The following is a 144,179-nucleotide window of genomic DNA, read 5'->3' as shown; positions in this document are numbered from 1 at the left end:
CATCTAACAGAATTTAATTTACTTTAGACAAGCTTATATGTTACCAGTCCTTATTTATTACTTCCAAAATGAGTGGTTCAATCTACCTTCTAATCTGAGTGGTGAAGTCCACGAAGAATCCAAATACAAGAGTTTATTCTTTTAGAAAATTTAAAATAGTGAAGTTTTATTTGTTAGCCATAGCTTGTTAGCTATGTTTAAGCCTACAGTAGCAACCATATACTTACCTTCAGAAGTAGCAATCCCAAGGTTTCATAGGCATCCCTTTAAACAAAGAGAGGTCATGACCGACTTTATCAGTGCAAGATGCCTAATCATTTATCCTATTGTTCATTACCCAATGGTACCAGATGAGGGTTATGAATACTTCCCTTTTTACAACCAGTAAAATGACAGTATAACCAGTCAGCAGAGTAGCGAGACTTCATCTTTACAAAGCTGAACCTTATATCATGAGCCATAGCTCGGTAGCTATGCCAAAGCCGAAAGTACCATCTATATACTTACCTTCAAAATCCCAAAATTTCTACAAGTCCTTAGCATCCTATAAAGAACGGTAGTGTCCGGCCCTGTTTAAGTATGATGCCTTACTGTTTCAACAACAAAAAGGTACTAGATGAGATAAATAACACCCCAAACTTTCGCCTCATATGAACTTTTGAGGGAAATATTGTATGCATGCCCAGGTGTGGAATTAGTAGAAGAATGTTTTTAAACAAATAGTTTCCAATCCTGTCAGTCATGTCTCATGTTATATTGTTTATCAGAAAATAGATTAAGAACCATAGCTCGGTTATTATGCCAAGAGCCCAAAGTAGCTGTTTATTTACTTACCTTCAGAAGTAATAGACCCATGATTTCATTATACCAACTATTAGCATCCTTTTAAACAAAGAAAGGTAATATCTGACCAAGTTTGTGCAAAGCATCTGTTCATCTTTTCCATACTGTGTAACAATCAAACGAATAACTCTATTTCCCAATGAGAAAAAACCAGTTAAATCAGTAACAAAACCAGTCATTATGCTGGTTTTTGCAAGGTCCTGCAGTGGCTAGAATCAGAGCCAAACGACCAACGGCCATCACCAGATGTTGCCTCCATTTACACAGTCGGGACAAAAAACAAGTTCCCCGTCAAGCAATATACATGTCCAGATGTAGCAGATGCTAAGAACGGCCATCAAGCCAAGCCAAACCATCACACTCACACACACATATACACACATACACACACTCACACACATACACATAACAATTTATGCAAAGGTGAAGTCCTGCAGTGGCTATTTATAGAGCCATTTACACCATTCTGTGACGACCCCCAGATTCTATGCAAGCTTTCCCTTCAACAGAAAAACCACAAACCGTCACTGTTTATGCACAAGCGGTCCCAAGGCCAACCATAATGCCTAGGCCTAGCAAATCTTGCCATGTACAATGTTTACATATTATTTAGACTTTCCATAAAAGCAAATGAGAGCTTGGTAAACCATAGTACCTCAGATGTTTGAGCGGCAAGCTCCATAGCTTTAGAAAGTTCAAGCAATAACGACACAAAGCAGAATAGAAAAACTAATCCCAGGCTAAGTGAGGGCCAAGGTGTGCCCTCACCTTGGTTTTTATAGGTTGGTTTGCAGCATCTAGAGCAGCCGAAATGAAGGAGCCAAGCCGCCCACTACTGTTTGAGCTCCTCAGGCGCGAGCGAATACCATCTCCTAGGAGAGGGGGTTCATGGTCCGAGGGTGGAAGGGGCCGCCTTCCCCGTATGATGATGTGCAGAGGATTTCCACTCCCTTTAAAAACGCACTTATAATTATTGTACAAGGACATGTCCGATAAGAAGGCAGGTAGCACAGTAAAAAATGAGAGCCGTATCATGCCAATAGGGGCCGGGGGGGGGGACTGTGGGGGGGTGAGAAGAAAATTGGCTTCCAGCAAGCATTTTTTAGTACTTTAGTGTGTGTGTGTGTGTGTGTGTGTGTGTGTGTGTGTGTGTGTGTGTGTGTGTGTGTGTGTGTGTGTGTGTGTGTGTGTGTGTGTGTGTGTTTGTGTGTGTGTGTGTTTGTGTGTGTGTGTGTGTGTGTGTGTGTGTGTGTGTGTGTGTGTGTGAGAGAGAGAGAGAGAGAGAGAGAAATGGATGGAGATGGTTATACAGATAGAGAGAGAGGGAGAGAGAGAGAGAGAGAGAAATAGAGGGAGAGGGATAGAGGGAGAAAGAGGAAAAGAGGGAGAGAGATAAAGAGCTCTAGAGAGAGGATAAGAAAAAAAAAAGAGAGAGAGAGAGAGAGAGAGAGAGAGAGAGGAAAGGGGGAGGGAGATAGAGAGAGAAAGAGAAATGAAGGGGGGGAGAGGGAGAGAGAGAGAGAGAGAGGGGGGGGGGGGGAGAAAAGAGGGAGAGAGAAAGTAGACAGAGAGAGAGAGAGAGAGAGAGAGAGATGGCGGGAGAGGGATAGAGGAAGTGATGATAGAGAGATGCGAATAGTTAAAGGGGAGAGAGAAAGGGGGGCAAATAGAGATAAAGAGTGTGGAGAAGAACATATAGAGAGAAAGATAGAGGTAGAGAGAGAGAGAGAGAGAGAGAGAGAGAGAGAGAGAGAGAGAGAGAGAGAGAGAGAGAAGAGAGGAGGAATTGATATTAATTGGGTCCTGAACCAACAGGGTTTTCTCCAAGATATACTTGATGATAGGGTATAATAGAGAGAGCTTCAATTGTATTTGAGTGTGTTGATTGTCTATAAATATAGGCTTGGGTGTCAGCTAAAATATATCTAGATAGCCAGTAAGCTCTAGAAGATTCACCGAGTGATGGCTTCCTCTTCATCATGCAAGGTGAGTTTGTTCTTGAATAGTGTTAGCGGTGAACCTTTGTTGATTGATTGTCTAGCAAGATTTTCCATGGTAAATCCTGGAGATTATGGGGGTAGTAGTCACAACAAGATGTTTGCCATCATTTCCACTCTAGATGGCAACATTCAGACTGAGGTGAAAGATGGTATGACATTAGCTCATCAATTTCAAATTGTGTTGGATTCAACCTTGTCTACAAAGTTTTTGTTGGTCATAAACATGGGTGTGGATACATCATCAATATCAAATGTGGCAATAGTGGAGTTATCTGACAGCTCCACTGATGAAAAAGAAGGCTTTGTTGCTCAAAACTCAACCAAGAAACATCGGGATTCATTTTCTATTTTCCAGCAAACAATGCAAGATGTTGGGATAGAAGAAGTAAAGAAAGACAAAAAAATATCTTTGGGTTCAAGCCAGGTGGAAAAAACACAGAGTACATTGGAGTACATTGTGCTAAATAGCCACAGGTACTCCCAGTTGAGTGAAATGATTTCTAGGAATTTAATTAAGGAAAAGGTTGATGAAGTTCCCCAAGTGTACAATGGAGATTTCATTTATGATCTGGACGTTGTGTCGGATGGTGTCCCCAAAATGTTAGGATGTACCAAAAGTATGTTAGGATGTATCAAAAGTATGATGGCCGTTGTTGGGTTAAAAATGTTCATTCTAGAATGAGGTATCTAGCTTTAATCAGCTGAAGTAAATGTGGCAGACAAATCTCATCTGCAAAATAGATCGTGCTCGATCAATGCAATGAACGGACGGCAAAATGAGACTTCTTGGATAGGGTAATTGCTAACATCAATTACGTCAATTGGTATGTTGAGCTCCAAAAATGGAACACTACGATGCTTTCACTGCGCTCAGAGTCCAATTCTGCTTCGAGAGTGTTCCTATGTTGTCTATTACTTGCTTGTTGAATACAATTGGACCCGGTTAGTCATCCACATTGGAAGCCATGACCACCCCATCGCAAAGGGAGTTTTGCAATCAGCAGAACTTGTGTCCCGTGTGGTGTCTCAATCACCAACAATTGGACCTATGCATTTGCAATTAAATCTTGCAAAGTAGATGGTAATGGGAGTGGTGGTTTGAGAAAATGGGGAGCAAATAAATAGCAATGAGCTCCTCTCTATACTGGAGGAGCTGCAACCACTGATCCATACGCAAAGGTGTTAACCATTTTATTTTCTTGTCTCCGAACCTATTACACTTCCTCTTGACTAACATGCATGTATGTAATATTAATCTCAGGTTTAAACACTGGATGAGAAAAGCAACTACTACATGGATTGGAGCGGAGTCCAATTGATTTGGCTAAAAAACAATTGCGGTTATAAGTTTTTCCACAGTATTCTATTTCCAAGGCAATCCAGATACAGTAATAAAATATGTCATGTGTTCAAAATGTCGATCAATGGCCCTAGATCTGGTGTCGAGCTAATAAATAGAATGCGAGAAGATAGGAGTGGGGACTTGCAAAGAAGTTGGGTTTGCTTCGATCATGTACGTAGTGTAGTGGGGTGGACAACAATGGCAACACATGTCTACGATCATGCGTAAGGCCTACTAAGACAACTTCCAACTTCTTCTTTGTTCCTTTGTAGCATTGATTAATCATTAATCTCTGCAGGATTCAAGAAATAAAAACAATTTCCCGATTCAACTTGGTGGCATGTACGGTACCCTCGCTAGAGAAAACCAACTTGAATCACGGTTGGTGGCATGTACGGTACCCTCACTAGAGAAAACACTTCGTTGGGGTAAACATTGCCAAGCAATTTTTTAAGGGAGACCTATATATTTAGTGCTTGAATGCAATCCCTAGATAAAAATATGTTGCAAGAGGTGGAGTCCTATAATTTAGTGCTCAAATAAAATCCCTAAATAAAAGTATGTTGCAGAAAGTGTATGATCTGTTGTACATTCTGACTACAAACCTTGTTGAAACAAAGTATTTTAGTCCTATATTTTAGTGCTCAAATAAAATCCCTAAATAAAAGTATGTTGCAGAAAGTGTATGATCTATTGTACATTCTGACTACAAACCTTGTTGAAACAAAGCACGCGAGTTGGCTTGCTGCTGAGGGAAATAAAGAAATGTTGAGCTTGTACAATGCATGCATGTCCGATCTATCAAACGCTTTGCTACAAAGTGTGAAGATGATTGCTTTTGTTGAGGGTAGATATCACGGAGCTGGACCTTTTGCAGAAAAACTTGCTCGTTGTGCACAACAAGGCCAAGCACCAAGACCAGCTATTATTACTAGAGAGATTGAGAATGGACTTGGAGGTACACCACTATCAGTAACCAAAAATGGAGGGAGATAATGTTACAAGAGCCAAAAAGTGAAAACAGGTTGGGACAGTAAGCTAATGGACAGGTTGAGAGTACCAACAAAGTTTTGTTCACAGTGTTCACAAAGATTGTCAGTGAATCTAGGATGGATTGGGAACTAAAGCTACATTCAGTCATATACGCATATCGGGTAGCATATAAAACACCACAAAATACAACTTCTTTCAACTTGTCATAAAATCTAATATCTAACCAACCCAAATGATTTTCTCGTATTAAACTGATCATTTAATGTGGGAGAATAGACGGGAATAAGGGTTAGAATATAGACATGTGCTTATGGATCTATCTCAACACGGGGCAAGGTTAAAGGGGTCCAAATGAGAGATGATATGTCAAAGAGCAAGGCTAGCTAGTGGAGCTTAAAGACCTTAGGGTTAGCTTCATTAAAGACCTCCAATGGTTAGTGTTAAAATTCCTTTGACCTTAGGCAAGCTGTGCTTGAGGTGCGAACCCGGCCCAAGATTGAGGTGCTTGTCGTGCTTGCTCACTAAGGTGCTTGAGATGCTTGTTGTGCTTATTGACTAAGGTGCTTGAGGTTCTTAATGACTAAGGTGCTCCATGACTAAGGTTCTTGAGGGGTTAAGGTGTTCAAAAGTCAAAGCACATCCCTACTCATGAGGGGGCGAGCTCTCTTTGTAAGAGCTAGAGAGAGAACACACACACCCTCACACAAGACAATCTTGGTATAAAGAAAGCAACTAGGACACTTGTCAAGCTCCTCTTCATGTTGCCATCATGTTGTGCCTAAAGTCTATTGGTTGGCCTCCCAAGGGGTCATTGATAAATTAGTTAATTAAATCAATGGTTTATGCATTTATCAAGTCCTCTCTCTCAAAGGGGAAAGGGGGACACTTGTCCCAAGGCTTGCATGCTTGTTTTGATATGCACTCTGCATGTGATTGGCCAGGCTTGCAGGGGTTCAATGAGCTTCCATCTTGAGCTACAAGAGGGGGTCGACCAAAGAAGGGAGGGGGCTAGCTTGGGGGGTATACTCTCCCACACACACACACACACACACACACACACACACACACACACACACACACTCATTGTGTGAAGTGCAAAGTGCAAGAGCTCCATCTCCTTCTCCAACTTTGTAGAGAAGTTGAGAGCCTACACCAACACTCTTGGCTATGGAATGAAAATCCAACCAAGAGCCATGCTCCAATGCTTAATGTTGCCATCTTCTCCATCTTCATTACTATGCTATTATGTATGCTAAGCAAGAAGAGTGATTATAAGTGACAAAATATTTCTTTCTCCTATGAATGTTTCTTCTTTCTCTTCCCTATCCTCATTCCCCACTAGCTCTCTCCACCTTTGAAGGTGTTTGAGGCCTTGGGATTGAGGTTGAGGATGGTTAATGCTTTTTACAAAGTCTATGTTATGCTTGTGATGCATGAAGCTTTCCGTCTTCATTGCATCACCTCTGTCACAAGGAACACAAAGATTGTATTATACCAAGTCTCTCTTGATGGGAGAATCTATAATACAAAATCCTATTGGAGGGGGGACCATTGCTACTGCTAATTAAGTTCACCCTCTAAGTTCTCAAAGTAGTCTCATAAAAATGGGAGAATCTATAATACAAAAGCCTATTGGAGGGGGGACCATTGCTACTGCTAATTAAGTTCACCATTGCTACTATTAATTAAGTTCACCCTCTAAGTTCTCAAAGTAGTCTCACAAAAATGCTCTCTCTAATTCTCCTAATTCTGCTATTCTCAAAGTTCATAGGCCATTTCCATTACACTGGTATCAGAGTTATTGGTTTCTCTTTTCTTGCTTAAGAAGAGAGGTCCTTAAGTTTTCCATGAAAGGTTGGTCATGTTTATTTGATCTATTATCTTGGGATTGAGAAGTACTTAGTTCAAGGTACACCGTTGGGAATTATAGTCTTAATAATGGAGCTTCTCGTGGCTTGCCTTTGGCTTAACCATTATTGAGCTACGAGCAAGCTCAACAGGAACCATAATCAACCGAGCAATTTTAGACCCTCTCCACTAATCTTTGCAATCAATAGTGTCTAAACCATGGGTGTGGCTGCTTGAGAACTTATTTTCAAAGGTAAAGAAGAGTAGTGACTAAGGTTTTTGAGGGTACCAAAGCACAAAGTAATTCTATACATAAGTTTAATTAGCATGGCTGACAATAACCAAGAGAGTAGAATGAACATTAATAACTTTGATTTTGCACATGAAGGTTCTAATGATGATGCCCCCATGTTTGTAAGTTACCTTGTTACTAGGTTGCAGCAAACTATGGGCAACCCTGCTTTGCAAGCCGAAGTTACTCAACAACTTCGTGCTTATGGAATTTCCCTTCCTCTCCAAGAGGAGAGAGAGCTTAGGAGGCCTCTTGATGAGACCCCCAAAAGAAGACTCTCTCCCATAAGAGAGGAGGAATCCAAAGATCGAGAAAGAAGCAAATCCCTAAGTTCCTCTGAAGGTGTGGAGAAAGAGTTATCGAGGATAAGGAATACATTCTGGAACCTTTCCCAGAGGAGGTCCTAGAACCCTTAGAATGGACGCATATTCTAGCAACATTAGATGTGTGTGCTATTACGGAGGAACCGGCGACTAAGTTTTGTGACAAGGATGGTTATGATGTGGTTCCATACTACATGGTTGATCTAATAGACGATAATGATGGTGAACGAATCTCAGGACAACCAATAAAAATTAAACACAAGGAAGAGGTGAATGGGGAGTTGTTCTACGATTCTCCACAACATCTTGAACGAGACGACGATGTAGATAATAAATGCTCTGACAACCCCATTGAGCAAGAGGAAATTATAGCGGACGTGAGGTTTTACAATTTTCCAAATCAACAACCTAGACGTCAAGCACACTACAAGAAAAAGAAGGCAGCACACAAAGAAAGAGATAACCCAATGCCTAAAATGAGGAACAAAACAGAATTTTTATCTCTGGTAAAAGTTGAAGACTACATTAAAAACAAAATATTAGGCCAATTCTCTCAGGATCGAGACTCTAGGACACAAGACAGAGCCAGAGATGCAAGAAAACTCACTCGAAAGCAAACAAACACGTTGAAAACAAAAACAACAAAAACAAGACCGAACAAAATAGGAAAATCAAAATGGACCAAAGTTGAGCGTAAAAAGAAGTACCAAGAGCTCAAGAAAACTCCGAGGGAAGTATGGAAACCTAAAACAAAAAGCAGAGGAGATGAAAAAGAAAAAAGTGACAACCATATGAGTATACCCTCCCACTACACGAAATTCATTATTCAAGACCGGAAGATAGTATTGACACAGCCCAGACAAGAACGACGGGAGAAGGAGTCATATGATAGACCAGAGGATGCAAGGAAGATAGACCTAGCAAGACCTGGGGAGGAACCGCAACCAGTCTATATAGCAACCGATCTGAGTCAAGAAGAGGAAGAGGAGCTCATAAGCCTTCTTCGATAATATAAGGATGTGTTTGCAAAGTCTGATAAGGACTTAAAGGGAGTGGATACTACAATATGCCAACATACTATCCCTTTAAAACCTTATGTGAAGCCTAGCAGACAAAGGCCATACACGTACAATAACACATTTGCTAAGCATATCAAGGAAGAAATTGATAAGGTAAAGGAAGCAAAGTTCATCTATGAGATAGAACACACCAACTGGGTATCTCCAATCGTTGTGGTACCCAAAAAGAATGGTAAACATTTGAGTGTGTGTCAATCTCAAAAAGGTTAATGCTACCACGATAATGCATAATTATCCCCTACTAATCACGGATCATGTCCTTGAACGAGTGGCGGGCAAGCTTGCATATTCCTTCTTGGATGGATTCTCTGGCTACAACCAACTTGCAATTGTAGCTAAGGACCAATATAAAATGGCATTTTCCACAGAATGGGGCATATTTGCATATCGAGTCGTGCCATTTAGTTTGAGGAATGCACCTGCAACATTCCAAAGATTGATGGCACATGCTTTCAAAGAATACTTGAGGATCTTCCTGGAAATCTATATGGATGACCTATGTGTACACTCTCTCCTGAGAGAGAAACATACAGAACACCTTAAGAAAGTATTCGAGAAGTGCAGGATGTATAGAAGCTATCTTAATCCAGAAAAGAGTTTTTTTACGATCAGACAAGGAAAAATCTTGGGACATATTGTCTCAAAAATGGCATATTCACGGATTTAAATAAGATGGAATTGATTATTGAAATGCCAAAACCAATCAATGCAAACCAAGTACAGTGTTTTATGGGACATTGTGGTTATTACAGGAGGTTCATGCACATGTATGCAATCATTGCCCAACCTCTGTATAAACTTATAGTGATCTCTGAATGGACGATGAAAAAACCTATCATGTTCATATTGATGCATTTGCATTTGCTATAGGATGTATTTTGGTTCAACTAGGAGATGGAACTATGGATTTCCCAGTCTGCTATGCCAGCTGACAACTCAACAGTGCTAAAAAGAACTACACTAGCACGAAAGAGAGAGACTTGGAATTATTTATGTTGTTGAGAAATTTTGGCATTATCTCCTCGCAAATAAGTTTGTGTTTTTCACGAACCATCAAGCCCTCTTATACCTTGTCAACAAACCATGCAATACAGGGTGAATCGTACAATGGTTCATCATATTGCTTGAGTTTGACTTTACTATAGTGGTTAAAAAGGGGAAGATGCATCTTCAAGCAGATCACCTTTCTAGATTTTCAAATGGAGAGGCTCCAGAGGGAGTGGATGATGATCTCCCAGATGCATATCTCTTCAATGTAGAAATGGTACCTAAGTGGTCCCAAGGGACAGTAAGCCTACTATCACACGGCGGAGAATTTGACAAGACTGACCAAGACCATAAAATATGAATGATTCAGCAAGCTAAGAAATTTCAATTGATTGGCAGACGTTTATATCATATAGGTTTTGACGGTATCCTATGAGTGTACATAAATCCAGAGGAATACGATGCCTACTTCCTGGAAGCGCATAATCAAGACTTAACATTTCATTGCTCATCCACAAAAACTTTTCAACGCTTGAGACGATTGGGAGTGCATTGGCCAACTATGCGTGTTGATGTTCATGATTATATAACTAGTTGTGCCAAATGCATATCAAATCCACCATTAGAACATGCGACACTGTTCCAAATAACAGTTACACCAGAATGGAGTCAATACATTTTTTACTTCTTGGAAACGCAAACATTTTCCTGAAAATACCACTAGAGGACGATAGAAATAGAAGCTCGTGACTTCACTTTGATTGAAAACCAGCTTTATAAACTAGGAAATGATAACCAACTTAGGCTATGCGCAACGGAAAGCATGTACATTCCAATCCTTGAGCAAGCACATGAAGGAATAATTGGAGGCCATTTCTCTGGGGAAAAGACAACAAAAATTATCCTCACCGTTTGAATATGGTGGCCAACATTACATATGGACGTGAACGAATATACAAGACGATGTGACTCTTGTCAACGCACCAAAGTGCCAATAAAACGGGATGAGATGCCCTTAAGACCAATGATGGGAGCTAGAGCTTTTGCTAAGTTGGAAATAGACTTCGTGGGACCAATTTCATCCCTCCTCACAAAACACATGCCCAGAATATCATTATAGCCACGAATTATCTCACTAAATGGGTCGAAGCTAAAGCTACACAAAAATCTAATGCCAAGACTACTGCACAATTTCTATATGAAAATGTCTTTGTTAGATATGGTCTACCTATAGAAATTGTCAGTGATCGGGGCACACATTTTATAAATGAAACAATTGAAAATATTCTTGATGAGTTCATAGTAGTTCATAATAAGTATGCTCCATACCCCCCACGGGCTAATGGGTAAGCAGAAGCTACAAATAAGACTCTATGTACAGTCTTAACCAAAATAGTTTTAGAATCAAGAATAGATTGGGATCATAAGTTACATTTGACACTGTAGGCTTATAGAATTGCTTATAAAACCTTGATTGGAATGACACCGTACAACATGGTGTTCAACCTTAATGCTATATTGCCTATGGAATTCCTAATCCCAACACTAAGAGTAGCCAAACAACTAGGGTGGACACGCCATGAAATGTCTTCACGAATAGATGACCTTGAAAGGCTACACGAGCTTCGCTTAAAAGCAGTAGCTTCCATCTATGCGCAAACACAAAGGTAAAAAATAGTTTTTTGATAAGCATGTACGATCAAAATAATTTGAAACATCGATTATGTCATGATTTGCACTTTAAAACAACATGCTAAGAAACTTACAAAGCGAGGGATGGGACCCTTTGTGATCAAAGATTTATCACCAAGTGGGGTCGTCAAGCTTGCTACATTGGATGGTGAAGAAATTCCCAACTCAATTAGTGGATGTCGACCAAAAAAAAATTCATCTACCACTAACCCCGAGTATGCTTTTGAAAATCCACAAGGAAAAGAAACGGACTTAAGAAAAACAGCAGATTGTTGCAGAAGCACAAGCAAAGGCCAAGGAATGAATCGCAAAATGGAGGCTTCTTTGACAACGACTACAACATGGGCCTCCCCTGAAGATTAATGCCATTAATGTTACAGACTTTGAAACCAAAAACATGAAGGATCCCACAATTGCTATCGAACTAGGATTCAATCAAGTGGAGGCGACAACAATGCTTGATTCAGGTGCTCAAGATAACTTGATCTCCTGTAGCCTTTACAAGCAACTCCAACTCGACAATCAATTACAGGAGACACAACAAAAATAGTTATTCAGAGCACTCGATCAAGGTAATGGGTTGGACACAGCTCCTAATACACGTTAACCAATATGTCTATCCGCATAAATTTTATGTGGTACAAGATAAGCACACACAACATGATTTATTGCTCGAGCAACCTTGGCAGAGAAGGTATAGTGGACAACTTGATTGGAGCTCCAATATAGTCAACATCCAATCTACTTCAGGAAAACTGCATGTTCCTTTTGCTATTGTAGCTACAGATGAACCGTCAGCGATGCACTCAACGGATAAAGGTAAGTAACCCTTACAAATGACCATTGTCCAACAATAAATTGCAAAGAGACAAACAACGCAAGAAAAGAAAGTCATTATAGCAATTTCTCTTCCCTAGGACGTGAGTTCAACGGGTAATAAACAATCAGTGGGAATTCATGACAGCATGCCACGACGAACCCCACCTACTCTACCCACCCAAGCTACCAAGCATATATGGATCAGAAAGGATCAAATTGCAAGTTTTGAACAAAGTCAATTTAAAGATATATCTCTACCAATCTCCACTACAAACCGCAAGCTGAAACCAAAGTTTCTCCTTAAGCAAATATGGATACCCAAGCAATTAGTTATGGCATAAAGTAAGCTTGCAAAAATCTGGATTCCAAAACAACAACCCAAGGAGCTCCGTGAAGTCCACGCTTTGAAAAGACAACTACAAGCATGTTCTAGTCCGACCATAAGCACGGTTCAAAAAAATTGGGTTCTTAAGAATGACTACAATATTCCGATTTTTGGATACCTAAATGGCGGACAGCTGCAACTACCGAGGTGACTCACAACCACATGGTTTCACCAGCTCCGTTGTCTATCAAAGACATAGCAAAAAAATTGGAGAGCTTGTTGTTTCAGTGCTCTCACCATAGTCATACTTTCACAGGAAACTTCAACATCGAATGCCAATATGCATCCTGCTTATACCTTCCTCTTGCACAACATTAATTTTTCCATGCATTGCCTGAGTATGTATATAGGGCCACATTACATGGCCATCATTAGCACATTGTTGCTCCCTATGCACAGTACATACCTTTGGGCAATACACCGTCATCCGGGAGGACTTCAACTAGGAAGGGGGAGGCATTCTCAATGGGGACCCGACACACTACAAGTGTAAAAAGGGCCACTGTTTGGGGGTTTTCGTGTTTGATTGCAAGAATTTTGGTAAAACTAAGTATATGTCCTTAACTAATGTGTTACAACAGGAAACAGAGGACAAACACCAAAGACGAGCCTCTAATTGTGTGTACATATATAAAAATCGTAGTTTTCATGCAAAAAAGAGAGAAAATGGAGCAATCCGGCCAAAAATACTACGGATAGATGTATATAGTGGTTTATTATGCTATTACTAATTATCTTGATTTATGGATATTTTTTGGGTCAAGTTAGCTATTTTTCTTTATTTTTTGTCAATTTTCGAAAGAAACACAAAGAAAAATAGAAAAATCAAGTGAAATAGCGACATAGAGACAAAATAAAAATAAGGGATTGATCAATAAGTTCACGACATCTTATGGTGAAGACAAAGTGCAAGTATGTGAAAAGCTGCGGAAAGCCCGATTTGGTCAGTTTTTGGACAAAATGACAAATTTTCTGAAAACAGAGCAAACGGAGTCCAAATGAAGAAATTTTTGAGCCTAAAGTGCATTTTGTGACAAGATAGGAGCACATGTCAAGTTTGCTAATAAGTGGTTCAAAAACCCCGATATAAGTTAATTTGGGCCCACTTATTAGCTCATTTTCACTATTCACAAGTGAGAGAGAGCTTGAGAGACCTAGAGCGCGCGAACCTTCTACGACTTTGTACGATGCACTCCACACACCGACTGGCACCATACATGAGAGGTAGAATCGTACCATGTGCTCTTCTTGTTCTATACTCTCTTTGTCCCAAAAAACTCCAAAAACGACAATGTGGCATCGTGGGAAAGAAATCGAAACGGGGCCGTAACGCTTCAACCACTGACCCAATAGCTACAAGACTTGACAAGGGGTTAACCGTAACCTAGGAGAACACCTCTATGACCTCCAATGTGGGTTTAGGTCAACCAAAAAAAACCTTAACATCTTCGGGCACTACAAAATTTGATCGGAAGGGAACGCTAAAACGACACAAAACTTCATGAGAAGTTATTTCTCAAGTATGTCTACAAGCCCATGTAACCTCCTCCCGGATCTATCATCAAAAAGTGGACCAAAACATCGAGTTAGGCTTCGGACGCGCAAAGTGTCATTTGGCCCTCACGGCCAAGCAAGGCATTCGTTTGCCACCAAACTTCATAGGCATCATCGACATATCATCGACAACCAACATGTAGGATCAAACATCAAGAAAAATCTTCGCCAACCATCTCCTCATAAAAAGATGCTATTTGAGCAACAAATTACCAAAAAGGGTATCTGTGAGCCCAAATGATACATCAAATCCATGGGAAGGTGCCATTCTGCATCTACAAGCTTGGGAGATGAAGCTCAAGAAGAACCTTTGCGGGAAGTTGTCTTCAAATGAAAAAATCCCTTTCAAAGACTGAAATTATAAATAGGGAGTTTCTATGCTAAACATCTAACTTTTTAAGTTGAAAGCTAGCTAGTAGGGCTTAGGGCAGGCTTAGGGCATAGGCGCAAAACACCCCAAGGCATCAAACTCACTTTTTATCAAGGAAGACATCATACACGTATGATGTCTCACACTCAAATTTGGCAGAAAAAATCACTCACTTGACTTCTCAAACACATTGTGCATACCCTAAACATGAAGCACATAAGATTTCATAAGATTTAGAGCTAATTAGGGTAGTCAAAACCCAAAAAACGGAAAGTCTCAGCCTAATCCCATAATTTGGCTTTGGACTTACCAAAAGTGCTTCAAATCAAGTGAAATTTTACACAAAGCAAGCACATAGCCTATATATCATGTTCCAATGGCTCAAATATCCAGTTTGCAAAAGTAGACATCATACGCATATGATGTCTAGATATGTCACAAAGGAGTTTTGTCAACACTTTGAACATCCAGATTTGTAAAGCATAGTACATATAGCCTCTACACCAACTTTGGACACCTTTGGGCATGTTTTGATCACCACCCTCATCATTTTCCAACTCAAAGTGTCATAAACTACTTCTATGGCCTTAGGCTCATAAGCACTAGTCCAAATTCATATTTTCACACATCAAAGCCATACACACATCATGAGCTACCTCTACCACAAGTTTGAGCCAAAAATGCCAAAGTAGACATCATACGTGTATGATGTCTAAACCCCTTGAATTGACATGTTGTTGTGATTTTGGAAACTCTAACACTTTATACACATCATTATGAGCTCCCTGACACATTTTCATCACACTTGGATATCTTTTGACCTTCAATCACCCAAAAAAGAGGAAATATGGATGCAAAAACCCCTTCAAGCTCTTTGACACCCATTCACAAGCTCAATTTCAAATCTGAGACCATGGACCATGCACAAGCTATACACAACTTACCCAAGGAGTTTCAAATTGTTTTGCATCAGTAGACATCATACGCATATGATATCTCTTCTTTTATACAGATGCCAAACTCCACAACTTTCATAAAGAGCATGTTTATCACATAGTATAAAAAGCCGTGCATTCAATTTGGACAAGTTTCAGCAAGGTTATGACCACTTGGAGCCTAAAATCAAAAAATACCGGCAAAAGACACATTCTATGGCCCCAAACACATGACTCATCTCCAACTCAAAATATGAGATGATCAAAGGACTTCCCATCACCAGAGGATGCTAGAGATGAAGTCTGGTCCAAAAATCTCAACAAAGACATCATATGCGTATGATGTCTCTAGAGGCACAAATGACTATTCTTGGGGGATATCTCAATTCCAATGCCTTTATCCCATTAATCTTAGCCCACAGCCCAAGTCTCATCAAGTTTCCATTCTGTATACTAATCTAAATCCAAGTTTCAAAATCCCAAGCTCTATACTTGATTTTGGGTTTCAAATACATGAGGAAAAAACCCAAATCAAACTCTAACATCACAGGAATCTATACCATGCTAAGGTCCAGCTATAGAACAAGTTTGAGCCATTTTGAACAAAGTAAACATCATACACGTATGGTGTCTCACTAGACTGAAAATGAACCTGGAGGCTAACTTGACCCCTTCTAAGCCTTGTCCACATGATTATGAGAGCATCTACCAAGTTTCATTCCATTTGAACCTCATTGCTCAAAACTAAGCCAGAATCCACCTTTAGAGCCCGAAAGGAGTTATAATGGTCACATCTTGTCCAAATGACATCCAAATTGAAATTCGGGCATATATCCATGATATACATGATATGAGCTATGCATATATAGGACATCACTCATTTCTGAGCACCTAGATGATGTCTTACAGCATGAATCTGCACCCAAAATGCATTTTTGACCACATGCATAGCACCCTTAGGCCCTGATTAGCTTGTGTTTCAAATTTGAAGTCATTTGGATAGCTAGAAATTAAGAAAATGCAAGATTTTGTAAACAATGTTAACTTTTGCACTTTGAGTTCCCGCAGGATCAATGGAAGCTAGCAAATCACCAACTAAGAAGAAGAGGTTGTCCTTGAAGGACATTATCGCAGCCAGTGAGCCTTACACACTACCAGAAGAGACATTGAAGCCATCCAAGGCTTGGGTAGATGAACCCACATTGAAAAGGGAAGGATTGGAAGTGTGCCAAGGTACATTTTGAGACCCGCAAGGAAGTACAGCGGATATCCGAATGAGTCCACGAGAAATGTTGGACTATGCAAATAAAGAAGAAACACCCACTGGAAAGATCAGATTTGTACAACTTCTTCATAGCACCACCAATAGGTGTAGATATGCAAAGAGTTTACGAGCTAGTCAACTCAATCCAAAAAAATGGCAAGGCAATGGTTACTGCTTTGGATGGACAGAAGACAGAGACGATGATTACACCTCAAACCATAGCAGATGCACCAGGGCTCCACAATAAGGGTAGCTCCTTTAGAGAAAGAAGAGATGAAGTAAAGGTCTACTCTCAAAAGAGACCCAATCAGACATTTAAAGATCTGGTAGACTTGAGAGTTGCAAATATCTGCAAGCTGTACAACCAATACTTCCATGTTTACAACACGCGGCCACAAAAGTACAATACCTCCCATGTAGTGGCTACTACAATAACTTGGGCATTGAAAAGCAGTGTGGCCAAAGAAGTGAATTACCCCCAATATCTGCATGAGGAAGTGGTCAGCATGTGTATAGAAAATCCCAAACACTGACAGAGATTGCATATGAAGCTATCCATGCAAGAGGACAGTGGACCGATCCACCAACACAGAATGAGTGGTTCAAGTTAAAGAAAGATACAGAAGATGAATCAGTAATAGAAGTAGCCCCACCGGTCACCACACGACTTCGGAGAAGGCTAGAAGAGACTATACCAGAGGAAGAGCCTGAGGAGCCCTCAAAGAAGAAGGGTAAGATGGCGATGACGAAAGAATCAAGGCCCAAAGAGACACACAACCAAAAATCCACTCAGATCGAGAGGTTGATTGAGCAGTTCAAGGAAGAACGGGCACTCAAAGGAGACTTTGAGGAGTATTGGATACCAGACCCATCAAAAATCGGAGGAAGCTCCTCAAGACCTCTAGATGATCAATTCGATCATTACATCCAAGGCTATGAAGAAACTAAAAAGGTGATCGAACATCAAAATTTAGAGCCCTTCACAATGGAGGAGGTAGAAGATATCCAGAGAAAGTTGAAATAAACACCAGAGGCTCCAGTCAAGAAAGGTCAAGAAGGTGACCAGACAAAAAATGCAACCCCACCACCTTCACTGCCAGGCTCCTCTACTCCTCCTCCAAGTCAAAAGCCCTCTAAATTCCAACCACAACACTCACCAGAAAAGATAGAAGAGGAATCACCTACACCAATAAAGATAAGGACAAAGAAGAAAGGGACACTTATGAAGACCTCCTCCAAGCAGAATACACGTCGACAGAGGCTTCTACGGTGGTCTATGGTACTCCAACCCCACCGTGGACTTCCAGATAGGAGCTAGAGAGAAAAGAGATCCCTAAGGAATAGATGAGAGCTTATAGATCAAGAGGATTGCAACTAGACCAAGAAACACGGGGAAGAGCACAAGAAAGGAAATCTCCACAGCCTGGAGTGCCAAGGTTGGTCCAAATCTCGCATGCACCACAATGGAGATCATTGGCTAGCCCGTGGAGAGCACCTCCAGCAGGAGTCATGTTGAGTATGGGACACCAGGTTCCCTTTTCTGGCCTGATCCCTAGGCCATCAACTAGAAGCCTGTTTGCAACAAATGAAGAGGATGTGAGGCCACATATCAAGTACTTGACAGAATCAGAACGTGGTCTCTAACACTGGCTGAAGAAAACAATATGCTGCATACCAAGGAAGAAAATATGCACATGGACCAATACTTTGTCGGTAGCACCAAAGGTTCCATCATAGGTGAGAAAAGAGATACTCTTTCCTTCCTCTTTGAGCTTCTTGAGCTTTTAGGACTGTTGGCGGATACGCCGCGAGCGGACGGTAGCATAGCGAGAACAAAACCAACAACTCTATGTCAGCCAAAGAAGAAGCTTACCCGTAGGCGCATGGAAAGAAGGAGATGGATGTCAATCACCTACTTGACCTTCTAAGACAATCTCTACTCAAGGAAACCAAATTTAGATGTTCTATGAACTTGTGAATACAGCTCAACCTATAATGTTCATGCTATTCAAAACTAGACCAAACACATTCGAAAAGTCACGAAACTCATAGGAAACACTCTCCTCATCAAGAGGTTTTCATTACCCTATGGACTCTGATTTGATATCTTACCTAGAACCACCCCGTGCAACAATCGCATATAAAGATAGACAACAAAATGTAGGTCACCACTTTTCGATTTGTAAGATCCTAATATGTAGCTCTACTTGTCTTGAACCCACAGGTATAAAGACAGACATCAAAATTTAGGTCACCACTTTTTGATTTGTATCATCCTAATATGTAGCTCTACTTGTCGTGAACTCACATGTATAAATAAATCACCAAACGGACACACGGTTTGCAAGAAAACTCACTCGAAAGCTTGTAGGAGCTCGCTTCATGACGACACTGGAATCATGCAAGCTTGGCGTTGGATTGAATTCCTAGTTTTTGCTAATGCATTGGTGGTGTTGCTTTTGCAATGGAGGCTACATAGAGTGCATAGGGAAGAGAAGAAATCTCTCTCTCTCTCTCTCTCTCTCTCTCTCTCTCTCTCTCTCTCTCTCTCTCTAACATAGCACACAGTAAATGTGAGATTAGACTAATTCAAAAGTTGGCTTAAGGTTACAAAAATTGGCTTATATACAATACCTCCTTAGAGGATCGTTCCCACTAAGAATATTGGCCGTTTAAACCATTACAAAATATCATTCCGTTTCTAAAAAAGTGTGATACAAAAAGTTGGGAAAAGCTTTTTCTGTGTTCAGCTGTCAACACTCCCCCCTTCCGCGTCCATGTCGTCCCTAACATGATAGGTCTTGATCTCTGGATTTGGGAGCTAGTGGAATCCTTGGGGCTTTAGCAGCTTCAAGTATGACTCATACCTTTTGTTGCCCAAGGTGACTGTGGGGCCGAATATTTTGTTGTCATAAGTAAAGATTCCGGTGTAGAAGGATTCCTCAAAAGCTTGCATGTGGTAGCTTGGTAAGAACATTATCATTTGGTATAACAGATGTAACACCTTCGGGGATGGCTGCTTTGAAAATTCAAATTTCATTGTGGTGACAGTGTCACTCGTTGACAATAGGGTTGAGCTCGTAGCTTTGGACGGTGCAAACACTTCAATGCACGCTAGGAGGGTTTTGCATATCTTCCTGATCATCACACACATCAAGTCAAGGGAGCCAATAAAAATCTTAATGGTACCCTTTAGGGTTTTCACCATATAAGATACACTTATTCTCTCTCCTTCCTTTGGCAGTGGCATAGATGGGTAATTGGGCCAGGTGAGATGTTTCTTCAAGATTCTGGTGTGGTTTGCCCATGTGCGTACACAACGAACTGGGAAAAACAGAGTGTCATCTTTGATATTTTTGGGGGCTTCCACCAAGTACTTTAGAAACCAGGGGTACTTGAGGAGCCACACTTTTCTCCACTTTAGTTGGGAGTCCACTATCTTCTTTGCAGTATCTAATTCTTTGACATCTCCCTCATACATTGGCTTTGTTTCCTCCGCTTTGACTCTTTTCTTAATCACCAATACTTCATAATGTAGGAGAGGGTATGGGAGTGAAGGTTGCATCCATTCCTCCCTAAGCACATTTGTGGCAAGCCCTTGGACTCCTACTGAGTGTAACATTTATGTCTCCAACTCCAAGGCTGCCTTCTGGTCTTCAACTATGGATTTTTCAATCAAAGTTTGGAGACGTGTCTCCTCCTCTGCAATTAACAGTTGTTCTCCTTCCTCCTGTGTCTGTAGCTGTTCTTTTAGGTGTTGTAGATCTTCTGCATCTTCAGGAACCTCCAAGGGCTTATCTTTGGCGTTAATCCTAAGGTCCCTGGGGCCTGATTCTGTTTCTTATGTCCTTGCTTTGGCTATTTCTTTTTGTAGTTCTGTTATCTGTTTTTGAGCAAGTCTATCTTTCTTCGTAGCTTCTTCTGCTTGATCTACCATTAGCTCTTGCAGAGTAGCTAATTGTCATTGGAGCTCTTCGTGTTCTTTGTGGAGCTCTTGGTGTTGAGCCTTCCAGTCCTGAATCTTGCCTACATCTTTGCCTTCTCCGGTAAAGTTCGCAGGTTGTGACTTTCGAAGCATAGCATCGATGTCACGATCAATTATAGTTGATTGAGGTGCAATAGGGACATTGGCATTAGTAGGCACTCCATTTCCTCTAGGAGGCATGATCTATTACTGCATCATGTCAAATCCAAAACTTTATCAACAATATGTTACATTAATCTTCCCGCACTATAAGTCAAAAAGGGTGGCGGGAGGGAAAATTTTTAACCATAATTTTCTAAGGAATGGGTAGCATTTACACCCAATTGAAACACAAAATCTAGTTACGAGACGTTAGAAGTCACCGCCGCAAGAATCATTACTAAAACAAACATTCAAAGAAATTCTTGATACACTTGTTAAACACTTCAATCACTTCATCATAACTCAAGACCACATAATCCCATATAAAAAGACAAGTCAAGTAAGTAATTCCTTTTGTAAGGCAGTGATTTGTGCCTCCAAAACTTGGATAGCTTGGTTATTTGTTCCTGCAACTACCCGTGCAGCCCTCGAGGTTGCTTTGAGTCTCTTGATTGTCAATTCCTTGAGCTCTAATTTGGCTTTCAGCTCCAACACTTCATCTTTCGTTGCTTCCAGCTTATCCTCCACTCTTCCCTTTTCTTCCTGGAGATTCTTTACTTCTCGCGAAACCTCCGCCCACCATTTGCAATGTCAGATTGTCTCGTTCGTCTTCGTCCTCTCTTAGTGTTGTACTGAGAGTCTCAGGCTCTCTTTTTGCTTCCTCAGCTTTCTGATTCGTAATGTGGATCATGCTTGAGAGGTGATCATCACATCAAACAATTTGATGTGGTCTTTGGAGGAGATGAGGGCTTCACGGATTCCTCCAAGATACACCATGTAGCTATGCACTTTGAGAAATTTGCTCGTCAATGGTGGGCTAGCAACGGTGAAACCCCATAGACATGAAAAACTCTATGACTTTACATCATGAAGCAATTTCTTGTGAGCGATGCAAAGGACAAAGTGCTTACCGAATGCCGGAGTTTGAAGCTTCTCTCCCGTGAGTCTATCCACAAATACGAGGACAAGTTTCAAGATTTACATCTCAAGACCACTGTCTTTCAAAAGATAGAATTCGCCGAGCAAAAGCAACAATTCTGTGCAGGATTACTTGAAGAGATAGTCGAGTACGTCAACTCCCAACAGCTTGGTTCTATCACCGAATTAATCCACCATAATATGGTTGATTTGTACATCAATTTCCAACAAGGGCTAAAAGGAATGTCAAGCCCATGGAAAGAAAAGACAAAAATGATGAAAAGGGGAAAAGCAATGCCCAAAATTCTTCCCAAGGCAATTTCAATAACAACAACAACAACAATCGGTCCAAGGAGAAGGGCAGTTTACAAAGGTAAAATAAAATCTCTCCTAAAGAGCTTGAAGCTTTTTCCAAGGACCACAAATGTTTCAAATATTGGGAGCAAGGACATGGCTATCGTTCTTGTCTTGAGAGAAATGCCCGCAATGAGACTCCTAGAGCTTCCACTATATCGAAGCTCCAAAAGAGGATGCTCATTGCAAAGAATCACCTCTCTCCTATGCTTGGGGAAAGGTAAGGGAGCATCATGCCTTCATCTTGTTTGACCCTGGCTCTACTCACAACTTCATGTCAATGGAGTTGGCCACCAAGTTGGGCATTCAAGCTTTCGAGATGGGAGATACTGTAACTGTCGAGACAGCTTTCAAGGGACAGCAAGCCTCCATTACTCCCTTGATTGGGAAATTGAGGCCTCTCTCCTATGCTTGGGGAAAGGTAAGGGATCATGATGCCTTCATCTTGTACTTTGACCCTGGCTCTACTCACAACTTCATGTCAATGCAGTTGGCCACCAAGTTGGGCATTCAAGCTTTCGAGATGGGAGATACTGTAACTGTCGATACAGCTTTCAAGGGACAGCAAGCCTCCATTACTCCCTTGATTGGGAAATCGAGGCTTCATGTCCAAAACTACGTTTACAAAGAAGACTTTTTCATCTCTCCTCTCCAACATGAGGATGTTATCCTAGGGGCACCATGTTTCAACTGCATGGCTGCCAACATGAAGTTCCTTGAAAGGAGAATCTATTTCACCTACAGGGAAAAGAGCATGTATATAGATACTAGTGAGTCCATTTGTACTATACCCACTTGTAAATTCTCTTGCTTTTGACAAATCAATGAAAAGCTCAGTTTTTGCATACATGATTTTGGTCAAGAGTCTCTAAAAGGTCCTAATGTTTCATCAAATGTATATGGTAGGAATCAAGAAGAGTTAGGCTTGTCTAATTTTCTAAAAGGATTCCAAGATGTGTTCATTGATGATATCCCTATGACTTACCTCCCAAAAAAGGGGATGATGACCATAGAATTGAGCTCCTACCAAGAAGCTCACCGCCTAACAAGCCTCCTTATCGAGTTTCCCAAGCTCAACAAGAGGAGATCATGAGGCAAGTACAAGAATTGGTAGACAAAGGGATGGTGAGGCCTAGCTTCTCTCCTTTTGTTCTCCGGTCCTTTTAGTGCAAAAGAAAGATGGTACATACTGCATGTGTGTGGACTATTGAGGACTAAACCATATCACTATCAAAGACAAATTTCCCGTAACTCGGGTAGAAGATCTGTTTGATAAGCTACAAGGCTCTACCCACTTCAGTAGGATTGACCTTAAAAGTGGCTATCATCAAATAAGGATAGTGAATAAAGATATCCTAAAGACCACATTTCGTACAACGTTTGGTCTTTATGAATACCTAGTCATGTCTTTTGGCTTGACTGATACACTAGCCACGTTCAATCGTTTAATGGAGAAAATATTTAGACCCTACCGCAAATTCATTGGAGTGTTCTTTGATAATATCATCATCTACTCCAAAGTCCTTGGAGGAACACAAGCAACATCTCCAGTTGATTTTTCAAGCATTGAGGGAGAACAAGCTTTTTATCAATCAAAAGAAAAGCAATTTTTTCCTTCAAGAGATTCAATACTTAGCTCATATTATCTCTCAAGATGGTATCCGTATGGATCCATCAAAGTTGGAGGTAATAAAAGCATGGCCTAACCCAAGGAATCTACATGAGCTAAGAAGCTTTATTGATATGTGTGCATACTCTAGACGCTTCATAGCAAAATTCTCTCAAATAGGAGGACCATTACATGACTTAACAAAAAGGAATGTTAAGCACTCATGGACTGCTGAGGAGCAAAATTCTTTTGACAAGCTCAAAGAGAAGCTTACTTCCCAACTAGTCCTTATGCTTTCAGATCTCTCAAAGCCATTCGAGGTCCAATGTGATGCTTGTGGTGATTGCCTTGGAGCAGTCTTTCTTCAAGAAGGGCATGCCATAGCATATGAGAGCCGAAGGCTCAATGCCGATGAATGAGTCTTGGGCATATATGAAAAAGAGCTTTTAGTTGTTCTACATGCCCTAGTCACATGGTAGCACTATCTATTGGGGCCTCCATTTATTTTACAAACAGACCACCAAAGTCTCAAGTACTTCATGACGCAAACCAAGCTTTTTGACAAACAAATGAGGTGGGTAAATTTTATTTCGCAATTTTATTTTTATATTGTCACATTACTGGTAAGCACAATCAAGTGGCCGATGCACTTTCACGACAACCAAAAGTTAATGCAGTGTCTATAGCAACTCACAATGATCTATCTTCTATGATAGGTGAGTATGCTACTGACCCTGAGTTTAAAGACATAATGTCAGCCCTTGCATTGGGGAAGAAAGAAGAACCATTCACCTTGCAGGATAGTTATCTTCTCCATGGCAATAGGCTATGTATTACCCACTCCCTTTGTGAGAAAGTCACGTATAAATCCCAAGCTCCTCCCTATGCGGGGCTTAGAGGCATTCAACCTACTCTTCGAGGAGTAGAGACATACTTCTATTGGCCTACCATGAAAGTGGACATACAAGAGTATGTTTCAAAATGTGTGGTATGCCAAAAGACTAAGTATGATAGAGGGAAGCAACTTGGATTACTCCAGCCATTGCCAATTCCTAATTCATTATGGGAGAGTATATCCATGGATTTTATCTTTGGATTACCCAACTCTATCCATGGGAATATGGGAATATGGACAATAGTCGACAGGTTTAGTAAGCAAGCATCCTTTTTTCCTGCCAAAAAGACTATTAAGGCACACTAAATGGCAACTCTCTTCATATCTTAGATTTTCAAACACCATGGATTACCAACATCCATCGTGTCAGATAGAGATCCTAGAATGACCATTAATTTCTAGAAAGATCTCTTTGAAAATCTAGGTACAAGATTGTATTTCTCTTCGGCCTATCACCCACAAACACATGGAAAAAGTGAGATAGCCAATCTTACGATACTCGATTTACTAAAGACTTATGTTACAGAAGTAGATCAATGCTTACAATGGGAAAAATACTTACCCCTTGTAAAGTATGCGTACAATAATACTGTCCATACTTCTATGGGAAAAGCACCTTTTGAAATCATAGAGGGAAGACCTAAAATTCCCTTACTACTTAAAGTACATGGGAAGATCTTCATTGCCGATGAGTATAGCCGTGACCTACAAAAATCTTTCCAAAAGATTAAGGAGCCTATATCCATCTTTGAACAAAGGCAAAAAGTTGTTGTTGACAAGCACAGAAGGGCCTTAACATTTAAAGAAAATGATTGGGTCTTACTTAAGTTTCCCAAGGCTCAATTGAGGCAAACGACAAGGAAAAATCCTACGGGCCATCAAAAGTATTATGCTAAACTAGCAAAAAGATACCCTGGTCCTTTTCAAATTTTGAAGTCAATCAATGAGATGGCTTATCAACTCAAGTTGCACAACCATTGGCTCATACACAATGCTTTTCATGTGAGTCTACTTAAGCCCTACAAAGGAGAGCCACCAAGTGAACCAATTATTGAAGACGCTTCCAAAATCGAAGACCAGAAGAGGTGCTACAACCCGAAGCTATCCTTTGGCATGAAGACAAGGTACTACGACATGGTAAGATTATCCGACGATATCTTATTAAGTTAAAAGATTATCCTTGTGAAGATGCTAGATGGATGCAAGGAATACAGCTTTAAGGATAGTATGAACCTTGTCAATGCTTACAATGCTACATTAGAGTAAGAAAATGTACCAATGTTTTTGTCTTATAAGACTGTTTCTCTTCTTATTGTGCACAAATTTAAATAGTATGCATGCCGTCAATCATGTTTGTGATGACGACGTCTCTCAAACACCAAGTAGAATCTATCACTCTACTTTGGGAGAATGAAAATGGACTAAAGAGCAGACATGCTTGCAGCAACTACGTCTCCCAAGCACCAAATGGATTAGTCATCCATCTTGGAATGATGTCATATGGTAAAAAGGCATCCTCTACCTGCTAAGAAACATTGACTAATGACTAAGACTTTATCTCTTCTACCTTATAGTCAAGAACGACTATGATTTCAAGAGAGAGGTAAAGTGATAAAATCTAATATCTAACCAACCAACTTAAATTATTTTCTCATATTAATTTGATCATTTAATGTGGGAGAATAGATGGAAACAAGGGCTAGAATATAGACATGTGCTTATGGATCTATCTCAACACGGGGCCAAGGTTAAAGGGGTCCAAATGAGAGATGATATGTCAAAGAGCAAGGCTAGCTAATGGAGCTTAAATACCTTAGGTTTAGCTTCATTAATAACCTCAAATGGTTAGTGTTAAAAACCTTTGACCTTAGGCAAGCTATGGTTGTGCTTGAGGTCGGAACCCGACCTAAGCTTGAGGTGCTTGCTGACTAAGGTGCTTGAGATTCTTGTTGTGCTTGCTAACTAAGGTGCTTAATGACTAAGGTGCTAAGGTGCTCCATGAATGAGGGGGCGAGCCCTCTTTGTAGGAGCTAGAGAGCTCCCTAGAGAGAGAACACACACACCCTCACAGAAGGCAAGCTTGGTATAAAGAAAGCAACTAGGACACTTGTCAAGATCCTCTTCATGTTGCCCTCATGTTGTGCCTAAAGCCTATTGGTTGGCCTCCCAAGGAGTCCAATGATAATTTAGTTAATTAAATTAGTTGTTTATACGTTTGTCAAGTCCTCTCTCTCAAAGGGGAAAGGGGGACACTTGCTCCAAGGGTAGTATGCTTGCTTGATATGCACTCTGCATGTGATTGGCCAGGCTTGCAAGGTGAGCTTCCATCTTGCATAGAAGAGGGGTCAACCAAAGCAAGGAGGGGGCTAGCTTTGGGGGTATACTTGGATTGTACTGCTCAATGGGTCCTAGCTTGAAAAGTTTGCGTTTTTTCTAACTTTTCTCGACAACTTGTTGGCTAACTCCTGGAGCTAATTTCTTGAATGTTTGATCACAGAATGCCTCGCAGATGACCCAGGAAGCAGTGGGAAGCCCACCCTTACCAAGTCATAGAGATTGCATCAAATGAGAAGGCACACATATCAGATGAGGAGCTAGCACAAATCCCAACGAATCTTTATTGGAAGATTTGAAGCGGTCGATGGCTCCAAAGTAAAAACTGCCATATTTTTGAAGGAGCTTTGGAATCTACATTGCTAGCAAGAAATAATTGAGGGATCAAGATGCCTCCTGATGGAAACATTTTTCCAACTACAACCATGGGAAACGGACTTCCAACGGGCCCATGAGCTGATATCCTCATTCCAGTACAACGGGGAGGCAATACTGACTGACAAAGATGGAGCCAAAGTCAAGGTCCGAATCACTTCAGATATAATTAATAAGGCATTGCACTTGCCACCAAGAAACCATAATTTGCTCCTAAAGACAAAGGTTATGATAGTGACAAAGCTTTTGTGAAGTAGCAAGGACACAAATTCACTTATAAGGACCGTGTACTCGGAGACAGAACTGCCACTCCGACTCATCGCACAATACCTGAAGGTCCAGAAACCACCAAGGTATACCGAACCAAATCTCCACATTGCGGTGGTGATGGCAATAGGGCTATGAGAGCAAAGGACCATAAAGTGTGATCTAGGCACATTTATTCTAGAAAATATGGTGGAGGCAAATCTAAAGAACAGTGACAGGAATAAGACTTACATGAACGGTGGACCAGTGTTGACAAGGACTGCCTTTCAAGCATTAGGCATGATCGATGAGCTACCACCTATAGAGATGTAACTGGAGTTGATCCATAAATCCAAACGTGCGGTTAAGCAAGTGGTGGCAGGACCCTCCTCATCACAACCCCCAAAGAACAAAAGTGGTTGGACAGAGCTCAAAAGGAAAAAAATCTGACAGCGAAGAAACAAAATCACATATCCAACTCAGCAGGGAGGTAAAGCCAAAAAACAGGGATACTTCTTCAAAGTACCAATCCTCAGATGATGACGACGAGAATGAGGAAGAAGAGGAAGAGTATAAGCGGCATCGAGGACGTCTGAGGAGAAGATTGTATGAGCATATAGGAAGCATACCAATTATGCAAACTCAAAGATCTATGGAGGATGCTCAAGCCTAAAGGGAGGAGCTCCGCAGGAAGAAAGCGAAAGAAAAGAGAAACCTTGGAACTGAAATAGACGATGAAGGAGAGGAGGATGAGAACAAGCCACTCTGGAACAACGCAAAGCCGAAGCATGGGAAAAAATTAAACAATACAAACGAAGAGCAGCAAAAGAGAATTTGGATATTGCCTGTGACATGCGGCAGAGGATTCAAAATGAACTCAAAAGAAAAGCCACACAAAGGGAGTAGCACGAAGCTAAGAGACAAAAGACAAATGGCCTAGATTCATCTGATGATTTAACGCACTCAGAGAAAGAACAAACCAGACAGGAGCAAACTCAACGAGATAACCAAGAAGGAAATAAAGAAAAGGAAAGAAAGGATGATGAGAAAACTGGAGAGGAGGGTGGCATGGAATCTTTTGAAATCCATACAGAAAATGTTCCCTTGAGCACAAATCCACCAACCACTCCTCCTGCTACTCAAAATTCAAAGCCCCCTCCAGCAACCCAAGAGAGGGATGGGATCACAATGGATGTACCAAAGAAACAACAAAGCAAGTGTTGCCAACACCACCCACGAATCAAGTGGCTGATAAAGAAAAAAGCAAAGACAAGGAACAAGCTACATTGCAATTTCATCCTCTTTTTGGTTTTGAATGGCCTTATGCCCAACTGTCATGATTTGCTTGTCATATTGTTCTTGAGCTAGGGCCACCTTGAAATTCTTCAACTCTTATATTGCTGAGGCCGGTGTTGCTGAAGTAGAAGCAGGGACTGGGGTGTCTTGCATTGCTAAGAGTTGTGTAAGTGTTTTGCTGACAACCCCATAGGATTCCCCTAGTTTCACATTCTTTTTCCAACTCTTCTTCTAGGTGTTGTTTCTCGACCTATAAATTTGTGCTAGCCTCATCAAAGGCTTGAGCTTTATGGTAGAAATGAGCAGCATTTGCATGCTCCCTTTGTAGCTCAGCTTGAAGCTCTCATTGGATACCTTGTAAATCTTCAATCTTTTGTTGTAGCTCTTGATTGACCTTAAGTGATTTAGCTACTTCTCCCTTGGTATCTTCCAGCTCCACTCCTCATAGTTTGTGGAGTGCTCTTTGACATCGGAAATGTAGCTTGATTTGTTCCAGATGATCGTCAATGTCAAAGAGCCTATCAGCCACCTTCTTCTTCTATTATGGCTTGTGAGTGGGGCGATCTTGGCTTTGGTTGTGTCCTTTGAGGTTGGCAAGAGGTGTCGGCTTCTGCTTTTTTTTTTTTTTTTGGCGGCCGCCTCCTTGTCCTTATCACTTTGCTCTTGAGGTGAAATGGAACAGCTGGCAAAAGCAAAAGAAGAGCTGGCTGCTCAAAACGCCGCACATGCCATAACTTTGCAACAGAAGGATTTGTCTACGAGTGCTACAAGGGCCCGACCAAACTCAATGGAAATCCATCAAACAACCAAGCAAGTGCAGATGGGCATGGATCTTCCACCTGTAGAACTGCAAAGCACAACTACAGAGGCAGAACTACATGATTCAGAAGAAAAATAAGATCAAACAGATGCCCGAGAGGAGATGAGATTTGAAGGTGGATATCAGAAGTGCATGATCCCTCTCACAAAGAATATATGCAGTACGAACTCAAGGTACTGGAGTCGACTGCACTTCTGATGATCACACCTGACGAAGTGGTCAAGAACCATGGGCATGATATGATTGCATTGCCGTTGATGAGACAAGAGGCTCTCTTATGGAAAAAGAAAATGTTGCCTAGTCTCAAGCCCAACCACAAGGGGGATTACAAGGGTGTCCTTGTAACTGCTACACAAATTCAAACAATCCTCGACAACCAACCCTGTGGAGAAAGAAATGGTTCGAAAAGGGCCCAATCGATGAGACATATTACAGAAACGCACCGCAACATCTTAGGATCTATCCGACTTACTGCCCAATCAATAGAAGGCGATTCTTGGATAGCTTCTACAACTAGCAAAGTAAAAGACCGGTAGTGCTGAACTACTTAGTTCTCACGAAGCCAGCATGAAGCTTCCCACCAACTGAGAAATATATGGTCAATAATCTACGAGGCATCATCAATCAGATGAAGGGTGGTCCAGACTTGACTTGCCAAATGCTGGTGAAAATTTCAAAGATGATCATCACATGTATCATAGCATCTGAAGACATATAAGCAACGGAACATCCTTGGCAAGTATTCCAAAAAGGAAGTGGAGGAGTTGGAACATCATCATGGGGTTGTACGCTTGCATAATGTTTTTTCCCTCTCACTACATGCAAACATTTGAAGAGGCGTTCATGACCGGGTTCTTTGAAGTAGATTCATCCATCTTCAACCCCATGACAAATAATTTGGCCGCTCGTCACATTTCATATCAAAGCACTTTGAGAAACAATCCATTCAAGGAGATGGCAACAAAAGTAGAGATAGAAGCAAGGGCGGAGAAGTTAAAACAACTCACACAGACTCTAGAAAAGCGAACACTACACTATTAAAGAAGATACATCCAGCAGTCCAACAGTTGTTTAAGCAAAGCAAAGCACTCAGAAACAAGCCAAGGCAGTTTGCACGAGGGCATGCAAAGACTAGGAAGGTAGTAATGTTAGTAGTCAAGCCAGATGAGTGCCCTTCAAGTCGACCCTTCTTCCATGAGCCTAAAATTTTGATGTATTCCCATTCTTTTTTTGAAAGCCTTGTAATTATTTTGATCATCTTTGATAAAAGATGGACAAGCTCTGAGAAGCTGAGCTATAAAGTCTGTAATGAGTCTGAGTCCTGTACGATTCTCCATTGACCAAGAGAGCCTTATGTATAAAGCCTAAGTTGTAAACTAGGAAAATACATTTATCATTATCAAGTTTTTGAGTTTGAAGCGAACGGCTTAGAGTGGCTTCTTTCCTATAACTTGTAATCCTCATATCTTGAGCTCTGGTAATGACATTTCGATTCTGAAACTTGCAATGTGTTCCTTGTTCGGTGCTCTTTTCATTCAAGTATGCTCATTGTTGATTCTGTTGTGATTTTTGACTACGCGTTAGTAGGCCAAATCTATTGATTTGAGTGTGTCAATGAGTGTTCATTCCGACTATAGGAGAGTGTTCCTAGACCCTAGGGAGACCTTTTTGATGTGTTCTGTTGCAGTTTGAGGCCTAAATTATGATGGATCGTGATTTTAATACCTCCTTGAAATGTGACCAAACTTGGTAGGTTAGTGCCCTAAGTGTCCTTGACCGCCTCCTAAAGTTTTGTAGCATTTAAACTCCGTTCGAGTGCCGAAACGGGTTGATGAGTGTAGGGATACAGGACATAGGTAAATTGCCAAAATTGAGAGCGAGAGATTTGCATGTGCTAGAGATAGATTTATTTTGTTAGTTCACTTCTCGAGGTTGACACCCTCGAAGAGTCTCCGTGCCCAATCTGAGTTGCTTCCCCGAGTATTGACATTGTGTTAGTGCAGAAAAGCTATGCTATAGACGTACGTCGCGACGACCCACTAATAGCTCCCTCCAAAAAGCTCTCTCCAACTAGGGCGTGGAAAGCTTTTTCCTTGAAAACTACTCCATTGAAGGCTTAGAAAAAGCTCCCGCGAAAGATCCCTTTGAAATCTCTCTGCATTTCCATCCCCTGTAAATTGGAGGGAAGTTAATGTAAGTATGGAAAAAATGCATTTATTTTTGCAAATTTTCCATTTAAAAGTTTTCCTAAAGCAAACACTACTAAACACTGCAGTGGCATCATCGCTTTTGTTTATTGTAATCCCAACCTTGAAATCCAAAACTTACCTTCAAATTCAAGATAACAATTCATTCTATAGACTCTATAAGAGAGAGGCCACCACGTGACATTGAAAGGAGGCTTAGAGTAAGACAAGGAGACGCTGTTGAAATTTCTGAACATGATGAGAAGGTGAACGCCTATAGGGGGAAGTTGAAGAGGCATCGAAGGGTAGCTGAAGATTTACGAGAGAGAGAGAGAGAGAGAGAGAGAGAGAGAGAGAGAGAGAGAGAGAGAGAGAGAGAGAGAGAGAGAGAGAGAGAGAGAGAGAGAGAGAGAGAGAGAGAGAGAGAGAGAGAGAGAACGTGCTCTCCAATCCCTAGCTATGCAAGGAATGACCAGGACTCGAAAACTTGGAGAACCACGGCGGGGAATCATGAGGGGAAGACCCCCTTGGGTCTCTCTACAAGTCTACCGCATGGCGCTAAGAAAACCTCCAGCCATTTGAGCTTTCTAGCCCACCTTATGGGAGGCGAATAGGTAGCATGATGCATCAGAGGTGAACGGGTAGTTGACACGCATGGAATAGTCAAGAGAGACACAAAGAGATCCTACTCATTAAAATCATACACTGGTGAAGAAATTATAGTAGTTGATGTAGGCACATGATGCATTGCTGATGCATGCAACAAAGATGCTGCACAAGCTAGATCTATCACACGATGACAATGTGTAGGGTCTACCAGAGACATTTAGATGGCTGCCAATCAAGCTCCACAAGAGGGAAATTGAAGGTTGCTTGGTGGGAGATGCTACCAAGCACTATGGGGAGGCACCCAACGGTTGGGCCAATTTATACAACATTGATAGGAAAGAAAGGCACTGGGAAGACGACATACAAAATGCAAAAAATTGTAGGAGGCAAGAGTGCGATCGAGTGGGGGTGCATGTGCATGCACATGTTTGGAGCCAACTGCTACCAGCGGCGCAACACGTGTTGTTTGATCCAATGGTAAGGATCTTAAGGAAGCGTGTTGGGGATGCTAGAGCAACAAATTTTGGAGGAAGCAACATATTAGTTCAAAAACTTAGTTACTATTGTGCCTCATTTGCATTTTTTTTAGAGGAACATATTAAGCATTGCAATGTACCACATTTTTTCCCAAGAGCAATGGAGTACCCTCTCATCATGCATTTGTTCCGCATGTTCACTTCTTACCCTCAAGATGGTGATAGCATTTGGAGATAAGCCCTTGCTTCACCTATGTGCCATCTTGCATGTATGCGGTGGTAGTTGCTTCCTTCACAAACCCATCCTGTCCTTTCTTGTTACGACTGTCTTGTTGGCACTATTATCAGTGCCGCCTAATGGGGTCTTAATCATCTGATCATTTGTTGAAAGTTTATAGTGAAGTTAAATAATTCCTAGACACCAGTACACTTGGCACATAGTGGTGCTTATCACATGGAAACCTCGTGGCCCCCTCTACATCTCAAGCTTCACAACAACTTCTTATCAAACTGTCAAACCTTTACGTCCCCTACCAACGATGTTAGCATACCCCAAAACTCACAACAATACCCCACTCTTCAAGTTATTAACCCTAAAGATATTAGAAAATCATCACAACTAGAGGTTCAAATTACAGTAGAATGTGGTGATAATAGACAACAACTCAAATTTGTAAAGCTTTGTATGGTCACTTTACTGTATATTGCAAATGTGGTACATTGCTTTGGTCGACCTATATGCTAAACGTAATGCCCTTTCAAATGCATAAGAAGTCATTTATGAGATACCTATCAAGAAGGAGATGCTCAAAAGGGGCAAGGTTAGGATGTTAGGTGTATTAGTGCACATAATTCTCATTTTGTTAGAAAAAAAAGAGAAAAGCTAAGTTCCAAGTTATCATTTCTCACGAAGAGCTTGAAAGTAGCCTCTTAGGCATGCTTGCTAATTGGAGTCCAAGCCTATGACTTACATGCATACAAATACATAGACATTTGAAAGCGAGAATAGAAACATATAGTACGAGTGTCTCTATGTGTGCTCATGAGTGAGCTTGAGAAAGTGTATAGGATTGGCCCATTGGTACGAATGAGATTTGTCTTAGGCGAGTCGTGCGAGCTTGTACTATGAAGATTCTCTTTTCATAGCTGGAGGTTGGAGACGAAATTCCCATGGTTGCAATTTAAATTATCTGACTTGATATATTTTTGTGCTTCAAAAATGTAGATTTGGGGATTTTGTATTTCGAAGTCCTCCTTGCAGATGCCCATAAGATCTTTGACTCTAAGTCAAAAGATCTCATAAACCTTGGCTCCTTAACCCTTGTATCCTGAAACTGTGCGCCGTGAACGCTCGAGGCGCGCGATGGAGGAGGAGAGTGCGCAGCACATGCGCTCCAAGGGGTCCAAACTGAACAGCAACAAGAAAGACAAGAGCAGCAGCAGCAGCGAGTACTCCATTTTGAAAGAGGGGCGAGCTGAAATTCTGTTGCGGGGCAACGATGTTTTCTACAACAAAGCCCAGGTTCTCCCAGCTGCGTGTGTGGTTATGCGTAGAAGAGTGTTTTTGCATCAGAAGCATCTCTCTCTCTCTCTCTCTCTCTCTCTCTCTCACACACACACACACACACACACACACACACACACACACACACACACACACATGCATGAGAGAGAGAGAGAGAGAGAGAGAGAGAGAGAGAGAGAGAGAGAGAGAGAGAGAGGTTTTGGGGTCTATGCCGAAGGCCTTTGGTTGATTGGCAGCACCCCGTGGGAGCTTTGTGCTCGCGTTGCTCCTACGGAGTCAGCCAGGTTGTCTGAATTTTCTTATCGTTTTCTTGTATGTTTTGTTTTCCTTGTTACACTCTTTTCACTCGGTTATTTCCTATAATGGGTCTTATTTCAGGTGTGCTCCAATTTACAGGGCCTTGGTTCCTCTACCATTTCAAGATCTCTTCTGTAAAGTTCATGGATTTTGCCTTGTGGTTTCTTCCCTGTCATTTCCAACTGATCATCTGTACATTGTATTTCCATTGGCTTTGAGGCTGTAATTTGGTGCTGGTTGGATGCTCTTGCTTGGGCTCTACCGAAGAGCGTTTCAAAATGTCGTTGAAAACAACAGTTTGGTCTCCTTGTAGCGCTAGGTGAAGGGACCCTTGGTCACAACGTTGTGAAATGCATGGCAAGGGAGGGTAGGCTTCTACGACAACTTTTGTAAGCATTTTGAAATGCTAGCACCATGGTAAGCCAAAGCGAGCACAACTTTTTTGAGATGCCGGTAGCAAGCCCCCTCGTTGCGGCAATTTGTGAGTGCATTGTTGTGGGTGTTTTGAGATGCCATCCTGGCAAGGTAAATCCTTAACATGTACTACGTTTTGATATGTTGTACAAAAGCGGGCCCCCATTGGCAAAGGTGAACCATGATGAAATCTTCCCCTCGAGTACCAACCACCAACACCAACACCAACTAAAGGCTATGGAGAGATCATCCACCACCTAGTTAGCGACTTATCCGCCATAGTAACAGGGAATGGCCATTTTCAAGTCTCCATTCCCCGTTCCCGTTCCGAATCCCCGTTCCGAATCCCCGTTCCGTCGTGTTTCAAACGTTAGTACCCGGAATAGGGAATGGCATTTTGTGGCAGTTGTCGTTCTGTGTTTCATGTTCCGGTTTCCCGTTCTTGGTAACTATGCTATCCGCAAATAAAGCCTCAAGGAATCCGTCGCTTTGTTTGGCTCGAGACTCTGAAGCCAAAAGCAAATGCACGAGATTGCTAGAGGACAGAGACAAAGGCAAGCTTAACATGGACGGTAGTACCAATACTCATTTAGTTGCCTCGGTATGTGAGAGAGTTAGGTACGAAAGCGATGCGCGGTGCGTGCGGAGTGCGAGGGAGAAGAGTAGCAACCTCCAAGAATGTAGTGAGGAGCTCCTCCTTCTTTGTGTATATGAAGAATAAGGAATGTGTATTACACACAGTGGGCGGCCGGATAGCAGGTGTCCAACCCGGGCAAGGGCACAATGCCTTTATCCCAAGAATCTCCCATCTCCCACTTAGGGGTGATGTGTCGATAAGTGAGTGCTACTAGCTAAACTACTAGTATGTAGAAGAAAATTGGTGAGAGACTCTCTCAACTTATGCCCACTTGGCTTGCTCAATCTATCTACATGCACCGTATCGGTTCTAGGGATATGCGAGCGTGCGTACTCACGCTAGAGCTTGCATGTAAATCCCGCAGACAACTCTGTATGGTCTGCAAAACTCCACTATGCATCATGTTAATGTCAGTCATTGTACGACTTACAATTCTTGTTGCAAATGCTCCCAATGCAGCTGTTAGGTCAGGCCTCGACACTAGTAGGTCATACATGAGACGTCCGAAAACTGACAAAATCTGCACAAACCTGGCTGTCCAAGCCTCCCTTGTGCTATCTGCATGTACTGCATCGGAACTACCCGTCGCGTATGGATGTGTCAACGTCGAAACGTCCCTCTCGCCGATAGGCGGAATTGTGTGTTCTGGCACCAACTCATGAGCCTCTAGCATGAGCATATCAAAGAACTCTATGTTCGTTATTTGTGCCCGTGTCTCTAGGGAGCAGACCTGCTCTACCTCTACCTGCACAGACCTTGACAACAGGTGCTGTCTCCATAGTTATCCGGGACGGGAACGGGGAACGGGAACGGGAACGGGAGGGTCTGGAACGGGGAGGAGGAAGGGGGCCCGGAACGGTCGACTAAAGTAAGGCTTGAATTACCTCTATTCAGCTTAGTCCCAAATCAACTCCTAAAAAACCCCAAAACTACCCCCAAATTTGTCCCCAAACCTACCCTCAAACTGTCCCAAATATGTCCACCAAACAGCCCCAAATCTGTCCCCAACTGCCTACTTTTACCCGTTCCGTCATTCCGCCTCACGTTCCGCCATGTTCCCCCCGTTTCGGAACACCGTTCTTGTTACACCCTGTTCCGGAACGATGTTCCGTTCCTGACTGCGTTTCGGGAACGTGACTCGTTCGGAATACCGTTTCGGAACGTTTGGGGTACGTTCGGCCCGTTCCCTGTTACACTGGCTGTCTCACTAGAGCATTGTCGCTCTATCTTTGTCTCTACAGAATCTACTTGCATGTCTTGCACAACTAAATGCTCTGTCTCGTGAGCACGGTGGAGCTTACCTGCGAAGGAGACACGTATCGTCTCTCGCTCAAAGCATGCCAGGAACAAAACCGAGACTATGCCGTCTCGAACCTCAAATACATGGATAGGATATACCAAGCCACTGCGAGCTCCTCTGGCAATCACTAATGATCCGCAATGCATCTAGAAAGAGTGCTCTCTAAGCAATGTCTGACACCCACAATCTGCTAAGTGTTTCATTGAGATCAAGCTCTGTCTCAACTGAGGAACATAGCGCACGTGTCGTAGCATATATAATGCACCACTAGGCAATGACAAGTAAACATCTTCTGCACTTGCAATGTCAAACGCCGAACCATTGGCCAAGTGTAGACAACCAAAGCTCCCACTAGAGATGGTGCTAAACCACTCACGATGTGGTGTGACGTGGAAAATTGCATCCTCATCTAGTAACCAATGGGGAGAATTGTCATCTCTCAAAGACATGTAATCAGGAGGAACGTTGAAGGCAAACGTGACATCATCGTCATTGGCATATGAAGCCACTGCCCTAGCATGTGTCAAGACCTCATGTGTATCACGCATAGATCTCCGCTGCTGCCTCATACGTATGAAACAACGGCGTCTAATGTGCTCTGTGTGACGACAATGCCAACAACGCATATATCGACAACTACGAGACCGCCGACTCTTACGAGTCATCACCGTAGACTCTAAACTCTCACACATGTTTGCTAAGTGGATGCCAAGAAATCAAATTATGGTGAGAAATCTTGGGATAAATCTGGCAAAGTCTCCCCTCTAAACTGAGAACTCTAGCAAAAGCTCAACCATAGACCATGCAAAACTGGCAACAAAGAGGAAGTTAACTCGACCACTACACATATATCGTGGAAATCATGATCAAACGCATCAAAACCGATGCTCACATATGTATAAAATCAGCTCCACAATCTGCTATATCTGCAAGCATACAATTTGGGACAAACAGCTCAATTGAGCGTAAAGTGCATAATCATATTCGCAAGTAGTGAGCAAGCTAGCTTAAAACGCATCCCACAAGAGAAACTACATGCAAAAATCTGCAAAAACCTGTGAAACCTATGACTGGCAAAGTCAATAGCCACACGAGCATATGCAACTCTCACTCTTGCGAGAGTGTGTTCAAGGCTGACAAAACCTATCAAAATGGGAGTCAAACACTCGACCACTAAACCATCAGAGAGCAAAACTGTAGATATGCATACAACATGGCGAGAATTTGGGAAAAATCCGGCAGAGTTTCCCTTGTAAACTGAGTAAAAAATGAACATCTTAGCGATAAACAATCACAACACAAACATGCGTAAAATGCATCAATGAAATCGATTCGGTAATGCGCAAAACAGAGACTCGGTCTCTCATCCACAGATGTCATACACCAAGTCAAAAGTGACTAACGCTCTCCATCCATGACAGAGAGAAGCAGGAAAAAAACCTGTGGACCGTAATCAAAAAGCGCATTAACCTTTTCTAGACCAATCTGTCTCAATCACAAATCCACATATGGCATACATGTACCATAAGCATGGCAACCGAGCTCACTCTTGCACGAGTAGTTCTATGGACAACTTCACCTTTGCGAAACACCTGTATACCTGTGAACTTGGTACTTGTGAGAGTGCGCGTGTACGGAAGAGAGAGAGAGAGAGAGAGAGAGAGAGAGAGAGAGAGAGAGAGAGAGAGAGAGAGAGAGAGAGAGAGAGAGAGAGAGAGAGGGGATGGCTCGGACTTGGTACTTGTGGCCCTAGGTGCGTGACCTGTTGTTGCACTGTCGCGACTGCTGCTGCCCTGCCTGCGCGCGCAACAACAGCCGCCCAGTCACGCGCCCTGTTGCCTGTCAGAGTTCGCGCGAAAACCTGCTGCTGGCTTGCTGCGCGCCAATCTCTGCCCTGCTGCCTGTGCGAGCCTTGCACTGCCTGCCTCGCAAATTGCCGGCCACCCTAGAAGCCCACCTCTGCAAACCCTAATTCCTCGAAACCCTAATCCCGTAAACCCTAATTTCTCGAAACCCTAATCCCGTAAACCCTAATTCCATGAAACCCTAATCTTGTAAACCCTAACTGCCCTAGCCCCAAACCCTGACTGTGCGCATCCTTCTACCGTTGCAAGAGAAAGAGAGAAAGAGAGAGAGAAAGCGTCCAAGATTCCTTTCGGGTCTTCCTTTTCTCGTTTGCCAGTCTAGCCCATTCTTCATGGCGGCTTTGTCGGTCTCGAGTGCTACGCACGACGCTCCATCACCACTTGCCTGTCACGTGGACTGTACTGGCGACTTGTTGACACGCATTGACTCCAAAATACAACACTTGGCAAAGCATGCCTTGGTTGGCCGGATGATTGGACAGTCTCCACCTCGCTCTTCTATACGTGATTGGTGTCAGATTGCATTGGGCATTACTCAGGGACGGGTCTCGGAGCTTACATTCCTTGGCAGAGGCATATTCATGGTACGTCTTTCAGATCCCGCCACTGCCTCAGCTCTCCTGGCTCGGTCTCCGATACTCTCTGATCGCAGGATGATATACTTGACGAGGTGGTATCCCGAGTTTACTACTGAGGAATTTGACAGTCGACACCTTATTCCCAGATTCCCTCTGATGCTCTCCTTCCCGGATATGCCTCTCCATTTTATTGATGAGCATCTCCTTCAGATGATTGCTGCTCATTTTGGCACAGTAGTTCCAGGATCTTGCATCTTCTCCTCTGGTCCACCTCGCATTCAGGTCCTGGTGTTTGGGGATACTTCATTACCAGATACAGTTACTGTGGCTGTGCGCGATCGAGACTACTCTTGCCGAATGGTAGTCACTGGCCGCCCAGGGCAGTGCTTACGTTGTCACGAGATGGGACACTTGGCACGAGATTGCCCCACCCTGCCACGCCATCGGCGACAACAACAGCCGGCTCATGGCACTCATGCTCAGCCACGTGGTCAACGTCAACAACCGGTTCCTCCTACTACTACTCGAGCACCTCAACAGCCTGCAGGTGCTCCTCGAGCTTCGACCCTCCATGTCCCTCCCTCCGCTTCAGTTCCTACTGAGACTGCATGGCAGACAGTGGGTCGTAACCATTCATTCCGTCCTCGTCAGCAACCTACAACGCATGCAGCCCCCAATGTTACCTCCCCTGCTCTCTCTCAAGTTTCCACCACCCCATTACCCATTGCTTCTCCTCGCCATTCTTCTTCTTCAGCACAAGATCACTTACCTCTGCTACCAGCTCCTCCTTCACTTGCCGTTCCCCCGCCTGCTCCTTCCCCTCTTCCCGAGATCCCTATTCCCATGCAGATGGATCATTCCCCGCTATTACCTCTCCCTTTTCCTCCTCTCCCTCTCGCCCTTGCTCCCCCCCCTCCACCTTCTGGTCCTCCCCCTCCCTCAGCCGCTCATACTTACGTCCCACGCAGTTTTCTCAGCTCTTGCCCTCTTTCCTGGGGCACTCATGGGGCTGAAATGTGCGGTGACTCAGAAGGACCGCGGGTGCAACTCTACCTTATGCATCACAAGCCAGGTTGTGTTCCCTCTTTAATAGGCAGTCGCTCTCAGCCCACCCATTCCTTTTTCCTTCCATTCCACGCAGCTCAGGAATGGTCTGAGGATCAGGTTCTACATTTTGTGCATGCCCAATCTATGGCTCAGCTTCATTTATGGTTGTCTACTTCCGCTCCGGATGTACTGTCTCCACACTTCCCTTCCTGTATTGGTGCTATGGAATGGAGTGATGTTTATGCTTGCTATTCATTGCCTATGGTCATTCATGTATCCTCAGATGTGGTGCTTCCTATGTCTATGCGCGTTTGAGGTGTCAAAGCTGCAGCATCGGTAATGCAATGTAAACAAGTTGAGGTCCGCAGTTGGTGCAATGAGACACCATATTTTAGAGAGGGCTTGCGGGTTGCTTTCCTACCGCGCGAAGCTCACCCCTTGGACGGCCCAGCTGCCTCCAAGAAGATGCGCAGTTAGTCGGATGCTTTACCAATTCTTTCATGCAGACTATGGATTTACATGTAGTTTCTTGGAATGCTAATGGTTTACAGACTTCTCAGGTAAGAGGTTCCTACAAGCTTTTACTTCGCAGAGATTTACACGCTCATGTAGTAGGCACTGTGGATATATTACTAGTACAGAAGCATAAGATTGCCACTCCCTTTGGTAATCTCATGCCCTCCGGCGCTCACACTTTTTGGGAGCCTGCTCTGGGCATTCATGGACAGAGTTGCGGTGTATGCATTTCAGTGGGGCCACGTTACTTTGCCTCAGTTCAGCAGCATGGCACCCTTGTCGCTGGCAGAGCAGTCTATGTTTCTCTTCGGATTCAGGACTCTATCATTGGTTTTATGTCAGTCTACGCACCCACTACTCCTCGGGAGAGGGCTACTTTTTGGTCCTCCTTGGCTACTGCTCTGCCTGCTGTAGACTCTTGGGTTGTTGGAGGTGACTTCAACAATGTCGAGAGCGACTCTGATTGGCGATCCATCACACCTCCTGTTCTATCATCCATTTCTCCCGATGAGCAGTCAGCTTGGGATCGATTTCTTCTAGCTATTCAAGGTGTTGATGCCTGGCACATACCCTCTTTTGGTCATCACCCTGCTACACTTCATTACTCGTGGGGGTTTCAGAGACAGCAGGGGAGATTATTAGAGCGACTTGATCGTTTTTACATTGGCCCTTGGGCAGCAACTCTAGGTGGATTTACTACTATTTGGAGAGGGACCAGCCTCTCAGATCACTTACCCATCTCATTGTTTATCTCCTTCACTAGATCCTCTGCACAGAGACGGGGTTGCCGCATCCCTGACAGTGTTCTCACCACTGAAGTTTTGCAGCAACAGATTCGTGACTTATGGTCCACGGGTGCTTCTTATTGTGGTCCCCTTGGAGAGTTCCTTGCTCATTGCATTACTCAGTCTAGTATTTACTACCGTGATCAGACTGCTATTATTCATCGACAGTTGAGAGTACGCGAGTCTGATCTTCACATTCCTCTTGGTTCCACACAGTGTTTGCTTGAGGAGTGGCCTCAGGATGCTTCTCTCGTTGCTAGACAGACAGAGCTCACAGAGGAAATTCGTCGCGTACAGGAGGCTAGGTTTGAGTTCACTCATCATGCTTCAGTATCTCATTGGATAGCTAAAGCTGATGAATAAAGCCTTCTTCGCTGCGCATAAAGAGCGCCCTCCTAGCACCACCCTTCGGACTTTGTGCGATGCTCAGGGGACACTTCATATGCATCCTGATGTTATTCTTGATATGTCTGCAGATTATTTTGAGTCATTGTTCACTGCTGATGTATGCACTACTGAGGTTTTACTTGCTCGTGAGCAGATCTGGCATCACCCGACGCCGTTGTACAGATACTATGGCCGAGATCTTGTTGGCACCCTTCACACTTGCAGAGCTTCATGCTGCTATCGAGAGTCTAGATCGATCCTCCTGTCCAGGAGAGGATGGCCTCACTAGAGCTTTCTTTTTGACTTATTGGGATGTATTGCATATACCACTGCTTCGCGGTTGTCAGGACATCTTTGCATCAGGATATATGCATCCGGATCTTTGCTCAGGTCTCATATCTCTTATTTCGAAAGGGGGTGACACCACTCAGCTCCGCCAGTGGAGACCTATTACCCTACTCCCTTCGGTCTATAAGATATTAGTGTTATTGATCAGCCATCGCTTGCGACCGTTCTTACCAGATATTATTCATACTTCTCAGACAGGCTTTGTCATGGATCGATGCATACTGGATAATATCTTCACTTTTTATGAGGCAGTAGAGTGGGCCAGATCATCTTCTGAACCTCTCGCTTTTTTCATTCTTGACTTCGAGAAAGCATACGATCGTGTTGAGTGGGACTTTCTCGAAGGATCATTAGCTAGGATGGGTTTCCCCTCGAGATGGATCGCAGGCATTTCCGCTCTCTTCGGGACTGCTAGCAGTGCTATTACTATTGGTGGTCGTGTCAGTCGCAGTTTTGAGCTCTCTCGATCTGTCGGACAGGGATGTCCTTTAGCAGCATATCTGTATTTGTTTGTCGGAGAGACTATGTCAGATTTTCTTCGTGCTCAGAGTCATGCATTTCGTGGCTTGACCATGCCAGTACCTTCAGCTCCGGACCTTATCGATCAGGAGTTTGCTGATGACACTATACTGATGTTGCACTATTTGCTAGCAACTCTTGATGCCATGTAGGAGGCCCTGACGGTTTTTTGCATTGCCAGTGGTGCACGTATTAACTGGCATAAATCCTATGGGTTACTGGTTGGCAGTGATGACATACCTACTTGGGGGGAAGCTGATGGTTTCACATGGCTGCAGCCGAGTCAGACATGCAGATATCTGGGCTTTCAGGTTGGATTTGACGTTTCCTTACAGCAGCAGTTTGCACCAGTACTACAGTCTATTCGCAGGAAGCTATGTCATTGGTCTTCACGTCATCTGTCGTTGGCTGGCCGTGCATTGGTTGTCAACCAGGTCATTCTGGCTATAGTATGGTATACGGCCTCTTGTTGGATGCTACATTCTGGAGTGATGGCTCAGCTCCGCAGACTAGTGCGGAACTTTTTATGGAGTGGCACAGATGGGACTACTGATACTCGTGCTCGAGTTCGCTGGTCCACGATTATTCGACCTAGGTCAGAGGGAGGCCTTTGCATTATTGATCCAGAATTACAAAGTCGCGCCCTTCTTACCAAGCTTATTGTTCGGGGTCTTTTTCCCGGCTAAGAACCTTGGAAGATGCTTCTTCAGGCTGCTCTTTGCACATCAACTTCACGCCTCGGCACTAGAGATGGTCATACTTGGCATATAGGGTATCGTTTTCTCTTTACGGATGCCCCCTTGTTCACGAGCACTCTCTCACCCTTCATCCGATCACTCCTTCAGATTTGGGTTTCCATGCGACGAGCTCTCATACGCTCACCTCCCTCATGTCGTGAGGAGATTGAGCGCCAGCCTCTCATTTGGAATAATGCAGTTCTTGATTCTTCGGTTAACCCACCCCGTCAGCTTGGAGAGAGGACTCACATGACTGGGCTGCTTGGGACTCTGGCCCTGCTGCCTCTATGCGGTTGTTTCATGAGACGCGTATGCTGGATGCAGATTTTGTAGCAGAACATTATGACATTGGTCGCGGGGTGACAGACAGACTGCTTGAGATCGACTCCGTTGTTCCTTCACAGTGGGACGCAGTCATGCGAGGCACGGTTCAGATGCTTCCACATAGTGGCTGGGAAGGTCTCTTTGCTCAGAGCACTCTCTTATTAGTTCGTTTAGACACCATGCTGTTCACAGTTGATTCAGACTCCTCTCAGGGGATTCATGCTAGATTAACATATGCTACCACCTCTCCGCACCTTGTCTACCCCGGCGCTCGATGGGAGGCCATACGAGTAGTTGGCTCTCGCGGGAAGTGTCGTTGTGTTGACCCCCGTTTCGCATCCGCTGATGCCGCCCTTTGGAGGCTTTGGGTGTGGGAGGGTCGTGCCTTATCTCAGCTTTATTGGGACCCAGGAGAGTGGCATTGGCCTCACTCTAACCCCACTGGTGCACATGTATCATTTTTTGAGTACACTGTCAGAATTGGAAGATTAGCATTGATGAGACAGCACCCAGAGCAGCCCACTCGTATGCGTTTCTGGTTACATTCAGGTCTCTCCCATGCCTATCTACAACAATTTTGGTCAGCCATCTGGGATTTACATGCGGCTCGTCGTATTTCTTTTTTCATGTGGATGATTGCACATGCAGGACTTCCAGTTGGGACTTGGCTAGCTACTATGGGTCATGATCCGTTATGCACTCGATGTCCTTCGCGACTACATGAGTCACCTGCACACTGTCTTTGGTCATGCTCCTCTTCTCATATAGTGTGGCTACCAGTTTGCTTTTTCTTAGCAGAGTCGGTGTTCAGGATGGATTTCTCACTTGGAGCTCTTTCTCATGGTTGATGCCGATGCCCGGACCGCATCTTTTCTACGAGGGCTCAGACACAGATCCAGCTCTTATGCTTACCTCGACTGGTTATCGGCGAGGGACTTTGGCTATGTTACCACAGATCGCATGGCAGGGGGATCCTCAGATACGTGATGAAGTTTTTTCAGTCATCACTAGCATTACACTATGGAATATTTGGAGAGCTCGTTGTCTTCACATTCTCAGTGCGGCTCCACAGCTCCTTCAACATACCCTTACTGCCATTTGGCTGGACATTATTCACACCCTGATTTGGTAGTGGGATTCTTCCTCAGGTACATCTAGAGCAGCCAAGGCTCGACGATTTGCCTTCCTTCGGCGTTGGGCCCGAGCTCCACTCTTTTTCACACTTACAGGTGGCCAGATTACATGGCATTATGCCCCCCCTCAGTGGTTTCTCCTCCACTCATCACACTGACCACCATGAGATTGTACTAGTTGAGTTGTCACTATAGTGGCTCTCTCCCTTTCATTCAGCTTGTACACCCCACGTGACAGGCTATTTTCGCATCCACTGGGGATTATATTGTACTCAGTAATATACAGCCCTGATTTTTCCCAAAAAAAGAGAGAGAGAGAGAGAGAGAGAGAGAGAGAGAGAGAGAGAGAGAGAGAGAGAGAGAGAGAGAGAGAGAGAGAGAGAGAGAGAGAGAGAGAGAAAAGACCATAAACACTGTGTAGGTGTCACAAAGTGATGACGTGGCGGAGTAGAAACCCTAATTTCTGGCTGAAACCCTAAAATTCCTACGTGGAAGAGGTACAGACGGAGTGGCAAAGAACCACAACACCACTCCCGAAACCCGCTCTCAAGAAATCTTCTGCCTCCAAGAAATATACGGAGAAGGAACTAGAGAACGTGGTTGTTGCACGGACTGCTCAGCTTTTCGACATGCAAAAGAAAGACAAAAAGCACGGCAAAAAGCAAAAGAAAGGCAGTGACTTCCCGGGATATTTGGGTCGTCGGTCGACATTCGACAAGGCAAAGAAACTGAAGAAGCGTGTCAAGTTTGAAGGCTTACCCAGTTCTTCTTCTTCTTCTTCTGACAGTTCTTCTAGCTCTTCAGACTCGAGCAAAGAAGACAGAAAAAGCAAAAAGCGAAGTAAGAAACAACGGTTCCGAAAGGGCAAGAAAAAGGCAAAGAAGTCTAAGTCTCGCCCAGTAAGTGATGCTTCTACAGAGGACTTGTCTACGGACAGTTCAGACTCTGACAATGGTAACTTTTATGCGAACAAGAAGAATTTTTACAAAGCCAACCAGTATGACTTTCTCGAAGATAAAAGCAAGAATGTCCGAGAGTTTAAGGAAGGTGGCCAAGCACTTAAGTTTGATATTTTTTTCAGGATACTCCGATGCTTCGAAGGCTTTGTCTTTTATACAGCAGTTTGACATCGCTTTCACGGGAGGACGCTATTCAGAGCACTCCAAGATAGGGAGAGTTGCCTCTTACTTTAAGGGGAATGCTCGTACTTGGTGGTCCACGCCTCTCTTAAACAAGACTGTGCCAGTTAAATGGCTGAAATTTAAGAAGCTTTTTATTTCTTCTTGGTTGACGCAAGAATATGAACGAGATATACGAGCTGCTTGGAACCATCTTCGGATGACCAAGAAAGATACAATCAATGCTTATTGTGAAACATTCTGGAGCTCTTTTCTACCCGCCTCTTCATTCAAGAAGATCTCGTTCAGAGAGCAGATTGAGCGGTTCACCTTGGGTCTAATACAGAGATCCGAGATCACTGCTTGGAACAGAAGTCAGCTTCTATTCAGGAGTTGATGAGTCATGCGAAGTGGGGCTTTGCCATTCACTCTGGCAGTCTGACCTACCCCACAAATGAGGCCATGACACAACGAGCCGAACAGACTTATGGGAATGAAATAGAAAGAAAAAGAGCAACCCAGAGAAAAAGGATGCACGACCCAAGCTTACTCCTGAGAAGAGAGCTCTCTTCATCAAAGAGGGGAAGTGCTTTGGATGTGGGGAACAGGGACATATCTCCGCGAAGTGCCCTAAAAAGGCACAGAAAGAACATAATGATAAAGACGACGACAGGCCTGAGAGTTCGAGAGCAGCTGAGGAACGTGGCAGAAAAGGCAGATAGACAAGTAGAACTGTTACCACATGGCGTGGGACTTGCACCGAATCAAATGAATGAAAGTACAAACTTTGCCGCTTTTGGGGCAAAGTGAAGGATCAGGAAGCTCTTTTGAAGGAGCCAAGGCCAACTTCTTTTCACTTGGAATTGGCGGCTCGATTTAGAATTACGCCCGATAGACTGACGCCACAGGTAGAGGTAGTTCGATTGGCACCCAGATCGGATGTTGCCATTACATCGAGCATTGGCAAACTTCGTTTGCAATGATAGGGGTGTTCAGGGTACGCGAGTGACGTTCTACTCGGAATCCCTTGGTACCTACGTCGTGGTTGACTACCGGGCTGAGAAAGCGACTTCGACAAATGAAGGGCTCAGAGATTGTACTTGATGAACTTCAGTTTCTTTACTCATTCTTTTGGGAGAGAACTGAACGATGGATAAAGGTTGAATATGTTTTGATTTGAACAAAAGAACGCCAAGATTTTTCTCAAGACTCATGCCGATTGCTTTTTAGAGGGCCTGAAGATCAGACCATTGACCTGATACTTGGAAGCACGTCATCGAACCGGCCACCTTATCGTGTGAGCCGAGTACAGATTGAAAAGATTAAGTGAAAGACCTCTTGGAAAGGGTCTTGTCTAGCCTAGTACTTCACCGTATTGCTCTCCAGTGTTGTTGGTTTTGAAGAAAGACGGATCTTGGAGAATGTGCATCGATTATAGAGCTCTCAACAAAATCACCATCAAGAACAGATTTCCGATTCCTAGGATCGATGATATTCTCGACAGGTTACAAGGATCCTCGTGCTTTAGCAGGATTGACTTGAAGAGTGGATATCATCAGATCAGGATAGCGTCGGGAGACGTCTACAAGACAACTTTTCGGACGACTTTTGGGTTATTTGAGTTTTTGGTGATGCCTTTTGGCTTAACCAATGCTCCTGCTACATTTAACCGGATGATGGACATGATTTTTCGAGAGTACAGGCTATTTGTTGGCACTTTCTTTGACGACATCATTGTTTTCTCCAAGAATGAGGTAGAACACAGCTTCAGGTCTTTCAGGCATTACGAGATCACAAGTTAGTGATTAATGCAAAGAAAAGTGAATTTTTCCTGTCACAAGACGGGCACCACGTGCCAATAGAAAAGAACAGACTGAATAGACTTTTAGCACTTCAATAACAACTGTTTAATAACAACTGAACTGAGAGAGAGAGACGACAAGCGACACGGAGTGGCGGAATTCCACCCCAGAGAGTATTGGCCCCAAACCTTGGCGCCCCTTTCGGTATTTCTTTATATTACTGCTGATTCGCAAAGTACAACAGTCCGGGAGCACCTCCTCTGCAATCTCGCGCTGAAGAGTGCCAGAGAGGGTCCCCAAGGCTCATATTTCAAGGCCCAAAGCCTAAAAGCATCAAATATGAAAAGCTGACCCCAAAAAACCACTTTTCTAAAATTTTGGGATTTCCCTAAAAATCTGCCGCGAATTCTGGAACGTCCGTAGAGGTGCCACATCATCATATTTTGATGTGCAAAGTCTTTTTAGTGTGTTCTGCTTTATTTTTAACACTAGGTTGGTAATGGGACACTTTTATGTCCTGTTAAGTGACCATTTTGCTTGAATTATGTCAAGAGTTCAAAATGGATTTTGAGGTGCTATCTATCTAGAAAGTTGGCTCATAAGCTGAAAAAAACTCGACATTTTTTTGGAATATCAATTTCATCTTTAACCTTGTCCTTGCACAACATTTCGCAACGTAAACTGTGAAAAAATGGATCCTGTTTTTGGCTTTTTTCAACTTTTTGTAACTATACCACTCTAGAACTCATGTTTTGTGAGGTCTATAATGCTAGAGAACTATCTTTAGTAGTCCTCAACATGTTCTGATGCTTCTAAGGAGATATATATGACCAAATTACAAAAATTGTCAAATCCTGTTTTTTAGCCAATTTTAGCTCTTATATGATTTTTTTGGTGGCTTTCATGATATCCATATGCAGTTTTGATTTTCTATGTGGCATATTGTACCATAAAGCTAATATTCCTTGAGTTTTGGGGCACCTAATACCCTATTTCTCATAGTACACAATGATGGTTGATTTTTTCAATTATACAAGAAAAAAAAACATTCTAGTATATCAAGTATAGCTTTCTCAATATTGCTATTTTCTTGTGACAACTATATGAATTTTGTAGCTAGTAACCATATCCAGTCATAAGGATCAAATTTGGGTAGATATTGAATACTTTCTATGGGATTCTACAGCTCATAATGTTGAACCCAATTTTTTCATGTTTGCTGTATTTAGCACTTCATCTTTGTCCCCAAGATTCCCCTTGGTAAAAGATGTATCATGCTTTTGACATGTTCCATGGCCCCTTATGAACCTAAAGGCCAATAGGGAACTAAGGAAAACATGCATATATTATTTGTATTGAGCGTGGCTATAGAAACTTTAATGATAGGTTTGCAGAATGGTAAAAATTCAACTTTTTTTTACCTATTTCTTTTGGCAAAACAAAAAATAGTGAGTGAGAAGCAATCATATGTTCTGATCACCAACCCATTGAAGTTAACTAGGGAATTTATCTCAAGTCCTACAAAAATCGCTAATCTTATTTTTATGCAACAAAACGTAAGAAATGACTGTTTTGATGAAAATGTAGTGGTCCATCAACTTTGGAGGCTTGGTGTGACCAAAAGATGAGAAATTTTACAAGTTTCTTATTTTTTCCATGTGTAGTAGGCCTTGAAGTATAACCTCATGAAAGGAATTTACAAAATGAGTGGATCTACTATGGTTATGGAGGTTTTTTTCAAAACCCTGAAAGGACACTTTTATGTCTTGTTGGGTTACCAACCTAGTGTTAATGCTTTTATGTCACTTGGGCCCCATGGACGGAGTCCCATAAGTTGGTGGGAACTCTTCTTTAAAAATAGGCCACTCGTCAAGACTTTGTAAGTCTGTAAAACTTCTTCTTCTTCTTCTGTTGCCTCTTCGTAGTGTTTCTGATTTTAGGGTTAGGGTTTCGGGCAGAATTAGGGTTTTTGATTTTAGGGTTAGGGTTTCAGCAGAATTAGGGTTTCAGACAAAATTATGGTTGCTGATTTTAGGGTTAAGGTTTCAGCAAAATTAGGGTTTTGGATAGAATTTAGGGTTAGGGTTTCTGCTCTCGGGCAACCACTTCATCACTTTGTAACACTTCTTTTGTTACTTGTTCTTCTTAGGGTTTAGGTCCCTCGGCCGGTAGCTCCGTTTTTCAGTAGGTCGACACGTCAGCAGTTTGTTACATCTTCTCTTCTTGAAAGAGAGTAATCGTTCGTGATTACAGCATATCTGCAAAACAACTCAAGTTAGCTCGAAAATTTCCGAGGGTCATTCCGAGGAACAATCAGTTTGCTCTTTTTATTAAGGAGTTAGCTTCTCCTTTCTGCTCTTTTGATCAAGGAGTTAGCTTCTCCTTTCGGCTGTTTTGATCAAGGAGTTAGCTTCTCCTTTCTGCTCTTTTGATCAAGGAGTTAGCTTCTCCTTTCGTCCAGATCGGAACTCTTGATATTCCGACGTAGTAAAATTAGCCATCACACCCAGACCGTACTGATCTTCCACGGGTGTCTTGATGCACTAAAATTACATACCCAGGCAATCTCATCCAATTAGGAATATTCAGTAATTGGCACATCACAATGCAACACAAATGCTTACATATGCATGTTACAAGACACAACAAACAGCGCTGTTGAGCACTCCCCGAGACAAACGGTCTGCGGTATGAAGCTACTCGATGACTACCTCGTCACTCCCCCCGCAAATAACCTAAAAAGGTTCGGGCCATGAGCTCAGAGGACTGTACAACCAAACGCTCCCCAGACCGCAGTCTGCGTCGCTTGGAGGTTCAAGCATACAACCAAACGCTCCCCAGGCATCGGCTTGCGTCGTTCGGAGGTTTTCTAGCATACAACGGAACGCTCCCCAGACATCGGCCTGCGTCGTTCCGAGGTTTTCAAACATACAACGAAACGCTCCCCAGGCCTTAGCCTGCGTCGTTCCGGGGTTCAAACAAAAACAATATTTCTCACTTCTCCACCCGGGAGTAAAATCACCAATCATTGAAACCAGTATCAAACCAGAGTCAAACAATTCAAATCGGCACCAAAAGAGGTTCAAAACAGATACCATCCATTTCAAACAAATTCCAAACAGGATCACCAAACAAGTTCAAACAGAACTCAAACTTAAAAAGGAATCTCGACATCAGTCGAGCTCGAAAAGTCGACTGACTTTCCATCCTGAAACAGTGTTTCTTTGGCGGCGATGGTAGTCCCAAGAGATGGCAGTCACACCGAACCTCCAAGGTTATCAACTCGAGAAGAGACATCTACTGAGAAATGTCGAGAAATTTCAAGATATAATATGCTAGGGTTTCCATGGCAAGCATTTCAGGATACCCCACTAGCTAGAAGTTACACTCCGAAGGAAGATGTCAAAAACCATATAACTTCGGGCAAAAATTTTCTTGAAAGCTTGCCAAGTCCTTGGAAGTGTGCGGCTTGGTAGCTATAGACATCAACATCTGCATGGCACTGCTTCTGAGAAAAACAGTGGCTCGAAACAAATGTGGGATCCTTCTTTTGCAAGTGATCTTAATGGCTTATGCCCTGTAAGACATGAGCGGTGAAGACGGAGCGCGCCTGATGCGCGATGAAGTAAGGGTGAGAGTGGCTAATAAGTCCGTGTTGGAGGGCGAAGATACCTCAAATAAAGCTCGGTCTGCTCTTTTGTGGGACCGATATTCTTTCAGAAAAGCACACCCCTGATGCTCTGATACCACTGTCACAAGACAGGCACCACGTGCCAATAGAAAAGAACAGACTGAACAGACTTTTAGCACTTCAATAACAACTGTTTAATAACAACTGAACTGAGAGAGAGAGAGAGACGACAAGCGACACGGAGTGGCGGAATTCCACCCCAAAGAGTATTGGCCCCAAACCTTGGCGCCCCTTTTGGTCTTTCTTTATATTTCTGCTGATTCGCAAAGTACAACAGTCCGGGAGCACCTCCTCTGCAATCTCGCGTTGAAGAGTGCCAGAGAGGGCCCCCAAGGCTCATATTTCAAGGCCCAAAGCCTAAAAGCATCAAATATGAAAAGCTGACCCCAAAAAATCACTTTTCTAAAATTTCGGGATTTCCCTAAAAATCCGCCGTGAATTCCGGAACGTCCGTACAGGTGCCACATCATCATTTTTGATGTGCAAAGTCTTTTTAGTGTGTTCTGCTTTATTTTTAATGCTTTTATGTCACTTGGGCCCCATCGGACGGGGTCCCATAAGTTGGTGGGAACTCTTCTTTAAAAATAGACCACTCGTCAAGACTTTGTAAGTCTGTAAAACTTCTTCTTCTTCTTCTTCTGTTGCCTCTTCGTAAGGTTTCTGATTTTAGGGTTAGGGTTTCGGGCAGAATTAACGTTTCTGATTTTAGGGTTAGGTTTCAGCAGAATTAGGCTTTCAGACGGAATTATGGTTGCTGATTTTAGGGTTAGGGTTTCAACAAAATTAGGGTTTTGGGTAGGATTTAGGGCTAGGGTTTCTGCTCTCGGGCAACCACGTCATCACTTTGTGACACTTCTTCTGTTACTTGTTCTTCTTAGGGTTTAGGCCCCTTGAGCGGTAGCTCCGTTCTTCAGTAGATCGACACGTCAGCAGTTTGCTACATTTCCTACCGGAGATACACTTTTGGGGACACATTGTGTCAGCAGCAGGAGTGCAAATGGATTCGGCCAAGATAGAGACTATCCGTGATTGGCCCGACTTGAGGAATGTCCATGAAGTTAGAAGCTTCTTGGGACTGTGTTCGTACCACAGGCGGTTCATACGAAAGTTTGCAGAGGTTGCTTCCCCTTTGCATATCTTGACACTGAAAGGAGTCCCTTTCTCGTGGTGATCCACAGAAGTGACTGCCTTTCAGACATTGAAAGAGAAATTGACTACGGGACTAGTTTTGTCTTTGCCGGACTTGCAAAAGTCATTGGAAGTAGATGCTTGTGGTCGTAGTCTTGGTGCGGTCTTGATGCAAGAAGGTCATGTCATTGCTTACGAGAGCCGATTGTTCTCTAGGCCGGAGATGACAGCACAGATATATGAGAAAGAGCTTTTGGCAATGATCCATGCTCTTACTCACTGGCGGCACTACCTACTCGGAGCGGATTCTACTGTCTTAGAGACCATGAGAGTTTGTGCTACTTCTTGTCACAGAAGCAGCTTTCGGAAAAGCAAATGCAGTGGGGCGAACATCTTCTCACAGTTTCACTTCCAGATTGTCCATGAGCAGGGACAAAAGAATGTGGTGGCAGATGCTTTGTCTCGGAAGCCGTTGGATCTGGCTATTTCCGCGATACATCATAGGAGCTTCGAGGATATGGTCGATCATTATGCCACAGATACAGATTTTGTAGATATTTTCACACGGATACGGGATGGGGAGATAGTAAGTTGGATACTCTCTTCGGGAAGGCTACTTGATGAAAAAGACTATGTTGTGCGTAACACAACCGTTCAGGGAAAAGGTTATGACTGAATGCCACTGTCCACCTTTTACGAGTCACCGCGGCATTGCGACCAGCATGAAGGGGGTAGAGAGATACTTCTTTGGGCCGAGACTCAAAAAGGATGTGGAAAAGTTTGTGCGTGTCACGTGACACATCCCAACCCTATGTGTCCGTGGACAAGCTACACTACAGCAGGGTTTAGTCACTTCAGTCAGTTTAGATTAGCAGTGATCTGGCACTTTTGTGAGTCTATTCGTAGACCGTGCATGCCCAGTCACTTAGCATAGATGCATATCCTTCGGTTGCACACAGCATGATCATCGGAATTCCCATCAGAATCCATTAGCATCAGTTAGGGGAATTTTCCAGTGCATCTAGCCTATTTTCCTATTTATTGGTATTTTCACTTATTATTTTTAAGTGACTTTCCAACAAAAGTAGGTAGGGCAATTTTGCTAAGTTAATATATAATCAAACCCAAGTTAGCACTTTCTGGCAGAAGAGGCAGCAGGAGCTTTCCGCTCATCAGGCAACTTCTCAGCAGTACCCCCCCCCCCCCCCCCCCCCCCCCCCCCGCAATAGACCATCGCCATATTCCCACCTTTGGCTTTTCCTCTCTTGCAGTCATCGCCAGCAGCCACAATACCCTAGCGTTAGCAGATTCTTGCAGATCAGCCCCATCCTCGGAGTTTTCCCGCGACAGAACCGCCTCAGCTTTAGCGTTTTTGGCACCTTAGATTCCCCGCATTCCCCCTTGCATGATCGTCCCCAACAACACGCTCAGCCCAGCGTTTTTCATGGTAAAAACGCTACACCTGCATCAGCGTTTTTCATAGCAAAAACGCCAGCAAGATCTCAGCCTTTGTTCAGCGTTTTCATCCCAAAAACGCCAGCCCTAGACCTGCAGCATCAGCGTTTTTGATCAGCAGATTGCAGCCTTGAAGAAACGCAGGTTTTCGGCATACGAAGCATAGCAGAACCACCCCAAGTTGGTTGCAGATGTTCCCCCATTTTCAGCCATAAAAACGCAGCCAAAACAGTCATTTTCAGCCACCAAACAGTCCCCGAATTCAGCGATTAGAAGATCCCAGATTTCAGCCATGAAGTCGTTGTCGTCATCACCGTCGTCGTCATCGGCATAGTCCAACTTGCATCTGTCCATTGCATTCGCATTGTACACCTTTGTGCAATCAAAGTAGACCACTGTCGCCGACGAGAGTGGGGCCTTCGGAGGAGGGTTTTACAACCTCGCGGGTGGCGTATCTCTTCTCTCTCCTTCTCTCAATCTCATTCACTTGCACGCACAATATCCACTCACTTTGTTCGTGACCACAACACTCTCAAGACGAAAAGCTCTCTCTTTCCCTAAAGAACTGAAAGGAACCTTGAGCAATAAAGATCACTAATCTTGAGAAAATACAACATTCATTCAGCTGCACCTTACATCGGATTCCAACCATCCTGTTACAGAAAAGTTGACTTTTATTAAGGATGACGGCAAGATGGATGCTACAGTTATTCATTCTTGGTTGCATCAATTTAATGCTTATTTTGCGACAACTAAGAAGACAGGAAATAGCAAAGTTTTGACGGCAGCTATATACCTTGCCGGTGATGCTATCAATTGGTACCACGCATGGCAAGAGGCACAACTAGCCGCGCACCTAGAGGCAGCCGACGATTTCGCGCCCCTCTCTTTTAGTTGGGCTGATTTCCAAGACAAGCTCAAGGCGCGGTTTATGCCACCTCAGTACCTTGCACGGTTGAAAGACGATTGGCGCGCTCTCAAGCAAAATGGTATGCCGGTTATGTCTTTTTCTAATCGTGTTTTGCATCTAGGTACCCAACTACTCATGTCGGATGATGAGCGCAAAGAGGCTTTTCTCTTTGGATTGGACGAGTATATCAAGTACAATGTCGAGGTATTCGATCCAATCGATCTCAACAAGGTGGTAGTGATTGCTCTCGCACAGGAGATGAAGCACAACAAGGGAAAGCCTAAGGAGAACAAGACTTCCACAAGTACCTCGCAGACTTTTCAGAACCCGCAGAACGGTAAGAATGATAACTCTTCTAACCAATCTTCCAACAATATCTCATCAAAGAATTCTTCCACTGAATCTAAGGGTAAGGTTAACACAACTGCTAAACCTAAGCTTACTCCAGATGAAAAGGTAGCATAAGGAATTGTAGGAGGATACATCACGTCGGAAGAACAAAGCACTTATTCTAAGGAAGGTCGTTGTTTTCATTTTCACATTAAGGGTCACATAAAAAGAACATGTCCTAAGCGTGAATCGAATGAATCTAAAGAACCCACAGTACCCACTACATCTATCAATGCAATGAACGATAATACGATTGTGCTCAAAGTTTCTCAGGACCTTCCCATTGATGATTCTCTCATTAAATGTTATGGTCGTACGTCGGGGCACTGTTTTGTCATATTGTTTGACCCAGGTAGTACGCATGATGTGATTAGTTCCTCTCTTGTTGAGAGAGCCCGCCTCGAAGTTAGTCCGAGATCTCCTATCGAGGTCTCTGGCTTTCGTCCTGGTATGGACGCTTTCATCACCGAGGAATGCCTTGATGTGTTATTTGCAATTAAACAGACTGCCTTTACTAGAAGATTTGTTGTTTCTCCTCTCTCAGGATGTGATATGATTTTGGGCATTCGATGGTTTCGTGATAATGACGCTCTCATGGATTTTCTGACTAACACTATAACTCTCAATGCCAAAAGTGATTCTCCTATTGTCATTTATGGAGAGGACATTGCTCATTCTCCATCTCTCATTGCTAATATGCAGGACAAGATTGACAAGATTCAAGAGAAGGAGACTCTCTCAGTCTCTTTCTCCACGGCATGACACACAGAACTTGCATGATTATGAGAAGCATGATGATTTGAATGATAATGATTTGCATGATGATTTGGATGACAAAGACAAGCATGATGACTTGCATGAAGAAGATGTGAAGCTAATCTCGTTGCAGATTCGATCAATCATGAAGGATCGATCTTGGCTCTCGAGCCTAGGTCCCAAGAACCCCTCCAGGAAGAACCGATCTTGGCTCTCGAGCCTTGGTCAAAAGAACCATCACATGAAGTATTATGTGTTCGCATGATTGATACGCACACATTGTTTGAGTGTTTCATTCGTTAAGGTTTCCTGTATTTTAGTCAGTATCGTTATGTGATCCCTTTTCTTAGGCATGACATATTGTATGTTGAGCACGTTTCTCTCATGGATGAGCACGAATGTATGCGGATTGTTCATGAAAAGCTGAAAAGTTTGTATGTAAGGAAGTCGCATTTCATGTTTCTTCCTTGGTATGACACAGTTTCCGAACGAGCACATGATTGTATGAGCACCAAGCATGGGCATTTCCATTGTGATTTGCCACAGTTGATTGAATTCGATCAAACAGAAAAGATTCGACCTCATTGTTTGTATGTGTTTGATGAACGGGTTGTCATTCCGTTTCTATGTTCATCTACATTGCATACACTGTCTTTAGGAAAGACAAGATTTTTTTTCTTCACTTTACATGGAATGGGTATGTTCATGGTTTTGTGTTGGAGATGGTTTCAGGAATTTTCAGCCATGGAGATTCTTGAAGACGAAAGAAGCAAGACTCTAGACGAAGTTGAAGCAAGGAAGGAGCCAGAGAAGACTTTGTGTCGCTTTCGGCGCGGCCCAAAGAAGCAAGCGTTGCAGACCTTTATGAAGTTCAAGTACCGCATGACCCACACAGCAGAGTGGGCCGGCGAAGAGTCCCTTCCAGGATTCCGGATGCTGCTAGCGATCTCCCTCGACGCCATACAGTTCGGTACCAGCACCTCACTTTGAAAAGGAGGGGATGTCACGTGACACATCCCAACCCTATGTGTTTGTGGACAAGCTACACTACAGCAGCAGGGTTCAGTCACTTCAGTCAGATTAGATTAGTAGTGATCTGGCACTTTTGTGAGTCTATTCGTAGACCGTGCATGCCCTGTCACTTAGCATAGATGCATATCCTCCGGTTGCACACAGCATGATCATCGGAATTCCCATCAGAATCCATTAGCATCAGTTAGGGGAATTTTCTAGTGCATTTAGCCTATTTTCCTATTTATTGGTATTTTTACTTATTATTTTTAAGTGACTTTCCAACAAAAGTAGGTAGGGTAATTTTGCTAAGTTATTATATAAGCAAACCCAAGTTAGCACTTTCTGGCAGAAGAGGCAGCAGGAGCTTCCCGCTCATCAGGCAACTTCTTAGGAGTACCAACCCCCCCCCCCCTCCCCCCCCCCAGCAGTAGACCATCGCCGTACTCCCACCTCTGGCGTTTCCTCTCTTACAGTCATCGCCATCAGCCACAGTACCCTAGCGTTAGCAGATTCTTGCAGATCAGCCCCATCCTCGAAGTTTTCCGCGACAGAACCGCCTCAGCTTTAGCGTTTTTGGCACCTTAGATTCCCCGCATTCCCCCTTGCATGATCGTCCCCAACAACACCCTCAGCCTAGCGTTTTTCATGGTAAAAATGCTACACCGGCATCAGCGTTTTTCGTAGCAAAAACGCCAGCAAGACCTCAGCCTTTGTTCAGCGTTTTCGTCCCAAAAATGCCAGCCCTAGACCTGCAACATCATCGTTTTTGATCAGCAGATTTCAGCCTTGAAGAAACGCAGGTTTTTGTCAGACGAAGCATAGCAGAACCACCCCAAGCTGGTTGCGCAGATGTTCCCCCATTTTCAGCCATAAAAACGCAGCCAAAACAGTCTTTTTCAGCCACCAAACAGTCCCCGAATTCAGCGATTAGAAGATCCCAGATTTCAGCCATGAAGTCGTTGTCATCATCACCGTCGTCGTCATCGGCATAGTCCAACTTGCATCTGTCCATTGCATTCGCATTGTACACCTTTGTGCAATCAAAGTAGACCACTCTCGCCGACGAAAGTGGGGCCTTCGGAGGAGGGTTTAACAACCTCTCGGGTGTCGTATCTCTTCTCTCTCCTTCTCTCAGTCTCATTCACTTGCACGCACAATATCCAATCACTTTGTTCGTGACCACAACACTCTACAAGACTGAAAGCTCTCTCTTTCCCTAAAGAACTAAAAGGAACCTTGAGCAATAAAGATCACTAATCTTGAGAAAATACAACATTCATTCCGCTGCACCTTGCAGTGCGCAGTTGCTTAGTATGCCAGAAGGTCAATTATGACAGGCATAAGGCACAGGGATTGTTGAAGCCTTTACCCATACCCACCCACCCCTGGGAAAATACTGAAATGGATTTCATTTTTGATCTCTCGAGAACACAGAATGATCACGATGATTTTTCGATTACATGGCACGTCTGAGACGATTGTCTTCGACAGAGACCCCAGATTTATGAGTTTGTTTTGGAAGGCAATTTGGGAGAACATTGGCACGCAGTTGCAGTTCTCGTCATCGTTCCACTTGGAGACTGATGGGCAATCTGAGATCGCCAATTCGGTGATTTTAGATTTATTGAAGTCTTGTATCTCAGATCAGAAGACTCAATGGGAAAAGAACTTACCTTTGGTGGAATTTGCCTACAATAACACGATACACTCTACGACGGGGAAGACGCCATGTGAGATTGTTGAAAGTGCTGCGAAGGTTCAATCCTTCCTGAGCACGAAAGATTAGATATTTGAAGCGGATGAATATTCGCGAGATTTGGATACGGCTTTTGCCAAGGTTTGTGAGACTTTGCAGAAGTCTCAAGAACGATAGAAAAGGCAGCGGATCGCCATCGTTGCGACATGACATTGAAGGAGGATGATTGGGTGCTCTTACGTTTTGAGAAGGCACGCCTACGAAAGAAAAAGGAAAAGGAGAGGCTTTTTCCAAAGCTTAGTATGCGATACTACGGCCCTTTCCAGATTACTGAAAAGATAAAATGATGTCTTCTTCCGATTGAAACTGCCAGATACTTGGAGGATTCACAATGCATTTCACGTGAGTCTCTTGAAACCTTTTAAAGGTGATGTGCCTGATGATGGGGAGCCTGATGAGCAACCCGAAGTGGAAGAAAACGAGGAGATCCTTGTTCCTGAACAGATTTTGGGACATAAGGATACGAAGAATAAGGGTAAAGTCCGAAGGCGGTTCTTGGTTAAATCCAAGAATTATCCTGCACTTGATGCGAAGTGGATGGAGGAGGAGGACCTAGCAGATACTCCTCAGATTGTGAAACTTTAGCTTGATGCTTTTGGTTTAGCATAGTCTACTCCAAATGGAACCCAAAATTCAGCTTGGCCGGAGATCTGGTGCAGTGGGATGCACAAGAGGGGAGTCACTCTAGTCCTTTTGTCAACAGATGCCTTGATTTAGATACTAGAGTCACTGATGTCTCTTTGAGCTTCAGGGATATTGAGAGTTGGCAGTATTCTACTGTATGACTTTATGAAATGGAATTCTTGATAATGATACTGATTTGTTCTTGACTTCTTGTGAGTGCAGGAACTGATAGACGAAATGACTGCAGCATTTTGGTCTGATTGATCTCGTAGACATGGTTGCAATAGGGGTTAGTCAATCGGACATCGATGAGGTCCTGATTGGACCTAGATGTGATTGCTAGCTACATTGCCGATAAATCATGGTCTAAGATCCGAATGAATGTTGAATGTCATGTGATGTATGGTGATGTCCTGTGATGTCGTGTGATGTGACTGTCGATTTTGTACATGTGCTAGATGTGTGTTCCTAGTACGTAGGTATTAACAGTCAGTGTCTGCTAAGACGGTTTATGGCTTTTGTCGGTTTTGCAGGCGTAATCGCGGTTGATTACAATGCTTTCAAGAGGGGGGTATGTCACAAAGTGATGACGTGGCGGACATCAGAAACCCTAATTTTTGGCTGAAACCCTAAAATTTCTGCAAACCCTAAAATCTGCCATAAACCCTAATTTGCAGGAAACCCTAATTTCTGGCTGAAACCCTAATTTCAGCAAACCCTAAAATCTGCCGGGATGTTGACGTGGCAGCTGGTACGGAATTCTGAAAATTGCGCTAACAGCTTTTGGGCGATGCTTTCTGCTTTTTCCACGCAAATGGGAGAGAGAGAGAAGAGAAACCCTTTGCTTTATTTATAAAAGCTCAAGAGAGCTTGTGAGATAAAGAGCCTTGCTTTTATTTTTAGGCTTTTGATTTTGAAGCTTTTGGGGCTTTGCTTTTGGGCATCCCTTGTACTTTTAAATACGTGGTGAGGGCTTCACTTCTCAGAGCATCTGGACGCAGAGTTTGAGAGTGAAACCCTAGCCACTCTCTTGTACTTTGATCTGATTAATATAAAAAGAAATACCGAAAGGGGCGCCAGTCTTTGGGGCCAATATCTCTAGGCACGGAACTCTGCCGGGCCAGTGCAAATCTATTGTTATCTGTGAATTGTTTTGAAGTGGTTATTTGGTGCTGTCGTGGTTGATTCTTGACTTGGAGTGTCCAAGCATGTTATAGTAGGAAATCGGGCGATCAAACCCCCCTGACTACCAGAGCAAAAGACCCAATGCAACAACCAGATAGATGTGGAAGTGGGTACCCCCCTGGCCCCATAAATAGGTGCCCAAGGGGAGGTAGCGCAAAGCTTGGAAAAATCCCCACGACCCAACGTAAATGATATATGGAAATATATATGTGGGTGCTCGGACAAGGTGGGCAGTCGGCCCTAAACTCGGGCGGCTTGACCAAGTACAACCTAGGCTATGGGTGGCTCGGAGACATACTAGCCGTACATGTATGCCCTAGACCTAAGTGAAGCAACAGAGTGGTGCAAGTCTAGCAAACCCTCCGGTGTCAACCAAAACAGATCCGCGCCAACAACGCTACCAAACCGCATCTCGATGTGGCTCTCAATGTAAATGAGCTGGGAGTGGCCTACTGCCTAGGTTGGGGGATAAGTTTGCTGTAATGTTATTGAGGGTGAGTGTAAGCAACTCTGAAGGTAGCAATCCAAATGATCAGGAGTGTAGAAGAGCAACTGCACTACCATCCAAGCCAAGCTCCGGGTGACTTCGGATGTAGTTGCGGGATGCCTGATCCCCAGCATCTCGTTGGTAAACTCTCCAAGAGAGTCCAAAGCATTGAAGTCCCACTCCAGTCCGTAGATCCAAGCAATGAACCTGCCCAAGAAGAGATCCAGGACCCTCTCCCTATGTCCATGTAGATGCTCTTGTGTAAGCAAGTGATCTGACATGTCGAGGTCAAGTGGTAAGTGTCCGTCCACCCAAGATGGTGGTGTCTTCTTTGGAATGTTGGAATCCCATATGCCATGAGCATGTTCATATCTGGTGTGAACTTCTTTGATGAGTGCATAGGTGTGGCCATAGCAAACCACAAGTAACCACCCCCTCTGGAGTGCGCAACCGCCGAATGATGGCTGGAATGAATGGATCTCCCAAGGATCGTACGCCTGTAGATGATTAAGCCGATGCCGAAGTATCTGATGCGGATGATGCGCCTTGGACTCAATTGGTGACTGATACCATGTGTGCGCGTGTGCAGAAGCGTGAGAGGAGAGAGACAAAAGACCACAAACACTATGTGTAGGAAAGGGGGCGATCAGCATAGTAACATGGAACGACGGGTTGGGGTCGAGAACGAGGATGGGGACGGGACTGCAAAAGTTAGGGAACAGGGACGGGGGTAGGAATGGCAAAAAAAAAAAACGCGTTTTTTTCGCATTTTTTGACTTACACACATGCAACACACATAGAGCATCACTTTGACAAAAAATTAACACCAAATAGACTAAAGAATATGAGTCATATAGACGCAAATGTGCTAATAAACATCAAGAAATGAGGACCCAAAGGGTGGATATTATAGCCATTGGGGTGCTTCAAAGTTCAAAAATATGGCGTTGGAGAGGAATTGGCTGTTAGAAACAATCAGTTTTTCAAATTTAAAAAAAAATTGACTATTTGTGACTGTCGTCCCTTGCCCGTCCTCGGGACGTTTTGGCTGTGTTCCCACATGGGATGCAGTTTGCCGTCCGTCCCCACTCATCCCCATCCCGGAATCGGGCGTCCCGCGTCTCTAGGCTCCATCCCCTCCGTCCCCTGTTACTATGGCGATCAGCGCTTCGATGCCCAAGGGGAGGTAGGGCAAAGCTTGGAAAAATCCCCCACAACCCAACATAAATGATATATGGAAGTATATTTGTGGACGCTCGTACAACTTGGGTGGCCGATCCCAAACTCGGGTGGTCGGACCAGGTACAACCTAGGTTATGGGTGGCCAGGCCCGGAGACATACTAGCTGTACATGTATGTCCTAGACCTAGTTAATCAGCAGAGTGGTGTAAGTCTAACAATACTTGCGAGCTATATCTAGCTCAAGCTGTATCCGCAAATGCATACATAGCATAAATTACATAAAATCGTGCTAAAACCACTCTTTGGAACGCCCCACACAGTCATACAATGCGTACAAAACCGCATCCGGATGTGTAACAATCCGAAAGTCACATCTTAAAGCATCACTTGTATACACAAAAGCAAGGTGGATTCCCTCTCAAATAGCATCAGTGTGCCATACATAGCCATCGATGCAAACCGCACAATGCTCTGCAATGTAGGAATCAAATTGCCAAGCTTTGATATGTCCAAGTTGTTGCAGACTGCTGCAAAAAATTCAGCGCTCAGAATTTCAAAATTCTTATATGACCAGCGCGTCCGAAACGCGCCAAAACCCCATGTTAGACTCCTGGATCACATATGTCTGAGTTTGGGTGTGAGAGATATGCCAAAAACATCCGTTTTTGGCCCAAAAATGCATCACAAACTTGCTGCTGTTGCACCTGTTAAAGAATTTTAGGAAATGGACATCACCATCTCGTCCGGAATGCGCTAAAACCCCAATCTAGACTCCTGGATCATATCTATTCGACTCCTTACGACGGAGATATGCAAAAAACACTGTTTTGGGTGCCAAAAATAGCAAAAAGGAGTTGCAACACTTCTTGTTCCTGCTTTTTCTCTGCAAAATTCAGCAATGGCTTCCTACACAAGCTCTATACAAGCTGAATATACATGGCCAAGCTCAGATATGCAATTTGAGCTTCTCTGGCATTTTAATCTGCGAGCACACAATGCCGACGTAGAAGCTTCCATGCACACGAGCAAACCTCTCGCAAACCTGTGACGTGCACACTTCTCCCTTCTCTTGAATCTGCTACCGTCAATGTGCTTGTCATTGCGGAGCCGTCAACTCGACCGTCGCACTGCACCTGTGTGAAACCGAAGCTCTGATACCATTTGTGAGAGCGCTAGGTGCGGAAGTGATGCGCGGTGTGTGCAGAGTGTGAGGGAGGAGAAGAGTAGAAGACACATTGTGTGGGTGGAGCAACCTCCAAGAATGTGGTGAGGAGCTCCTTATTCGTTGTGTATATGAAGAATAAGGAACCTGTATGTATATACAGTGGGCGGCCGGACATCAGACGTATGGCCTCGAGCAAAGGCGCAATGCCTTTACCCCAACATGGTACCCACGAGGTCCGACTACTGTTGTTATAAATGTGACTCGACGCTTTGTTTGGCTCGGAAATGCAAAGCCAAATGCAAATACTGGAACTCACAAAAGGACGAAAACAAAGGCAAGCTGAATAGAGATAACAATGATAAAGACTTGACAGAGGAGATCGGCATGGCACACGTGGGGGGGACCACAGTGGCCACGATGCCATATTTCTCGTCAGTTGGTAGTTGTTGCAACTAGCTTCAGTCAGGGGGAGGCTTGTGAGCAACGCAGAGGGGCAAAATGAAGCTCCAAATAATTGGACCCTTTTGTTGGAGTTCAAGTTACTGTTGGGTTAAAGGCCTAAATAACCCCTTTTTGTACATTTTTATACTTTGTCCAGGTTCATATTTGTCCAGGTTTATATTGAACTTGGACACATTTTTTAAAGGTTACTTATAATAAAAGTGGGAAAACCCAAAACTCACTTATTGAGTTTTCCCCAAAAACGTGAGCTCTCTCTCTCCCTCTTCTTCTGCCAGCGCTTCCTCTCCTGCTGCTCTTCGCCTCCCCTCTCTGCACACACTGCACTTTCTCGCGTGCTCTTTCACTTGCACACACCGCCGCGCGCTCATCAACTGGTATCAGAGCCCGATTAGGGTTTGTCCCCAAACCTGCAAACGCTGAATTTCAGCCAAGAAGGTCAACTTTATCGCGAGATTTTGCAATTTCTTCGCCAAAGGACTCGTCCCCGGACACTAGAGAGCTCCCGGCAACCCAAATTGACCTAAAACAGGCTGAAATTAGGTCAAAAACAGGAAATTACAGGTTATGACAGCGAAAATACAGGTTTTGCAAATGATGAATTACCCGAAAACCCTGAAATTGCCAAAAAGACAAGCTCTAAAACAATTGTTTTAAGCAAATTTCAGATTTACGCAGGTTTTTGCAAGTGTTTTTATGGTGCGATTACATTTGGGAAAGTGCAAATTGATGCAATCTACGCACATTTGACAAATTTTGTCGATGTATGACCATTTGTGGCTCAATTTCATGCAATTTTGATGCTACAAATTGGGGCTTTTGCGCTTACATGCTTCTAAAGGCTGTGTATTAGCTTTATGTATCTCTTTTGAAGCACAAATTCGTTGTTTTTGAGCACAAATTCGCTCGCTGAAATTTCCTGCGCATAAATTTCAGAAATTGAATTTTGTGCCCAAAACGTCCTATTTTGCCTCAAATTGCTCCTGTGACCATTTGGAGCTGTAGTGCACATCTCTGTGAGGCTATACTCCGATTTTTGCGCATTTTGCCCAAAATTCAGAGTATTACCCCTCTTATTTCGTGCAACTATGGCCTCATCTTCTTCGGATGTGAAGAACCTCTTCGAGATTAGGAGGTTCGATGGAACAAGTTTTGATCTTTGGAAAGACAGGATTCAAGGAATCCTATTTCTTAAAGATTGCGAAGAGGCACCTGAACAGGTGAAGCAGCAGAATATGACGGATGAAGCATGGGTTAGCATGAACAGGAAGGCCGTTACATACATTAAAACGGCCATGACCGATGAGACCGTCATTGATGTGAAAGGTCTCACGACTGCTTTTGATGTGTGGGAGAAGTTAAAGGGAATGTATGAAAATACAACGCCTGTCAACCAGGTGCACTTGATGCGAAAGCTTGTTGGCATGCAACTAGACGAGTCCAAGAGCGCGGCAGAGCACTTGTCATTGTTCGCAGGTACTTTGTCGTAATTACAGGATTCTGGCTTGCCCCCTTTTGATCATAAGCTGAAAGCTATCTTCTTGCTTATGACCTTACCTGAGTCATGGGAAACTTTGGTGGTTTCATTGTCCAATAACCCCAATTTGACCTTTGATGGTGTTAGGGGTTCTATCTTGAATGAAGAAATCAGGAGGAAAGCAAGTGGAGAGGGAGGCAGCTCTGCCAACATGGTTAGAGGTTGGACAGAAAAGAAGAATGCTTATGCACAAAGGAGTAAGAGGAAGAGTAAAGAAAGGGGAAATGCAAGCAAAGGCAAGGGTGATGTGACTTGCTATCAATGTGGCAGGAAAGGTCACAAGAAACCCGATTGTAGGTTCTATAAAGCTGAGTTAGAAAGAAAAAAGAATGGCGGAGACAAAAAGAAAGAGAAGAAGGAAGTCAAGGCAGATGCACAGGATAGCTCAAAGGACAAAGAGAAGGCCAATGTGGCTTCTAGTGTCGTGATTGAGGAGCTGTCAGATGTAGAGGACATCTTGTGTGCCACTTTGTCAGATGATGATGCTTATGACTTTGATGCCTCTCGAAATGTTCATTCACAGGACATGCAGATCACCAAGAGTGATCTTATTGATGCTTTGTTGATTGTCAATGATGCATTGTCCCAGACTTGGATTGGTTATTCCGGTGCTTCATTTCATGTGACTCCTATCAAGGAGTGTTTCTCTACTTTTGATGGAAGCAAGCGTGGCCATGTATACCTTGGAAATAATCATGCATGTTCCATTGAGGGTATTGGCACTGTGCATCTCTCCATAGATGGCACAAACGAGCTTGTCTTGCATGATGTTCGATATGTGCCGGGAATCAAGAAGAGTCTGCTTTCTGTTGGTCAGATGGATATGCATGGTTACAGCATCTTGTTTGAGAGAGGGTCATGGAAAATGACCAAAGGCTCAAGGCTGATTGTAAAGGGCACAAAGAAAAGGACACTTTACTGCGTGCATGGAAAGGCCGTGTTGGGCAAGTTTATTGCATTGGCTGAAATTAACTCTCACATGGAGTTGTGGCACAAGAGGCTTGGCCATATGAGCCAAAAGGGCCTTTCTAAGCTTTGTACTTTGAACAAGCTTGATGCTAAAGGCACAAAGCTTGACTTTTGTAATGAATGTCAATATGGCAAGCAAGTAAAGCGTTCTTATTACTCTGGTGTCTCTCGTAAATCTTGTGTGCTTGATCTTGTACATTCTGATGTATGTAGCATGCTTACTAAGTCTATGGGTGGTGCATGTTATTTTGTCTCCTTTGTTGATGATCATTCTAGGAAAATTTGGGTTTATTTGCTTAAGTCTAAGGATGAAGCCTTTGCTGCGTTTAAGAGATTTCAGGCATTTAACAAGTTTTGTGAAAATTTGGGCATTAAGAGGGAGCTTACTGTGCCATACAAACCCCTCTTCTAATGGTGTGGCTGAAAGATTCAATAGGACACTTTGTGAGAGGGTGAGATGCATGTTGTCCACAGCTAATCTCTCTCATGGATTTTGGGGAGAAGCTTTGAAACCTGCAGTGCACATATGCTGTCACGTGACACATCCCAACCCTATGTGTCCGTGGACAAGCTTACACCATAGCAGGGTTTCCGTCAGTCTAGTCAGTTTAGATTAGCAGTGATCTGGCACTTTTGTGAGTCTATTCGTAGACCGTGCATGCCCAGTCACTTAGCATAGATGCATATCCTCCGGTTGCACATAGCATGATCATCGGAATTCCCATCAGAATCCATTAGCATCAGTTAGGAGAATTTTTCAGTGTATTTAGCCTATTTTCCTATTTATTGGTATTTTCACTTATTATTTTTAAGTGACTTTCCAACAAAAGTAGGTAGGGCAATTTTGCTAAGTTTCTATATAAGCAAACCCAAGTTAGCACTAAATGGCAGAAGAGGCAGCAGGAGCACCTTGCTCAACAGGCAACTTCTCAGCAAGACCAACCCCTGCGACTACTCTGGCGTTTTCTCCACAGAAGACCTAGCGTTTTTGCATCAGATCAGCCTTGGCGATTTGTGCACAGTAGATCAGCCCCGGTGTCATCACGACACAGCAGATCAGCCTAGCGTTTTTGCATTTGCAGAACCCCGGCGACAGAAGGACCAATTTCAGCCCCTGGCGTTTTTGGATTTCAGCAGCAAATTAAGACCGGCATTATTCACCTAAAGTGTAGCAGATTCAGCCCGTAAAGACCATCAGTTTTCAGCCCTAAGAAACCTTATTTTTCAGCCAAGAAAACGCAGCCAAAACAGTCATTTTCAGCCACCGAAACAGTCCCAAAATTCAGCGATTAGAAGATCTCAGATTTCAGCCATCGTCGTCGTCGTCGTCGTCATCGTCATCGTCGTTGTCGTCACCGTTGTCGTCATCGGCATAGACCAAGTTGCATAGTCCATTGCATACGCATTGTACACCTTTGTGCAATCAAAGAATAGACCACTCTCGCCGACGAGAGTGGGGCCTTCGGAGGAGGGTTTTACAACCTCTCGGGTGTCGTATCTTTTCTGTCTCCTTCTCTCAGTCTCATTCACTTGCACGCACAATCCACTCACTTTGTTCGTGACCACAACATTCTACAAGACGGAAAGCTCTCTCTTTCCCTAAGAACTAAAAGGAACCTTGAGCGATAAAGATCACTAATCTTGAGAAAATACAACATTCATTCCGTTGCACCTAACATTGGTATCAGAGCTTTGGAAGTGTTCTGCATTACTCAAGGGAAGAACCACAAGAACCACAATATTTTTTTTTGCTTGTTGCGATCGCACGAACCCAAGTTTACTTGGACGTGGCAATTCCTAATCGTGTTTTGTTGAAGAGTGACAGGAATCCCAAGAAAGAAGGGCTTGTCCACCTCCCCTTGTGTCTCTTTTCACTCATTGAGAGCGGACCGTGCACTTAGCGGCCGGCCAATCGACGTGAGGTGGGAAAAAGCAACCTTGGTGTGAGCGCAAGGCCGCCAAGGGGTGCGCCCGCCGCAGAAAGGAGTAGAACTCGGGTGAAGAGAAGATCCTTCTCCAACGCGATTTGCAAGCGAAAGAACCCCTCAAGAACCTCAAGAACCTCAAGAACCCTAGATTCTCATGGATCAAGGACCTTAAGAACCTCAAGAACCCTAGATTCTCACAAATCAAGGACCTCAAGACCCTCAAGAACCCAAGTTCCTCGCGAACTTAAGAACCCAAGATCCCCAAGAACCCACGATTGCAGAATGGTCATCACTCGAAGCGGAATGGATACTTCGCTTGGAGGTGATGAGCATGAGAGAGGCGAAGAAGAATTTTCCTCACCAGGAGGTTTTTCCGACCCTTCCCCATCTACGACAAAGATTGCACTAACTCCTATGGAGGAGTTAGACCAAGAAAGAGAAGCAGAAAGAAAAGCCTACGAAGAAGACATGGCAGCCATAGAGCGCCAGTACCAAGAAAGAATGGCAGCCATAGCACGTGAGAGCGAGCAAGCACGCTTGGAAGCCAAAGCAAGAGAAGCAGAATTTGATCGAGAGAACAAAGAAATGCAAGCCAAGTTTGATCGCGATAACAAAGAAATAAGGCAAGAGATGTTGCGACTCTTTTCTCGAATACATGCACAGATTCAACAGGATAGGGAAAAGGAGACTCTCTCAGTCTCTTCTTCTCCCAAGCATGACGCACAGGATTTGCATGATTGTGTGAAGCATGATGATGATTTAATTGACAATGACTTGCATGATGATTTGAATGACAATGATAAGCATGATAATTTGGATGCCAATGATAAGCATGATGATTTGGATGACAATGACAAGCATGATGAATTGCATGATCAAGAGGCGATTTCTCACAAACATGATGAATTGTATGAAGATGATGTAATTGTCCACAAGGATGATGTGTTAGTGGATGCTTTTTCTAGCGAAGCTAACCTCGTTGCAGATTCGATCAATCACAAAGGATCGATCTTGGCTCTCGAGCCTAGGTCCCAAGAACCCCTTCAGTAAGAACCGATCTTGGCTCTTGAACCTTGGTCCAAAGAACCATCACAGGAAGTATTATGTGTTCGCATGATTGATACGCACGCATTGTTCGAGTGTTTCATTCGTGAAGGTTTCCTGTATTTTAGTTAGCATCGTTATGTGATCCCTTTTCCTAGGCATGACATATTGTATGTTGAGCATGTTTCTATCATGGATGAGCACGAATGTATGCGGATTGTTCATGAAAAGTTGAAAAGTTTGTATGTCAGGATGTCGCATTCCATGTCTCTTCCTTGGCATGACACAGTTTATGAAAGAGCACATGATCGTATGAGCACCAAGCATTGGCATTTCCATTGTGAATTGCCACAATTGATTGATTTTGATCAAACAGAAAAGATTCGACCTCATTGTTTGCATGTGTTTGATGAATGGTTTGTCACTCCGTCTCTATGTTCATCGACATTGCATACACAGTCTTTAGAGAAGACAAGATTTTTTTCCTTCACTTTACATGGAATGGGTATGTTCATAGTTTTGTGTTGGAGTTGGTTTCAAGAATTTTCAGCCATGGAGATTCTTGAAGATGACAGAAGCAGGATTCTAGACGAAGTTGAAGCAAGGAAGGAGATTCAGAAGACTTTGTGTCGCTTTCGGCGCGGCCCAAAGAAGCAAGCGTTGCAGACCTTTATGAAGTTCAAGTACCACACGACCCACACAGCAGAGTGGGCCGGCGAAGAGTCCCTTCCAGGAGTCTGAATGCTGTTGGTGATCTCCCTTGACGCCATACAGTTCGGTACCAATACCTCACTTTGAAAAGGAGGGGATGTCACGTGACACATCCCAACCCTATGTGTCCGTGAACAAGCTACACCATAGCAGGGTTCCCGTCAGTTCATTTAGTTTAGATTAGCAGTGATCTGGCACTTTTGTGAGTCTATTCGTAGACCGTGCATGCCCAGTCACTTAGCATAGATGCATATCCTCCGGTTGCACACAGCATGATCATCGGAATTCCCATCAGAATCCATTAGCATTAGTTAGGGGAATTTTCCAGTGCATTTAGCCTATTTTCCTATTTATTGGTATTTTCACTTATTATTTTTAAGTGACTTTCCAACAAAAGTAGGTAGGGCAATTTTGCTAAGTTTCTATATAAGCAAACCCAAGTTAGCACTAAATGGCAGAAGAGGCAGCAGGAGCACCTTGCTCAACAGGCAACTTCTCAGCAAGACCAACCCCCGCGACTACTCTGGCGTTTTCTCCACAGAAGACCTTATGTTTTTGCATCAGATCAGCCTTTGCGATTTGTGCACAGCAGATCAGCCCCGACGTCATCACGACACAGCAGATTAGCCTAGCGTTTTTGCATTTGCAGAACCCCGGCGGCAGAAGGACCAATTTCAGCCCCTGGCGTTTGTTGATTTCAGCAGCAAATTAAGACCGGCATTATTCACCTAAAGTGTAGCAGATTCAGCCCGTAAAGACCATCAATTTTCAGCCCTAAGAAACCTCATTTTTCAGCCAAGAAAACGCAGCCAAAACAGTCATTTTCAGCCACCGAAACAGTCCCAAAATTCAGCGATTAGAAGATCTCAGATTTCAGCCATCGTCGTCGTCGTTGTCATCGTCATCGTCGTCATCGTCACCATCGTTGTCATCGGCATAGACCAAGTTGCATAGTCCATTGCATACGCATTGTACACCTTTGTGCAATCAGAGAATAGACCACTCTCGCCGACGAGAGTGGGGCCTTCGGAGGAGGGTTTTACAACCTCTCGGGTGTCGTATCTCTTCTCTCTCCTTCTCTCAGTCTCATTCACTTGCACGCACAATCCACTCACTTTGTTCGTGACCACAACATTCTACAAGACGGAAAGCTCTCTCTTTCCCTAAGAACTAAAAGAAACCTTGAGCGATAAAGATCACTAATCTTGAGAAAATACAACATTCATTCCGTTGCACCTAACATATGCAATCATTCCCCTCACATGTCTTTGAAAGGTGACATCCCTGAAGAGGTTTGGTCTGGCAAGCCTGCTTCATATGATCACTTACGCATTTTTGGTTGCGAAGCTTTAGTGCATGTTAGACCTGAGTTGAGGAGTAAACTAGATGCGAAGTCCATTAAAGGCCTCTTCATGGGATATGGTGAAGAAGGCGAAATGGGTTGTAGGATTTGGTTACCTCAGCTCAAAAGGGTTGTACGCTGCCGGGATGTTGTTTTTAATGAGGCAAGGCTGCTTCAAAACAATTGTGCCTCAAAGCATGACCATAAAAGGGTGAAATTCCAGCATGACCAGCCACCTGTGAGGCCTATTTTTGACCCTGAGGATGCACCACAAATGGTTGAAAATGTAGACGATCCAGTGGTGTTTGAGCCAGATGATGTTGGACAGCAAATTGAGGCTCCTGAAGGGCATTTGCAGCCAAGAAACAATGCTGAAAATGGTGCTGAAAATGATGTACAACAGCCCATTGTTGATGATTTTGTCGTGCCACCTGATGTAAACCCATTGCCTGATAATGTGGATCATTGGGTGAGGCGGTCTACTCGTCAAAGACGGCCTGTGAGTCGATATGACCCCTCTTTGCAATACATTATGTTGAAGATGAGGGAGAGCCTCTTACGTATAAAGAGGCAAAGACATGTGAGCACAGCGACAAGTGGGAGCTTGCTATGCAGGAAGAGATTAAAGCTTTGCATGCTAATCATACTTGGGATTTGGTTGAATTGCCCAAAGGGAGGAAGGCTATTCCTAACAAATGGGTGTATAAAATCAAAACTGTTGATGCAAAACCCAAGTATAAGGCAAGGCTTATGGCAAAGGGATATGTTCAAACCAAGGACATAGACTTTCAGAAAGTGTTCTCTCATGTTGTGAAGATGACCACTTTGCGTGTATTGTTTGCCATTGTGGCTGCTCTTGATTTGGAAATAGACCAAATGGATGTACATACCGCTTTCTTGCATGGTGATGTGGAAGAAGAGCTTTATATGAAGCAACCCGAGGGTTTTGTCATCCCTAACAAGGAACATTTGGTATGTATGCTCAATAGAAGCTTGTATGGGCTGAAACAATCATGTAGACAGTGGTACAAGAAGTTTGATCGCTTCATGCTTAAACATGGTTACAAAAGAAGCCATGCAGACCATTGTTTGTATACCAAACGTGATGAGGATGGCAGCCCGATCATTCTTGTGCTCTATGTAGACGATATGTTGATAGTTGCAAAGAAAAGAAGCACTGTAGATGCTCTTAAAGGGCAGTTGAAATCTGTGTTTTCAATAAAAGACCTTGGGGCAGCTGAACATATACTTCGAGTGTGTGTTACACGGCAAAGAGACAAGCGCCTATTGTATTTGTCGCAAGAAAAGTACATTGAAAAGGTGCTGGACAGATTTAACATGGTTGAAGCAAAGCCTCTTGGTGTGCCATTACAGCCATATGTTAAAATTTCCAAGGATGATTGTCCCAAGTCAAAGGAAGAAGCCAATGACATGCAAAGTGTGCCTTATGCTTCAGCTTGTGGTTCACTTATGTATGCTATGGTTGCTACTAGGCCTGACATAGCCCATGCAGTGGGAGTTGTTAGCCGGTTTATGGCTAATCCAGGCAGGTTACATTGAGATGCAGTGAAGTCCATTATGAGGTACTTGAAAGGGACTAAAAACAAATGCCTCTGCTATGGTAAAGGACCAATGGAGTTGAAGGGATTTGGTGACTCTGACATGGCTGGTGATGTGGATACACGGAAATCCACAAGTGGCTATGTATTTACTCTTGCGGGAGGTGTTGTTTCATGGTGTTCTAGATTGCAAAAGATTGTTGCATTGTCTACGACAGAGGCTGAATATATTTCAGCCACTGAGGCTTCCAAAGAAGCTATTTGGTTAGCACGCCTATGCAGTGAGTTTGGTTTGCCTGCCAAGGCACCTATGCTTGGTTGTGATAGCCAGAGTGCCATATGTCTGGCAAAGAACGCCATGTTTCATGCACGCACAAAGCATATTGATGTGCGGTATCACTTCATACGAGAAGTGCTTGAGGATGGCCTTATTACATTGGTTAAGGTCCATACATCACAAAATCCAGCCGATGCTCTCTCTAAGTGCTTACCCAAAGCACAACATCATCTATGCATAGAGATGGTGGGAGTTACGTAGCTTAAAGATGCCATTTATGCCTTTAAGTGGGAGGTTGTTGGGTTAAAGCAGAGTTACCCGGAACGCGGAACGGGAACGGCGACGGGCCTCCCTGCGGAACGGGGGAACGGGAATGGGTCCGGAACGGGAACGGCGCGGAACGGCAGGCTAAAAAACACCCAAATTTTTTTTTTTTTTTAACGTTATGTGTTTGAATACAAGTAGTATTAGAGTCCTTTGACTCTAATACCCACAAAAAACACGATTCGAAGACCATTTAACCTTATTATGACTTGATTGGGATGTGAGGCGCCCAGAGTACATAGCCCGATGAACAACATAGCCAGATGAACAACAATGAGCAAACACAATGCCCATAGTACATACACAATGCTCTCAAATAATTGCAAGAGTAGTAGTCAGAGATAACACTTTGGAATTAATTATGGCTAACATAGTAACAAGCCTCAAGGGCCGCCAGCGGCCAAGGTGCTACAAAAAAACCAAAGGGGGGCAAAGTTCAAACCAGACTTCAGTGACCACAATACCAAAAGACTGAAGGTGACAAATACCATAAAGATGCTAGTAGCTACAAATGGCAAAGAGGGCAAGGCTCAAGCAGCCATACAAAAAGGTGGATAAATGGCAAAGACTCAAGACTCAAGAGCCACTAGCCTGAGAGGCCTCCCAATCCGTAGTAGCCGGCTGTAAATCATGCACATCCTCCCATTCCTCATCATCGAGGTCTAGGTCCGGCTCGATCTCAGCCACAGATGAAGTACCTGGTGTTGGTGGATGTGCATCTCCACCCGCCTGAGAAGCCTCTTGCTCCATCTCCCACTGTGTAAAAGGATCTGTCTGTTTGTCTGTACTCTTGCAAAGCATTTTCAAATTTGCGCTGACGAAGATAAGATCATTAGCCTTCTCCACTCCAAGCCGATTCCTCTTCTTGGAAGCAATGTGGCTAAAGGTACTCCACAATTGCTCCAAGCATGAGGTACGAACTGACTGGCTGAGAATACGGATCGCCAATCTCTGAAGCTCAGGGCCATCATAGCCATAGTCCTCCCACCAAAGCACTGAACCTATTTTCCTGCGATCAATCTGAGCATCTGGACTACCAAATGACCCTCGCATCTCTCTGTACTGTCTCAGCTAATCTCTGACAATGCGTCGCCCATCTCTGTCTAGAACCATCTTGTTTAAGATCTCTGTAAATTGGTTCATGACTTCCCTATCTGTCTCTTGTCCTGTACCTTGGAACTCTGGATCCACCATGTACGCTGCCCCGTGTAAAGTAGAGGCATATGAATTCCACCTCGAGCTGCAAAGCGCATGGATCTCCTCATATCGCTCTGCGTTCGGCTCAAGCTGTGCAAGCTGCTCAATCATGCGGTCCATTGCCTCATAAATCTTGCCAATGCAAGGATCTATGCCATCCAGAACTCGAAGCAAATGAACCACCGGTTTTACCTGTGCATCTAGACTCTTGAGCTCCTTCCAGAACTCAAGATCCTCTGCCTTATCCTTGCACAAAATCCCTGCAACTGTCTTTGCATAGGGGGAGGTGGTGAACTCATCATTGATGAAGACCTGTCGGACCGCATTTTGACATTCAGACAGCCTGCGTACAAGAAGAAAGTTGAATGCGAAGCGGGTATCTGAATACTTTAGAAGCACTTTGCCGCCCGACCTCTTGAGGTACTCACTCCGAATCAAGTTGTGATTGTTGATGAAAGTAACCATCTTCACTGCATCAGCAATGACTGGAGCAATCCAGTCTAGCTTGCCGATGTCTTTCAGAAGGTTGTTCAAGCAGTGTGCCATGCAAAAGCACACTGTCACATGCGGATAGTGGCCCTCTATGATAGCTGCTGCTGCCCTGTTTGATGCCTCCCCATCTGTGACAAAGGCCACCACGTGTTGCTCACCGATGGTTTCTATGGCCGCTGTCCACTCTGCAGAGAGGACATCGGCGGACTTGCCACTCTCAGTGGCATCATGAGAGTGCACAAAGTACATCTCTCCACTGGAGTATGCGACGAGACCATGGATAGATCTCTTCCTTGTATCGCTCCACCCGTCAGCAATGAGGGAAACGCCATGTTTTGCCCAAAGACGCTGAATGTTGAGGGTTGCTTGCTCCACGATAGCCTTCTCTCGATCGAGCAAGGTGGTTCGGAGAGCCTCTGAAGATGGCGGCACATAGCCGGTGCCCTACTCTCCTATCCGTTGCACCATGACTTTCCAATACTCCGACCTATTTCGATCAAACATAGAAGAGGTTAGTATCAAAAAAGTGGAAACGACGATAACGAAAGAAATGAGAGAGAAGATTGATGAATCATAAAACAATGTACATACCTCGCTGCGACAAATGGGATATGGTCGTGATAGAAGAATCGGGCCACGGCCGCATCTACCTCTTCTTTCTTCTTTGGGTCCCAAGAGGTGGTAAGGGTCTTTTGGCGACGAATTGGACCTTTTGAAGATGCACCAACACCTACACCGGGTAGAGAGGAAGAAGGGAAAATGAGGGTCTTTGGATCAATACCTTTGCGTGCCGGCTTGGCTTTATGGTTGAATTGCCGATCCTTTTCCTCGAGCTCCTTCCTCTTCTCGATGGTTACGTTGGCACAAAATTTCACCTCATGTCCCGGCACTCGAAGAAAGTGTGCCCTCACTTTGTCATGCCCCCCTTTCCGCGTGTAAGAGCATAGCTTGCATCCCCATGCACGAGAACCTCCCGCCGCCGACAAGGTGCCCTCCGAGGTCACTTCATCCCATCACGACCATTCCTTCGTCTTTTGAGTGTTGCCCGCATGAACGGAGGGGGTTGAACGAGAAGAAGAGGCCATGGATGATGGATTATCCGTGAAAGAGAGAGCTTGATCTTGAACTTTGAGAGAGAGAGAGAGGGATTGAGAGAGAGAGGCTTACCGCTTGATTCCGTGAGAGCTTGAGCCTTGAGCCTTGAAAGTTGAGGGTTAGAACTTAGAAGTTAGCCCAAGAGAGAGAGAGGTTGAGAGCTTGAGCCTTGAGGCATGCCGCGGCGCCACACTATGGCTTGAGAGTTGAGAGTAAGCTAGGGAGAATGAGCTTGGCTTGAGAGTTGAGAGCAAGGCTCAAGCAAGGGAGAATGGGCCTTGAGGCTTGATGAGTGTGTGAAGAATGGGGGAGGAGGGGGGCATTATATACTTTTTTGACTGCTGAAAATGGCCGTTGGCTGCCTAACAGTCATTTTTTTCAATTTCAAAAACTGCCGTTTATGGCCGTTGCGGCCGTTCCGGTCCGTTCCGTCCCGTTCCAGCCCGTTCCGGTCGTCCCGTTCCGGTGACAGTTTCCAGCCGGAACGCCGTTCCGTTCCGACGCGTTCCAGAAAATCCCAGCCGGTCGGAACGTCGTTCCGGCGTTCCAAGGCCCGAAATGTCCGTTCCCTGGTAACACTGGGTTAAAGGCCTAAATAACCCCTTTTTGTACATTTTTATACTGAACCTGGACACATTTTTTAAAGGTCACTTATAATAAAAGTGGGAAAACCCAAAACTCACTTATTGAGTTTTCCCCAAAAACGTGAGCTCTCTCTCTCCCTCTTCTTTTGCTAGCGCTTCCTCTCCTGCTGCTCTTCGCCTCCCTTCTTTGCACACACACTGCACTTCCTCGCGTGCTCTTTCACTTGCACACACCGCCACGCGCTCATCAGTTACCGGTGTTTGAATCCGTTGGTCGGAGTCCAAGGCTCATGCATCTGGCAAGAAACTAATCAGACATATCTAAAACACTATGGATGAGTGCACCAATCCATTGTTGCTGGCCGGATTATGGACAGGATGTGCTTCAAAGTTGGTTATCTAGGAGTATTTTGGACGTGATGTGTTCACAGTTCACAAATGGGGATTCTTGGACGTAGTGTGATCTATAGTTTAATTTTCTACAAGGCAATCGATGCTCAAGATGGCATTCTTTAAGGGTAAAAGTTGAGGGTAGCAAAACCGAGGTGTACCCAGTTGGTGGCCTCGTCTGGGGTGTCCATGGTAGCTTCTTCATCGACTTAGTCTCACCATTTATGTCCACAATGAGCTGTAGAGAGTGTGTTAAAGTTATGGCATCTCAAGTGAACTGCCCAATGTGATCCCATTATTTGTCAAAGTTTGGGTAGGGCAATTTACTGAGGTGGCTATATAAGCACACATAGCCCCCATTGTATTATGTGTTAATTTATTGCCAAGGTTGGTTGGTTCAACTCTCTCTCTCTCTCTCTCTCTCTCTCTCTCGTGCATTTTCCCCTTGGTCTCTAAGCTTCCGCATCGATGATTTTGACAGTTCTATGATATCCTACAGAAGCAGATGATGGTGGAGGCCAAGGATTACGTGGACATTAGGCAATTTGCAAATTTATATGAGAGACAAATCAATGATACCTTGGGGAAGTTGGTTGGTAAGAGAAATGTTTCTCTTGGTGTCTACCCTAGGTTTTTGTGATGGAGGACAACTGCTTACAACGGATACTTCATATCCATTTGGTAGCTAGCACTGAGCTTTATGCTTTCTACAAGGCTAGAAGTGGAGAGAGCTTTTGGCAGATTTGTGCAGGCTTCCTACAACCAATTTACCACTTAATGATTATCTTATTTTTTGATGTATCTTGTGGTTGTATAGGTATTTCCCCCCATGATCTCATTGTATATCTTTCGTGGTTTTTCGCATAATTCTTGTATATGAACCTTTGGTCGATTTTATGTAATGCAAAGGGTCACAAACACTATTATAGCTCTAAAAAGAAGAGGGATAGAGAAAGGAGAAGACGCATTGATGGGGTCAAGCCACTCGTCTCAAGGGCCCCCCACACCATTATGGATGTGGTATTTGCTTTAGATTGCGTAAATGGAATGTACACCAATGCAATACCTCAATGCAAGACTCGACTCGACTCGACTGTGAGATGCAACAAAATTGAGAGAATATGGCAAGGGCCCCCCGATCGTTACCGATGTGGTATTTGCTTTAGATTGGGTAAATGGAATGTACACCAATGCAATACCTCAAGGCAAGACTTGACTTTTTGGGTGATGTAACAACAGTTATCGGCAACTCTTTGGAATGAAGCACCTCCGAACTGATTTGATGTACCGATTGAATTCGGCTTGATGTGGGTGGTGGATGGCTACCAAGGGATAGATCTGGGGCTAATTTGCTGTCAGGTGCAGTGGAATTGAAATGGTGAAGACCTAGGTTTTACACTTCCACATATCTTTACTTCTTTCTTTGGAGAGAGAGAGAGAGAGAGAGAGAGAGAGAGAGAGAGAGACACCCGATGGGGTCCCAACCAACCCTCTCAAGGCCCCCCCTCACTGTTGCCAATGTGGTATTCGCTTTTGATTGCGTAAATGGAATGCACACACATGCAATACCTCAAATGCAGTCTCTACTGACTCGATGGGGATGAAGCACCTCCGGGGCTGATTTGATACACCTTTCTATCCGTCTCGATGTGGGATTGCTGATGGCCACCAAGGGGTAGATGTGGGGCTGAATTCCGCTCCCAATGTGAAAGGAATGAAGGGCTAAAAATGCAGATCTCGATGATGCCGATGATAGGCAGCAATGGGAGCACTTGATGTGGCGGGGGAATGGCTGAGAAGAGGCTCGTAGAGCTGCTGAAGTAGGAGACCGCATCTAGATTGCTGGTGTTAGATCTTTTTTTCCGAGAAAAAGATTCTTCTATTAGTTAACGAAACCGCCCATGGGGCTACAACCTCCTCTACAAGAGAGGGCTACAACAATCATGCTGGGGAAACTCTCCCTCTGAAAAAACAACATATGTACAATGAGGCTATATCAAGGGATGGGGGGAGGGAAGAGCTTCACAGGTGGACGGTAGTGCCATCTGAGCACACCCTGGACCATGGTGAAAAATGGCCCAGGACGCCAAAGTCGAAGGAAAGCCTCTCTGCGCTCCCTTCTTCTTCTTCTTCTTCTTCTTCTTCTTCTTCTTCTTCTGCGCTCCCTCATGCGGTCGGAACTGCCCTGGAGTCTCTCGATCTGTCCTCTGAGAGTATGGACCAGCTCAAGCCAAAGGTCCCGAACAGTCTCTGTTGGTGGTACAGGGCGAGCCTCGAAGATGCAGAAGCAATGGGCCCGCCAGATAAACCAGAGTGTCAGGCCACTGATGAGCTCCCAACACACCTCTCTCTCACTGCACCACTCCTGTGGAGTAAGCTTTGTGTGGCAGGCTGGAGTGTAGGTCGCCCCCCCTGCATCACTATCATCCTGCTGGTGGATGATAGCTCAAATTGAAGTGCCGGGCCCGTGAGAGTGGACCAAGCAGCTGCCCCCCAAGTGTACTGCCGAGCTGTGGAAAGAGCGGGCATCAGCCGAAGAACACGCAGCCACACCTGCTGTGCCAAGGGACAGTCCCAAAGACCCAAAGACAGTGACGCTGACTCTCCACAAGATGGTCACAAGCTGTGCATGCGGACTAGAGACCACTATGCACAAGCCAGCTCCCAACTGCTGTAGCTCTGTGTGCGACCAACCACTGAAGCAAAGTGACTCGCCTCGGCAGTCTGGAGTCCCACAACCTCTCCCAAAAAGCTGCCAAGAACTCAGTTGTGAGACCCTCCTCCTGCCAATGAGGTGCTGCAGCAAGACGAGCCTCTCTCTGTGCTGCCAGTATGTGACGTCCCAGTCAAACATTGTACTGAAAGAAAGGGACACCTGTAGAAGAGACGGGGTCCCTCCAAAGCCACTCTCTAGGATCCCACTGTACTCGTGCCAGTGGATAGCACTCCCAAGCCCCCAGTCTCCAATGTCCAGTCTCGAGAACAGTTGGGTCAGGATCGATGACACAAGTCCTCCCACAGATGCCACCACTCGGATCCTCTGAAAACAACACTCCGCCAACTGCGGGGCCTCTACTGCAACTCGCTGTAAGTGTCCCTCACCTTGTAGCTCGAAAAACAGGGAAGGAACAGTCTCTGAGCAAGCCCGAACAGAGATGAGAACCTCCGGCGAAGAAGGGGCTGAAAACTTAAAAACGCTGGCCGATTTGCTGGCGCTAGGGCTGAAAACTGCAAATCACTGGCTGATCTGCAGCGTTGTACGTCACCGTACGCGTCAATCCTGCATGGAGCAAATTTTCATGTGACATTTCAGAACATAAATAGATATTAAATTGTAGTTGTTTTCTTTGTATTGAGTGTACACTTCTATGCTCAAGGCAATAAAGGTGGTGTAAGTTGTACATTTGCGTCATATCTAACAATTTTGACAGACTATGGAGCTGAAGAGACATGAAAAATTTGTCGTGGTTTTCATTTAAAAATAATGTGCACTTATAATAGTATCATAGTTGGTGCTAGTGCCTTGTAATCTTCTTCAAGAAAAGCCCTTTGATATCTCTTTTACTCTTAATGGCAAAAGGATGTGGAGCGGCGGTTTCTATCCATGATAGATTTATAGGGTCAGCTTGAAAGTAAATGGGAAATCATTAACATTAAGTTGTTCAGATGAGAAAACTACGTTTTATGGCTTGTTTAAGAAGAGTGTATGGAAGTTTAATGGTGTTGATGATCATGTTTTGCTTCTTCATGCAAAAATAGTTGAGTGTGTAAATTGATTTTTTCTTCCTTGTTTAGAATGTTCCAGGCCTCATGCTTACCAGGGTAGTTCATCCCTCAAATACTTCTTGTAAATAATAGAGGTGCATTAAAGTGAGTTTCAATTCAGTTGGGATGGATGCCCAACAAGAAAAAACATGTCTGTTTGGATTGTATCATGTGTTTAACAGCTGCATATAATTCCTAGTTGTGCCTACCAATTTTTGGTGGCTGGATTCGCTTGAATATGGCTTGGTTTGATACCCAATTAACATGCAAAGCATCCAAATACAGACCTTATGTTTTTTGTGTACTGGGTGGTAGCTAAGGTGGGTTTGAAAGTTAAACTGAACATGTTAGATGCAGATTGTCAACAGGGACTTGTCTATTGCAGTAGTGAAGGCTTTTCTATCTAAACGAGAAGAAGAGTTTATAAATGGAAGAAACAAGAAAAGAAGTGGTGCACAGAGCCAAGCACAACCTGAAGAGAAGGAAAAGGTGGAGTCTTCATGTGGGAGTGCACCCTCTGACTCTATGGATTCGAAGACGCAGGATATCAAGTCAGATGCAATACTACCTGTCAAGCCACTTCGCGTTCTCGAGGTTTCAATATTTGCTTTTCACGTACCTCTCTGTAAAGTAGGACACTAGAAAATATATTACCAGGAGCTACCCATTTTCTACAGGCTTTGGCAGCTTCTGGCTTACGAGCGCTTCGTTATGCAAGGGAGATTGATGGGGTGGGCTCTGTCATAGCACTGGATAATGATGAAGGTGCCTGATTTTTGCTTTGCTGTCAGGCTCTTGCACTAAACAACGATGGATCTTTTGTAAATGCATTGAATTTCTTGTGTGCGTAGTTGCTGTTGAATCCTGCAAACGCAATATAAAGCTGAATGGTTCTGTTGCTGCTGCAAAGGTGCAACCTGTTCATGCTGATGCAAGGGTTTACATGCTTACACACGAAAAAGAATTTGATGCGGTTAGTATCGGTCATAAATATAGGAAAATGTCACTGTAGGACTTTTTGAAGGACTTGTTCCTTGTTTGCATCCCCCATTAGAGTTTTTCTTTTGCTGCCCGTCACTGTCATATGCATTGATATTTTGAGTACTTGTTCTCCTTGTTTGGACAAGCAGCTAAGTGGAGGTTGCATATTATCAAGTTTTGGACTTAATACTTCTTTGCATCTTCTAGGTAGGTTCATAGTATTCATTTCTAGTATTTAGCTTACATTAGGATTTAAGAATTTGTTCCTTTAGAAGTTGTTGTGTGGAGTCTGATTTCTAGGATTAAATCTTGAGATGTCTTTTCCTTGTTAGTTCAAAGTTGAGTACTTGTTTCAAGTTTTAGTCAAGTAAGCTGCTTCAACTTATTTGCTTATGCCTTTTCTAAAACCATGGTTAAATGAATAATGGTTTGTTTTTTCTAGATTTCTTTAGTAGCAAATACAGTGATTTAGTTTTTTCTTTTTCTTTTTTCTTGTTTTTTTGTGTCCCTTGCATTTTGTATTTTTATGAGAGTTTTATCCCCTCTATTTGTAAGTTCAGATTATTCTGACCTTATGAAGGTATATTGATATTTTGAGTACTTTGACTATTCTCTCCTTTGCGTTCATGGTTTGGCTTATCTGCATGTCATAGTCTTTGGATTGTGACATGAAATCTTGATCAGCTACATATTCTTTTCGTGAAGAAAGCAGCCTGTCTAGCTAGAAAGAAAAGAGAGTGGTTTGGTTTTTAACTAAGCCAAACTCATAGAAAGGACAATTTCAACATGATACTGGGCATACCTTATTTCTAGTTTCTAGAGACCATTGTCAAACCAGAGATGCAGTCTTCTAATAATAGATCAGGCTTTCTCTTATTGATATTGATGTTCTGCAGGTGGATGTCGATCCTTATGGTTCCCCATCGGTTTTTCTTGACTCAGCAGTACAGACGGTTGCAGATGGTGGTCTTCTTATGTGCACTGCAACAGATATGGCTGTTCTTTGTGGAAACAATGGAGAAGTTTGTTATTCCAAGTATGGAAGTTTATCATGAATGTGTGTGGGTGCCTGTTCTGTGCCTGTGCCAATTCCCTTGTTGATGTGTGAGGCTAAGTCTAATACTCAAGAGGAAAAAGAGTGCTGACCTTTTATCTTGGTCAATTGCATTTCAGGTATGGAGCTTACCCATTACGTGGGAAATATTGTCACGAAATGGCACTTCGTATACTTCTTGCCTCTATTGAGGTATGGTGCAACACAAGTCTGATGGGTGGACATTGTTTACTGTCATTTTAATATCTTTTGTATGCACCCACTGCTCCATGGTGTGGAGTAGACCTATTTTTCCGTCGTTTGTTTTTTAATAAGCCCTGTTACTATTCACTAGCACTTTCACTGCACAGTGAAGGGAAGATTTATTAGTCTGTGGTCCGGCTCTGTTAAACCCCAATGACTTGGGGCAAGATTGCCTTCAGGGAAGCAGAAAATTGTGGTTTGCTGGAACCGTTTGGCTGTCTCACCTTATTCTGGAGTCCTTGAAGATGTGGTTCATTCCACTTGGTCTAATTATTTATTGTATGTTGCTAGCCAATATGATTTTGTGCAAAAATTGTTAGTTAGCTCTTGATTGTTTGTTTGGAGAAGCAGCTCACTGACTCTTCCTTGCTTAATGATTAAGGAAGAGTATTGAGCTGCTGCAAGAATTTGTGTGGACCTTGTTAGAATTGTTCTGGTTATTCATAAACATGGTGTTTGACCTTACAACATCCTAATTTTCATCATTTATGGCTGATGCAGAGTCATGCAAATCGTTACAAGCGATATATTATACCAGTGCTGTCAGTTTCCATTGATTTCTACGTTAGGGTGTTTGTTCGGATATATACGTAAGTTTGTTGTAGTGCTAGTGGATCACCTGTTTTGCTGATTTATGATGGGTGAAGCAAGTGAAAATTTTATTACTGAAGATGTGTTAACTTAGTGATGAAGTATTTACGTTTATGTCCCATCAGGTTTCAGAAGGCAAAGAAAAGAACAGGAAACTTTTGATTTCTTTGGTAGTTGATCAAGTTATGCATCTTTCTTGCAGGTCACCAAAAGCTGTGAAAGCTTCTGCCAGCAAGTTGTCGTACCTTTATCAGTGTGTTGGTTGTGATGCTTTTCATCTGCAACCAGTTGGGCGTATCGTCTACAGGGTATATTGAGGAGCCATTTTGTGTACATGTTGGGGATTCAATTGCTGTGGTGATGCATTAAAGAAACTTGAAAGACTTTCAAGAGAGAAAGTCTGGTTGTAGGCTTGCTTGCATACATATTTTAGCTGGGCGTGCTTTATGGTGTGAGCTGAAATTCAGTATTTTGGAAAGGGTCACTTTACAGCTATTTTGGAAACATGTTTTCCATTTGATTGCTAAAAATGGAATTTTCTTGAATACAGGATGATAATGCACGTTATTTACCTGGTACTGGCCCAGTAATCCTGCCCGAATGCAAGCATTGTGGAAAACGCTTCAATATGGGAGGGGCAATATGGTCTGAACCCATCCATGATGCTGATTGGATAGCTTTGATTTTGAAAGAGATGAATGCATCCAGAAAAAGTTATCCGGCATTTGATAAAGTGCATGGTGTGGTAACAGCGATTTCTGAGGTACTTGTCCAAATTAAGTACAAACTTTATCTGTTAAACGAATTCAATGAATGCACATTTTATTCTTTTAGCTTCATTGTTGTCGTCCTTCTCAATTTTCAACCTATGTTATTCTCTTTGTTTCGTGGTTTTTATGTTGTCTTACATTGCTGTGATTTTCTATTCCAGTACACCTGTCTTTTCACAAGAAGTAGCAAAAACGGCATTCAAAATAGCTAGATGTGCCTCGGGTATGTAAACACTGAGATATGTGGCCCTTGGTGCTTATGAATGCTTTAAATGTAGCCTACTTCACCTGAACCCTGCACGAGATTTTTGAGCCCTGTATTGTGTATTGCATTTATGAAGTGTGTGAATCCGTGATCCTTGCATGTGCTTTGCATGATGTTTGAACATTGTGTGTTCTATAGATTTTGAGCTTTGTGTAAGATTCACCAGTCTCTGTATACTTTATAGGAATAGTCATTCTAGTATATTTTATAGAATGTGATCTCTCTCTTTGTCGCTCTTTCTTTTCTACAGGGACCTTGGAGATCTTGTTGTGACCTTTCTTTCTCTTATATTTATCTAGGAGAAAAAGTTTAGGAAATAAATTATTAATAAACTAACTACTTTACCCTGGGCATGCAGGAACTTTTGGATGCTCCTTTATATTTAAGCTTACATTCCCTGTGTTCGACATTGAAGTGCACTTCTCCTTCTGCAAGCCTGTTCAGGTATGCAGTGGTTAATGCAGGATACAACATCTCGAGTTCTCATGCGTCTCCATTGGGCTTGAAGACTAATGCACCGATGGATGTAGTGTGGGATATAATGCGTTGTTGGGTATGCTTTTAATACTAGGTGTTGTGGTTGACTGTTTTTTTTTGTGACTACACGCTGTTTGCCAATTTTATTTTCGTTGAATTATGCTGGGCAGGTTAAGACCCATCCTGTGAAGGCGCAAACTCCCGACCACGCTGGAACTAAAATTCTCAGTCAAGAGCCGGTTCTTCAGGTTAGACTTTTGATTTCATAGATAGGAAAGCAAATCAAACAAGGCTGTTTTATTTTATGAGACAACACAAGGTAAGCTACTCTGCTGTAGATAGAGAGCTCATTCTACCATATTAGATTCACTCTTGGAAAGACCGGTTAGTTGAAGTTATACTTGTTATACATTGTTCATTAATCGCTTAGAGCTATCTACAATTGTGACTGTGTTCCTTGAATTCTCGTTGAGCACTGTTTTGACACCAACAATTGTGTGGCTTAAGAAGAGTTGATGACTGAGGGGGATTCTTGTGTGAACAATGTTGGGCCGTAGCCCAGGAGATGGAGGAGGAGAACCAGAAGAAAGAGAAGAAAGAGTAGAGTTCTTGCACGTACAGAGCAATCGGCCAAAATAAGAGAGTTTTAATTAAAACAAACCTTACATTTATATAGATCACCAGACCCATGCTGCCAACATTATCAACTTACTAAACTTAATTCCCCTTCAACCTCGCATGTGTTTCTAGCCACACCTCTATGAGATGAGTCCCACACCTCATTCATATACCCATCCCTCAAGCCTAGAGCCTCTTGTCATTTGTGTGAAAAAACCCAACAATCCCCCCCCCCCCCCCGTCCAAGTTTCACACAACTCGTGCTGAGCGTGTACTCAACGTAGAGAGCAGATTTCTCATCACAACAACTGACATCACAGCATGGAGTCCACCATACATGATCACAGACTCATAAACTTCCAATTGGGCTGTACCAAGTATAAACATACCGAGAGTATTTAGAATCTTTACATATGGAGTTTGTTGACCATAAACCAAAATTGCTAACTCAAACTACCACGAGCAATGAAACTGTCTACTAATCCGTGATATCTTGAAGAGCAGTTGGAACAGTGTATGTAGAACAACCGCATGGTGTTGTTCAAAAAGGGAAGAAACAAAGTGTGCTGTAAACAAGGCTTTGTATGGTTGAAAGCAAGCTCTGGATGCTTCAAGCTCCTCATGCTTGGTACGAGAAGATACATGCTTATTTGGCTGACATGGTATTCAAAACACTCCATTTTAGATTACGTCGTATGTTAAGCGTGTGGTTGACGTACATTTGATCATTGTTTTCTACACTGATGACATGCTGCTCACTGGACCAAGTGAGAAACACATCGCTGAAATTAAGGCTGTTTTGGAATATATTTTGACATTATTGCTTAGATTCGGCCTTGAGGACCACAAGCCTATTGCTACTTCTATGGAGACAAGTTCGAAGCTTAGTCTTTGTGATACTGGAGATTACTTTGGTGTCACTCTCTATTAACAAGCTGTGGGATGCTTTGTCTATGTATGCAATATGAGGCCATACTATGCATAGCCCAAGGTGTAAGCATCGGCATGTTGTTAAAAGGAGCTTGTGCTACTTAATTGACACTAAACATCTTGGGTTGTTTTAAGCCAAGGGGAGATTCTTTTTGCAAGATTTAAATACTTTTTCCGGCTCAGATTGGGGTGGTTGCTGTGACACTTGCGTGTAAAAGATGTATTCGTTCATGCTTGGTCGTAAGAAGCTTGTTGTGACCACTTCTAGATGTGAAGTTGAGTACATGGTAGCGTTCATAGTTGTGTTGACTATGGTTGACAATCTGTTCCAATAAAAATAGCTGACGGTGACGCATCATGGCTCTAGGGTTGTCAGGTGCAGCGGAATTAAAATGGTGGCAAGATCTAGACTTTACACGTACACAAATCTTGACTTCTTTCCTTGCTTGAATGTGCGCTACTTGGCACGAATGATGGCTCCTTTTATTTTCTTGGAGAGAGAGAGAGAGAGAGAGAGAGAGAGAGAGAGAGAGAGAGAGAGAGACCCGATGGGGTCCCAACCAACCCTCTCAAGGCCCCCCAACACCGTTGCCGATGTGGTATTTGCTTTTGATTGTGTAAATAGAATGTACACACATGCAATACCTCAAATGTGGATTCTATTGACTTGAATGAGGAATGTCGCTGCGGTAACTCTTCAGAATGAAGCACTTCTTGGGCTGATTTGATGCAGCTTTGGATCCAGCTTGATGAGGGGTTGCTGATGCCCACCAAGTGGTAGAGCTGGGGCTGATTTGCGCTCCGGATGCGAGAGAATGAAGGGCTGAAATCTGGTTGCAAAAACGCAGATTGGCTGCAAAAACGCAGCAGATCTATCGCGCAAAGCAAGGCTGAAGATGATGGAGCAAATGATGGACAACGATTGGAGCACTCAATGGGTTGGCGAAGGATTGGTGAGCTGCAGTAGGGAGTTTGCGTTAGCAAATGGGATGCCTTTCCGGCGAGGAAAAGGGCTGAAATTCCAAATGCTGAGGCTGCTGGGCTGATCCGGTACTTGCTCGCGAGGATGAGCCAAAATGCAGAGGGCTGATTTGCAAAACGCTGGGCTGATCTCTAGCGCCGGCTGCCAAAACTAGAAAACCTAATCTAGCGGATCGTCTGGACACGCAGGTCCTGCAAGCAGGCTCACAAAGTTGCCGGTACTAATCCTCCTTGGATTCTATACACTCCTACCTAGGGATATGTATAGAATTGGCTTTGGAAGTCGATGAAGCATGTCCACGTTGTGCACAGATCCATTTGCATGTGATATCCGATGTTGCACAACAATCGGATGTCCAGAGTCACGATTGAAAAACGCCCACTAGTCGTGATAAGTGGGTAAAAAAGTTTGCCCCCTAATGAGTCTATGTCCGCCAATAGGAATAGTTGCATCTATCTCTTACATATGTGCAACAACCCCTCTGCCGATTTCGTAAGTAGCACCACTGACCCGCGCTCCTACCAAGGAAGCCTCCCATTAATGACGTAAAGACGTTGTCAGACCAACCTTCCATCTAGCCCAATCAATGTGCATCCTCTCTCCTAGCTGTCGCCCCTCTGAATCTGTCACATACGCATTCCAAATAAGTATTTGCGTCTCTACCTCCAAACAACAAGGTGAGTGTCGAGTTGAAGTAGGTCGCTTATGTAACAGACTTGGACACTCCAAGTCAAGAATCAATCCCGACAGCACCAAATAACCACTTCAAACAATTCACAGATCACAATAGATTTGCACTGGCCAGGCGGAGTTCCGTGCCTAGAGATATTGGCCCCAAAGACTGGCGTCCCTTTCGGTATTTCTTTTTGTATTAATCAATTCAAAGTACAAGGGAGTGACTTGGGGTTCACTCTCAGACTCTGCGTCCAGATGCTCTTAGAAGTGAAGGCCCAAATCACTTATTTAAATGTTTACAAGGGATGCCAAAAGCAGAGCCCCAAAAGCTTCAAATCAAAAGCAACTGCTCTCTCTCTCTCTCTCTCTCTCTCTCTCTCACACACACACACACACACACACACACAGAGTCAAAACTTGAAAGCAAAAGCATTCTCTCTCTCTTTCTCATTGTGTAGAGAAAAAGCAAGATTTGCGTCGCTCAAAACCCAATTTTTTTTTTTCGCCTCCGCGATTTCTGGAACTTAGGATTTCTGGCAGAAACTAGGGTTTGCAGGAATTTTAGGGTTTCTAGCAGAAATTAGGGTCTCTGCTGTCCGTAGCCACGTCATCACTTTGTGACATACCCCCCTCTTGAAAGCATTGTAATCGATTGCGATTACGCTTGCAAAACCAACAAAAGCCATAAACCGTCTTAGCAGACACTGATTGTTAGTACCTACATACTAGGAACACTCATCTAGCACATGTACAAAATCGACAGTCACATCACAGGACATCACCAGACATCCCAGGACATCACATGACATTCAACATTCATTCGGATCTTAGCCAGTGATTTATTGGCAATGTAGCTAGCAATCACATCTAGGTCCAATCGGGACCTCATCGATGTCCGATTAACTAACCCCTATTGCAACCATGTCTACTCGAGATCAATCAGACCAAAATGCTGCAGTCATTTCGTCTATCAGTTCCTGCACTCAAAAGAAGTCAAGAACAAATCAGTATCTTTATCAGGAATTCCATTTCATAAAGTCAGCCAGCAGAATACTGTCAGCTTTCAGTATCCCTGAAGCTCAAAGAGACATCAGTGACTTTAGTCTCAAAATCAAGTCATCTGTTGACAAAGGAGCGGAGTAACTCGTCTCTTGTGCATCCCACTGCACCAGATCTTCGGCCAAGCTGAATTTCTGGGTTCCGTTTGGAGTAGACTATGCTAAACCAAAACATCGAGGTAAAGTTTCACAATCCGAGGAGTATCTGCTAGGTCCTCCTCCTCCATCCACTTCGCATCAAATGCAGGAAAGTTCTTGAACTTAACCAAGAACCGCCTTCGGACTTTACCTTTCTTCCTATCCCTATGTGCCAAAATCTGTTCAAGAACAAGAATCTCCTCATTTTCTTCCACTTCAGGTTGCTCATCAGGCTCCCCATCATCAGGCACATCACCTTTAAAAGGTTTCAAGAGACTCACGTGAAATGCATTGTGAATCCTCCAAGTATCTGGCAATTTCAATCGAAAGGAGACATCATTTATCTTTTCAGTAATCTGGAAAGGTCCGTAGTATCTCATACTAAGCTTTGGAAAAAGCCTCTCCTTTCCCTTTTTCTTTCGTAGGCGTGCCTTCACAAAACGTAAGAGCACCCAATTATCCTCCTTCAATTTCATGTCGCGACGATGGCGATCCGTTGCCTTTTTTTGTCGTTCTTGAGACTTCTGCAAAGTCTCGCGAACCTTGGCAAAAGCCGTATCCAAATCTCGCGAATATTCATCCGCTTCAAAATATCTAATCTTTCGTGCTCAGGAAGGATGGAACCTTCGCAACACTTTCAACAATCTCAAATGGCGTCTTCCCCATCGAAGAGTGTATCGTGTTATTGCAGGCAAATTCCACCAAAGGTAAGTTCTTTTCCCATTGAGTCTTCTGATCCGAGATACAAGACTTCAATAAATCTAAAACCATTGAATTGGCAATCTCAGATTGCCCGTCAGTCTGCAAGTGGAACGATGATAAGAACTGCAACTGGGTGCCAATGTTCTCCCAAATTGCCTTCCAAAACAAACTCATAAATTTGGGGTCTCTGTCGGAGACAATCGTCTCAGACGTGCCATGTAATCGGAAAATCATCGTGATCATTCTGTGTTCTCGGGAGATAAAAAATGAAATCCATTTCAATATTTTTCCAAGAGTGGGTGGGTTTGGGTAAAGGCTGTAACAATCCCTGTGCCTTATGCCTTCTGGCATACTAAGCAATTGCGCACAAACTCTTCCACATCCTTTTTGAGTCTCGGCCAAAAGAAGTATCTCTCTACCCCCTTCATGGTGGTAGCAATGCCGCGGTGACCCGTAAAAGGTGGACAATGGCATTCAGTCATAACCTTTTCCCTCAACGGCTGTGTAACGCACAACATAGTCTTTTTCATCAAGGAGCCTTCTCGAAGGGAGTATCCAGCTACTGTCTCCCCATCCCGTATCCGTGTGAAAATATTTGCCAAATCTGTATCTGTGGCATACTGATTGACCATATCCTCGAAGCTCCTATGATGTATCGCGAAAATAGCCCGAACCAACGGCTTCCGAGACAAAGCATCTGCCAGTACATTCTTCTGTCCCTGCACATGGACAATTTGGAAGTGAAACTGTGACAAGATGTTCGTCCACTGCATCTACTTTTCCGAAAGCTGCTTTTGTGGCAAGAAGTAGCACAAACTCTGATGGTCTGTAAAGAAAGTAAAATCCGCTCCGAGTAGGTAATGCTGCCACTGAGTAAGAGCATGGACAACCACCAAAAGCTCTTTCTCATAAATCTGTGCTGTCATCTCCGGCCTAGAGAACAATCGGCTCTCGTAAGCAATGACATGGCCTTCTTGCATCAAGACCGCACCCAGACTACGACCATAACCATCACAAAATACTTCAAATGAATTCTGCAAGTCCGACAAAGTCAAATGTGGTCCTGTAGTCAATTTCTCTTTCAATGTCCGAAAGGCAGTCACCTCTGTGGATCCCCACGAGAAAGGGACTCCTTTCTGTATCAAGATATGCAAAGGGGAAGCAACCTCTGCAAACTTTCGTATGAACCTCCTGTAGTATGAACACAGTCCAAAGAAGCTTCCAACTTCATGGACATTCTTCGAATCGGGCCAATCACGGATAGTTTCTATCTTGGATGGATCCATTTGCACTCCTGTTGCTGCGACAAAGTATCCCAAAAAAGTTATCTTTGAAGCAGATGATCTCTGTGTTCTGCCTCATTCTTGGAGAAAACAATGATATCATCAAAGAAAGTGCCAACAAATAGCCTGTACTCTCGAAAAATCCTGTCCATCATCCGGTTAAATGTCGCAGGAGCATTGGTTAAGCCAAAAGGCATCACCAAAAACTCAAATAACCCAAAAGTCGTCCGAAAGGCTATGTTTTAGACGTCTCCCGGTGCGATTGAAATCCGATGATATCCACTCTTCAAGTCAGTACTCGGCTCACACGGTAAGGTGGCCGGTTCGGTCGTGTGCTTCAAGGTATCAGATCAATGGTATGATGTTCAGGACGAGCAGGTGGTAACTCTCCTGGTAGGCTCTTTGAGAAGCAATCGGCGTGAGTGGAGAAAATCTTGGCGTTCTTTATCAAGTTTAGACATATTTGTCCTATCCTTATCGCTCAGTTCTTTCATAAAGATCGAGTAAACAAACAGACTGGATTTCATTAATTTTGAAATGGCCGAAGCCGATACAATAGGGACAGACTCGCCCTTCAGTTTAATATCAAGTACAATTGTTCTGCCCTTTTCTATAGTCAAAGTCGCTCTTCTCGCCTGATAATCGACCACGGCGTTGTTCTTGTGGTACCAGGGAATCCCTAAGAGAACATCACAACCCTACAAAGGCATTATGAAGAAGTCCTCATGCCCCAAATACCCCTGACAATGCAACCGAAGTTTGCCAATGATAGGTGTAATGGCTACATCCCTGTCGGGTGCCGCTAGAACTGCCTCTGCAAGTGGTCCCATCCGATCGGGAGTAATCTCGAGGCGCGGCGCCAATTCCGGTGAAATGAAGTTGGCCTTGGCTCCTACATCAAAGAAAATCAGGGCCTCTTGATCTTTCACTTTGCCCCAAGCTCGGCAAAGTTCTGTACTCTCATCCATGGTGTCGGGATCTGTGCCCACACAATCTGGAACCAATCTTGTTTTCATCTTGCCTTCTTGTCCACGTTCCTCAACTGCTCTCAAAGTCTCAGGCCTGTCGTCATCCTTATCATTCTGTTCTTTCTGTGCCTTTTTAGGGCACTTCGCGGAGATGTGTCCCAGTTCCCCGCATCCAAAGCACTTCCCCTCTTTGATGAATCGAGCTCGCTCCTGAGGAGTAAGCTTGGGTTGTGCATCCTTTTTCTCTGGGTTGCTCTTTTTCTTTCTACTTTCATTCCCAGAAGTCTGCTCAGCTCGCTGTGTCATGTTCTCATCTGTGGGGTAAGTTAGACTGCGAGAGTGAATGGCAAAGCCCTGCTTCGCATGACTCATCAACTCCTGAATAGAAGCTGACTTCTGCTCCAAGCAGTGATCTCGGATCTCTGTAGGTAGACCCAAGGTGAACCGCTCAATCTGTTCTCTGAACGTGATCTTCTTGAATGAAGAGGCAGGTAGAAAAGAGCTCCAGAATCTTTCACAATAAGCATTGATTGTATCTTTCTTGGTCATCCGAAGATGGTTCCAAGCAGCTCGTATATCTCGTTCATATTCTTGCGTCAACCAAGAAGAAATAAAAAGCTTTTTGAATTTCAGCCATTTAATTGGCGCAGTCTTGTTTAAAAGAAGCGTGGACCACCAAGTACAAGCATTCCCCTTTAGGTAAGAGGTAGCTCTGCGAATCTTGGAGTGCTCTGAAAAGCGTCCTCCTGCGAAAGCAATGTCAAACTGCTGTATAAACGACAAAGCCTTCGAAGCATCTGAGTATCTTGAAAAGGTATCAAACTTGATCGAGTGGCCACCTTCCTTAAACTCTCGGACTTTCTTGCTTTTATCTTCGAGAAAGTCATACTGGTTGGCTTTGTAAAAGTTCTTCTTGTTCGCATAGAAGTTTCCATCATCAGAATCCGAGCTGTCTGTAGACGAGTCCTCAGTAGAACTGTCAGGCTCTGGGCGAGATTTAGCCGTCTTTGCGTTTTTCTTGCCCTTTCCGAAGCTTTGTTTCTTGCTTCTCTTTTTACCTTTTATGTCTTCTTCGCTCGAATCTGAAGAGCTAGAAGAACTGTCAGAAGAAGAAGAAGAAGAACTCGGTACTCCTTCATATCGAACATGCTTCTTCTGTTTCTTTGCCTTGTCAAAAGTCGACTGACGACCCAAATATCCTGGGAAGTCAGTGCTTTTCTTCTGCTTTTTGCCGTGCTTTTTGGCTTTCTTTTGCGCGTCAAAAAGATGAGCAATTCGTGCATCAACTACCTCTTGTAATTCTTTCTCTGAATATTTCTTGTGAGCAGAAGGTTTCTTGAGAGTGGGTGTAGTGGTTTTCTGCCACTGCTCATGCGCTTCCTGAAAAGAAGTCTCGCTCTTATATTTTGCAAATTTTGGCCCTTCGCAAAATTGAGCATCATCTTCGTTGCATCGCCGATCAACTGGCGACGCTCCATCTCTCGCTGCTCTGCTTGAGTAGGCCGAGGCGGGCCATACTCTCTGTCGGAATCTTTGTTGTTATCCCTGCCCGCATCTCCAGATGCAGAGGGAGTCGACCGATCCTTGCGTGAAGCCGTAGGTGCCGCGGAAAAAAAATTGGGGATCGGATTTCCCATAGAAGAGAAATCGGCCGTGCTTTGATACCACTGCAACAGACTTGGATACTCCAAGTCAAGAATCAATCCCGACAGCACCAAATAACCACTTCAAACAATTCACAGATCACAATAGATTTGCAGTGGCCCGACAGAGTTCCGTGCCTAGAGATATTGGCCCCAAAGATTGGCATCCCTTTCGGTATTTCTTTTTGTATTAATCAGTTCAAAGTACAAGGGAGTGACTCCGGGTTCACTCTCAGACTCTGCGTCCACATGCTCTCTGAAGTGAAGGCCCAAACCACTTATTTAAATGTTTACAAGGGATGCCAAAAGCAGAGCCCCAAAAGCTTCAAATCAAAAGCAACTACTCTCTGTCTCTCTCTCTCACTGAGAGTCAAAACTTGAAAGCAAAAGCATTCTCTCTCTCTTTCTCATTGCGTAGAGAAAAAGCAAGATTTGCGTCGCTCAAAACCCAAATTTTTTTTTTCGCCTCCGCGATTTTTGGAAATTAGGGTTTTTGGCAAAAATTAGGGTTTGCAAGAATTTTAGGGTTTCTGGCAGAAATTAGGGTTTCTGTTGTCTGTAGCCACGTCATCACTCTGTGACAGCTTATCCATTTGAATCCTCGATAAGCAACACATAAAGGCATGCATCTATAAAATGAATTGGATGGTCAAGCGCAAGCGCCATTGCTGTCTATAGACCCAAAATCTCGAGAGGCACGTGAGAAAGCATAAAAAATTGCTACCAAGACTCGGCCCTGTTGAGACGAGGACCCTTGGACATTGTACTTTGGAAGCATTAATACTAAAAAGGGGCGCCAGTCTTTGGGGCTAGTCTCTCTGGGCACGGACCTACTGTCATGAGATGGGTACCACGTGCCAATAGAAATAACAGACTAAACAGACTTTTAGCACTTCAATAACAATTGAACTGGGAGAGAGAGAGAGAGAGAGAGAGAGAGAGAGAGAGAGAGAGAGAGAGAGAGAGAGAGAGAGAGAGAGAGAGAGAGAGAGAGAGAGAGAGAGAGCACATGCGACACGGAGTGATAGAATTCCACCCCAGAGAGTATTGGCCCCAAACCTTGGCGCCCCTTTCGGTCTTTCTTTATATTAGTTGAACTCTGTACAATGTTGATACTTCATCCTATGCACCTTCTCCAAGAAGCATGCCAGAGAATGAGTCCTTGGCTCATATTCAAAGGCCCTTGGCCATAAAAAGCAGCTACATGAAAATCTTTCAAACTCAAAAGCAACTGGCCCTAAAGCAGGTGCTCAAAAGCTGCCAGCATAAATCACAAAAATCTGTACAGGCTGCCACGTCAGCAAGCCAGTGTAAAAAGCAAAAATCCGTACAGGTTGCCACGTCATCAATCAGCTCGAAATTCGGAAATACGTACTGGCTACCACATCATCAATTTTTATGTTTTTCCTTTTGGTGCGTGTGTGGGTCCAGCTTTATTTTAATGTCTTTATGTCCTTTGGGTCACTTCAGACGGGGTCCCAAAAGTTGGTGGAACTTTTACTTCTTCTATTGCTTCTTTTTAGCCTTTAGGGTTTAGGCCCCTCGACTAGGATCTGCAAGTCGACTCCGTTCTTCAGTGGCTTGACACGTCAGTAGTTTGTGACAACTACGTCGTGCGTGTCATCTCTATCTCAGTTTTGTTCAGCGTTCTCAGTTTTCTCACGTGTTGTGGTAGATTCTCGGCTTGCAGTGTCCCAAGTCTGTTACAATGGTGTCAGAGTTAAGTTGATTCTTCTTCTACGAAGGATCCGATCCCTTTTCTCGCAATACATGGATTAAGTGGACGAATCCTGCCAAAAATTGTGGAAACTGAAAACTGTGGAATCAACACATGGAAACTGTGCATCCGACCACTTTGGTTCGGGAGAGAGACGAAGTATCTAATGGACATTGACCATCCTCAGAAAATTCTGAAGAGTACGGGCCGTCTCCACCTACTGAGTACGAACGAATGGAGATGCAACGTCAAGAGTAGGTTGATGGTTGTGCCCAATAGATGCTTCAATATTCGAAGGATTCTCAGTACGCAAAATTTTTGGTGAAACATCCGCTTGACGAGATGCACTTTAGATGGCGCACCTGCATCCGTTCACCCGCTTGACGAGATGCACTCTAGATGGCGCACCGACATCCGTTCATCTTTGAAGTCAGTCTTGAAGAAGAAGACTATGTCACAAACTGATGACGTGGCATGACCATCCGGACAGAGTGGAGGTTGAGGTGGCAGAAGACTATATGACAAAACCTGGAAATCGCGTTGACAGGTGCTACGTGCCACGTATTTTCGCATAATACGTTGACAGGTTGACGTGGTTGTTGTACGGAATTTCGCAAATTACAATGTTTGCTTTTTGGGACAGATTTTAGGACCAAATGCTTTTGGGGTAGTTTGCTTTCGAGTTTAACTTCTTTTGGGGATCTGCTTTTGGGGCATCTCTTGTAAGAATAAATAGACCCAAAGGGACTCACTCTTCAGAGCATTTGGACACAGACCCTTGGGGTATTGTACTTTGCTCAAGCATTAATATAATAAAGAAATATCGAAAGGGGCACCAGGTTCTAGGGCCAACACTTCTGGGCACGGAACTATGTCGAGCGTGTCGATTCAAATTTTAATGTTGTGAAGTATGTTTAAGTGATTCTCTCGTGTGTCGTGCTGGATTCTCGACTTGGGGTGCCCAAGTCCTGTGACAGTGGTATCAGAGCATCAGGCGTGTGCTTTTCTCAAAGCATACCGGTCCTATTAAAGAGCAGACATGGCACTTAGGCACAATTTTGGGAGATTGTTATTGAAGAATCTTCGTCTCTCGACCCGGGACTTATTAGCCACCCCCACCCTTCATCACGCATTGGGCGCTCTTCTGTCTTCATCGCTTTGTCTTACAAGGCATAAGCCATAAAGAATTCGAGATTATACATGGGTTTTCGTGGAGAATTTGATAGAGATGACACCTCTCAGAGGAGATATTACAGGGCGAGGAGACACTCGCTCCAGAACAGATTTTGGAAAGGAAACTGAAAGGGATACTGATATCTTGTTGTCTGTGTGCAGATAACTAGTAGAGGCAAGAAACATGCATATGAAAGCATTTGGAAATATCGAACTGGACATCGACTCTTTTTCAACGAGGTGAACCATTTGCTTAAAATTTTACCTGTTTTGCAGGTGAAATCGATAATAAGATGATGACGAATTGGGAGCGACGACAACTCTGATCACGATTTGAAATAAGAATCATGAACTTTGAACGAATGATGAATGATTCAATACATCAAGATTCCCATATAAATGAGGTGAGTGCATCAAGAGTTCCTATCGGATGAGATGGCTACACAGGGATCTAGCTGCATCAAGACTTCTGGACGGATGAGATGACTAGATGATTGAAACATTGTTTTGAGTATGAACCAAGTGTGTGAATGGAGAAATAGGAATTTTCGAAAATGAATCTGATTTATGTATGAAATTAATGATTTTTGGAAGAACTTGCTAGTTGTGTGCAGATTACAGGTGATGATCAAGAAATAGATGATTTTGGAGCAATGACAGCTCCCGAATGAACCTGATAACGAAAAGGATCATGAATTTTGAATCGTGAATGGTTCAATGGACTGTCGTGAGCGCATCAAGAGTTCTAGCGGGATGAGATGGCCACACAGCTAGAAGTGAATGTTGAACCACTCTGTTCAATATGAACTCAGTGTGTGATTGGTGGATTGGGATCCTTGGAAGTGATTACTCGCACACGACAGTGCTCGAGTGCAGATGGAATGATTGACCAAATGACTGCAGCATTTCGGTCTCGAGAAATCTATGGACATGATCATAATATGGGATTAGTCTATTCGACATCAGTGAGATTTGGGATAGATCTAGATGCGGTTGCTAAATACGTTGCCAGGATTCTAGATCAAAACGAACTCTATGGACGTGATCGCAATATGGAATTAGTAAATCCGCAATCAACGAGGTCTGGTGTGGATCTAGATGCGATTGTTAAGTACGTTGCTAGGAATCACACTCCTAGATTATATGTGATGTGATGTGATTATCGTCTTTGTACAAGTGCTCGATTTGTGTCGTCTAGTGTGTCGTTACTAAAAGTCAGTGTCTATTGAATTGGTATATGGCTTATCTCTGATTTTGCAAGTGTAATCGAGGGGGATTACAATTCTTTCAAGAGGGGGGTATGTCACAAATTGATGACGTGGCATGACCACCCGGACAGAATAGAGGTTGGCGTGGCAGCAGTACGGATTTCCGCATAATGTGTTGACAGGTTGACGTGGCTGTTGTGCAAAATTCCGCAAATTACATTATTTGCTTTTTGGGGCAAATTTTAGGACCAGATGCTTTTGGGGTAGGTTGCTTTTGAGTTTAACTGCTTTTGGAACATCCCCTGTAAGAATAAATAGACCCAAAGGACCTTACTCTTCAGAGCATTTGGACACAGAGTGAGAGCAGAGGACCCCTCGAGTATTGTACTTTGCTCAAGCATTAATATAATAAAGAAATATTGAAAGGGGCGTCAGGTTTTGGGGCCAACGATTCTGGGCACGGAACTACGCCGGGCCGTGTCGACTCAAATTTTAAAGTTGTGAAGTATTTTTAAGTGATTCTCTTGTGTGTCGTGTTGGATTCTCGACTTGGGTGCCCAAGTCCTGTGTGACAGACTACATCAAGGACTCCCCCTCAGAGGGTGTACATAGAAGATGAATTCGATGAAGCAATAGAATGGCGAGTCAACAGGTTAAGTGGCTAGGGAAACACGATCGAGTAGCGTATTATCCAGGCTACTTGGGTGAGAGGTCTACTTTTGAGATTATTAAAAAGACAAAGAATGTGAGGTTTAAGGATGTCTCTAGGTCATCTTCATCCTCTTGTGACAACTCGGATAGTTCTTCTATCTTTGAGTCCAGTGACGAGGATAGAAAGAGCAAGAAGAGGAAAAAAACTCAGAGATATAGCAAAGGTAAGAAGAAGGCAAAGAAGAGCCGATCCCACAAAAGATCTCGGAAGTATTTTGATGGTCTAAATGAGGATTCTTCCTTGTGAGAAATTTGGATTCTGATGAGCCGATAAGTACAAGCACTTTTACAGAGCCAACCAATATGATTTTCACGAGGACAAAGGGCTAGAAGCCCAAGAACTTCAAGGAGGGTGGGCAAGAAATAAAGTTCGATACTTTTTCTGATTTTAAGGACATCCACAAGGCCCTCACTTTTATCCAACAATTTTGACATCGCATACTTCGAGGGATGCTACTCAGAGCATTCCAAGGTCCAGAGGGTGGCATCTTATCTCAAGGAGAACACACAAACCTGGTGGTTTTCTTATCGGCGTCTTTTTTCAAGAAAATCACATTTAAGCTACAGATAGAGCGATTTTGTTGTGGTCTACCTAAAGAGAGACGGGATTAATGTCTGTTGCAGTAGTCCGAGTCCATGCAACAACTGATGGGACACGCAAAGCAAGGGTTTGCAATGCACGGGGGCACTCTTACGTACCCTACGGATAGATTGGTCACAATTCGGACCGGACAAGACACGAACAACAATAACAAAAGGAAGGAAAAACAACAAAAAAAGAAACCTTTAGGCCCTCGATTGTGAGCGGAGCAACGCGCCGAATACTTCAAAGAGGGTAGATGCTACAACCGTGGGGAACAAGGGCATCTGTTTGCCAGGTGTCCCAACAAAGCACCAAAAGAATAGGCAGAGGATTAGCCAGAGAGTTCTAAAGCAGCGGAGAAGCGAGCAAAGAAAGGAAAGACAAAAGCAGGATTGGTAGCAGATTTTGTGGGGACTAACCCTGAACAAATGGATGAAAGTACAGAGCTCTGCACAGCGGGGAGCAAAGTACAAGATCGAGAAGCGCTCATCTTCTTCAACGGAGGAGCCAATGCCAACTTCATCTCGATTGAATTGGCGATTCGACTTGAAATTACGTCAAATGAAATGGGACCACCGGCTGAGGCAGTTCTAGTGGCACTAGGACGGGATGTTGCCACTACACGTGTCATAGGCAAACTTCGGTTGCATTGTCATGCATATCTAGGGCACGAGGACTTTTACATCATGTCCTCGGAGGGGTGTGACGTCATTTGGGAATCCCTTGGTTCCCTAAGAATAATGTGGTGGTCGACTACTAGGCGAGAAAAGCAACTTTGAATAGTTCTTGATGTAAAATTGAAGGATGACTCAATCCCTTCGGCCAATTCCAGATTAATGAAATCTAGTTTGTTTGCTTACTCGATCTTCTTACATGAGGTATAGAACAAGAAAATGTCAAATTTGTCCGACCTTGAGAAGGAACGACAAGATTTTTTGCAAGCTCAGGTTGATTGTTTCTCTGAAAGCTTACAAGGAGACTTACCTCCTCAGCGGCTTGAAGATCACACCGTTGATTTGATTTTTGGCAGTAGGCCACCGAATTGGCCACCTTAGAGAGTACGCTGAGCCCTAAACGAAGAAAATATGAACTAAGTGAAAGAACTCTTAGAGAAGGGTCTCATTCAACCGAGTTGATCACCTTACTTTTCGCCAACGTTCTTGGTTTTAAAGAAAGATGGATCTTGGAGAATGTGCATTGACTACAAGGCTCTCAATAAATCACCATCAAGAACAGGTTTCCAATACCCAGGATTGATGATATACTGGATAGCTTACATGGTTCTACTTGTTTCAGTAGAATCGAACTGAAAAGGGGCTATCATCAGATCAGGATTGCTTGTGGAGATGTATAGAAGACCGCGTTTAAGACGTCCTTTGGATTGTACGAGTATTTGGTGATGCCTTTCGGTCTTACAAATGCTCTTGCAATGTTCAATAGGATAATGAACAAGATTTTTTGAGAGTATAGGTCATTTATGGACACCTCTTTTGACGACATCATTGTATTCTCCAAGAATGAGGCAGAACATCGACACCATGTGTTGCAAATTTTTCAGGCATTGTGGCAACATCGATTGGTGGTCAATGGGAAGAAGAGCGAGTTTTTTTGACCAGAGATCCACTTTTTGGGCCAAATTGTCTTTGCGGAGGGTGTCAAAATGGACCTGGCCAAGGTTGAGACCATTCACGATTGGCTAGGACCTGGCCAAGGCTCAAAAAGAATGTGGACGAGTTTGTTAGCAGTTGTTTAGTATGTGAAAAGGTCAAGTTTGACATGCATAAGGGACTAGGTCTTCTGCAACCTTTACTTATACCTAGCCGGGAAAGTATAGCAATGGATTTCATTTTTGATCCTCCCAAGACTCAGAGTGGCAAGATGGCATTTGGATAGTCATCGACAGATTTAGTAAGGAGGCTCATTTGTTCCAATCAAGAAGATAGTTAAGCCCCGATCATTTGGCTAAATTGTTTGTCTCAAGAGATATTTTGACTACATGGCATGCCTCAGTTTAGAGATCCCCATTTTACTAGTTTGTTTTGGAGGGCAATCTGGGAGAATATTGGTACACGACTATAATTCTCGTCCTCTTTCCACACGTAGATAGATGGGCAATCGGAGATAACGAATTTAGTGGTTTTGGACTTGAAGTTTTACATCTCTGATTAGAAGGCTCAGTGGGTGAATTATTTGCCTTTGGTGGAGTTTGTTTACAACAACACAATACATACGTCTACGAGGAAGGCGCCATTTGAGATCATTGAGGGTGCTAAGAAGGCTCCACCTAATCTAAGCACCAAGGATAAGATTTTTGAAGCTATCAACATGTTCAGGATCTGGACACTGCTTTTGCAAAGGTGCGGGAGGCTCTCGAGAAGTCTCAAGCATGACATAAGAAGACAACGGACAAGCAAATAGCGTTTTTGGACAGCAGTAGAAAGATTACAGATTTCAGCCCTAGTGTCGGTCTCGTCGTCCAGCCCAATGTCATAGTGCTTCTTGGATGTTGGATCATTTTAGCGTTAATTAGATAAAAAATGACCCTTTGTAGACTTAAAGTACCAAATCACTTGGTCTTAATCATTTTATGATCCATTTTGTGCCTGACTTGCATGGCCAGTCATCCCTTTGGCTCCTCCAGCCAATGGCCTACTTATGTCCTGTTTTTGTCATCAAGGTACATGGATCGCGATCCATGTTTGAACATGTTTTGCAGATCGAAGTAATAGAGTTTGTTTATGGGCTTATGGGGAGTACCAGATTGTGCAATCATAAGTAGACCACTCTCGCCGACGAGAGTGGGGCCTTCGGAGGAGGGTTTTACAACGTCTCTGGTGTCATATCTCTCTTCTCTCTCTATCTCTCAGTCTTATACACTTGCACGCACAGTGTCCATTCACTTTGTTTGTGATCATAGCATTCTCTCATTAAGAACAGAAGGCTGTACCTTTCATTAGAACAAAAGGAACCTTGAGCACAGTTCGGAGCACTCACCTTGAGCAAAGCGCAAACTTTCATTCCGCTGCACCTTACATTGGTATCAGAGCTTTGACAGTGTTCTGTATCACTCAAGGAAAGAACCACAAGAAACACAAGAAATTTTTTCGAATGCGAGTTCGCTTGGGTGTGTCGGTTCCTAATCGTGTTTTTGAAGAGTGACAGGAATCCCAAGAAAGAAGGGCTTGTCCAGTCTCCCCTTGTGCCTCTTTTCACTCATTGAGAGCGGACCGTGCACTTAGCGGCCGACCAATCGACGTGAGGTGGGAAAAAGCAATCTTGGTGTGAGCGCAAGGCCGCCGAGGGATGCGTCCGCGGAATAAGAGCAGAACTCGGGTGAAGAGAAGATCCTTCTCAAACACAGATTGCAAGCGAAAGAAAACCTGCAAGAACCCCTCAAGAACCCCAAGACTCCCAAGAACCCAAGTTCCTTGTGAACTTAAGAACCAAAGACCACAAGACCCCACAAGAACCCACGACTTCAGTGGATGGTCATCACTCGAAGCGGAATGGATTCTTCGCTTGGAGGTGATGAGCATGAGAGAGGCGAAGAAGAATTTTCCCCACCAGGAGGTTTTTCTGACCCTCCCCCTTCCCCATCTACGCCAAGGATTGCACTAACTCCTATGAAGGAGTTGACGCAGTTGTGTATGGAACGACAGTTAGACCGCAAAGCACGAAAAGCAGAAAGAGAAGCAGGCAGAAAGGCATACGAAGAAGAGATGGCAGACATAGATCGTGAATACGAAGAAAGCATGGCAACCATAGAGCGTAAGTACGACTTGGAAGACAAAGAACGACAAGCCAAATTGGATCGCGAAAAGAAAGAAAGTCAAGCAGAATTTGATCGCGAGTACAAAGCCATAAAAGAAAAGAGTGACCAACACATGAAAGAGTTCTTGCGACTCTTTTCTCAAGTTCAGGTGCAATGCAAGAGATTTGGGAAAAGGAGACTCTCTCGGTCACTTTTTCTCCAAAGCATGACACACATGATTTGCATGATGATGATTTGAATGATAATGATGAGCATGATGATTTGGATGACAATGACAAGCATGATGATTTGCATGATCAAGATGTGATTTCTCAGAATCATGATGATTTGCATGAAGATGATGTGATTGTTCTCAAGGATGATGTGTTAGTAGATGCTTCTCTAGCGAAGCTAACCTCGTTGCAGATTTGATCAATCACCAAGGATCGATCTTGGCTCTCGGGTTGCGTTCCAAAGAACCTCCTCAGAAAGAACCCCTTCATGAAGAACCGATCTTGGCTCTCGAGCCTAGGTTCAAAGAACCCTCACAAGAAGTATTATGTGTTCGCATGATTAGTACGCATGCATTGTACGAGTGTTTCATTCGTGATCGGTTCCTGTATTTTAGTCAGCGTCTTTATGTGATTCTTTTTCCTAGGAATGACATATTGTACGTTGAGCACGCTTCACTTATGAATGAGCACAAATGTATGCGGATTGTTCATGAAAAGCTAAAAAGTATGCATTCAAGGAAGTTACATTCCATGTCTCTTCCTTGGCACGACACAGTTGTAGAAAGAGTACATGACAATATCAACACCAAGCATGGGCATTTCCGTTGTGAATTGCCACAATTGATTGCTTTACATCATAACATAAAGATTCGATCTCATTGTTTGCGTGTGTGTGGTGAACGGTTTGGCACTCCGTCTCTTTGTTCATCTACATTGCATGTACAGTCTTTGAGGAAGACAAGATTTTTTCCACTCACTTTACATGGAATTTTGTGTTAGTAGTGGTTTCAGGAATTTTCAGCCATGGAGATTGTTGCAGAAGAAAGAAGCATGACTCTAGACGCAGTTGAAGCATCGAAGGAGCCACAGAAGACTTTGTGTCGCTTTCGGCGCGGCCCAAAGAAGCAAGCTTTGTAGACCTTTATGATGTTCAAGTATCGCACGACCTACACATCAGAGTGGGCCGACAAAGAGTCCCTTCCAGGATTCCGGATGCTATTGGCGATCTTCCTCGACGCCATACAGTTTGGTACCAGTACCTCACTTTGAAAAGGAGGTGATGTCACCTAACACATCCACCCTATGTGTCCGTGGAGAAGCTACAGCATGATCAGGGTTCAGTCAGTCCAGTCAATCTAAATTAGAAGCGATCTGGCACTTTTGTAAGTCTATTCGTAGACCGTGCATGTCTAGTCACTTAGTGTAGATGCATATCCTCTGGTTGCACACAGCATGATCATCAGTATTCCCATCAGAATCCATTAGATTCCATCAAGGGAATTTTCCAGTGCATTTAGCCTACTTTCCTTATTTTTGACATTTTTCACTTATTATCTTTAAGTGACTTTTGTTGGAAAGTAGGTAGAGCAAATTGAGTAAGTTTGTATATAAGCAAACCTAGACTAGCACTAAATGGCAGAAAAGGCAACAAGAGCCAAGCTCAACAGGCAACTTCTCCAACAAGAACTTGGCGGTACTTCCCTCCAAGCAAGAACCTCCCCTAGCATTTTCTTCAACAAGCCTTACCTAGCGTTTTGCATTAGCAAGGATCGCCAGCAGAGACCAACATACCTAGCATTTTGTATCAGCAAGGATCGCCAGCAGAGACCAGCATACCTAGCGTTTTTGTTCCCATCAGCCTAGCGTTTTTGACAGATTGCAGTCCTGGCGTTTTCATGAGGATTCAGCCCCTAAAGAGTAGCAGATTCAGCCCAGTAAGAACCTTAGTTTTCAGCTCTAAACCTGCAGATTTTCAGCGTCAAAAGACCCACAGAAAAAAGCCCCAAAATCAGGGTTTTTGGACTAGTCGCAGATTTCAGCCCATAGCGTTTTCGGACAGCAATAGAAAGATTGCAGATTTCAGCCGTTAGGTCGACTTCGTCATCCCCGTCGTCGTCGTCAACATAGCCTAGACTTGCATCAATCACATGCAAACAGTTTGTACTAGTTTGTGCAATCATAAGTAGACCACTCTCGCCGACGAGAGTGGGGCCTTCGGAGGAGGGTTTTACAATGTCTCTGGTGTCGTATCTCTCTTCTCTCTCTATCTCTCAGTCTCGTACACTTGCACGCACAGTGTCCATTCACTTTGTTTGTGATCGTAGCATTCTCTCATTAAGAACGGAAGGCTCTCCCTTCCATAAGAACAAAAGGAACCTTGAGCACAGCTCGGAGCACTCATCTTGAGCAAAGCGCAAACTTTCATTCCGCTGCACCTTACAATAAGCCTCTCTAGCTGCATCCTGTAAAGTCTTTGTCAGAATATGGGTGAGCTTATCCAAAGGTCGCCCTAGATCCTCTGTGCATAGGCGTTCTATAAATCCCATCCATGTAAACAAAGTCCGTCTCCGAAGTGAAAGTATATCTTGTAGGACCTCTTGCTCGTGTCCTCTGAGCTGTGTAAACTGGAAGGAGATGTCCAGTGTCCAGTGTCCAACTGTGAAGTCCTCAATATGGGCAAGAAAGCTCGACGTGGCCATACTATAAGCCATTGTGCTAGCCCCCTGATGATGTGGGAAGCAAGTAAACCCGGTGGCTGCTGGGAATCTCTGTAAGCCGTTAAGTATGGCTAATCCATGTACGGTGCCCATATCTAGCAAGTATCTCCCATAGTTTGTACATTCTGTATCCTCTAAGCGTTTGTCCAGCCCCATGTCTATGGTGTCCAACACTCTCAATATCTCCTCCAAGGTATCATAAAAGACTGTTTGATGGTTGCCCGTTTGAGCATTGAAGTCCCCCAAGAGAATGACGTCCCCATCCCTAGAGAACTCTTATATGTCATCATCAATCACAGACAAAGGAGACTCTCCTCTAGGTGACACATAGGTTGATGTACTTGGAGCAAAGTAGCATATAGCAATATAGCCTTCAATCTCACCCACATGTACCTGGAATGATCGTCTCTCCGAACAATATGTACAAGCGATTGCAAATCTTCCTTGAAAAGAATTGCCCCCCCCCCCCCCCCCCTTTTTTTTTTCTCCCAAACCCTCCGATCCTCTACTCCCATGCTCAGATTTGCATTTACTTGATGAGCCGTCTCCCATTTGTATCCAGTCACATGTGGCATCATTTGACGTGGGGCTTGGTGAGTCTCTGAATTGAACACAATATATTTGTCTCTACAGCTGTCCAAAAAGGCACCCACATCAAGCTTGAGAGACCCATTGCAGTTCCACACTGCTATTTTAAGTTTGGTCCCATAGGTCTCCAACCGTCATGTGGAGCGTCGCTCAGTGTAACCGCGAAACGTGTTTCAGCAGGCCTGAAACGCGAAATGTGCGAAACGTTTCGCCTGCAAGGTAAAACGCCTTAAGTGAAACGCGTGAAATGAAAAATTGCCTTTAAAGAATTTGGCCATTAAATAGTTATTTATTTATTATGTATATGCTATTTCAAGGTTAGCATAGCATGTGTCTCTACTCATTGCACTGTGAACACCTATTTTGTTGATAAATAACTCTATATATACACAAAATTGGCATTTCGGTCAGATATTTCAGTAGGCCTTAGCCCAAGGTGAAACGTTTCGCGGTTACGCTATCGTCGCTCCATAATGAACACCTTCCCTTCTCTATAGAAGGCTATCCTTTCTTTTCTCTTGCCGCCCTAATCTCTGGCATAACTTCTTGCAAGTGGGCAAGCTGTTATAGAGTGAGATCATCGCCAAGGAATATGCGGGTCTTCTTTAATGTGGGCCTTTTCTTAAAAAACTCTTTCTTCGCCTCAATAGTGGTAAATGAGAGCACGTTCCTTCGATGTCTCTCCAACACCTCCACTCTTTTATCGACTCTCCATGCCTTTGTGTGCGTTGGTTTATCTATTCTCATCAACTCCATGAGCTCCCTTACTTCTTCCTCGACTTTATCTCGATCTTTTAGACCCCGGTAACTGTAACAGGCTTGGACACTCCAAGCGAGAAATCAACAGCAACACACGAACGCAAACTTCAAAATCACTGAACTTTGAGAGAGAGAGAGAGAGAGAGAGAGAGAGAGAGAGAGAGAGAGAGAGAGAGAGAGAGAGAGAGAGAGAGAGAGAGAGAGAGAGACGGCCCGTCGTAGTTCTGTGCCTAGATGTATTGGCTCCAAAGTCTGGTGTCCCTTTTTTTTTTTTTTTTTCCATTAATCATTGCAAAGTACAATTCCCAAGGGACCTCTGCTCTTAGACTCTGCGTCCAGATGCTCTGCAAAGTGAGGCCCCAAGGGGTCTTTTAATGTTACAAAGGATGCCCCAAAAGCAAAGCCCCAAAAGCAATCAATTCAAAAGCAGTAATCCCATAAATGTCTGCTCCCAAAAGTTGCCAGTGTGAATTGTGGAAATCTGTACAGCTTGCCACAGCCAGCACAACACATGGAATTTTCGTACAGCTCGCCACATCAGCATCCATACGATGTACCACGTCAGCATGTCAACGCATCACGGAATTCTCTTTTAGAGTGCAAGCTTCCATTCTTTAGGGTCGTAGGCCCCTTGGCCGGGGTACCATAAGTTGGTACAACTTTGAGCTTCCATTCCTTAATTGTTTGTGTCCCTTGGGCTCCATCGAGCGGGAACCCTTATGACATTTTGTCTGGAATCTTGCCGGGTGGTCTTGCCACGTCAACATTTTGTGACAGTAACTCTCACATGTACAGCACACGAGCGTCTCCGTTGTTCCTCCGTTGTCATGTTGGTTGGTGTGGGGGTTGATGCCTCCTTCCCTTTTCCTTTCTTGGCGACCTCTATCCACTTCTCCGCTTTGTCCATCTTCTTCTGCGTCTTGGTGATCACCTCCCACCCATGTAGACGTCTTTGCGTTATGTTGCTTCTCATCCTCTTTGATTGGCTGCACTTGCTCCTTGATGACTTTGAGCTCTTCAATCTCTTGAGGGCAGAAATTGACGCGCTCACAGGGGAGGTATCGGTCCTTAAAAAAAGAGCTGGCTGAAGTAAAGACAAGAGGGTAACTCGAGAAAGAGGCATGTTCTACTTATGGATCCCTTCAGCCGCCATCGTCAATCATCCCGATCACCACCAGCTGTCACAAACTGGTGACGTGGCAGGCTCCTGGACACACACACACACACACACACACACACACACACACACACACACACACCTTGCTGATATGGCAGTCCCGTGAAATGCGCTGACATGTTGACATGGCAAGGTGTATGGACTGTACAGACGCCTGTGATTTGGGTTGACTGTTGATGTGGCTGATTTCTGCAAAACGAACTGGTTTACTGACGTGGCAGTAAATACGGACTTCTGCAATTAACGTTGGCAAGTTTTGGAGGATCAATTGCTTTTGGGAGCCATCGCTTTTGAGTTTAACTTTTGGGCCTCTGCTTTTGGGTATCCCTTGTAAGAATAAATAAGTCCTCAGGGACTCACTCCCTAGAGCATCTGGACGCAAAGTCTGAGAGTGAGTATTCATGGACTCTCTTGTACTTCACAGGTTAATATAAAAAGAAATACGGAAAGGGGTGTCAGTCTTTGGGCCCAATACCTCTTGGCACGGAACTATGTCGGGCCGTGTGAACTGTTTGAAGTAAATCTCTGCTGTGTCGCGGTAGAATCTTGACTTGGGGTATCCAAGTTTGTTGCTGTGGTATTAGAGCACGATCGATTTCTCTTCTACTGGGAAATCTGATTCTTTTGTCGCGACACTTATGGATTCCGAAAAGAATCAGCCGACTTCTTTTGCATCTGCTGATGCAGGAGGAGATCACGAGGAAGATTCAACCGAATTAACAGAGGAAGAGTACGGGCCACCTCGGCCTACTCAGTATGAACTTCAAGAGATGGAATGTCGACAGCAGGCTGACGAGTGCACGAAGCAGATGATTAAATTTGTGAAGGACCCTCAGTTTGCAAAATTTTTGTCAGAGCAATCCATCGCAGAAGTGCACATTCAGTGGCAGAAAGCCAAAGAACCACCAATCAAACCGGCAGTCTAGAAACCTCCTCCTACGAGGATGTTTACAAAACAAGAATTGCAAGAGGTGGTTCAAACTCAGATCAATCAGCTTCTGGACGCGATCAATCAATCCAAAAAGCAAAGTGAAAAAAGCGCAAGAAGGGGATTGACTACCTTGGTTATTTGGGCCGTCGATCTTCTTTTGTATCTGCAAGAAAGCAGACGAAGCGTGTACGCTTTGAAGGACTATCCAGTTCTTCTTCTTCCTCTTCTTCTAACAGTCCTTCTAGCTCTCCAGACTCGAGTGAGGAGGACAGAAAAGGCAAAAAGTGAAGCAAAAAGCAAAGCTTCGCAAAGGGCAAGAAAAAGGCAAAGAAACCCAGATTTTGCCCAGTTTCTGGCAGTTCTACATAGGAGTCATCCTCTGACAGTTCAGACTCCGATGACCATATGTTTTATGCAAAGAAAAAGCATTTTTACAGAGCCAACCAATATGACTTCCTCGAAGACAAAAGCAAGAAAGCAAAAGAATTCAAAGAAGGTGGACAATTGATTAAATTTGAATCCTTTTCTGGGTTCCGAGATGCTCCGAGGGCTTTGGCCTTCATCTAGCAGTTTGACATAGCCTTCTCTGGAGGGCATTACTCCGAGCACTCCAAGATTAGGAGAGTTGCATCTTTTCTTAAAGGAAATGCTCGAACATGGTGGTCCACTCTTCTTCTGAGGAAGGAAGCTCCAGTCAAGTGGTTGCAATTCAAAAGGCTCTTTATTTCTTCTTGACTGACCAAGGAGTACGAACGGGATATACGAACCGCTTGGAATCATCTTCGGATGACTAAGGGAGATTCTTTGGACGCTTATTGCTACCAACCTCTTCATTTGAAAAGGTCTCTTTTAAGGAACAGATTGAGCGGTTTTGCTGCGGACTCCCTATAGAGATCCGAGACTACTGCTTGGAACAAAAGTAAAATTCTATTCAAGAATTAATGGGTCATGCGAAACGGGTTTCTCAATACATTTGGGAAATTTGACTTACCTCACTGATGAGATTCTGACTCAGAGAACCCGACAGACCTCCAACAATGAAAGTAGAAAGAAAAAGAGATCCCAAGAAAAGAAGGATAAGGATAAACGACCCCAGCTCACTCTTTGAGAGAGGGCCAATTATATCAGAGAGGGAAAGTGTTTTGATTGCGGGGAACATGGGCACATCTCCCCAAAAGGGCACAGCAAGAATAGACTGAAGACAGGCCAGAGAGTTCTAGAGCAGCAAAGAAACGTGGCAGAAAAAGCAAGATGAAAGCAGGATTGGTACCAGATTGCATGGGTATTGACCCAAGCTTGATTGATGAAAGTACAGAACTTTGCCGAGCTGGAGGCAAAGTAAAGGATATAGAAACCTTGATTTTCTTCGATGGAGGAGCCAATATAAGAAACTTGGACACCCCAAGTCAAGATTCTACCGCGACATAGCAGAGATTCACTTCAAAATAGTTCACAATTCACAATTAGGTCGACACGGCCCGACGTAGTTCCGTGCCTAGAGATATTGACCCCAAAGACTTATGCCCCTTTCGGTATTTCTTTTTGTATTAATCTGTGTTCAAAGTACAAGAGAGTGGGCATGTGCTCACTCTCAGACTTTGCGTCCAGATGCTCTGAGAAGTGAGGCCCTGCCAAGGGATGCCCCAAAAGCAGAGTCCCAAAAGCATTAAAACTTAAAAGCTTTTCACTTTTAAATTCAATTGTGCCAAAAGTTTCTCAAAATAAAGCTGTCCAAAAATCTGCCAGTGCTCCGTACAGAAATGCCACATCAGCCTGTCAGCGTAGATTGCGCCGCTTTTTCCGAGCTGCCACGTGTCAAACAGTCAGCGCAGATTGCGCCACTTTTTTTCCGGGTTTTGATAGTAGAGTGTGTGTGTGTGTGTGTGTGTGTACGGGGTTAGCCACGTCACCCATTTGTGACATACCCCCCTCTTGAAAGCATTGTAATCGCCTTGAAGTATGCTTGCAAAACAGACCGAGGCCATAAACTGTCTTAGCAGACACTGACTGTTAGTACCAACGCACTAGGCACAACATATCTAGCACATGTACCAATCGACAATCACATCACCGGACATCACATGTCATCACATGACAAATCACTTTCAAATTCATTCGAAATCTCTGACCATGATTAATCGGCAACGTATTTAGCAATCGCATTTAGATCCGGTCCGGACCTCACAGATGCCTGATTAACTAATCCATGTTGCAATCACGTCTATAGAGATTTATGAGACCGAAATGCTGCAGTCATTTCGTCTTTCAGTTCTTGCACTCAAACAAGTTAAGTACAAATCAATCAATATCATTTTCGGGAATTCCAGTTCATAAAGTCATTCAGCAGAATACTGCGAGCCCAGTAGTATCCCTGAAACCCAAAGGGACATCAATGACTCTATATCAAAAATCGGGGTAATCTGTTGACAAAGGAGCGGAGTGACTCCCCTCTTGTGCAAGCCTTGCTCTAGAATCACCCATGTTGAAATCGGGGTTCTATCGGAGTAGACTATGCTAAACCGAATGCTGCAAGGTAAAGGTTCACAATCTGAGGAGTATCCGCTAGGTCCTCCTCCTCCATCCACTTCGCATCCAATGCAGAATAGTTCTTGAATTTAACCTAGAACTGCCTAATCACTCTACCCCTAATGTTTCTATCTTTATGTGCTAGTATTTGTTCTAGAACGAGTATCTCCTCGCTTTCCTTCACTTCGGGTTGCTCATTTGGCTCCCCATCATCGGGCACATCGCCTTTAAAAGGCTTTAAGAGTCTCACATGAAAAGCATTGTGAATTCTTCAAGTATCTGGCAGCTTCAGTCTAAAGGAGACATCATTTATCTTTTCTTTTATCTGGAAAGGTTCATAGTATCTCATGCTAAGCTTTGGAAAAAAGCCGCTCCTTTCGCCTTTTCTTTCTCAAGCGTGCCTTCTCAAAACGTAAGAGCACTCAATTGTCTTCCTTTAATTTCAAATCGCGACGGTGTCGATCTGTTGCCTTCTTGTGTCTTTCCTCAGATTTTGCTAAAGTCTCCCGAACATTGGCAAAAGCTGTGTCCAAGTCCCCCGTGTACTGGTCGGCTTCAAAAATCTTATCTTTCGTGCTAAGGAAGGGTGGAACCTTCGTAGCACCTTCAATAATCTCAAATGGCGCCTTCCTCGTTGAAGATTGGATCGTCTTATTGTAGGCAAATTCCACCAAGGGAAAAAACTTTTCCCATTGAGTTTTTTGATAAAAAAATGTAAGACTTCAATAAATTCAGTATAGCTGAATTTGCAATCTAAGATTTCCCATCTGTCTTCTAGTGGAAAGATGACAAGAAATGCAACCGTGTGCCAATGTTCTCCCAAATAGCCTTCCAAAACAAACTCATGAATCGGGGATCTCTGTCAGAGACTAATGTCTCAGGCATGCCATGTAATCTGAATATCTGGGCAATGAACAGTCGCGCTAAATGATCCGGCTTGACTATTTTCTTCATTGGAATGAAATGAGCTTGCTTGCTAAATCTGTCAATAATAGTCCAATACCATCGCACCCTCTCTGTTTCTTCGGGAGATAAAAAATGAAATCTCCATAGCAATACTTTCCTAGGGGCGGGTGGGAATGGGTAAAGGTTGTAACAATCCCTGTGCTTTATGCTTGTCAAACTTGACCTTCTGGCATACCAAGCAACTTCGTACAAAATTGTCCATGTCCTTCTTGAGTCTTGGCCAAAAGAAGTATCGCTCCACGCCTTTCAAGGTGGTGTCAATGTCGCGGTGACCCGTAAATGGTGGACAGTGGCATTCGGTTAGAACCTTTTCTCTCAACAGCTGTGTAACGTACAACATCGTTTTCTTCATCGAGTAGCCATCCCAAATGGGATATCCCGCTACTACCTCCCCATTTTGTATTTGACTGAATACATCTGAAAAATCTGGATCTGTGGCGTACCGATCGACCATATCCTCCAAGCTTCTATGATGAATCGCGGAAATAGCCAAGACTAACGGCTTCCGGGACAAAGCATCTGCCACGAAGCTCTTCTGTCCATGCACATGGACAATCTGGAAGTGAAACTGTGACAAGATGTTAGTCCACCGCATCTGCTTTTCCGATATTTGCTTCTGTGACAAGAAGTAGCGTAAACTCTGATGATCAGTGAAGACCGTAAAATCAGCTCCGAGTAGGTAATGTTGCCATTGAGTAAGAGCATGGATAACCGCCAAAAGGTCTTTCTCATCAATCTATGCTGTCAATTTCGGCCTTGAAAACAATTGGCTCTTATAGGCAGACATGGCCTTCTTGCATTAAGACTGCACCCAGACTACGACCACAAGCATCACAATATACTTCGAATGACTTTTGCAAATCCGACAAAGTCAAAACTGGTCCTGCAGTCAATTTCTCTTTCAAAGTCTAAAAGGCAGTCACCTCTGTGGGTCCCCACGAGAAAGGGACTCCTTTGTGTGTCAAGATATGCAAAGGGGAAGCAAGTTCTGCAAATTTTCTAATGAACCGCCAGTAGTAAGAACATAAGCCCAAAAGCTTCTAACTTCATGGACATTCTTCAAATCGGGCCAATCTCGTACAGTGTCAATCTTCGCCGGGTCCATCTGTACTCCTGCTGTGCTGAGACGATGTGTCCCAAAAAGTGTATCTCCGATAAGAAAAATTCACTCTTCTTTGCATTGATCACCAACTTGTGATCTCGCAATGCTTGAAAGACCTATAGCAGATGTTGTCTATGTTCTGTCGCATCCTTGGAGAAGACTATAATGTCATCAAAGAAAGTGCCAACGAAAGATCTGTACTCTCTGAAAATCCTATCCATCATTCGGTTAAAAGTCGCTGGAGCATTGGTAAGGCCAAAAGGCATCACCAAAAATTCATATAAACCGAAGCTCGTCCGAAAAGTTGTCTTGTAGACATCTCTCGGCGCGATTCGGATCTGATGATATCTGCTTTTCAAATCGATCCTACTGAAACAAGAGGATCCTTGTAATCTGTCAAGAATATCATCGATCCTCAGAATCAAAAAACTGTTGTTGATGGTGGTTTTATTGAGAGCTCTATAATCAATGCACATTTTGCAAGGTCCGTCTTTGTTTAAAACCAACAACACCGGAGAGCAGTAGGGTGAAGTACTCGGCTGGATAAGACCCTTTTTCAAGAGGTCTTTCACTTGGTTCATAATCTCTTCATTCTGGGCTCGGCTCACACGGTAAGGTTGCCGGTTCGGTGGTGTGCTTCCTGGTATCGGATCAATAGTATGATCCTGAGGAGGAGAAGGTGGCAACTCGCCTGGCAGGTCCTTAGAAAAGCAATCGGCATGAGTGTGGAGAAAATCTTGGCGTTCTTTTCAAGGTAAAAACGTATTTGACCTTCAATCATCATTCAGTTCTCTCCAGAAAATCGAGTAAAGAAACTGAATTTCATTAAGTACAATCTCTTTGCCCTTCATTTGTCAAAGTCGCTTTCTCAGCCCGATAGTCACCAAGGGATTTCGAGGAGGACGTCACAACCTTCCTAAGGGCATTACATAGAAGTCCTCGTGCCCTAAATACCCATGACATTGCAAACGAAGTTTGCCAATGGTCCGTGTAATGGCAACATCTCGTCCGGGTGTTGCTAGAACTGCCTCCGCCTGTGGCCTCAGCCTGTCGGGCGTAATTCCAAGTCGAGCCGCCAATTCAAGAAGTTGGCCTTGGCTCCTCTATCAAAGAAAAAGGAAGGCTTCCTGATCTTTCACTTTGCCCTAAGTGCGGCAAAATTTTGTCCTTTCGTTTATTTGATTCGGATTAGGCCCCACACAATGTGGTACCAGTTGTGCTTTCATCTGCCTTTTCTGCCACGTTCCTTTGCTGCTCTAGAACTCTCTGGCCTGTCTTTAGTCGGTTCTTGCTGTGCCTTTTTGGGGCACTTTGCGGAGATGTGTCCAAATTCCCCGCAACCAAAACACGTCCCCTCTTTGAGATGGATAGCCCTTTCTCTAAGAGTCAGTTGGGGACGTGTATCTTTCTTTTCTTTGTCCTGGGAACTCTTGCTCTTTCTACTTTCATTGTGAGAGGTCTGTTGGGTTCTCTGAGTCAAGATCTCATCAGTGGGGTAAGTCAAATTTCCTAATGTATTGCAAAACCCCGTTTCGCATGACCCATCAATTCTTGAATAGAATTCGACTTTTGTTTCAAGCAGTAGTCTCGGATCTCTGTAGGGAGTCCGCAGCAAAACTGCTCAATCTGTTCCTTAAAGAGATCTTCATAAATGAAGAGCTTGGTAGAAAGAGTTTTAAAATCTCTCGCAATAAGCGTCCAAAGAATCTCCCTTGGTCATCTGAAGATGATTCCAAGCGGTTCGTATATCTCATTCGTACTCCTGAGTCAGCCAAGAAGAAAATAAAGAGCCTTTTGAATTTCAACCATGTAACTGTTTGAGCTTCCTTTCTCTGAAGAAGAGTGGACCACTATGTTCTAGCATCTCGGAACCCAGAAAAGGATTCAAATTTAATCGACTGTCCAACTTCTTTAAATTCTTCTTTTTTCTTGCTCTGGTCTTCGGGGAAGTCATATTGGTCGGCTCTGTAGAAGTGCTTCTTGTCAAGAGTTCTTGTCCATGTGTTTCTGCGACGAGCACGGGTTTCGTTATTCAGCACTTGTCTGTCTTTTCGGCTTTCCTCCCTACCTGAGAGGAAAAGCGATGGCCACACGTTATCTCGAATAAATCTTATCAATTGTGTAATCTTCAGGTGTTTCGCCAATCTTTGGTCCTTGGAGTACTTAATCAATCTCTTCACACATATGCCAATCTGTAGTTGACGTTTGTACTCCTTTATGGCAAATTTGTCCGAAAAAAATTAATTTGCCTAAATCTTCATTCTTTTCTTTGCCTTCCCACTGAGAGGTGTCATCTCCATCAGATTCTTCACGAGAACCTATGTGTAATCTAGGATTCTTTATGGCTTTATGCCTTGTAAGACAAAGCGATGAAGACGGGAGCGCGCCCAATGCGGGATGTATGAAGGGTGGGAGTGACTAATAAGTCTGGCGTCAGGGCACGAAGATTCTTTACCAAAAGCTGTGTGCGTTGCAAAAAGGATCGGATCCTTCGTAGAAGAAGAATCTTTCTATGCTCTGATACCACTACAAATTTGGACATCCCAAGTCAGAGAGATTCACTTCAAAAAAATTCACAATTCACTATTTGGTCGACATGGCCCGGCGTAGTTCCGTGCCTAGAGATATTGGCCCCAAAGATTGGCGCCTCTTTCAGTATTTCTTTTTGTATTAATCTGTGTTCAAAGTACAAGAGAGTGGTGGGTAGGTGCTCACTCTCAGACTTTGCGTCCAGATGCTTTGAGAAGTGAGGCCCTGCCCTCTAATTTATAAGTACAAGGGATGCCCCAAAAGCAGAGCCCCAAAAGTAGTAAAACTTAAAAGCTTTTCACTTTTAAAAGCAACTGTCCCAAAAGTTTCTCAAAATAAAGCTGTCCAAAAATCTACCAGTGCTTTTTCCTTGCAATTTCCGTACGGAAATGCCACGTCAGTCTATCAGTGCAGATTGCGTCGCTTTTTTCGGGCTGCCACGTGTCAAATAGTCAGCACAGATTGCACCCCTTTTTTTTCGGGTTGTTCTCAGCAAAGTGTGTGTGTGTGTGTGTCTCCGGGGTTAGCCACGTCACCCATTTGTGACAACCAAGGCCAACTTCATTTCACCTGAATTGGCGACGCGGCTCGAGATTACACCCAATAGGATGGGACCACCAGTAGAGGCAGTTTTAGCGGCACCCGAACAGGGCATAGCAATTACACCTGTCATTGGCAAACTTCGGTTGCATTGTCTGGGGTATTTAGGGCACGAGGACTTCTACATAATGCCCTTGGAAGGTTGTGACGTCCTCGTAGGAGTCCCTTGGTACCATAAGAACAACACCATGGTCGACTATTGGGCAAAGAAAGCGACTTTGACAAATGAAAAGGCCCAAAAAATTGTACTTGATGTAAAACTGAAGGGCGAGTTCGTCCCTATTGTATCGGCTTCAACCATTTCCAAATTAATGAAATCCAGTCTCTTTGTTTACTCGATCTACTTAAAAGAGTTAAAAGATGAACACATGACGAACATGTTTGAAATTGATAGAGAACGCCAAGATTTTCTCCACACTCGTGCCGATTGCTTCTCTGAGGGCCTGCCAGGCAAGTTGCCCCCATCTTGCCCTGAGGATCACACCATTGATTCGATTCTTGGAAGCACACCACCGAACCAGCCGCCTTACCGTGTTAGCCGAGCCCAGAATGAAGAGATCATGAACCAAGTGAAAGACCTTCTGGAAAAGGGTCTTATCGAGTCGAGTACTTCACCTTATTGCTCTCCGATGTTGTTGGTTTTAAAGAACGACGGAGCTTGGAGAATGTGCATGCTCTCAATAAAATCACCATCAAGAATAGATTTCCGATTCCAAGGATTCATGATATTCTTGACCGACTTCAAGGATCCTCTTGTTTCAGCACGATCGATTTGAAAAGCGGTATCATCAGATCCGAATCGCTCCGAGAGATGTCTACAAGATGGCCTTTTAGACAAGCTTCGGTTTGTATGAATTTTTGGTGATGCCGTTTGGCCTTACCAATGCTCCAACGACTTTCAACTGAATGATGGATAGGATTTTCGAGAGTATAGATCATTTGTCGGCACTTTCTTTGATGACATTATAGTCTTCTCCAAGGATGAAGCAGAACATAGTGTCATAGACACCATCTTCTATAGGTCTTTCGGGCATTGCGAGATCACAAGTTAGTTATCAATGCCAAAAAGAGTGAATTTTTTTTGCCGGAGATACACTTTTTGGGACACATCGTCTCATCAGGAGACATATGGACCCGGCCAAGATTGAGACTATAGGTGATTGGCCCGATTTGAAGAACGTTCATGAAGTTAGAAGCTTCTTGGGCTTGTGTTCTTACTACCGGCGGTCATTCAAAAGTTTGCAGAGGTAGCTTCCCCTTTGCACATTCTGACATAGAAATGAGTCCTTCCTCGTGGGGATCCACATAGGTGACTGCCTTTCATTCAAAAGTTTGCAGAGGTAGCTTCCCCTCTGCACATTCTGACATAGAAATGAGTCCTTTCTCGTGGGGACCCACATAGGTGACTGCCTTTCAGACATTGAAAGAGAAATTGACTATTGGACCAGTATTGACTTTGCCGGGTTTGCAAAAGTCATTTGAAGTATATTGTGATGCTTGTGGTGGTAGTCTTGGAGCGGTCTTAATGCAAGAAGGCCATGTGATTGCCTATGAAAGCCGATTGTTTTCAAGGCCCAATTGACAGCACAGATTAATGGGAAAGAGCTTTTGGCACTGATCCATGCTCTTACAAGCCGACTTCACAGTCTTCTCTGATCATTAGAGTTTTCTCTACCTCTTGTCACAGAAGCAGCTTTTGGAAAACCAGATGCGGGGGGACTAACATCTTGTCACAATTTCCATGTTCAGGGACAGAAAAACTTGGTGGCAGATGCATTGTCTCGGAAGCCCCTAGTCTTGGCTATTCCGCGATTCATCATAGAAGCTTCGAGGACATGGTTGATTAGTACGCCACAGATCCGGATTTTTCCGATGTATTCACTCGAATACAGAATGGGGAGGTAGTAGCGGGATATTTCATACTGGATGACTACTTGATGAAGAAAACGATGTTTTGCGTCACACAATTGTTGAGGGAAAAGGTTCTGACTGAGTATCATTGTTTACCTTTTACGGGTCACCGTGACATCAACACCACCTTGAAAGGTGTAGAGCGTTACTTCTTTTGGCCGAGACTCAAGAAGGATGTGGACGACTTTGTACGCAGTTGCTTAGTATGCCAAAAGGTCAAGTTTGACAGGTATAATGCACAAGGATTGTTACAGCCTTTACCCATTCCCACCCGCCCTTGGGAAAGTATTGCAATGGATTTCATTTTTGATCTCCCGAAGACACAAGTGGACATGATGGCATTTGGATAGTCATCGACAGATTTAGCAAGGAGATACTCGTTCTAGAACAGATTTTTTCACACAACGACAGAAAGATAAAAGGTAAAGTTATTAGGCGGTTCTTGGTTAAGTTCAAGAACTATCCTGCATTGGATGCGAGGTGGATGGAGGAGGACTTAGCAGATACTCCTCAGATTTTGGAACTTTACCTTGAAGTATTCAGTTTAGCATAGTCTACTCCGATAGAACCCCCACTTCAACAAGGGTGAATCTAGCGCAGCGGGTTTGCACAAGAGGGGAGTCACTGCGCTCCTTTGTTAACGGATTACCCCGATTTTGAATAGTCATTGATGTCCCCTTTGGGTTTTTGCTGTATGACTAACGTCACCATGAAACGCGTTTCGACAGGTTAGGACATGTGAAACGTTTCGGGCCTTGAAATGTTTCGCTCACCAAGTGAAACACAAGCTGTTTCACTAACAACAAGTTACCATAGTTTTAGTTTCAAAGTCGCTAAACGCACGTTTCGGTCTCACGTGCCACAGTACTCTCATTTTGGACTGAAACGTTTAGTGGTGAAACGCCGCGTTTTAGGGTGAAAAGTTTCGTGGTTACGTTGTACAGCATGACTTTATAACTGGAATTCCCGAAAATAAAAATGATTGATTTGTACTTGACTTGTTTGAGTGCAGGAATTGAAAGACGAAATGACTGCAGCATTTCGGTCTCATAAATCTCTATAGACATTATTGCAATAAGGATTAGTTAATCGGGCATCCGAGAGGTCCCGAATGGATCTAGATGCGATTACTAAATACGTTCCGATGGTCATGGTCTGAAATTTGGAATGAATTTGTCTGTGATTTGTCATGTGATGTCCTGTGATGTCCGGTCATGTGATTGTCGTCTTGTACAAGTGCTAGATGTGTCGTGTCTAGTGCGTCCGTACTAACAGTCAGTGTCTATTAAGATAGTTTATGGCCGTTGTCTGTTTTGCAGGCGTAATCGAGGGCGATTACAATTCTTTCAAGAGGGGGGGTATGTCACAAACTGGTGACGTGGCAGGCTCTCGGACACACACACAACCCTTGTTGACATGACAATCTCGTGAAATGCGCCGACAGGTTGACATGGCAAGGTGTACGGACTGTACGGACGCTTGCAATTTGCGTTGACTGTTGACGTGGAAGATTTTCGCAAAAACGCGCTGGTTTGCTGATGTGGCAGTACGTATGGACTTCCGCAATTAACGCTGCCAGCTTTTAGAAGATTAGTTGCTTTTGGGAGCCATTGCTTTTGAGTTCAACTTTTGGGGCTCTGCTTTTGGGCATCCCTTGTAATAAATAAGTCCTCAGGGACTCACTCCTTACAGCATCTGGACGCAGAGTTTGAGAGTGAGTACCCGCGGGCTCTCTTGTACTTTGCACACAGATTAATATAAAAAGAAATACGGAAAGGGGTGCCAGTCTTTGGGGCCAATACCTCTTGGCATGGAACTACGCCGGGCCGTGTCGTCTTTTGTGGACTGTTTGAAGTGAATCTCTGCTGTGTCCGGTAGAATCCTTACTTGTGGTGTCCAAGTTTGTTACACCAGCCTCCACCTATTCCAGCATTAGGCAAAGAGAAATATAGCACAAGAAGAGAAGCTGCCCGGTGAGCTTTTGTCTTGGAGAGTGGATAGTGCTGGAAGCGATTCCTAGTGCGCTTGCCCAGCTGAAGGTGCTCCATCCGGTCTTTGTGCTTCCTCGTACCCCCTTGGTTGAAGGTTGTGTCTTGCGATATGCTGTCACTCTTCCTGCGCTTCCACAGTTGACGTCGCCGCTTCGCTCTATGCCTTCTCGTCTTCTGCTCCTTCGCTTTCTAGCCTGTCTCCCTGTTTGTTTATAATGGTTTGCTTTTGATTTGATGTTGTCCTTGCTTTTACAGTCTCTCTTTTCGTCTGTGCTGCCTGTGTGTGTTGGTGGGAGGGTGTGTGAGTTGTATATGTGAAAGGAGCATGTTTGCTGGTGTGCTTTGTGTTTTCTTTTAAAACTTGCCTTCAGGTGTATGTGTGGTTTGGGGTTGTGTATGGATGAGTGAAGCTTATTTGTTAGTGTGGATTTTTGTTTATGTTTTTCATTTCTGTTATTTGGTTCTCTACTTTTGCTCTGGTTGTTCCTTGTGTGAGTTTTTGTTCTTTGTGTGAGTCTTCTGGGGTGGTTTTTGATGGGGTTGGCTTTTGGCTACTTTCTGCTCTCTATCAGGTCTTCTGTGATTGGACTTCTTTTGGCTGGTCCCGTAGTTCCATTATTCTCTCCTTGGAGAGAGAAAGAGCCTTCGCAGCTATGGATTACAGAAGCCACCTTCAGCAAGTGGACTGGCTTCTACATTGCTAGAGATGTCTTAGGCAGCTCTTTTGTAGTGTCCCTGATGGTTCTTCCTCAGATTCTTCGTAATGCTTGGTTTTTCTTATCTATAATCCTCATTGTTGATTGCTACCCTTCTCCTGTGCTACCTCAGCTCCATGTTTGCATATTGTAATAGTTGGTGGGTTGCAACCTGACCCTGAGAAGCTGAGTTCTTTTATCGCTATACAGCTGGTGGCTGTCTGTTCATCTTGGGATTTTGGAGTACAACTGCAGAGAATACTTTTGCAGGGAAGTGCCTATCTATAGAGAAAGCTGGCATCCTCTCTTCTACTTAAGTGGCCAGGGCACTTTTTACTCTCTTTAGGAGAGGCTTTCCTTCTTTTTTTTTTGTTCTGCTAACAGTTTTTTCAGGTTGAGAGAGAGAGAGAGAGAGAGAGAGAGAGAGAGAGGTGTGTTAATGGACATGGGGTTTTCAGGCTAACTTTTCAAAAGTGAATGCTGCCTTAAGCAAAGCAAGAACCAAAGGCATTCCCAGGTTTGTTCCAAATCCAGAAGAATATTGGGGACCTAAGCCAAGAGCAGGACGCCAGCTGAGCAGCAAGCATATGCATTCCCATGGCCTTACAGGGCCAAGTCCAAATGGGGCTTCACATGTTGAGGCTGGAGCGGCTCCGCAAGAGGTCAGTGCTGAGGAAAAGGTTGCTGATGCAGAGCTGGAACCTGAATCAAAGAGGCAGAAGGTTGATTCATGTGAAGCAAGCTGAGTCTCTGTTGGCATTCTGCGATCAATTTTGAAATAATGAGTGTACAGATCTCATTTTTACGCAGCGGCACATTTCATCAATGCATTCCTAGACGTGAGTGATGGTTCGCATGTGCAATTCTGTTTACAGCAGCTGAGATAACAGCTGTTTGTGAGGTTCCAGAGGGTGTCTATTTGTATACAACAGGATGGTACAAGCTTTGATGGTGGTTGGAGCCCCCCCCCCCCCCCCCCCTTCTTCTTCTTGTTGCAAAATCTTACTGTTATGCAGCTAAGAATGCCATTGAATAAGCCTCGCATTGTTAGATACTCTTGAGTTTTCTCATGTTTTGGTTCTAGACTATTGCGTAGAATTTGGTGTATTGAGTTAAGTTGTCGAGGTGTGAATGATGAAGTGACTTAAGCAGCTCTTTTTCTAACCTTTTGCGGATCATCTCAGTAAATAGGAGCCTTAAATCCCTATGAAATTTGAAATCTTCACATTTCTCTTGGATGTGAGTGTGATAACTGGTTATAGAACGAGTGATTGCCGCAACTAAACATATTTAATTGTCTCAACTAAACATAAATCAGTAATCTCTGTACATGAGATTCCTCATCTTACACAAAAAGGGACTGTTCAAGTTTTGACTGTTTCATTCAACAAAGAAACGGTGAAAGTTGACTGCAATATAGAGTAGCAAATCACAAAGATATATCCAAGGCTTTAAACCTACAACTAGTAGAAAAGTCCTCCCCTGGCTTATTCTTTGTCCTTGGTCTAATTTTATTATATAGGAGGCTATTTTCGGAGAAGTATTTGCATGGAAATGGTTTCTTTGCATGGTGGTTCTAGATCTCGAAAATGTATCATGCATCTTTCAAAAGGGACTTACCGGCCCTTAAGCTTGTATGCCCATGTCTCCCCCTTAAACTTGTATGCCCATGTCTCCAAGTAACATGTCTAGCCAAGCTACTTCACATGCTACCATTGCAGCACTCTACTTATGCCCTTGTACTCTATGAAGCAATTGTGGGCTCCTTTTGTTGCTCTATGTGATAGTAATACTCCAAAGTGAACATGAATCCGTTGGTAGTTCGCCGATTAGATAGATTAACAGTCCAATATGTTGTCCAACCATAGGGTTGCACCTCCATGCTAGCATCATAAAAGGGTGCATAATACAATGTAGCATTCAGATAGCGTAATGTGCATTTAATCATAACAAAATGTGGCCTTTTGGGGAGTTGCATAAAGTGACTCTCAAGCCTAATCGCATAACTTACATCTAGTTGTGAGATTGCTAAGTAGATTAGGTTACCCACAATCTTGTCCCACCTTATGAGATTTATTGGTATGAAATCAATTTTAAGGAAGATAAGGCATTGACATAGGTAACTCATGCAATGAAGTATTTAGTACAAAGGTTGCATGAAGCACAATATGCTCAACTTTAGGGTTATGATTGCAATTAATAATCAAATTATCTACTTAGATGCATATGATCGTAATACTTGCGTTGTTCTGTTGCACATACAAGGGGTAATCTGTATTAGCCATTAATCAAAGAGGTTGCTATCCTCCCATGCCAAGGTTGAGGGTGCCTCACTCTACCAAGTTTTATTTTAGGCACGTGTCAAATGTCTCATAAGTAGTGTCATAAGTCAATGCCTAACTCTTTGCCACCAATCTAGCATTGTATTTGCTCAATGTGTTATCTGTGGTGTTGTGTTTCACCTTCTTGTAAATCCAATTTATTACCAATCAGAGTCTTTCCTCTTGGTCATGGTACCAAATTGTATGTTTCATCAGTAGCATCAAGGACATCCATCTCCTCATCCATACCTTGATCCTACTTGGAATCTTACAACATTTTCAAAACAAGTAGGTCCTACATGCTGTATAGTCTTTGCCATATATGCACGATGGTGAGACACGTAACTATCATAACTTCATCTTTGCGTATGATTATTTACTCTCTTGTATCTTTATGGTTTAGGATCACTACTCAGTGATTTGTTTTTTGCTTGCATCCTTTTTGTACCCAAAGTTTTTATAGAGGGTATACTAAACTCCTTACCAAACTTCAAGCCTCTAGAATCATCATTTTCATAGCTTGATTAATTGCGTATTTCCTTTTTTCAATAAATTTAAGAAATTTGTAGGACTTATTCTTTGATTCAACTTGTCAGTTCATGGATTCTCAGCATGACTTGAACTAAGTGAACCTTGTGGTCCACTTAAAACTTCTAACTACACACTTGCGTTTTTTGTAGCCACATTCTTCTTTACATTAGTCACAAAATCATCTTTTCTATCATCATAGAACTCTCACTCATTAAAAAAACGATCCTTGTTCACCTTCGCTTGATACATGATAGGGTTATTGCACTTATACCCTTTTTGGTCAACGGAATAACCAATAAACATACATTTTTAGCTTTTGGGTCCAACTTTGTACGCAACTCATTTGTTGAAAATACAGTTGCACAAATGCACGCAAAGATGGAGAACATGAAGGAGAAGGTCAAGAGTATACAACGAAGGAAATAGTATTATTGAGTGCGCCAATACAAAGATAAGCTTCACCTAGAGTGTGGTGCATGTATTTTTGGAAAAAAAGTCCTTTAGCGAGGAAACAAGTGCCTTGGTGGTTTTGTGTGAAAACATATCACTAAAATGATATGGTAACAATTTTCTGTTGGGATTGATGTGGTAAACATGAGGTGTACTCACGTAGAGAGAAGTGCCAGACCTTATGTAATTGATCCACGAAAGGAAGTAATTTCAAAGCTTTACAAAAAGCTTTGAGCTCCTCACGAGGCAAAGCCTTTGTGAAACGACCAATATGGTTGTTCTATGTAGGCTCATAAGTGAATCTTACCTCTCATGCACATAATCTCTAATTAACAGAATGATAATGCACTTTAGTATGCTTTGTGCAAGCATGAAACACTAAGTTCCTTGCAATTGCGAAAGCACTCTGCCTCTCAGTGAAGAGCGTGGTTGCAGACCACTGTCCACCACCCAATACAGTGAAAATGCATTCGAGAAAAACATACTAAATTGTATTTGTGAAAGCTACCCTGTAATTATCCTCATAACTAGTAGTGTCCATCGTAAGCTACTTCTTGCTTAATCATGCATGGGCAGTCTGTGAGAGTGCACCTGTGCAGAGAGAGAGAGAGAGAGAGAGAGAGAGAGAGAGAGAGAGAGAGAGAGAGAGAGATTGAGAGAGATTGCAGACACAAACGTTGGTGTGTAGGGAAGAGGGGGCGGTCAACCCCCCATGACTACCAGAACAAGAGACCTGTACAATGATTGGAGGATAATGAAATGTGTACCCCCTGGCCCCATATATATGAGTGCCCAAGGTGGGCGCCCAACTCAAGTGGGCGGCCAGCCCCAAACTCGGGCGATCGGACAAGGTACAACCTATGCTATGGGTGGCCAACCCGTACAAGGAAATTTCCTAGACTTGTGTGAAGCAGCAGAGTGGTGTAAATCTAACACCCCTCTCAACACCTGATGTTGAACAAACCGCGTGAAGCCGAAGATGTGAGGCAAATGATGAAGATGTCTGTTGCAATGTCCATTGAAGGACAATACTCCGACAAACTCCATGAGTGTAGTAGTAGTCTGGGGTGTCTTAACCTCTGAGAGATCTCCATGGTAAAGTGCCTCCATGAGTAGTGTAGCAAACTGCTCTACTCCGCTAATGTAGTGTGAAGGTACTGCATGAAGGTTCTTAATTGAGTGTGAAAACAACTCCTTGTCATGAAATATGTGCCAATAGACGTGCAAGTGTCCTGTCCAATAGGATCTGTGGTGTTTGTAGTCAAACCGTCTGGAGAAAATGGAGAAGCCTAGGAACCGTCATGAGAATGACTGGAAGGTTGTCAATGCATGAACTTGCAACCCAGGGTGCCAAGGTGGCTAAGTGGTGTAAAAGTCTAGGAAGGCCAGATGTAGAAAGGAAAGCTATACTAAAAAGTTTGCACTATAGAAGCTACCGTAAGCTGCAACAGTCACTGAGAGATCGCATGGACCACCACTAGATGGTGTCTTGTCAGTAGGTAGGGTTTTCCAAGATGAGGAGCAATCTAGACTCAACAGTCCGCGCTGTGAAGGACCTCTGAGAAGAGGTGTGGTCAGACCAAGCTGTCTGCATCATGATCATCTTGTATGAAAAAGGGAATCCAGCACACTAAGACGTCCGCGCTGTGAAGATCCTCTAAGAAGAGAAAAGGACAGACCAATCTGTCTATGCCGTCTTGCTTGTATCTCCCGCCTCCAATCCTCCCGTGTCAACCAAAACAGAATCTGTACTAACAACGCCACCAAACAGCATCTCGGTGTGGATCTCAATGTAAATGAGTTGGGAGTGGCCTATTGCCTAGGTTGGGGGATTATTCTATTGTAAGGTTACCGAGGGTGAGTGTAAGAGACTGTGAAGGTAACAATACAAATGATCAAGAGTGTAGAAGAGAAAATGCACTACCATCCAAGCCAAGCTCTGGGGGACTCCGGATGTAGTCGCTGGATGTCTGATCTCTCACATGTCTCATATAAATTCTCCAAGAGAGTCCAAAGAATTGAAGTCCCACTCTAGTCTATAGATCCAAGCAATGACCCTGTCCAAGAAGAGATCCAAGATCCTCTCCCTAAGTCCATGTAGATGCTCCTGTGTAAGCAAGTGAATTGACGTGTTGAGGTCATGTAGTAAGTGTCTGTCCACCCCAGATGGTGGTGTCTTCTCAAGGAATGTCGAAATCCCATATGCCATGAGAATGGCCATATCTCGTGTGAACTCCTCTAATGAGTGCATAGGTGTGTCCATAGCAAAACTACAAGTACCCACCCCCTTTGAAGTGCGCAACCATCGAATGATGGCTGAATGAATGGATCTCCCAAGGATCATACGCCTGTAGATGATCAAGCCGATGTCGAAGATACCATGTACTGCAACAGTTCTTGAGAGATCGCATGGGCCACCATCGGATGGTGTCTTGGTAGGAAATAACTTCATCCGCTGTGAGAAACACAAGCATGTGTTTGCTGTCCACCCAAAAAACGCAACTGTGAGGTGATGAAAACATTGCTGTCTAGCGATTTCCAATGTGCTCATATGCTCCCGGTAGGATCCGGAGCGGTGCTGAGGGTGTAGGGAGGGAGAGGAAATCAATGTAGCAACCCAAAGTGGGCTGAAAACAGAGAAAACAACAGTGGAGAATGGATGAAATCTATAGTAGATGAGAGGATTCTCGCCGGCAATGCACCGGATGCAAGGCTAGGTGGGAAGGCAAGATTTGTAGGGTCCAGAAGCTGAGCATTGCCCCTCCATGCTGAAAACACTAATGCTCCCAAAACGTAGATGGGCTGCAAAAACGCAACTGAAAAAGGGGCATTTTTGGCGAGGAAAAGGGTCTTAGATCCTAGTGCTAGAAGGAAAAACAGAAGATCTGATGTTTTCTTGCAAAAACGCACATGGAAAAGCATTCCTTTGCAATGGAAGTTGTCCAAAAAATGGCGCCACTCCCTCTTGCAGACAAATTTTCAAAAATGCTGCTGTTAAATAAAACGTTGGCTTGTTCGATCTTCTTGGGAGAGAACCTGATGCTGATGTAGCACCAGATCAATGGAGAGCCTGAAGCTCTGATACTGTGTGTGTGTGTGTGTGTGTGTGTGTGTGAGAGAGAGAGAGAGAGAGAGAGAGAGAGAGAGAGAGAGAGAGAGAGAGAGAGAGAGAGAGAGAGAGAGAGAGAGAGAGAGATTGTAGACAAAAGTGCTGGTGTGTAGGGAAGAGGGGGCGATCAGTCCCTCATGACTACCAAAACAAGAGATCTGTACAATAATCAGATGATAATGAAATGTGTACCCCCTGGCCCCATATATATGAGTGCCCAAGGTGGGCGCCCAACTCAAGTGGGCGACCGGCCCCAAACTCGGGCGATTGGACAAGGTACAACCTATGCTATGGGTGGCCAGTCCGGAGACACTAGCCGTACAAGGAAGTGCCCTAGACCTGTGTGAAGCAACAAAGTGGTGTAAATATAACAAATTCGAGTGTGAAACAAGAACCACTAGTAGACACTCATATATCATAGGAACCAACCGAATCCCAATAAGAAAGAGCGTAGAATCCAGTGGCAATGATCTCCCGTTGCGATAAGACAAAACAAGATGCATAATGTCACTCAAGTAACAAAAAGATCTACTTAATTGCCTTCCAATGTGTAGACCTTGGGTTATGCATAAATCTGCTGACCTATGAGATTTCATATCAAACATTTGGTCTCATAATGCATACATATATCAAGCAACAAAAGACTTTGCTAATAAAGAGTGATATCAAACTAGTCTCTAGCATCATGAACACTAAGTTTCAAACCTATATTTATAGGAGTAGCAGAATAGGTTACAAGCCTTAAGGCTGAATCTATGCAACATTGTTTCAATATACTTTGTTTGACACAAAGAAATACCTCAATTAACTTGTTTTGAATTGTATACCCAAATAACGATACAAAAGCCCCAAATTTGACACTTCAAAAAAGACATTGAAATCAGCCTTAGAATTAGTAATATGTCCCTCATTTGGTCAAGTGAGTGACATGTCATCAACACAGTGCACAATGATTAGAAACACATCTATGTCAGGGATCCACTACATCAAGAATTACGGTTACTTTTCTACAAGCGTCTGGAAAATCATACTTGCATTTGATTAAACTTTGATTAAGGAAAACTGGCTGCATATATTCCTCCTCAAATCACACATGTGAACTAGCAAAATAGAGCTGTATCCATTAGGAGAAATATGGACTTTGCATGGGCTTTGTAAGAAATCCTAATTTTTAGGGATTAAACCTAAAGTTGTGTAGGGTTAAGGGGACAAGGGCATTCAAGGAGCTAGTTTTGAGTAGGATTTTCTATCCTTTTTTTAAGACACGTGTAGGATGTGGACATAGGAGGTCACTTTCTTTCTCTAGTATTTTGAAAGTGAAGGGAGTAAAGGGGTGTGGCCACATCACCAAACACGTGAACTAAGGGCCAAAATTTGACTTTTAAAAAGACAAAGTCATTTTTACTTATTTTTGACTTAAAACTCTCCCCCAACATATATATATATATATATATATATATATATATATATATATATATATATATCAAAAAATCAATTTTGACCTTTTTCTTAACATACAAGCACTAAAAATCCACTTTTTTGAAAACTTTCCCCCTAAAAAAAAAAAAGACTTTGTTCTCTCCTCCTCTACCCTCCTCTCTCTCTCTCTCTCTCTCTCTCTCTCTCTCTCTCTCTCTCCCTCCCTACCCCCTTCTCTCTTGCTCCTCCTCGCCTCTCTCTCCCTCTCCCCCTCCCCCCTTCTCTCCTCTATCTCCTCCCCCCCCCTCTCTCTTTTCATCCTTGGGCTTCCTCACGCAATAGTTGCCATGGTGCTTATGGACATCACAAATTGTGTGCTATCACCACCCGTACTATGCGCACTAAAAGCGTACATATTCGCTTGCCCATAGCGTTTGCACCGAAGGCCGCACGTGAGGGTGAGCAAAGGTCGAAACAGGATCATCGTGCCGCCGGTGAGACGAATGTTGACAATTGGGTAGATGGCCATTTGTACCCTTACGATCCTATAAGCCGCTTCCATCCATCCTTTAATAGCCTTTTGACGTTTCTTCAATATCTTGGGAGGGAAGAAGCAGGCTTGTTAGGCTGTTACAAGCGGTTGTGTATGGGTGCAGTGCTTCTTTGCATTTGTGGGTGCACAAATGTCAAGCTCTTCAACTCAAGATAGTGGCATTACAAGAAACTATCGCCTCTTCGAAGAGGGAGGTTGAAACTCTCCAACAACAAATGCAAGAAAAGGATGCCCACATTATGACGCTTGCCGACACCATCACATATTTGAAAAAAACACCCCTTGGTGCAAAGGAGCGCAAGCGCACGTTTTCATCCATTGAAACCCTTGCACATTCGGGTGGAGCACGCAAATGACGAGTGATAGCCACAAGGTGATTTGTTCTTCACTTGCAAGATACATTTTTACTTCATACTATTCGCTAACATTTATCTTATTGGTTGCTAGAAACTTCATCCAGGAGGCATGCGGTGGAACAAGCCAAGATGATTGAGTCAATCTTCTTACCAGTTGTCTCAATAACCATGATGTTATTTCTATCTTACAATCACTTGGGGGGAAGCACATTAGGGATGCAGTCACCAAGCACATTAGGGATGCAGTCACTAAGCACCTTATTCACAAATTGAAAAATGTGATTAGTAAAGATGAGGTGCAACAAGTTTGTGATGAGGCTAGGATCATCACCAAAGCCTAAAAGGCTATTTTCCAATTCCTAAAGGATGCCCTCAAAGAGCATGGCATTGTGGAGAACCTATTTTCTGCTCCGCACAAGGTCAACCTTGCAAAGAATGCCACAAATGAAGATGTGTTCTCCTGCATTGGGGCATACCTACACATTGAGGACACAATGTCAGCTTTGCTTTATGCTTCATGCACAAGGTAAGGGTGAAAGGTAGGAAAAACTTAATAAGACTTTCGGAGAAGGGATTCCCTTACACAATGTGAAACAATAATTTTGTGGACCTTATAAGGCTTCAACAAGCTATGCTTAGATTCTACGAGTTACCTCAAGAAGGTGACACAATATACTACTTTCTTTTGGTTATGTTGTTCTTATCATAGAGTTTGAAGTTTAAGGTATTGCCTCTACTTATTATGCAGTGATTGGCACAAAGGTCGCTTTTGTGCCAAAACTCGATGAGTGTCAAAAGTGACAGGTCGAAAGTTAGGGAGACTAAGTGTCACTCTAATGAATAAATCCCTATTGCAAACCAAACGAAGGGATTCAGTCGAGCCATCTCCTACGCCGTCTTTTAATCTGCAATCAAAGAAAGACATTTGGTGGTTGGGTGCTATTGAGGTGCTTAAAGAGACTAATGGAGTACTTTCATGGATTTTTGAGAGAACTCTAGAATACAGTCCCAACTTATAGGTGAGAAGTTGGAAGTTGAGGATTTTGGTAGCTTTGATGTGGAGTGGCACCTAGGTGGGGACATGAAGGTCATAAAGTGTTTTCTTGGATGCAAACAAGGGGCTTCTTCTCTCTTTCCTTGTCCATTTTTCACTCGGGTGCAAACCTAACATACAAAAAGCACATAAGAACACTACAAAGGGCGATTCAATGCTTCTATGGTAAGAGGATGGAGACAAAGGATTAGACAATCTTGATGTTGGAGATGAAGGCAGAGAATGGGAAGTGTCTGTTTTGAGATGTCCCATGCTCAATGCCCCAGATCGTGCACAAAAGGACAAGGCTTGGAATCCAATCTTTCCTTTTCCTCTATCAAATGTACATTTTCTATCAAGTGTCTGTTTTGAGATGTCCCATGCTCAATGCCCCAGATCGTGCACAAAAGGACAAGGCTTGGAATCCAATCTTTCCTTTTCCTCTATCAAATGTACATTTTTGTACATTACATGCATTCATGCATATTTTTGATAGGCTATTGAAGCTCCACATTGACTATGCTTTCACAATAAAGCCATTGGAAAAGGCGATCGAAAGGGTGGAGGCACTTTTGAATTCCATTGGCTGTTACGCTGGAAATGTGTCAGTTGTTGCTGCAAGAACACAAGAGAGGCCCATGAAATTTCCCAATAAGTGTCAATGAGTGGACAAAAAGCCAAACACTTTTTGAAGAAAGCAACCCAAGGAAACCCACACCGATATGATGCTCAAAACAACTCCAATCACAAGGCAGGTAACCTTTGGGAACTCTGGAAGAAATTATGCAAAGCTACTACTGACAATGACTCGAATGATGAACTTGCAAACAAGCACAAGCAAGTTTGGGAAAGTTTTGATAAAATGGTCAAGCTTATGTGTCTTACGAGCACAACAAAAGAACAACGCCAATCATTTTAAGAAGTCTTCATGGATTTCATCAAGGTCTTTACCCTCTCTTGGGGCAAAAATAACATCACATATTACATGGTAAGCCATGTGACATAGTGAACAGATTGTTTTCATTTAATAATGTGCATCATTTTCTCATGTGAACAACATATCTTGTTTGCGCATGGTGCATTTTTATGCACAAATATGGTTCGCTTGAGACTTTTAGCACTCAAGGCATGGAGAAGTCCCATTATCGAGCCAGGAGAGTGTACTTTAAAAATACTTGACATGGTGGTATGGTGCAATCTAATTATTTGGAAGAGATGTTCTGGTTTTTTCGCATGAAGTTTGATTGTAAGCTTGCAATGGAGTGTGCGTGACAATCCAAGATTGCAAGGGAAGTGCACAAATTGAGTCGTCAAGAGCACATCAACAAGTGGCGAATGTCCCAAGATCCCACCAAGCATGCTACATGACGCCAATGTAGAGTGTGGAAAGGGTCAAGGTGGATCCTGCTCCAGTGACTACACGTGAATGTAGGGTCCAACTCTTCTTTACATATTTTTTTAATAATGTTTGGGGCGCCCTAATAAGAAATAATAGCTTTTTGTAAAAATTATAGTGTGAACGGACCCTTTTAAAATGGGCCCTTATAAATATCAGATCCACTCATAAACCACTTATTTCTTCAGCACATGTGAGCTCTTACCATATCCAATGGAGCACACCAACAAACAACCAAAGAGTATCCGCGTGCCAACAAAAACACTCTCCAAGGATGCGGGAAGCAGACGTGGCTTAAAGGCACAAGGAAACGGCTGTGAACACATGGCCATTCTTGGTACTCTTCAAGCAGTGGGCATGGTAATCGGGTCCAAGAGTCATCACGAGGAGAAGATTCGTCACGTGCACAACAATAGACACCACGACATTGAGTTAAGAAATGCGATGAGCGTTGGCGAGAAGAAGAGGGCCCAACATCATTGGAGTTTGATAGGGAACAACTGCCACACCACCAATTGCAAGCATGACCATTTAGAGCTTGGGTAGTTCATATAAATACTGAGGCAGAGATAGAGCCACCATGACAGGGTGCTGAGATACCGCGCACACACTAGGTGCCAGTGGCCGAGAAGACACTACCCCGTAGCCATGGAGCTCTCCCTACATCACAAGATTGGGAGGCAAGGGGAGAGAGGATGATGAGGATCTAGAAGAGGCGGTAGATCCAGTGTCAAAGCATGTAAATAGGTGCAAGTCAACTTTTTTTAACTTAGCCCAAACGCCGCCCAGCAACAAACGTGCAAGTGCCCCCTAGACAACCTCAGCGGCGTTGCAAAATAGCAAGGGCATTTGCAGAAATTCGACATTACCAGAAGACAATCGAGCTGCTGATTTGACAAGCCCCCTTTGGTCGCATGGTGAAGGAGTGCTCCAAATCTTTGACAATCAATAAAAAATGCAAGCAATGGCACTGGAGGCGATTCAAGAAGCTGCAGAGGCCCACATCATCTTTGTGTTGGAAGATACTAACCTTTGTGTCATACATGCAAAGAGAGTGACGATACAACCAAAGGACATGAAGCTTGCATGCCAATTGTAGCGAGACTTTGAGTATTAGCCGAAGTGATGCCTACCTTTTTGTATTACCCACCTTACTTTTGTAAAGTGATTTGACAATGACAAAATGATTGAGAGTTTTGTATCTACTGTCTCCAAAGTCATTTGACTTTTTGGCTTCTTAATGTGTTTAGGTTAAGGTATATCTATGCATTCAATAAACCTTGAGTCCAAGAGTGTGAAGGGGGTGAGTCTGTGCATGAACTTTTGAATCCAAACTTAATCTGAGCATTTTTGATGTCCTGGAGTGCAAAAAAGGTCAGAGAAGCCCAAAAGGGGGTGGCCACAAGGGCGCACAGATGGGTCAAATAGGGGTCCCCGTTTGGCCCATCTGCGTGCCTTTGTGACCAACCCCCTTTTGGGCTTTTTGGCATTTTCTGCACTCCAAGACACCAAAAATGCTTAGATATTCTATGAAATCAAGTATATTAGGAGTTTTGGGAGGTTATTGCAATTGCAGATGTCTATCCTTCATCATACGAGGAATGGGAGCCAGTGGAATGTATTATTGTGCACACACACACACACACACACACACCATGTGTCTATCTGTCTCCATGTGAGTCTCTCTCTCTCTCTCTCTCTCTCTCTCTCTCTCTCTCTCTCTCAGGATGTGGTAGTATGGCGCATGGGAGGCTTTTTGAGCCTCTTTGTAGTTCACCCCACACGCTCTAGGGCTACTTCCTCATAGCCACACGCGCGCGCACACACACACACACACACACACACACACACACACACACACACACACACACACACACACACACACACACACACACACACAGAGAGAGAGAGAGAGAGAGAGAGAGAGAGAGAGAGAGAGAGAGAGAGAGAGAGAGAGAGAGAGAGAGAGAGAGAGAGAGAGAGATGCTTGATTGGAGAAACTTCATGTACCATTCAAGTATTCATCTTTGCAAGATAGCCATGCCAAGCCCAAGAAAAGGCGATAATATATATATAAGCTTTCTATTTTGTCCCAATGCATGCACAAACGCACATAGTGTTGCAATATTCTTGTGCGCACACCATGGGACAAAGTACGATATAAGAATTTTGAATTTTCTTTTGATGGTGCGCATCAATGCATTTACAAACCTTCAAGTGTCTTGCACACTGTAGAGCATAGTAGAAGAGAGTGACTTAGAAGCTACAAACACACACACACACACACACACACACACACACACACACACACACACACACACACACACACACACAGCGAGCGAGAGAGAGAGAGAGAGAGAGAGAGAGAGAGAGAGAGAGAGAGAGAGAGAGAGAGAGAGAGAGAGAGAGATGCTTGATTGGAGGTACTTCGTGCAGGGAAGATATTTGAATGGCAGGCTTGAAGTGTGCTCCATGTACCATCATATTTGCAAGATAGCCATGCCAAGCCCAGGAAAAGGTAACAAATATTTATGCTTCTATTGAAACTTTTGCATGAGGATTATTGATTATGTGATAGATATATGTATGATCTTTCTATTTCGACCTACGGTGCACGTGGACACACATAATGTTTCTATATTCTCTAGCACGCACCGTAGAGCATAGTAGAGGGAGAGAAAGAGGTAGAGAGTGAGTGAGTGAGAGAGAGAGAGAGAGAGAGAGAGAGAGAGAGAGAGAGAGAGAGAGAGAGAGAGAGAGATGTCCATGTGAGTGTCTCTCTATCACTCTCTCTCTCTCTCCTGTACACACACACACACACACACACACACACACACTTTTTCTTTTGTAAATTCTCCCCCCCCCCTCTCTCTCTACCTTTTTGAGTCTATCTCTCTCCATTTAAGTCTCTCATCAGGATGTGGTAGTATCTCGTGTGGGCGACTTTTTGAGTCTCGTTTAGACCGCCCTGTGCACCATTTGGACAATTGTAAGTGATGCAAATATTGTCTCTCTCTCTCTCTCTCTCTCTCTCTCTCTCTGCCCCCCCCCCCCCCCCGCTCTCTATCTCTCTCCCACATCTTTTCTTTAGAAGAAAGTAGCACTACGATGCGCGGATGACATTCTGCAATCAATAGATTTCTCCGCGCGTGCCATAGTGAGGTCCATGAAGAATACCATCAATATCAAATGGATATCCAAAGGAACTTCAAAATTGCCTAATGGTTTACACAGCAACACACTGTAAGCTCTAGCACAAGGGACCTAGTGAGTGCTTGAACATATGAATTGAACGTGCACAAGTGCTTTTCTGGTGTCTAGAGTGCAGAAAGGGCCAAAAGGGGGGTGGCCACAAGGGCGCACAGATGGTCTAGACAAGGACCAAGTACTTTTTTGGTGTCTAGAGCTGCAGAAAGGGCCAAAAGGGGGGTGGCCACAAGGGCACGCAGAGGGGCAGTTGTCTGGCCCCTCTGCGTGCCCTTGTGGCCACCCCCCTTTTGGCCCTTTTTGCAGCTCTAGACACTAGAAAATCACTTGTACAAGTTCAATTCAAGTGTCAACACATCACTTCAACCCCTCCCCTAGTGGCCCCTGTAACAGTGAGTTGTTGCTTAAAGCAAAGAGGACACCACTCATTAAAACACAACACTAAATTTAGTAATTTACAAGATAGAGAGACCACTTTGAAAAGAATGTACAAGATAGAGAGGCCATACTATATATTTTATTACTTTTGAAAAGATAGAAATTTACATCGTACATCTGAGGAGCCCATAATTTTCTTTGTCATTTCCTGGTGCCTCTCTTGCACGTAAGGCAACTCCCTGTCTAGGAGGGAGTGCGCTATCGCATGAGGGTCAGTTGAGCCAACGAAAGCATGCATCCCTATCTGGGCAAGCACTTTGCCACGGAAGCCAGTGCCAAATGTTGTGCATATAAGGGATCTACACACTAGGAACACAAGATGCGTAGTTTTGAAAATGGTACATAAACATAAAACCTTGCTCTGAGCTTTCAACGACCATGTCATGAAATGGCCTTGGGAGTAAACTCATTGTGTACAATGGCGACATTGCTAGGAGGGAGTTTTCCTATGACATGTGCAAGGGAAGAATTAGAAATTCATTCTCTCTACAAATTGTAGGTTCTCCTTGCTACAAGTACATCTCTCCTTGCAGTATCCTTATTGCCTATGGGCAAGAATAGGGCTTGGGAGGGAAACTTTTCATCTCTTCACTTCTCTCATATCTACATTTTTCACATAATATCCTAGATGAATAATCCAACTGATGTGAATTTCTATCGCTTTCACTCTGTGCGATCTATTAAAATTAATGTATGGATTAGCCATAAAATACACTTTCAACAATGTATAGTGTTTCTCTTTGGCCCAAAAAGGGTCAATGAAATACTTATTTCACCGAATCCCTTCATACTACCCCTTATAGACTATAAAGTTTCTTTTGATGTAAGTGTAGTTATCTTGCTATGAACCAAGAGGATTTGAATACACAATTAATCCCAATCTCTAAACAAAACATATATATTATAGTAAGCACAAAACTACAATTCCAAAGAACAATTCATAGCCTGTTTGGTCGCCAAAGATTGAACGCCATTAACTCATCTATTAACCCTTTCATATTACCCATGATATGATATGACCATAGCCTTGATGTTTTCATCTTTGTGTTGTTTTGATATTCTCTTTTGTGCTCTTTCTGTGAGTGCAAGAGAAAAAGAGTGGAGCTTCTTTGATTGCACTTCCTTCCAAATCCTAGACTTCATGGAATCTATGGTTTAACTTCTTCATATAGTTTTTTGGAGTTCTCTCACAAAATCTCACGACCAAAAGCCTGGTGCTTTCCTAGCAAGACCGCAAATTTCTCGACATATTTTTGGTGAACCCGATGCGAATCTGCCAGGGTGAGAGTTTTTGGGTAACCATGGGTGATCATGTTGAGCAACAGGCTATGCATTTTGACCCAGCAACAATGAACATGTTTCAAGCATTTGAAATGTTCATGCAACAACAACATGCCACTGAAGGGAAATTTTAGTAACCAAGGCCATACAAGCGGTCATCAACAGAATCCATCAGTTCAATGACAAAGATGTAACCAAGTACTTACGCGAGTATGTGAAGGAAATGGAGTTGCATCGTGCGTGAGAAGGTGAGATGATTCAAAGATTTGAGCTAGCTATTGCTCCAGAAATTAGGGAACATGTTAGGAGAATTAAAGATGGGCATGGGAGAAACTGGGAAGAAATTAAAGTAGCTTTAAAGGAGGAATATTTCATGGGGGACTCTAAGATAGTGACCAAAAGGACATTCTTAGAATGGGTAGTCAAGCCAAAGCAAGGACTATCAATAATAGAGCTACTTAGAGAATTTGAGCGGCACTATGCACAACTCACCAGGATCTAAAGGGCCATACTAGATGCAGAGAAGACAAATCTTTTCTTACAAGTTGCAGGTAAAGAGTTTCAAGAAAATTTGGAGCTTCTTCTTAAAGATAAAGATGCTGAGCAAGGACTAAAGACCGACTGGAATGAGATTGAAGGTGCTATCTCACTGCTTGCCAAACGACAAAGAAGAAGAGACAAGATGGTAGTAAACACTACAAGTCCTTCCACCTCAACTTCTGACAAAATGGTAAAGCTTACTTTTATCGCTCCTAAATTTGATGAGTCCATTCTAGACAAGCTTGTGAAGGGAATGCGTGACTTGAAGGTGAAGCTTGCAAAGCTTGAAGAAAAAGGCCATCAGGGCCAGTTCGTAGGCAAAGACAACAACCCAAACACAAACCATGTAAGAAGGGATTGTGATAGTTTTAGTGCTTCTTTGGCAAAAGATGTTGTATTTTTTAAGGATGGTAAAATCCACTTAAGTGAGACAGGTCTACCCTTGAGAACTAGCTTTGGGAAGGGGGGAGGACTTGGTAGAACTGCCAAATGATGTGAAAGCTTTACCTTGCAAATGGGTTTACAAGAATAAGTTTACCTCGGGTGATCCAAATCCAAAGTACAAGGCTAGACTTGTAGCCGAAGGGTTCAAACAGCAAAAGGGCGTCGATTTTTATGAAATCTTCTCGCCTGTGGGTCAAAATGACAACGCTTAGAACCGTACTTGGTCTTGTAGCGATTAAGGACATGGAACTTGTCCAAATGGATGCAAAGACAACATTTTCCTCTCGGGGATCTAGATGAGGATGTTTACATTCAGCAGCCTGAAGGGTCTGTTCAGGAAAACGCATCTCGTGAGGAGCTAGTATGTAAACTCAAAAAGGCACTTTATGGCTTAAAGCAGGGTTCAAGGAAGTGGTATCATAAATTTGATGCTTGTATGAGGTCTCAAGGGTATAAAAGGAGCGAAGACATCCCAATATCTGATGCTCCAACCTTACAACGGTATCTATCCCCATTGTGCATGCCCTCCACAAAACCCCATTCTTGTTCTAAAAGACTCCCTAAATCCTCATAATCCACATCTTTACATAGAAGCATTATGGTAGCCATCACAAATCCAAACTCTTTGATGATATGCATGAAACAGTGAATAGGCAAACACCAATTCAAGCCCACGAACCTAGAAGCTTTAGAATATTTCAAAGATCTTTGGACATCTATTATCATCTTTTGCTTGAAAGATGATACCAACCACAAATCTGGCTGTGGCCACTACATACTTAATAAGGAAGATACTTTGATGGGTTGAAGATTCCCATTACCTTGTGTAGAAGTAGACACAATAAAGGAGTGAGAATAGAAGGTGTACAAAAATTGTTGCTCCAATATTCGCATGTATAGCATTGAATGTGCCAGAGAGGCTATGAAGTGGCCGCTCCTCCACCAATGTGGATGAAAACGTGACTGCAAAATCATGGAAAATCATAATTATGAATCCATAAAAACATTCCACTGTAATTTCACACCCAAATTTGTATTCTCAAAACATGTACTTGCAATGTGTTGGGAATCGTGCTGATTGTTGCAATTGCATGCTTGGCATTGAGAAAACATGTTGCACAATGGATACGGTTCCCTTATATTTATGATTTTTGAACCCAAGGAGCTTTCCTTTCCAATGATGATCCAAGTTTATACGATTACGCACACGATGAAGGCTAATAGGAGATGGCTGCATGTATACCCAAGCACCTTTGGTGAACTCTTTTGGCACCCACTTACCATCTATACCTCTTGTGTTGTGGCATGCAAAGGCTGTGACCTCATCCTTTGGCCGCCTTTGCGGAGTAGAGCTGGCCATGGGTGAGTAAACAAAATTAGGAGGAGGAGGAGGACCTTGCTTGTTGCTATAATGTAGGTGAGAAAAAGTGAATGAGTTTGCTTGGTGTGCCAACGAGAGGTGGTAGTGGCAAAACGGGGGAGGAGCATGGTGGCAATGGAGATAGGAGAAGGTGGATGACCCTTGCTTGGTGTGGCAATGGGAGGTGGGAAGGAAGGAGAGAGGACCTTCCTTGCTGCAACAATGGAGATGGTGTAGAGAGAGAGTATTGGAGTAGAGGGTGAGTGTGATGGTTGCAACCAAGGAGGGCTTGGGAAAGGGGTTCTAAAGAGAGAAAATCACTTTTTAAATGAGGAATAGTTTTAGGGGGGCTTTGGATAGTATAAAATGATGTTTGAATTTTTTTTGAATTTTTGGGTTTTTTGGTGCATGTTCTTACTTTTGGAGGTCAAAAAATACTTTTTTGACCATAAAATAGGTTTTAGGGGGGTTTTAAGAAGATAAGATTTGATTTTTGAAAATTTTGAAAAAGTTCAAAATGTTGGGGTTGAAGGAGTACGAGCGGAAGTGCGACGCGAGAGAGAGTGCGAGAAGAAGAGCACGACGATATGGTGAACTCGCTCTACTGTAATTTGTAGAGCATAGTGAGTTCTTATTAGGTTTTTACAAAAGAATATGTGTACATACCTGGCGGCCCGCCCACTTACCTGGGCGACCACATTGGGATTTATACCCCAACAACCTCCCACTTAAAGTCCAATGTGGTACTTTAAGTGTGAGAGAAGCTACTATACAAGCTAATATACAAGAGATGTAGAGAAGTGATGTACTACCCTACACCTAACTTCTTGCGAAAATGCGCAAAGCTCTCTGAGGGAAGTCCTTTTGTAAGTAGATCAACAGGATTTTCTGTGGTGTGAACTTTGACAAGCTGAAGTTGCTTATCCTCGAGCATTTCCCTGATGAAATGATACTTCACATCCACATGCTTTGTCTTTGAGTGATAAATTGGATTGCGAGCCAATTGTATAGCACTTTGACTATCACAATATAACACATGCATCTCTTCTTTGATTCCCAAATATGTTACTAGTCGATTAAGCCAAATTGATTCTTTGCATGCCTCTGATGCTGCAACATATTCAGCCTCTGTAGTAGACTGAGTAACACAATCTTGTAATCTAGAACGCCATGATACTGCTCCACTAGCCAATGTAAAGACATACCCTGACGTAGACCTTCGGTTGTCTAAGTCACCTGCATAATCTGAGTCTGTAAAACCCTTTACACTTAGCTCCTGACTCCCATAGCATATACGCATACTCTTTGTAGCTTTCAGGTATCTCAATATTCCTTTCACTGCCTCCCAATGTTTCTTGCCTGGGTTTGACATGTATCGACTTACTACTCCCACTGCAAATGCAATGTCTGGGCGAGTAGCAATCATTGCATACATCAAACTACCCACTGCAGACGCATATGGAATCTTATCCATTTCAGCCTGTTCTCCCTCAGACACAGGACAATCTTGTTTTCTAAGTTTCACATATGGTGGCAATGGAACACTCAATGCCTTTCCCTTCTCCATATTGAAACGTTGCAAAACCTTGTCAATATACTCTGTTTGAGATAACCAAATCAACTTCTTTGATCTGTCTCTCTCAATGCGCATACCAAGTATATGACTTGCCTCACCCATGTCTTTCATGTCAAACGATTTTGCCATCTTTGACTTTAGAGCTGAAATTTCTTCCAAGTGCTTGCCAGCAATCAACATTTCATCCACATACAAAATAAGGATCAACCAACTACCATCCTTAGCCTTCTTTGTATATAGACAGTGATCGAACTCACTACGTTTGTAGCCTTGAGAAAGCATAAACTTGTGGAATTTATGGTACCATGCCCTCGGTGATTGTTTTAAGCCATAAAGACTCTTTAACAACTGGCATACCCAATCTTCCTTGCCTTTCTCAACAAACCCTTCTGGCTGCTGCATGGAAATTTCCACATCTAAATCACCATGCAAGAACGCTGTCTTGACATCCATTTGGTGCAACACCAAATCTAATATGGCAACCAATGCAAGAAAGCATCTCAATGTAGTCATCTTGACCACCGGAGAGAAGACTTCATCAAAGTCAATGCCTTGTTCTTGCTTAAAGCCCTTGGCAACAAGCCTTGCTTTGTACTTTGGCTGACTATCATGAACGATGATCTTATACCTGTAAACCCATTTACAGGGTAGAGCCTTTTTGCCCCGTGGTAATTTAACTAGCTTCCATGTCTGGTTTTTATGCAGAGCTGTCATCTCTGACTGCATGGCCAATTGCCAATTCTCGGAGTCCTTCATTTGCACTGCTTCCTTGTAACATGAAGGCTCATTGCAATCAGTCAACATGACATAATTCATAGATGGAACAAACCTATCAGGAGGTCGCATGACACGTCCAGATCTACGCACAATAGGTGGCTCAGGCTTAGCCACAACCTGTGGTTCCACTCTATCCTGTCCTTGCTCCTCTTGAGCCCTGACATTTTGTCTTGCACGTGAAGGTCCATCTTCTTGGAAGACAACTCTTCTAATCTCCTCAACCCTCTCTGGTTTAGAATGATATTTGGATTCATTAAAGTGAACATCATTGCTGCGGACAACCTTTCTGGATTCGGGATCCCAAAGTCTGTACCCCATCTCACCAGAATTACCATAGCCTAGAAAGATGCACTTTCTACTCTTTGGCTCAAGTTTGTTCCTAAATTCCTTTGGAACGTGAGTATATGCCTCACAGCCAAAGACTCTGAGATGTTTGTATGAGGGCATTTTGCTTGACCATACCATCTCTGGAACTGAATCCTTCTGCAAAACCTTGCTAGGAGATCTATTTACAAGATGAACAGCTGTTGATACAGCTTCAGCCCAAAACCCATTTGGCAGCTGTGCATTAGACAACATACTTCTGACCTTCTCTTGTATGGTCCTATTCATCCTCTCAGCAACACCATTTTGAGGAGGATTA

At 43.5% G+C, this 144,179-nt stretch overlaps 1 protein-coding gene and 1 pseudogene across 1 annotated transcript; both read left to right on the top strand.

The window, feature by feature from the left end:
* Nucleotides 1–34,259: 34,259 nt before the first annotated feature.
* On the top strand, nt 34,260–123,856 carry LOC147429360 (tRNA (guanine(26)-N(2))-dimethyltransferase 2-like). The gene is made up of 12 exons (XM_086495533.1): nt 34,260–34,492; nt 82,076–82,312; nt 82,396–82,483; nt 82,570–82,691; nt 83,596–83,735; nt 83,873–83,945; nt 84,498–84,586; nt 84,790–84,895; nt 85,138–85,350; nt 85,981–86,175; nt 86,270–86,347; nt 123,204–123,856. Exons 1-12 carry the CDS (start codon nt 34,334–34,336, stop codon nt 123,489–123,491), a joined length of 1,788 nt encoding a protein of 595 aa, XP_086351659.1. The 5' UTR covers nt 34,260–34,333; the 3' UTR covers nt 123,492–123,856.
* Nucleotides 69,242–81,917, top strand: LOC147429361 (uncharacterized; annotated as a pseudogene).
* Nucleotides 123,857–144,179: the final 20,323 nt, after the last annotated feature.

This window comes from Adiantum capillus-veneris, chromosome 22 (genome assembly GCF_014529385.1).
Source record: "Adiantum capillus-veneris isolate H3 chromosome 22, ASM1452938v2, whole genome shotgun sequence".
In the NCBI taxonomy this organism is placed as follows: Eukaryota; Viridiplantae; Streptophyta; class Polypodiopsida; order Polypodiales; family Pteridaceae; genus Adiantum; species Adiantum capillus-veneris.
The sequence above is the reverse complement of the archived record's forward strand: the minus strand, read 5'-3'. Positions and strand labels throughout refer to the sequence as shown.

Bases quoted from the DNA above. Each gene is read 5' to 3' on its own strand.
- LOC147429360 (XM_086495533.1), top strand. From the start codon at position 34,334: ATGGAGGAGGAGAGTGCGCAGCACATGCGCTCCAAGGGGTCCAAACTG. The intron at 83,736-83,872 runs GTATGGAAGTTT...ATTGCATTTCAG, and splicing joins GGAGAAGTTTGTTATTCCAA to GTATGGAGCTTACCCATTAC. The intron at 84,896-85,137 runs GTATATTGAGGA...TCTTGAATACAG, and splicing joins TTGGGCGTATCGTCTACAGG to GATGATAATGCACGTTATTT.